Source organism: Scleropages formosus, chromosome 1 (genome assembly GCF_900964775.1).
Source record: "Scleropages formosus chromosome 1, fSclFor1.1, whole genome shotgun sequence".
NCBI classification, from domain to species: domain Eukaryota; kingdom Metazoa; phylum Chordata; class Actinopteri; order Osteoglossiformes; family Osteoglossidae; genus Scleropages; species Scleropages formosus.
Window position 1 is genome coordinate 39,758,497 of NC_041806.1, and position 144,179 is coordinate 39,902,675.

A 144,179-nucleotide genomic window follows, 5' to 3' on the forward strand; every position below is an offset into this window, starting at 1 on the left:
TAAGTTCTCCTTTTTTTAAACCGTTTTTAGATTGATTCTAATTTGTACAAGCTTTACCAATTCTTTTCAGAGGTTGTCAACAAAATCTTAAAAGGGAAAAGAAAAATAAATTATTCAGATTGTTACTGACCACTCCTCATTCCTGTCATGTGCAAAGGTATTTGGCCATAGATTGAGTAACAATGTACTCTATTTTGCATTACCGATTCCATTTCTAAAATATTTTCCAGGGTTACATACCATTGCTTGGCTCCAGTATTGTCATCTACTACTGCTGAAAAGATTACATAAACTCACACCACTGTGGTTTATATGCCTTAAAAATTAGTTTAATGCATAGAGTTCTTTTCCACAAACACTGAAACAATTCTCATCCTCAATTTTATTCGGAGGTAGTAATTAACATTTACATAATTGCCAAAAGCTCTGTGCACAGCATTAGTTAGTTAAAATTACAGTATTCAAAAATTTCATCTTTCATTCAATAAAAACCTTTTACATTTCATAATAAGAAACCTGGGTGTATGGTTAGACTTAAACTGCCCAGCTTTGGTAGAAAGCCAGTAGAGGCAACATTACACTGAAGACATTACTATCAGCACAGTAGCGCAGGAAAGAGGAGCAGTGTAAAAACGAGTCCACATTTGGTTATGTATATGACATAACTGCAGCAGCATGTGCAGGAGCACTAACCTCACGATTAACCACATACCACTTCGCCTCCACTGGGCTCACACACCGTTTCTACGACAACATATACTGCTGACTAAAACTACAGTACACACTATGGGCTTTCATACCATTCAAGAGAACAGGCAGTTAAAATAAATAAGTTTAAACTTTTTAAATCCAGTATCATCTTTACATAGTCCAGCTTTAACATTGTTGCCGTTTCTAACCCAGTTGGCACAATTACAAATATACAGTAGAAGACATGCTATACATGACGACTAAATAAGGGTAAAGATGTCATCTGAGTTCAGGACACGTCTTCCATGTAGTCAGCAACTTGACTCAGCTGAGAGATGCTGAGGTCCTGCGTGATATCCTCCAGCTGTGGAAGAGAAATTTGCAGAGGCAGAGAGACAAAACGAGTAGGAATGTGGCTGACCGAAGGAGGTGTGACATGTGCTCATCTGATGCACAGCTACAGCACCGTAGGCTCCGATACAGCAGTAGCATGCACACCAGGGTACTCCCCCTAACTCCCAACACTCGAGTTCACCTTCACATTTCTTTGATCACAAATTTTATTTTTTTGGCATCAACAAATGCTGTGATGTTCATTTAGCCTTACACTGCAGAACTGGAGCAGTAATTGTTTACCTGAAGTCTGACAAAGGAATTTTGTTCCCAGCACTTGCGATGACTATTTTGGCAAAGGTGCATCAACAAGATCTTAAGATGCCAGACATAACAGATGTTATAGTTTTAAAGGAATTTGGGGGAGCTACCACAAAATAAAGGTAGAAAAGCCAGTTCTTGTCCAAATCTTGGTGGAAATGTATTCATTCTGGACTGATGATATCAGGTGCCACAATGAGCACACACTTGGGGCTAAGTAATTTTATCGCTGCACAAACGAGGCCTGCTTTTGAAATCAAGTTCCTTATTCCTACTGTGGTCAAATACTGTTGTCCTTCCTCTTTGCTCAATTCCCTTCGAACTCATATCCTCTTTCAGACAGTGACACAACTTTATGCTAGTGTGCAATGTGCTATGCAAGCATGCTGTAATCTGACTTGTGGACAGACTCAGAACTCTTGTGGTGTCATTTCATATACCTTATCGCTGCTGTCAGGTCCCTCGATAGAAACCTCTTCGATCTCTTCTCCGATGCTCACTTCGCTTTTGGAATTATCAGATTGGCGGCTAGTGCTGGACAAGACGAGATAAGAATGTGAAAAACCAACAAGAATCAAGAAGGATACGTGTGGTTTCCTACTTCTTCTAAAATAATTGGTTTCCACCAATAAGAGCTCTAGAAAGACTAACAAACTCAAAACCACAAAAATACCAATGTACCTGTTAAAATCATCGTCATAGTCATCCTCATCTGTAGGTGGGGGGGGAAAAAGGTCATACAAGAGTGACTTTTGTGATTAAAACCAAAAAAATCTTAGTTCTGCACTGTGGCCCACAGATCAGTTCCAGGGGACTGGCTCCCAGCCCTCAGTGTGTGGGGTGAAAGAGGAACGAAACCTACCCAAACCAATGGAAGCATTTTTATCACTGTTTGTCTTTGAATTTTTGAATGCTCCATCATTGCGATTACCTGCAGTGAGAGGTAACTAGACATCAGCAATGTTCTCCTTTAATCTATTCTGTAATTCAACATTTACCACAGCAGCTCGTCAAAAAAGGTCTAGTTTGTTTAAAAAATAAAAATATTCTGGGGTTACAAATAATTTGTATATACTTATTCACACCTACCAATTCTGATTTCTCTAATCGCCGCATACCCTCTTTTACTCTCTTATAATCACCTAAACCATTCCCATTTCTTTCCTAGTAATGTACTGCTTACTGCTCTTGGTGTCCAGTGAATCTTTCGACAAGGGCTCTCCAGATAGTGGCTTTGTGATGCTCTTTGACGGGGGCCCATCAGACAGGGAGGCGGGAGAGCTATCAGCTGGTTTACCAGGGCTTGGATGCCTGTGAAGGGATGAAAAATGCAGATTAAGACATCAAGGGCCCCTCCCCCAATTCTTTTTTATGTAGACAAATTGTCATATCCACAGATTAGAGGACAAAACTACCTGCTGAGAGTCTCCTTAACTAGCAATGCTGGACTGCATGAAGATACATTAAGAATGCATTTATCAATATATGACAGAGCTGATAAAAGTGCTTTGATCACTGCACAAACCATCAAAAACAAGTTTAACAGGGCCAAAGTCAGTGCTACCTTCTGTAAAAATGCAGAACCTACCAAAATCATTGCTCATATGAAAGTAGTTGTGAAAATGACCAGACATCACACAAAAGACCATGTTTAAACTGCAATGATATGAATGGGTTAACAGATCCTAAACACCAACAACAAGCACTGAGGGAGACTGACAACGAGGAACATACAAAGCTGATTCACCTTTATTTACCAAACACCTTTGTCAGGTTACTTATAGTTATGCACCCATTTATACAGTAGAGTTTTTTTACTGGAGGAATCTAGAATGAGTGCCTTGATCAAGTGGACAAGAGTGGAATATGATTTAAGCAGAGGGCCTTCATTTTGCAAGGTGAAAACCCTGAACATTTCACTACCTGCAGCTTTCCAAAAGTATCACATAATGTAGAAGAGCATGATGCAAGGGGAAAAAAAAACCTTTAGAAAGGAAGGAAATTAAAAAAAAAAAAAAAAAAAAGGCGGGGGGGGGGGGGGGGTGGCGGCGATGATCCAGAGCCACAACACTTGAGACATTCCTTTGGTAACATCAACAATAAAGATAAGGTGCAGAAATGCAAATGCCATCTTTACTTGTGTTTTGCAGATGTTCCTATATTAGATAGTTTGTGATAATTTAACAAAACAAAAAAAAAAAAAAAAAAAAAAAAAAAAATTCTAAAAATTAAACCCAGCCCTCATATATGAAGGCCCCATACAAAGAACAACCACTACAACAGTTTATGAAATGTATACCCTTTTTTCATTCAACAGGCTTATTCAATTTAATTTTAAAAAAAAAAAAAAAAAAAAAAAAAAAAAAAAAAAAAAAGCTACATAGTCACTTTACCTCTACAACAAGTAATTCACTCCCTACTAGGTATATCACTCTGCAAAACACAGGAACGCTATACTTCTATAACAAAACCAAGGGCTGAAAATACTTTACTTCCTATCACATTGACAGTCCCAACCAATCATAACCCCAACACACACACACACACACACACACACGCACACACACACACGCACACACACGCTGAAGCCACTTGTCCTGAGCGGGGACACAGCAAGCCGGAGCCTAACCCGGCAACGGGGCGTGGGGCTGGAGGGCACACACCCAGGACGGGAAGCCGGGATGCCAGTCCGCTACAAGGCACCCCAAGCGGGACTCAAATCCCACACCTGCCAGAGAGCAGGATCCAGCTAAGCCCACTGCACCACAGCACCCCCGCCCCAACCATAACCATTTAGTTAAAATATCACAACTGAACCAGCAGATTCAACACTACTATTAACTCATTCAGCTGACACTTTTCTCTAAAGAAACTCACAATGATTTATTCATTTATATACAAGTATAATTTTTCCTGCTTCAGTTCAGGATAAATTCCTTGATTAAGGGTAAAGTGCAGGAATCGGTCTAATCCCGAGGCCCTACACAAATAAGTATAGAAATACAAGCAGTCCCCGAGTTACGAACGTTCAACTTATGTACAACCTGTACTTACAAACCACCTCCTTACTGACTGGAAGTTGATTTTGTCACCCTTAAGTAACAATCAAATGAAAACATCATAATTAAGCCTATATTAAAAATTTAAATTACTGTATATACAATGATAATAATAAACAGGCACTATTTTGCAAAGTGCATCAAAACATTGCACGTTTACAGCGGTTTGTTGGCTCGTGAGTCTGAGGCAGGACAGACTTCCTTCTTGCCATTGAGTGTCTCATGTTACTGTATTTGGCTTTAATTTTTTTTTGTTTTTACCTTCCTAACCATGGCACTGAAGCGTAAATATGATGCAAGTGATGGTGATGCATCCAAGAAAACGATCACGACTGAAACTAGAGAATAAAGTGAAAGGTAAAACGCCAATGAACAATGGATAAGGCGAACATTAAAGTTCTTTAATGTTTTGCTCTCTCGCGCTCTTTCTCTCTCAGCACTTGCTACAAAAGACACTTCTTCCCAGATGCGGAATCTTACTCCAACCCCCCAGCGTGTACTCAAAGCTCCCCTTCTTTTGCTCTTCATCGTTCCCAAACCCCATTCCATGTCTCTTTGATAACGACCGCCTGCCTTGTCCCTTAACCACGATTTCGGATCCTTGCCTCCGTTCAGTTCACCGATCTACCTGCCATTCACCCGTTCCCAACCATGAGAACACGTTTGATGATTGATTCTGAATAAACAACCCTGCACTTACACTTATTCATGTAGCAGATGCTTTTCTCCAAAGCAACATACATCTCATTATCTTATCACATTGTATCCCCAGATACAACTTTTATTCAGCCATTACTCTGGTATTGTACTGCTCATTTGTGTATCTTATATTTAAAAAAAAAAAAAATTGGTGGGAGGGTATTGGGATTTGTATATCCTGTGTCTTACGCACCTACTCAAACGATGAACCTCGGTGCAGCAAGTGGTAGGGAACAAACTAGGTTTGCTTGAGACTTTCATGTCTGCAGCTATGTCTCCTTCTCTCACTGTACTGCATAAATTGTACTTTTTGGTGAGATGTATGTCGCTTTGGACAAAAGTGTCTGCTAAATGAATAAATATAAATGTATTATTACTGTTTTGTTATAAAGATGTTTTAGTGTATTCCAAGTCATTCTTTAATGTTTTTTATTCATAGAAAGGTACACAATATACTAAGTCAAACATTTGACAACTGACATTAGATACCCACCATACCCAACTATTCCAATTTACGTTAAAATCCAACTTAAAGACGGACTGAGGACACTGAACTTGTCCATAATTCAGGGACTGCCTGTAAACATGTAACTACTAGCTCCCATTTCAGTCATATAAAACAGCTTTTATAACAAGACCCTTACATATCTGTAAATGTTGCAATCATGCAAAGCTCATACAACATGAAATATTTGTTATTATGGCTACACAGCACTCCTATAGCATAAACATGATTTGCAGAGTGAAAGACATTATTTCTTTACACAGCAAACATCCCTATGCCTACAATGTCTCCATCTAGGGTGTAGCCAATCCCATGTCCTATGACCTAGGATCCCTGTCCTTGACAGTCTCTGGATGTCCATCCCACAATGAATGAGAGGTTATTGAAAGTGAGCGAGTGAATGAAAAAAATAAAAAAGCTGAAATATTGTTACAAGTATTATAAAGTATGTACGAATCATCATCATCATCATCATCATCATCATGAATAAAAACTACCTCTTATTTTGGTGTTTTAATCTTTAAGAGACAACCTTTCTGGGTGAAACACTGCAGTTAATGGACCATTCCAAACCAGAGGTATTAAAGATCCAGGCACAGCAAACTGTGGCCTGAGCTCACCTCCCATCAGGCTCAGAACTGCAAGGTCCCCCATTACCATGGTCTGAAAAGGGGTCCCCTGCCTCATCCTCACAGTCGCTGTGTATGGCAGAGAGGCTGACAGGTGCCAGGAGAGTGCAGACAGTGAGCAGAAATAGCAAAGACAGAGGAGCGCAGAGACTGAAGGACACACGATCACAAACGATCACACACACGATCTTGCATGCTGAACCACTGTCAATACATGATCATAATCCCCCCCCCCCCAAAAAAAAAAAACAGCATCCTTCCAAACTTGTCTCACGTTCATTAGGGAGTAAAAAACAGAACAAAGTTTCTCCTCCATTAAAAAAAAAAGGGGAAGAAAAAAAAAGTTGGTACTGAGAATATTACAAGTTTAAATCTTGTGGCAGTTTCAACTAAAAGATTAGTTTGTTCTACCATACAAACCCTTCCTTAAGAGGCATCAACACCCATGTTCTCTCCCTCCTCTCACAAAAACCCAATTTAGCATAATGGTCATGGTGAGGTTTGTACAACTGCAGCCAAATATTTATTAATGGGCAAACACAAAACACAGTAGCATCAGTATATCCTTTCAAAATGTAAGGTCCAAGGCTTGTCCTTTCACAATATACAGCTGTTAGTAATGTTGTTAACACTGCATTCTTGAGACTGTGGGAGGGGGGTTCAGATGTTCTTTTGGAGTCCCTGGCAGAAGACATGCGTCCACTGCACACTTACTCAGTGAGGCTACTCATCTTCCTCATTTGGGAAAAGGAATCCCCAGACACACTTTTCTCCTTCTCTGAGGGGCTTATTCTTTGTGGTGAGGAAAAACACATAAACACAGGAAGAGAAAAAAGGAAGGAAAGAACAGAGCAGTGGAGGACACAAGCAGCAGCCTATCATGGCGCTGATTGGGGCCTGTCCCCTTCATACCAGCTATGATTCCCCCATCCTTCAACAAGGTCACATCATAGCCTGATGATTTTTCTTTATTATTAAAGACTGCAGGAACTCAGTTCTAATGAGTTTATAAACTGTGGCAATAGATTCATAAGCAGACATGATAGACAACAACTTCAAATTAGGGAAAAAATACAAACCATAAATAAGATCACTGCAATTTTGTTTCAGTAACTATTGAATACTCATGTATCAATATTCCGAAAAGTATGTCATAAACCAAAAAAAAAAAAAAGTTTGAATATAGCATGTAATCTATGTGCACAACCTAAAGAATTTTGTACTTACTCTTTGTGACTATTTTTCTTTTCAGAGAAAGTTCCTGAATTATTTTTATCCCCAACAGACAGACTACTACTCCGAAATGCAGCATTTAAAAAAAAAAAAAAAAAGAGAGAGAGAAAAAAAAGTGAGAAAATTGAGCACAGTGCTATTGGAACATATTCTGTCCAAATTATATATCCTTACCTTGATGAAACAGAACCATTCATCAAAATATGCACTCACATTATTTTGAAAGTGTGAATCATATACACAACTCTTTACGTCAGTTGCAATCATTCGAGTCACAGACAAAATAAATAATGCATATTAATAAGATATATACACAGACCATATGGAGGTTAGAACCCCTTTACTTTGGAACAGATGTACCTTTCAGTACCTGTTGGGGGAAAATTACTACATTGTCAAAAAATTAAGGATTCTGTATATATGTTTTTAAAAAAAAAAAAAAAAAAGTATACTTCCCCAAGGCAGAACACCTTGGGTTGAAGCATCTTACCAGCCATAAGTCTTCTGGGGTTGTGGCAGAGGGTCATCAAAGAAGGAATCCCCCTCATCATTATCTTCCTCCACACCCAGTCCTAGCATTTTTCTACCCAACAGGCCAGAGTCTTCTTGCCTGGTCTCCTGCGCTGAAGTTACTGATTGGCTCTTAGTTTTTGAAGCATCACAAGTCATGATGAGATCAGTGTGGCTGACTTCCTGAGGCTGTGGAACAGTCAAAGCCAGTCTTCAGGACAGTAGTGCCAAACCTTATCCACAAGCACAGACAACCCTTTATTCCATGCAATTCCGGAAGTTTACAGACTAGATAATCTTATTTCTACGCAGTTGTTGCTCTATCATTAGCGTATGAAACATGCAGCAATAAATTGATTTCAATGAGAGACAAAGCCAAGGTAAGTCTTAGTGACACTAAGAGTAAAAAATTCAGATCAAGATCAGAATTTAGAGCATGTCTTTTTTTTTAAATTTAATCTTTCTTTGATAAGTATAATTTTCCTTGTCCCCACCATGACCATGCAGCTTTAAAGGGAATGTCAAGTGAAAATATCTTGAATCAAGACAATGTTTATGATAGTGGAGTATGGACTTGCAGAAAAACCACTGTAAAGTTTATAAAAATTAATAGTTAATATGTGGAAACCATGGATTGTGACAAAAGAGAAACTGAAGTGACCTCCTGAAAGATAATACCCATCATAAAAAGTAAGAGGGTCATAAGAACCAAAACCAGTATTTTCACAATTGAAACAATGAAAAGGTCACCACGAAAGAAACTCACGGCACATAATGACATGCAAGTATAAGAGCAACCAGTTTGTTAAAGGAGGGGGGGATATGCTGCGTGATTATACAAAGTTCTCAGTCCGGGGTTGCGAACATATGAAAAGATGGACATCTTTAAATGCCTACAAAACCCGGTGCTCAGAATAACCTATTCTTCCACATCTCACAGGAGACAAAATGTGTACTTCTAGTTTTGATCTGTGTCAATATAATTTATGCTTTCACTTCACCCTGGCTAACAATGAGACAATGCAAGCCCATTCTATACCAACTCAACAATTAAAAGGGGAAATTTTTTATGTTAGAGCCAGTTAAGAAAACAAATCGTTTGTTGCTTTTTGACCTCAGTGGTTCGTGCCCAAAGTCAGATACAGGGACAATCAAGTTAGAGAGTTGTCGATCAATCTGCATTCAATTTCAGTGCAGCCCACATGAAAAGTGCCCCAGTTGAATCCTAGCTGGACTTGTATAAGAGGAAACCCTTGACTTGTCTCTCATTATCACATTACCTTGGAACCAGCTGTCTCCAGCTCCTCACTGTGCTTAATAAATCCTTTATACCTGGGTATCTGAGCATAAGAACATAGAAATGAATGTCTAGCTTAACTCATCACCATCATTTCAAGTAGCTATAAAAGTGAGGTGAAAAAAAGCTGTAGCTTTAACTAGTTCATTGTGTACAAAAATGATGACCATGAAAAAGAAACTGTGTGCATGGACTGCTGTTAAATCAGTTCCAGGAATAACAAATGTCAACAAATTTACACACACACACACACACACACACACACACACACACACACACACACACACACACACACGGTTGGCTCCGGTTCCCCGCGACCCCGTATGGGTTCAACGAATTTAACAGCTACCAATTGTTGGAGTCACATGAAATGAGGGCAGTCCCTACTGCTTGGCATTTCCAGATGAGATCATTTTGATTTCCATGTTTTGTACTTCAGAAAAGACTCAGTGGTTTAACATGCTACTACTTATTCGCTGGAGGGTGGGAGAGGCAGTGGACAGACTAGGACTGTATACATGACATTGAGCTCTACTAACCTCGTTGTCCTTTCCACAGACAGCAGAAAAAAAGAAAAATTAAACACTTATAGCCAGTTATGAGTCCTTTGTCTGCAGACACACAACAGGGAGGAAAAAAAAAAAAAAAAAAAAAACAAACAATGCGTGGCAAAGGGGCGTGTTCTCTAGGGGCATTCTGTCGGGGCATTCCCTGAGCACTAAGAGCTGACGTCATGCTATGGAACACAGAAGCTCATTTTCTTCGTTCAGGACCTAGAGAATCTGCCTCATCATGCTCAGACAGACACCTGCCCAGAGAACCTCCTGAGAAGTTAAATTCACAACATTTAACAGAATTCACTTTTGCAGAATTTAAACTGATGTCATATGGGAGAGAAACAGTTTACTGAATCAATAGATCAATTTTTTCTATAAATATTTAAGGGATTTGACTACTTTTCACTTCCGTTTTTTTGCATAGTACATCAAAATAGTCACGCACCTTACTGGTTGTGCAGGTTCTTTCCTCTGCAAGTTTACTCGATGTCTGTATAACATCACTCCCGTCACTAGTGAACTTTCCAGAAAAACATGTGCATATGAATATTACAGTAAGTTCTTTCACATTGTACCTATTCTCTCTTCAGTGACCACACATTGCAACAGTAGAAGAACAGACCAACTACATATCCATATTAGAACATCCATGAGATGTGACTTACCACACTTCTGCACTGTGTAAACCATCGCCTGTACATTCCCAGAAATTCTTGGAAGTTTATTGCTGTAACCAATTTCAAAAAGAGGACTTGCATATAAAACTGTGAAAACCCTCCATGACAAATCCAGGCAAGAAAAGGAATCACTGTATCAGCAGTTCGTTGAAAAAGTACTAATTTTTTCCTCTCCGGTGTTTGTATATTGGAATCACATGGCAAACTGAAATAAAGATCAATGGGGCAGTGGTAAACGTGAAAAAATTACTTACAAGTGCTCAAGTCCCGGCCCATGGCTTGCAATTCATCAGTCAGATACCTCTCCAGAATATTCCTTTAAATCAGACAAGACAGCTCAGCATCAATAACTTGATGTGTGGGGAAAAATTAAGATGTAGTTTGAGTAAAAGCTGGTACTGTAAAAATGCAATCTACTTAAAGAATAAACTTCAAATGTACATAAAGTTCAAACAAAACTGCACCGTGCGTCTAAATGCTGTACAGTAGCAAAAAAATACTGAAAAAAGTTTCAGGCAATAAAGACATTACACAATGCAAATACTGAATAATAGAAAGTTAACATAGCAGTTTTAAAAAAAAATTGTATTAGATTTATTTATTCAGCAGATGCTTCTGTTCAAAGCGACTTCCAATGAAGCCCATGTAGTGTTATTAGCCCACAGACCTTATTCACCAAGGTGACTTACACTGCTAGATACACTACTTGCAATGGGCCACTCATCCATACATCAGTGAAACACTCTTTTTTACTCACAGACTGTGGGTGAACCTGAAAAGCATGTCTTTGGACTGTGAGAGGAAACAGAAGCATCCAGAGAAAACCCACGCAGACATGGGGAGAACATGCGAACTCCACACAGACTGAGCGGGGATTGAACCCACGTCCTCTCGCACCACCCAGGTGCTGTGAGACAGCAGCACTACTTGCTGTGCCACCGTGCTGCCCATAGATTAACTGGTATTACACTAATTTTCAGACTGCTTTCAATCTATGTTAGTTTTCTGTGACTGATCATCAGGCTATACTGACACTTTTTCAAATCCATCCTTACAGATGGGTCCAGTAGAGACATGAACAGCTCCGTAAAGCAACTGTTTTCGCTAGGAAATACTTTGGTGACCATGTGAATACTCTGAACAATTCTCCATAAAGGCTTACACTGGCCATAGAGCCTTATCCAACTAACACTTTGCAAATGCAAGGAAGGACAACTCTTAATAACAACATGGTTATGGTGTTTAGGGGAGCAGATTGCACAATGGTTAGAGTTGATGCCTTTTTCTTTCTTTTTTTTTTTTTTTTTAACTCAAAGGTTGCAGGTTAAAATCCCACCCACCAGTTGTAGCACCCTTGAGCAAGGTACTTACCCTAAATTGCTTCAGTAAAATTACCCAGCTGTACAAATGAGTAAATAGCTGCAAATAGCTTGATATTATCACTTGCTTTGGAGAAGTGTCTGCTAAATGAGTAAGTGTTATACCTGAACAAAATAAACATAAACTTACCTGTGAAAACTGGGGAAAAGATCAGAAAATGCAACTCTCAATTCGTCTTTGGTTATTTCACCGTTTTTTTCCTGAATGGGGAGAATTAAAACATGATTGTGAGAATGTTTATTTCTAGAAATATATAAAAACACAAACAAGGAATGATTACAATGACTTAATACAAAGCACTTGATGGATAAAACACAGAAAGATTACGGGATTTTTTTTCATTTGAAATTTTTGATGAGTAAGCAGATTGGTGACTGAAAGAGAGGACATTTTGACAAAATCTGCGGTTGAAAACTTTGCAACCAACTCCTTCTCTAAGAGCAAAACCCTAAACGGGGGTGGGGGCGGGGGGGAGAGGAAAAAAAAAATAAAAATTTCACCTTGTCATAGAAGTCGAACCTTCTTCTGGCCTCAGCAATCTGACGGGGTAATAATTCCTACACAATGACAAAACAGATATTGGTCATTTTCATAAAAATATATGTGCTAGAATATGAAACAGCACACAGACACTTGGGGGCAAAATGATTACAGGGTCAAATCCTAGACAGGAAGCCATTGTTATTTCCTCCATTTTCCAAACATCAGCAGTATTTTAAAAAATACATTATTATACATTCATATGAGCTATAATGTGAAAATTAAGTTTCACTAATGATAAAAACATAAATTTAACATTTGTGTAGTATATGACAGGGTCTTATAACCCATAAAATAAGTGGGTCAAATGTGGGTAATACAATGCAAATTTACATTGCACCATTTTTTTTTCGCAGAAGATGGTTTTCCTGTTGTCGATCTACTTTCTGAAAAAACAAATGTGTCCTAGTTTCTCGTGTTTCATTGTGCCTTTTCAAAAGTTTACAGTTACAAGTACAAGCAATTTGGTAGATGAGTTACATGGGATCTTTTAAGAAGCACCGAATGTTGCAAGCCCATCCAAGTGACACACTGAGCAGAGAAAACTCAGCAAAGCTCATTGCTGTGCCTTGCCCAATGGACAATTCCTGACGACTCAAAGGGTCTTAGATCAATTTCTTTTCGCATTTAGAAAACGGCATGCACAACAGCAATGAACAATTGGGGATAGACTGGTTACAGTCTGAGGTGTTTTGGGTGGGTCTCAGAAAATGAATTAGTTCATCAGATGTAAGAGCTGCTTCTGTTAAACCTAAAATGAATGCAACACTGTGGAATTTAATGTAGTACAATGTAATGAGTAGTACTTAAACATCACATAAATTGAGAGGTGTAAATCACCTTGTAAGAAGAAGTCAAAAGAAGAACTATATTAAATGTTTAAAAGGAATAAGGGACATATTAAAGAAATGTCTCACCTCTGAAACAGCAGGTAATCTGTCCTTAACTTTGCTCTTCTTAACCAGCTCCAGCAGGAGGGGCATGCGCTTGTGGGCATCCAGATCGGTAATACCAAGCTCGCGGGCCACCCCCTCACGGTTCTCCAGTCCATTGAGCTAAACAAATAGATAGATGCAGGGTTCAAAACACACGCAGTCAGATAAAGATGTAAGAATGACCAATATCAAAGTTTCAGGATTCTACTTGTGTTAGCAGACAAACCAAGTCATAAGGAAACTGCAGCTTTTCCCTGTGAGTGAAGTACAATCACCTGATATTGCTTTTTTTTTTTTTTTTTGTTTAATAAACATTATTGGATAAAACACACAGGGAAAATACTCACTGTGTTAATTTCCGGCTGGAAGACGGCTAGCGTGAAGTCCAAATCAAAGACCTGCAGGAAGTCTATGATCAGGCTGGCTACCAATCTCCCTGGAGAGAATAAACACCACACAAGACAGACAGTGCAAAGAGCGGGGGAAAAAAATGCAATTAAACACAAACAAATCACAGAAGAAACTTAAATACTTAACAAGGCACAATGTATACACAAAACATGCTTACCATCTTTCGTATTAAGAAACTTCTTAAGGCCTTCGTTGACAAGTGGAGTTTTATTCTACAAAAATAAACAGTGACAGTTAGATGTTCCGTAGTACTATGGTTTAAAACACAGCAGAAAGAATATAGGGATATTTCAGACTTAGCTGTACAATGTACATGTGCCGTGACAGATTCCCCCTTGCCTGTGTGTGCACATAACACCACGAGCACTACATCATCATGTAGCAGACATTACCTACCTCCACTCTGTCCTGCTGTTCCAATGCAAGGAACACAGCAGCACGCAGTTCAGCCTGCAAAATGACCACAGCAACATGCATTTCAGGGGAATTTGTTTTTATCTGATACAATTTGTGACTTCAAAACCACATGCATGGAACTGAATTCACTATCAAAGAAGGAGGAACGTTATATAAATAAGGGGCAGCAGGCTAAGCAGTTAGCTGCATTCGTATCCAAAGGTTCAACACTCCCTTACTGCTACTATTGTACTGCTCTTGAGTAAGGTACTTACCCTAAATTTCTCCATTAAAAACAATTACCAGCTGAGCTGTGTGTTTTGCATTGCAAGTAGTGGAAGTCACACACGTCCATGAAACAAGTACTAGTAAATCAGCTGACACTGTGTAACTGTCTTCTGCACTGTTCAGCTGCTTTTCTGTAAATTACCTGCAAATTACTTCCTAACTGACAGTTACACATTCATTTAAAATCTGTAGTACTGCTCAGCAAGCCTGGGCCTAGGCTAGTAGCTAACTACTAGCCATTGCTCACACACCATTTACTATAACAAATCAATAGCCTCAAATGTTCATACGCTATACTACGCCACTGAAAACACTAATTACCTTAATTTTATTCAGAACGCCATTGTTTTCTAAATTTTGAACAAGGAGGTCCCGCAGCTCGGTATCTTCCTCGGCGGCAGACATTTTTTTTTTTTTTAACCAAGACAACCGAAACAAACCTTAATATCTGACGGTTAGCATTCGCACATTCGGCTTTATAGTCAAGACTAGTCAGCTAAATTTGTATTAAAATTTAAAAAAAAATGTAAAAAAAAAAAAAAAAAAAAAACTCCACAAAGCAAAAATTAAATATTAATATTTATTTTCACTTGTAAATGAAAACTTTGTATATTGACGAATTATTAATCGTGAATTTACAGATAGTGGTGAAAGACCTCTCCTCGTAGGTGGCGGTTGATCAGAAAGCTTGACAACAGACACAGCAAACTGGTTAATTTCTTTTTAGTACATGATTGATTATTGTCTATTTTTGAATACTAAAAAATCTGTAGAATCAGAATTGTTTAATAGTCCCAATGTAGATTCTTCAGCCCTCTTAGCAATGAACTTATACACTACGTGAATATTTAACTTTTTATGTAATGACTGTTTCTGTCTGTGTATTATACATGCATATATGTATTCAGTTTTTATCAGCTTCTTCTCCTGTGCAGGGTCACGGGGGAAGCATAGGATGGGACGCCACTCCATTAATGCAGGGTCATCACTCTCTCTCTGTAGCTCGCTCTCTTTCTCGCTCCCTCTCATACACACACTCATTCATTCATTCAAACACTGCTGGTAATCTACAGTCACCATATTAAAGTTAAATTTAAGTGCACCATATAATATTCTCTTCACTTTCAGCAACCACAGGTTTTTGGTGGCTAGGAGCTTTGTCCAGTAGGCCCAGGGTACAAGGAATGCCCCTCTCGCAATGAGATGGTGCAAGGTATACTCTGCTAACAACCTGCCCTGTGTGCTGGCAGTGCTCAGTTGAACACGTAGTTGAAGCTGGCGGGGGGGGGCTGTATAAGCTTGGTGCTCATCTAACACTGCTGATTTTACCATGGGGGCGGTGGCACAGCAGGCTTGGATGGGTCCTGCTCTCTGGTGGGTCTGGGGTTCGAGTCCTGCTTGGGGTGCCTTGTGATGGACTGGCGTCCCATCCTGGGTGTGTCCCCTCCCCCTCCAGCCCCGTGTTACTGGATTAGATTCCGCTTTGCTGCGACCCCGCTTGGGACAAGCAGTTTCAGTCAGTGTGTGTGTGTGTGTGTGTGTGTGTCATGAGCTATGTGAACTTGGGAAGGGCACACGCAGGTTTCGTCTGCTGCCTTACTTAGGTCAGCGATGGATAGATTTATTTTTCTGCGGACTTAGACGTTTCACACAAGACAATTCAGGGACGTGATTTTTGGAGCAACATGGATTTTCATTTTAAAAGGTAAACAATCAGTACAAAATAATAGCATAAATTATAAATCCTTCACACTCAAACTGAAACACAAGACTACACATTTTGCCAGTTTACGGTTTGAGGATCTCCGGGTGCCAGTAGTTGCTACGTAAGAAAGTTTTTACAAAATGCCGTTTTCTTCATGGCATTAACACCTTCAACCACTGGTTATTAAATCTGCGTTTAAAAATTTTCCATCTTCATATCTTTCCTGATGAGTACAGCATCATTTTTCTTTTGGAGAACATAGGACTCAGAGAAAAGATGGTATCAGACAGAAATGTGGGCAAATAAGGAAGCATGGTGAAAAATACCTTGTCCACTCTGTTCACAAGAAGGTATCTAAATTTTGGCTTTGTGGATGTAAGTGCATCTACCAAAGCATCAGTGACAATATTTACATCTTTAAGTCCTTCCTTGCACGTTGCACTGAAATACTCATTCGCCAGTTCAATGTACTCTTTATTGAACATCTTCTGCTGATTTTCATCCAGTTTGTCCCAGATCTCTTGGGTTGTTTTTTCTTTCACAATATTTGTTGCTGGGCCAAAATTTCCTGGCTGGATGAGGCTGACCTGTGAAATGTAAAAGATCACAGCAACTTTTTAAAGCCTGTTTGAGTGGGTCGGCAAAAACCTCATGGCATCTCAAAAGAATCGTAACAACATAGGCAATAACTGTATAGCAACTGAATTTATACATTTCTGGTTTTACACGAGTGCTTCCTTTGAACGCATACAAAAAAAATGGGCACTGAAATGGTTTTGATCCGTGAACTGCTCACCTTGACACCAAAAGATGCCATTTCCACTCTCAAGCAGTCAGCAAACGCCTCCATCCCTCTTTTAGAAACGCTGTAGGATCCCATGTTTAAACAATTGAAAAAGGCAAAAATGCTTGACATAAAAACAACTCGACCTGACAAGAAAAGGAATGTAAAACAGGGTATAGCGCATCATCATTCTCTAAACTGAGACATCATTAACAAAGTCAGCATAATTGAGAAAGAAGAGGAGCATAGATTAAGGCAAAGATTTTTTTAATGAAACAGTAATTAAAATGCATAAAAGTGTAGTTTACATTGTGACCCTCAGAAGCAAATTGAAAGAAATAGGAAAAACAATAGATTATTATAAATGCTATTGCTCCAAAAATGCTTTTACTCTTAAGTTAGATTATGTTACAGAAACACGTTTGTTTGTGATGTCATCTGCAGTCAAAGATAATACTGCAATCATTCATTTACATGATGCTTTTCTCCAAAGCAACTTACAATGTGAAGGTTCTAACAACTATTTACTCATTTATACAACTGGACAATTTTTTAATTTTTTTTTTTTTTTTACTGGAGCCATTTAGGGTAAGTACTTTGCTCAAGGGTACTACAGCTGGAGGTGAGACTCCAACCTGCTGCCTTTAGACCCGAAGGCAGCAGCAGCTCTAACCACTAGACTACTAGCTGCCCCAGCTGTAGTAAGGATTTAGTTTTGGATTAAAAATGGTGGTATGTGGTTAACAATATTCTTTTAGGGTTATTCAATGGTTCAAGCAAAGAAAAAAAAAGAGTTTCTCTAAAGCGGTTACCTTTTGAAGAACGGATCAGCGGCAGGAATGGTATAGTTGTCCTGATGCAGCCAAACAAGTTGACATCTGCTAATCTGTAATAGTCGCTCACCGAGTTCCACTCGGTCTCGGCCCAGTCTGTGATACCAGCATTGTTCACTACTGCCCAAAGACCTTGAGAATCAAAGGAGAAAAGTGAAGAAAAACATGTTTGCACTTCATTTATATTTATATACCATTTCAACACACTAGACATAAATTTAATTCCTTAATTTGCTGCTTTTTGCTTGTATCTTACCTTTCTGTGGCAGATTTGATTGCACAAACATCTTTGCTTGTGTCACATCATCGTCTTTGGTGACGTCTAACTTTATAAGCTTCAGTCTTCTGGAGCATGTTCCAGCCAGCAGCTGAGCGCCCTCTCCTTTGGGGAGCAGGCACCCGGCAAACACCCAGAAGCCCATGGCATCGAGCCTCTTGGCCAGGTGAAAACCGAAGCCGCTGTCGCATCCCGTTATTAACACGGCTCTCCCGTGTGCATCCCATAGCATGCTGTTACCACTCTGCTGCATCAAGAGCAGAGCAGCGATGACCAGCATGGTGGCGGCCGTACAGGTCAGATAGTCACCGTAATAGAGCACGTATGCTGCTGTGGCAATAGCAGCTATTCCGAGAGCCTCTTCTCTGTGCATCTGGATGGTTAGCCCTGTTGAAGCAGATACACTCAGTGCTCTGATGAATGTCGCCTGCTATATAAAGCTTTTAGGGCTTGGAACTGCTTCTGAAAAAGACCATTAAAATTGCTAAAAGTGTTAAAAAGTGGTGCTATGCAAACCAGGCTCACGTGTTGCCTGGAATTTTTTTTTTTTTTTTACCCGCATGTGTAACCAATTCACCATACAACCACAGGACATGATGACCGGTTTAACAAACAAAATTGATTTTGGTGCTTTGCTAATATGACGCACTTGTGGCTTTGGCACACACGATTGCATGCCAATAATTGTAGCGCCGGGTTGTCCTGGAATCCTGAGATCTCAGGGCATGTCCTCTGTGGAATAAACCTCTCCCACGGAACAGTGATGTCAAGGCTGGTTCTGGAAAGAAGTGGCGGACCCAAGTGCGGAGTGGAATTCGTAGTTTATTCAGGGAAATCCGAGAGACGTGGTCACAGAACAGGCAATGGGTCTTCGAGGCGCAAACGTCGTAACAAGGACAATCCAAAAGGCAAGGTCGGTAAACAGGCACGAGGTCATAGATCATAGGGAGGTACAAGGACGAAGGATTGGGGTCACGAGACAGGGAAAGGATTCAGGGATCAGGGAGGAGTAGAGCACTAGTCAGGAGGTTGCAAGCAAAAAGGCTGAACAAGGTTCCGCGTCAGCTCCTGGTCTGACACCGCCTTTTATACCTCAGTCTGCGTTGTGCCCCAGGTGTTTCGTGTTGGCTTGGTGGCGTGGACATGACAGGTGAGATGATCTTAAAGACTAGACATAAGGTACTATAAATCACAATTTTTAACACCCAGTGCACATGTGCATGAGTTTCCTCACCATTATCAGCCATGAGCTACAGTATAGTTTTAAAAAAAAACTCTTACACTGATGTTGTTGCCATGGAAAATACCAAAAATGCATAGACAGCCTTTCAACCACAATACAAACCAGAGGGATACATACCATGCAAGACCTGGGCCTTGTACTTCCAGTGTCTCTGCAAATACTTGCTCTTTATTTGTTGCTCATTTATGAGATATTCTTTTTTATTTGAACTGGATTAAATTTTAGTCCAATTTGTGCACTTGTTCAGAGGTTACAGACTTTTTTGAGTTGCCTTATGAGACCAGAGGACAGCAGACACCATATTTCACCCTGTGGATATTTGTATCAGTGGACAATTTTTGTGCGACTTCAATGTGTGCTGCTACCAAGAGGATAATGCCTGAAGCAACTAGTCATTCTGCACTTGTGAATTGCTTAGCTACACAATGGCTGGAGTTTGAATTAGTTCCTTGTTTCGAAGGATATAGGCAAACAGTCATCAGATTAGATCGCTGCTGTTGTTTTTGCTGTAAATCAGTACAACAGAGATGTGCACTGAGGTTGTGTAGTGGGCAGGGACTCAGATGAAGAAGAGTGGGGATGGGAATGCTTGCACTTAGTGATTTGATAATTTACTTGAGACATTTGCATTTATTAACATACCATATTCATTTTTTCAGTGACCAACATGTTAAGAGCCTACAGATACAGTATGCTTGCAAAAAATGAGGTTATAAGCAAAACATTAGATGCAGCTAATACAATAAATTAAAACTAGCCCCGCTTTGCATAAAGCACTAAAGGCCAGTCAGTCCAGGTAATGCCATAAACAATTTCCCCTTCTATTTCATTCGCGCAGAATGTTTTTTCTTTTCTCTGAGATGTATGTCGCTTTGAAGAAAAACATCTGCCAAATGAATAGATGTAAATGCAGAGAGGAATGATGTGAGAAAATTTTGGTAAGCTGGAAATGAATCTTTCCAGATGACCTGGAGGGGGTTAGGTGGTTTTTCATTAGTTCAGCCCAGTGAAGAGATTGTCACTGACCAGACAAGCAGTTTGGTGGACACAATGGTAACGTAGGCAGTGAGATCTGGTATTCAATGCGATGTGTTGAGAGAAGTCTCTCACTTTTTGTAGGTCTGCAGCAGTTGTGCAGGATCTCACAGTTGTGGCATCGGTAAACTCATGATGGAGTGAAGCGCAGGCTGGGATGAGAAGAATCTTGGCTTTGGACATATTCAGTTATAAGTGGTGACTGGTCATCCAGGCAGAGATGTTTACCACGCATGCACTGACGTGGGTGAAGAGAGGTGATTTATAGAGATATAGTGTCATCAGTGACATAAAAATGCATGGGGGAGTTTACACAACCTAGGTATACTGAACATTTACCAGATACTTTTCTCGTAAGTGACTTTACAGCAATTTACTCCTTTAAACAACTGGCTAATTTTTACTGGAGAAATTCAAGGTAAGTACCTTGCTCAAGGCCACTGTAGCAGAAGGTAGATATGAGATATGAGCCTACAACCTTTGGATCCATGAAGGCAGCAGCTCTAACTACTACGCAACATGCTCTGTACCGTAGTACAGAGTAAGAAGAGGACCCAGAACAGGACCCTGTGGGACACACATGGCTACACTCTGCATGGAGAAGAGGACATTTAGTAGGACCCACCAGAGAAATTTGTGGAAGACCACCTAAGGAGAGTGACAGAACTGGTCATCTTAAAACCACTCTCCACCAATGGAAAATTCATCACTGACACCCAGGATGGGATGCCAGTCCATCGCAAGGCACCCCAAGCAGAACTTGAACCCCAGACCTGCCAGAGAGGGGACCCAGCCAAACCTGCTGCGCTACCACACCCCCAGTCATTATGGAAAATGTACAACTTAGTAATTATTATTATTTTTTTTAATTATTGTTTTATGCCTTTCTTTATCTGTCTTGCTGTGGTGCAGTGAAATAAACCCAGGGAAATGACTTTTCTAGATTCTTTTCTTGCTGTGTACATGCAGCTACAATTTAAACCGCAATGATTATCTTTACAATGATATATAGTCGGGGGGGCGTGGTGGTGCAGTGGGTTGGACCGGGTCCTCCTCTCTGGTGGGTTTGGGGTTCGAGTCCCGCTTGGGGTGCCTTGCGACGGACTGACGTCCCGTCCTGGGTGTGTCCCCTCCCCCTCCGGCCTTACGCCCTGTGTTGCCGGGTAGGCTCCGGTTCCCCGCGACCCCGTATGGGACAAGCGGTTCTGAAAATGTGTGTGTGTGTGTGTGTGATATATAGTGGTAAACATTTACCTTCATGAATACTTTCAGTATTTGAACAGAATGTGGCATTGACGCAAAACTGCTACAAGGCAGCATCACACAGATTGAGTTTCGATATTCAAGATGTAGTTCAATCAGTTTTTAGGCCACACATTATGGTGCAAAGTGAAAGTTCCTGTAAACGAGGTAGGCGTGTCTTCAAATCCGTTAAAAAGCAGAATCAGCAGACTGTGTTAAAGGGAATAAATTTGAGTCAGATTAGAGGCGTGGGAGGGCCATATATGATCCCTGGTGCCACCTCCTCACAAAAAAAGGTTACTACTCTGCTCTCCTCATCATTATCGATATGAGAACTACATAGATGACTCAAAATGAGCTTTGATGAGCAAAAACATTCAAAGTGAGATTGAACTCACGTTTCAAGAGTCGATTTGTTTAACAGAAAGCCTTTAATAAATTTTCTTATTTGTTTAATCCTTAGAAAATATCCAATCTAGTCTTAGTCTGATTTCATTCTACTCTTGGGCTCATCTTGGATTTTCATCACCAGACAACAGCATGTAATGAAATGATCTCATGTTCATATAGTACAATACAGTACAATACAGTACAGTGCTTCCCTCTGCTGGTGTGAGAAGGTTTGTCTACCTCACAGTCCAGGGAAAATTCAAATCTGTAGCAGTAAACAGTGATTGGAAATGAGATTAATGCCACCGCATGGTGTATCCTGTTTGATGTTTTTACTCAGACAGGCAGATAACACACCCCCACATTTTCTGAACAAAACCTGACATTGTGCTAAATGTTAATTATTTAAAACCGCAACGTAACTGAGGTTTTGAAAATCCCTGCTTTTGGTGATGGTGTAAATTAACAGCGCATTTCAGGTCTATACACTTTTAAGTTCTCTTTATCAAAAATCCTTTGGGTGTTCATCTCCAGTTATTCAGTCTCGTGATATTTAGTTTTTTTATTTATCGGGTCTGCATTCCAAGTTTGTTTTTTTTTCTTCATTTACATTTGGAATATATTACATTTACATTTATTCATTTAGCAGACGCTTTTCTCCAAAGCGACTTACAATGAGTACTGTGTAGTGTTACCAACCCACAATGTAATAACAATATATGTAATAACACACAGACACACACACACTTTCTGAACTGCTTGTCCCATACAGGGTTGCGGGGAACCGGAGCCTAACCCGGCAACTCAGGGCATAAGGCAGGAGGGGGAGGGGACACACCCAGGACGGGACACCAGTCGTCGCAAGGCACCCCAAGCGGGACTCGAACCCCAGACCCACTCACTGGAGAGCAGGACCCGGTCCAACCCACTGCGCCACCGCACCCCCTCTATATGTAATAAGAATACATTTAATTAATAATTCATGTTATGTTATTTTATGTTATTTTTTCTTTTTACTGTAAATACATGCAGAAAATAGGAGTTATTTTATAGCTGCTTTTTAAAAAAGTTTTCTGGGTATAATAGAGTAACAGCTGTTCATGGAAATTTCAATTTCATTTTCATGAAGAGTGAACATGAATAATTGAGTTTATAAAAAATTTTAAAATTTTCATAAAGTAAACTTGCTGTAATAATGTGTGTTGTGTGTCTTGAAAGAGATATAGTCTATATACACACAAATACAAATACATGATTTCTGAGACTCAGCTGAGAGCACGGGTACGCAGTTCCCACAATGCAGTGCACCTCACACTTTCTTTCTTACAGCCACTTAGTTCAATTTTAAAAAGCGGCCTTAGTTTATCCCACCAGACCGGAAAAATGAAGAACTGGACCAATTAACATTAAGTTATACTGTGTTAATAATTTTGGGCAGATACCAAAAACCAGATACTGTGAGACCAAATAATGGGATGAGTGCAATACAAAAAAAAAAAAATCTAAATGAGAAGAGCTAACCCTAATGTTGAAATGAGTTCTATGATGTACTGCTGCGAAAAAATTAAAATGTGGTCATCTGATAAGCATGTACGGTTTGCCACCTCTCTTTAAGCTATCTTTCAATCTCCACTGTGGTTGTCATGGTAACAGCACACTTCTTAGCGACATTATGAGAACATTCAGCATTTACTTACACCAGATATGAGGTACAATCGCTATGGAAGCGAGCTGACTTAAGGTGCCTTGCGTTCCTACAACGTGGGGGTGTTCTTTTCTGCCATCTATTGGCTCTGCGGTAAACAGCTTGAAATTGCTCTGCTACAAACTGAATTTTTAGAAAATAGGTGAACAACGGCAACTAAAGAAAAAAATTAAGAATGAAAAAAAAAAAAATCGGGAAAAAAACAGCACACATAATTTTTACAAGATTTGTAGCTCAGATGTTTGGTAACTTTGGGAGCCAGTGTAGTCAATATATGTTGATTGAGCACACAGATTCACAATGCATAAATACACGTAATTTATTGCTTTATATTTGCCTATAAAGCAATAAATAAAAAGAAAAAAGAAAACACTTTACCAAGACTGTGGCAGCACACATTTTATTTATTCAGAGTAAGATGTGTCAACATCCAGCATGACAAAATTGTACAAAGTTCACAATTTAAAAATGAAATATCACTGCAACTTGTGATCTTACACATTTATAGCAAAATTAAAATGTTAACAAATCCATGCTGTGTTGTACAAAAATAAATTAAACTTCAATTCCACCGAGAGAGAGCGAGAGACAGACAGAGAGAGAAAGAAGACACGATTGTTCATACAAAATCCGGTTGTTATTAATGATTACTGAAATTAACGTAGAAATGGATACTTGAGAATAAATAAACTCTGATGAATTCACAATTATTTATATATCAGTTATTGAGCATTCTAACATGTGACATCTTTTGTGTTCCCTATGGAAATAGTAACAGGTAAAATCGTTATTACAATATGTATCAACAGTTGACGAGCAGTTGTGCTTAATATCCCCTTTCCGTTGTATTAATAATGACGGTCGAAAAAAAAAAAACTTAAAAAAAAAAGAAAAAAAAAACTAAATTAAAAACCAGACAATAGCTCTATCTCTACTGGAAGCATCACTATACTGACTACTGGCTGTAGACACAATGCTCTCGGGGGGATGGGGCATAACGTCATGGAGCACGACCCCCCTGGAAAGGGACAGATCGCATGAGCAAGAAGCACCTGTGAGTTTGTTCTCTGAAAGAAGGGCGTCTCAGAAACATGGCCCAGTGCCACTGCCAGCAGGAGAGAAACCGGGGGCTGCACAAACACGATGGCGCGTATCTAGGCTACCTGGATTCACCCTAAATTGCATCCCAGCCAATGAGCTTGTTGGAGCAGATCCATCATAGTTCAAATTATATAGATTTTCTTCCCTCAAAACCATATTATACATAATGTGATAATTATCACTAATGCCATTATACATTTATTGTATATTATTTTTCCCCATTGTGAACACCGGAACATTGCACATTTCTGCTTAAACAGAGTACATTTACAGGAACAGTGGGAATAGTTGACTGGTACATTCATGGGACAACGACCCTGTAAGTCCAGCGCACCGATTAACCTATAGTTATATACATAAATTCTCTACAAATGTGTCCCATCATTTACGCACTCAGATACCAATTTTCTGTGTAAAAACATCAAAACATGGAAACAAAGGTGTTCCTGTGGAAAAACATATACTTTACTCAAAGGAAGTCAGCCATAACAGCAAAGTTCACCACCGAACTCAAGGCCCAAGTTTAACTTGTCATCATACAGTATTAAAAGACACAATGCTATAATATTAAAAGACTCATAAAAATAATTTTTTGCATACATTAAAAAGACTCATGTTTTTACCGTGCCTGTGAATTGATAATTGCATATACCCAGACAATTTACATAGATTGCATCCCACATTAATTAGGGTCCGTATCACCACAGTAGGCCTTGGAATAGAAGAGTTCTGGCATTTTGTCATGAATCGCTTACTGAGACAGGGTGGGCTAAACACCACAAACTAACTAAATCTTACAGTCGTGTTTGTTAGATGACCGCAATCTTTCCATTTCAGCTTTACATGTTCAAACCCATTGCATTAATTGTTCCCAAATATTTTGTTAAACAGGACAAAGTACACTGGCTCCTCAACTTACAGATCCCTTTGGGTCCCAGGGGCTGTTTGTAACTCATTTTGGTAGCCAATGCACTTTTTAATTTTTTTTTTTTTTTTTTAAAGAAATCCCAATCAATACAAGCTAACCGCTACAGATGCCCCTTAATTTATTCGCGGGATAGGTTTCAGCTGCTTTCAACTTCGTTTGTTAGCTCCGCTTTGGTCTCCATGGTAACAGACTGCCTCTTCTCACCGGTGCTATTAGAATCACTAGTGCTCACAAACACCATGCAGCTGTAGGCGCTGTTGAAGTGAGTTGAGTTCCGGCACCTCTGTTCAGTTGAGGTGCACTTTACTGCCCTTGACTGGCTCGGAGGGTATAGAGGAATTCTGCCCACTCTACCATAATCTGAAATTTTAGGAAATAAAATGGAACAATAAACAAATTCAAAAACGTCTGCATCTTTTAAAAGGTCTATCTTACCACTGGTAACTTGTGGAGTCAGTGTAAATCTAAGGTTTTGATCTATGCCAGTACTCTGTTGTGACCAGGGACTGGACAAGAATAAACACAATCAACTGCTTGTAAGATTTTTCGTTGTTGTGTTGTTGAACAAAATGAGCATAGCAACACGTGCCTTGTATTGTAGCACAATTATCCTTTCTGCCGCTCCAGTTTTATAGAGTTCGGTTTCCGTGTGATGATGCTTATTAAATAAAACCAAGTCAATCTCATTCCATAGGCTTAAGTGCAACACTTTACTGCCCCATTGGCAGTTACTAATGTCTTGTTAAACAAAAAAAAAAAAAAAATCAAGATTTCCAACATGAGAAAAATTTTACAATTAAATGATTTACACCCAAGACTTGCAAGTAAACAGTCCGCACATAAAACATTTCAAAATTTCATAAAACTGTTGGCCGAGGAGAAAGGAATATGAAAAGGTGGTTGAGCATGTTTGTTCTTTCTCGTTTTCCCTTTTCCAGGTATTGAGAGGAACCAATGTGCATACAATAGCAGCTATAAACATTACATCACACATTATATCAGCTCTTATGAAAACGTACAAAACGTGAATGTTCTTGAAAACTATTATGCTGTTTATCATTTTTAAAGCAAAGCTAAAATAAATAAAAAAACAAATAAATAAAATAAATAGTTTTTTTAAGCCTAACACTTTCAAATTAAAGAACTCAGTATTTTGCACTGTCTGATTAATCACAGCAGCAAAGCCATGAGGCATCCCTTGATGTTTTTTTTTTTCTCTGCAGTTGTTCAGCAGCTCTCAGACCAGCCAGAGGGAGGCGCTACACTTGGATTCCTTGCACTGCTTGCTTTATGTTCTCCAGTAGGGCCTTGTTCTCCGGACTCTGGTACTGATCCTGATGTGTGTACATGTCTGTTAGTGTGGTCACATATGCATCAAAGTTGTGTTCATTCATGGGCTCCTGCAGAAGAGAAGGGTTGAAAAAGGGGTTGATGGTCATTCGGTGAATGGTCATTACACATAGTGCAATATGCCAGAGAGACCCACTATCAGCTATTTACTCTAGAATTACCTGCTATGAAGCAGATAGTGCTATCATTAACAATTTTTTGCTGTAGAAGTGTTTCAAAGCTCTAAATAAAAAAAACTTTGAACAATTAAATTGTATATGAGCTCAGCTTTACTTTGGAACAGGAACACTCACTGCATTAGTTTATTTTTTTTTACAGGGATGAACTGGACATCTCAATGTCATGCAATGAGTTAGTGAGTGAAAAATGACTTCAAACAGTGTCAAGGTGTCACAAGCATGATTCATGCAAGCCTCATTAATTTTGTTTTAGCCATTTTCTCTTTTAGGAAGTAACTTCTCTATCCTCCTAATAGACTCTTTTGTACTGATTGCATTTGGTCACTTGCCCTATATAATCTAATTTTTGGTATGCGTCGTATTAATAACATGTCTGTGGTTGATGGCCAGATTACACGGCCAGTCAGCCCGTGAAGTAGCTGCCCTAACAAACACAATCTCTGTAAAACAAGCTTTTTCCACTGAACTCAATGAAGATGAATATGTGTGAAGTGACAAGGAGGCCATTAAGGCTAAATGGAAAAAGGACAGGATGGTGCCAAGTGATGACTGAGAAAAAAATAAAAAATAAAAGCATGTGTATGTGTTTTTAAGGGTTGGGGCGGAGTTGGGGGTGGTGTACAGCTGTGTGCGTATGTATGTAAGAGAATGTATGTAGTGTTGCTCTTCAATGTCAGCGGACTGAACTCTTTGCAGACTCTTGATACGGAAACGTGGAGTGCGAGTAACGTATGACTAACAGACAGACTAACTGCCTGAGATGTCAATGCAAAATTCAGATGGACAACTATGGCTGAACCATTTTGGTTATAAGGAACATATTGTTCTCATAGTATTGGCTGTTTCTCTGTGACTGATGCTTTGTTGTAGTCCTGCTTCGAGGACTGAAAATAAAAAGTCAGTTCTTTTGTATATTGGTGTATTGAACCCATCACTTTCAGAAGGTTTAACTTCAAGTTTTTCTAGACTTTTTCCAAAGAATAGAAAAGAAATTTTTGAAATTATATTTAAACAACACTATCTTTTAGCTGTAAGAGAAATGTTCATTTTTTGTGAATTTTTTTAAGGCATCCATAAAAATCAAGCTGCCTTTTCAGGTGTTCTGCCAAAACCTTGTCTACTTTTTCAGGTGATTGTGACGATAGGTCAGTCTCAGACGTGCATTACCAAACCCAGCTTTTACAACTACAGGGTACACACTCTACACTGTGTAAACAAAGAGGAGGAATTTAGAGGGAGAAAATGAAAGTGTAAGAAAGGACAATTAAATTGTGAAGATTAATCTCTTACGCTCTGATGGATCTGTAAACAGCTGTTATTTCTAATAGGAGCCTCTCTGTGTGGCAGCGGCTTCTAAGGGGAAAGGTATAAAGAGAATGCTATTAGCCTGCTGTACAAACGCTGCCTTATTCACATCTCAGGGAAAAGTGGATGGGGGCAGATGCACGGACAGAAAGAGTCTGGTGAACGGACTTTCAATTGAGTACCAACATGGCCATCTTGTCAGGACAATGACAAGTTGACCAGTCGCAGGCGTTTAGCTCTGCGCTCGGCGATTTTCACTACATACAGCAGCGGCTTTGTTGACAACAGAGTCTTTCTGTTACCCGGGTGAAATCAAGCTCTGCAGGAGTGCAGCTACCATTTATTTAAGAAAAACAGAAAGAAAATGAAACAAACTGTAAGGCAGGATTGTATGCAAACAAACACATCAAAAAGCAAATGAAGAAAATGCAACTTGATACTTTTTAAAACACATTTAACTTACTTTGAGTGTTAGAAATTTTTATGATGCAGAATTTTAATTTAAACAAAAAGCCAAGCAAACCAAACAAGCAAACATGCAAGCACAAAAAATGTAAGGATTGTCAAGTTAGCAACTTCACCGAACACTTTCTTTTTTCCGATTATCAGCAACTTACCATATAAATAGTTAACAAACTGAAGCAAATAAAATAATGTAATGCAGTTTCGATTTTGCTTTTTCTGAAATTTTCCTGCAAGTTAATGATGTTTAATTGTACTACAGTAGTCCTCAAACTCGGTTGTGACAACCCTCCCTGTATGCTGGTTTTTGATGTTGTATCTGATTAGTCTTCATTGAGCTGTAAGCTGTATGAATGGCACAACTGAAATTGCACTACTCTTAAATTGTGGCTATACAGAACATTAAGTAAGATAGATAGATAGATAGATAGATGATAATCTCTTGCAAAAATCATTTCCTTGACAGTTATTTAGTGTTACGATTTAAAACTTCCCAATGAATCCTCAATAGGTGCAATATTTAATTGTGATTTATTCTATGAACAGCTCAGGCAACAACTTAACATCTCAACAGCACCAAAAACCAGTATACCCAAGTTGCACCAACATGATGAGCAAATAGCTCCTCATAGCTTGTATTTTATTCCGGAAATTGGAGATAAAAATCATTTCATGGACCTCCTCTTCAGTTTTTTTGTCGGGGAACAGATTTAGTGTGGACCCTACAAAAACACGTATTTAAAAGGTTGACAAAAAAGTCTGAAAAAATGAGAAACTCCACTGTGTTTTCAACTTTATGATCAGTGTCTGAAAATAGGAAAGTAACAGTAAAGTTTCTCATAGGCCTGGTGCTGAGTTAAGTGAGCATGCTTTAATCTGTCAGTGTGTCAGATATACTGGTGATAAAACCATGTTTACCAGAACTGTATGCATATACATAAAGGTGAAATAATAAATGGATGTTTATGGAAAAAAATCTGTTTTGGTCATGCCTCCGGTATTTTCCAGCAATTTACAGAAGTCATGAGACTTCATACAATTCATACAATACCAAAGGGTTTCACACAAACAAAGAGAATACGTGGAAGGGCTCAACGAACAGTCCCAAATCATCAAAAATTGTTCAAAAACTTAGAGCCCATTTTTAAACACATTATTCATAAATGTACAGTAGACACATTATAAAATCTTTAAAAATCTGTTGCAGTGTCAATATTATGTAGTGTGTAGAATAGGCTCACGTGTATATTTGTGTATGTCTGGGGCAAAAGGGCTGAGTTCTCGCTGTACAGCTAAGGCAGCCAAGCCTTGCTTGATCTGTGCAGAAACGGCATTTGTTTGCATGTCAAATGCAGCACAAAACCTCCCGAAGATGAATAAAACAGATTTTTGTTGGTTCATATAACTCCCTCCAGGTATTCCATTAGAATATTAGGTTAAATTATTTCTCACCTCCCACAGTCACACAGATGCACTTCACAGCAATACACACAAATTTTGAAACCTTCACACATCAACCCATGTAAATCTGGCATGCATGGATGCTGGGCCCCAAGCCCGCACAACAAACAGCCGTGTCACGCCCCCGGCATGTTCCACCGTCTGTCCGTGGCTCTTACCATGTGTGGGAGCTGGATATTAGCTAAACTGTTTATCAATGACTGGCTGAGGTTGGCCAGCTCATGCAGCAGGGAGTCATTCTGCTGTTCAATCACCTTGTTCTCCTCTTCTATAGACTTCAGGTTTGTCTCCATTGTGGTGATCTAGGAGAAGCAAAACACAGGTGAAAAATCTAGTTTACTATAGCTGATCAGTATGCTGCCTCCCTTTATTTTTTTAAATAAATGTCACAGTTTAAACTATAAAACGTAGGTTTGTTTTTGCAATATGCAATGTACTGCAGTATTTTTAATAGAGCCTTGAAGGGATTCATTACAGCCAGTTGTGTATGACGTGCATGCAGACATGGACCGTGAGTCATTGTTTAGAAGGGGGGGAAAAGTTTATTGGCAGACTACTCACAAATATCTTTCCAAGATAACAATTACAGTCACCAGTTCTGCTACAAAATATCAAGTTGAACAATGTTGCTACAACACATTTTGCGATGCTGGAAAAGAATTCCAATTAAAAACTATAATTAGTGTTGATGGACCATGTTTGCTTCAGAGCCAAGTCTCAAATCAGTGGGAAAATTGTAGTCTCTGGCAATGGTTGTATTTTTCTTTACAAAAACCTTGAAGAATCATATTAGAGCAGTAGTGGACATTCACTGAATGCAAACCATACGCAGTTACCAGTGTTAAGAGAGGTCTTGTGTGTATATGTATGGACCGATTGCTCGTCGTGGTACAGTCAAAGGACTGTAGAGGAAACACACTTGGGAATGTAGGCTTTATCAGGGGTGTCAGCAACATGTCAGATAAACCAAAAATATGGACTTTTTTTAACTTAAATGATTCTTCACTGTGGGGGGGGGTTGCAGTGGCGCAGCAGGCTTGACCGGGTCCTGCTCTCTGGTGGGTCTGGGGCTCGAGTCCCGTCCTGGGTGTGTCCCCTCCCCACCCAACTCCACGCCCTGCCCTGCCGGGCTAGGCTCCGGCTCACCACGCCCCCACCCGGGACTAGCGGCTTCAGCCAATGCATGTGTGTGTGATTCTTCATTGTTTTAGTCAATCATATCTGCATGACATCTCACCTGTGTTCTGAGTTTAATCATATCAGACTCCACTTGCGTGTTTGATTCATTTAGATCTTTGATTTCTTCATCCAATTGTTTAATTTCTTCATCATTTTCTATCCCTAAAAAATGACCAAATAAGTTTAAAACCAAAGCAAGCGACTGAAAGCTGGAATTATATAAGTACGTACAAATTAACAACACAATAAATTTGAACTGTACAAATAAATCATAGTAATAACTGCATAACAACTGCATAAACGCTGCAGTGGTTCAAAGCTAAAATCTCACTTAATTTTTTCTATATAACCTATATCGTAGTCTATATGAAAATGTCGAATGGGTTCACTGCGACCCCGTATGGGATAAGCGGTTCAGAAAAAAAAATATGTATATCCACAAAGTACCAAATTTAGTAGTTTCGCACATTTCTACCAGTCCCTAATTTCAATGGAATCACATTGTTATTGGGAAATCGAGACACTGGGAGACTCCTGGGTGGCACCATGGCCTAGACCCACAAAAAAAAAAAAAATCATGCCACAGGGTGATACAGTATGTGACTGGCTCAGCTACATTGCCCACAGCAAGGATAGGCCTCCCAGACCCTGCTGGCTGGACCTGCTACATCCAGCGCTACAGGTCATGCCCCATACGGATTTCGCGATGTGTCCACAATGTAATATGGAGAATGCTAGTATACCACAGCTAGACACCATTCCTGGTACATCCAAACACAGATCAGTGCACAATGAGCACGGCATACTGAATGGGACAGAGACAATTACCTTTGCTAGCCCTCTGTTTTATTGTTAGCATTTCCACTCCGGACAGTCTGGCTTTCTTCATAGCAGATGTAGCCCGGGGACAACCAGAAAGACTAGCGGCAGTAATGAAATAAAGTCACGTTCGTTTTCAAATGAAAACATTTATGGTAAAATGCTAGCAGTTTTTCAAAAAGTTCACATTTCAATATATTACTCATGACCACTTGCACAAGCCAAATAATGCAGTCAGCTGAAGAGTGCCAAAGAGAGCAGAGTATGTAGAAAGACGGGGTAAAAATGTACCTGCGGTGGGTCAGAAAGCTCCCACTCACGTGTCCCGACCCATCGCAGCCAGGGGTGGGACACGACATTCCATCGGTCTTCCCAGACTTCCAGGAAAACTGAGAGCCGTTCATATAGCCGTCCTTCTGCCGCTTAGCTGCCAGGGGGCAGCCAGATGCACTGCGGTGAGATGCATATTTCCCTGTAACATGGCCCTGCCCATCGCAGCCGGGGACTGGACACCTGGAGAGACGCAGGGCACGGTCGCCATGTGGGGCAGAAGGATAATGAGCTTTCACAACCATCCCAGGGAGGACACCCACGTGAGGACAGAAGCAGACACTGCACCACAGGGAAGAGCCTGGAGGACAATCAACGCAAGGCTCTGAACGAAGCAAAGTGGTTGAAAGTTGTAACCCATCAGCCACCCCGGCATGAAGTGTCGTGCGCTTTCAATGTGAGAGCAAGGTGAACCTGGTGAATTCAGAGCAATCTCACAATTCCTTCTGGCCAAAAAGCTAGATGTTTTACAAAGGAATGTGTGCAAACAGATTGCCGAAGAAATTGCAGGTGACAGAACTTGTTACAAGTCAATCACTGAAATCCACGCATCAAATTAAAAAGTAAACCCCCATGACAAGTTGCCATAGCGCAAAAGTGGCAAGGCCAGCAGGCCTTAAAGAATCTGTAGGATCAAATGTTTGCTGTAAAATGAAGCATTACTTTTTAAGAGTAGATTTGTTTCACAGAATGCCCTTTGCTGCCCTTGGAAGACACACTCAGTCTAATTAAGATGAACAGCATGGCTCCTTCCCTCCAAACCTGCAGCGAGGAAGTCTGCACACTGTGCTATGTATCGTTACTGTGATAATGATGATGGTCACCTACAGGTCTTCATGGGAGGACGACTCGCCCGTCATGGCTGAGAGAGAATATTTAATTACTAAAAAGCATGAGACTATATGTGATATAGAGGTTGTTGTTAAGCTGTTGCAATTTAAAGTTGAGGAGACATTTCCCACAATGCACCTGACAGTGGGGTTTGGCTAACATACCTGATAGGCTCCTGGTCCTCCTTGTCCTCCTTGCTATGCGTTATCTTTATTCCACTCCTCTTAGCTCTAGGGCAGCCAGACAGGCTGCGCGGGATAACGCAAAACACAGCCATCATTTTGTGTTTTTTGCCGATAAAGGTGAAGTGAAAGGTCTTCATTATGTGCTGTCAAAAAGTACTCTCCAACTAATAAAACCTGGATTACATATGTTAGCGGAAACATCAGAAGCGAGCATTAAACTCACATTAGCAGCTGGGACATGCAAGTTCAGTACAGATGCTATCAAGCTGACAGGTAGCAGAATGAGTGGAAAAAGTGCGCATTCTGCAATGGCAGCAAACAGCTACGTGCAGGAACAGTACATATCCTCTCCTTTCATTCCTAGTTTGAAATAATAACGCTGTTCAAAGGCCTGCTTTCGATAAAATTCCCTGGTGTGTTTTCTCCCATTAACATGAGCAGTGAATATCATATTTAGTTAAAACCCCACCCTTACAGCTTGTTGAACTTTACCTTGACCAATTTACATTCCTTTACCTAATTCACTTTGGTGTCCGTCCTTAGAACTCAAATGTACAGATTCCTTCTGGGAGCCCGACCTCCGGTCACACAACACCTCGGCGAATGTAACCTTCATTAACTGGGCACCCCTGGGCAAGTAATTCTGGGAGTTTGACGGACAGATTGTTCTCCTTACCTCCTGTGGGAGGCGTAGTTCCCAGTGATGTGCCCTGTACCGTCACATCCGGGCGTGGGGCACCTGTCCAGGGCAATGCGGTTGTTAACCCTGGAAAGCATCTCCAGAGGCGCACAGACACTGCAGGCTTACCCTCCTTATCCCACAAAATGTTTATGTCAGCTTTACAAACACAAGGCACTTTAGAAAACACAGAGGTTTTGTCAGTCCTGAAGTCGCATTTGGAGGGGAAAAAGAGGTGCTCTGCAGCAGTAATAGACGCGTGTGCATGAAAAACAATGGTAGCACTTTTAGAATGTGTAAGAAGTCCATTCTTAGACCGCATTTTATTACTGACGTGTTTTCCTGTTTCTTCATACATTATTTTGTATATTATCATTTTGCAGGGGGCGCGGTGATGCAACGGGTGTGCGGTGGGTCTGGGGTTCGAGTCCCGCTTGGGGTGCCTTGTGACGGACTGGCGTCCCGTCCTGGGTGTGTCTCCTCCCCCTTAAGCCTTGTGCCCTGTATTGCCGGGTTAGGCTCCGGCTCGCCGTGACCCCGTTCGTGACAAGCAGTTGTAGACATTGTGGGTGGGTGGGTGTGGGTGTGGGTGTGGGATTATCATCTTGTGTTTCAGCTAAGGTATTTCATTTCCATGACCAGAACATGGGGGTAACATAGAGTAACTAAAAGGAGTTAAAAGTGCATTCTACACTATTTATTACCCTGACCATTTCTTACACTCTTAGATTTTCTAAAGGTTCGTTGAGAAACCAAGTATTTTGGAGAATGTGTATATGCACAGAATATACAGATATATAGCTATATGTTTAAAGTTAATTTAAATAAAGATTAAATTTACTTACTTGAGGTCTTGTGAGTTGGTTGCCATCATACTCCGAATGCTTTTATCAGCCATGGGACATCCTGAAAGGCTGTAAAATACAGCACACATGAACATATGGCTGAGGAGAGACAAACCGTGGGTAAGAATGAATGCAAGCATAGCAGCAGCCTCAGGAGCACTTTATTTCCGTGTTTACACGTTCAGTTCAGTCTCTCAGGGCACTAGTAACATGGGGTCCCTCAAACATTTGATATGTGAATTTCAATTTTCAGTGAAAGGACTATTAAAAGTGAAATCAGAGCTTTGGAAACAAAGATTTTTCACTGTTGTACTGAGATGTTATTCTACTGCTGATTCATGCTGCGTGAGCTGTAAGCACCTCAGCTTATCTGTTGTACCTTATATAAATGCTTTGTGGTTGATTTATTAGAGGTTGGACTAAATAAATCAAGGCTTATTTCTGAGACAGATGCTGTGGCACCCACGTGACCAGGTATGGCGTAAAACACAGTGTGTCAGGCCAAAAAAAGACAATGCCAGAGACTGGTAAGCGGACAATGTGTGTCGGTCTGAAAATGTGCCGCACGCCAGACTCATGCTTGCCTTCAATGGACAGAGAAGAAAGGAGACAACAGAAGGAGGAAAGGAAAACGAACCACTCTGCAATGCCCCCTGCCCCCTCCTGCTCATTCTGCCCCCTATCCCAAGCGCTCACGTTATCAGCTCCTTCTTGCCCTCCTTGCACTGGGTGTATTTGGGCTTGGGACTGGGAATCGTGACTTCTCCGGGGTACTGGCGGTCCTCCAGAAGGTCCTGGAATGGGTCCAGTTCGTCTGGCTGTATGTGTGTGGGACGGAGAAGAGACAGAAAGACAGAAAGGGAGGGAGAAGAGAGATGCTGATATCCTTTCTGCATGCGACTGTGGTGCAGTACTGATCAGTGTGACAGATTTAGGACAGGGATCAGATCAAAACCCTGCAGGAGTCTACAGAGTGCAGCTCAATCTGCGGTACTGAAGTACAATCGGCACCGGTACGCTCACCGACCCCAAATCAACCTCCGTTAATTGACGCGTTCTCTTTTTTGAACGACATACGAAGAGAAGACTTACGACCTTAAAGTCTGAAAAGTTTATACAAGAACTGTAAATGGCTATTTAACTGCTGGTTCATATTACGGTAATTTTACACCGTTCTGAAACATGGTGCTGGGGTGATGGATTGGACTGCCTGAATCCAGAAAAATGCAACGGAAACATCCCCCTATTTGGCCAGATGTTACTCCAGGAGTGCTATGTCCCATTTACTGCATGGAATTTGACATACTAACAACATAAGTTGTTCTCTACCGTGGCTTCAAATTGAGGTGTATGACAAGGTTTTGAGGATGGATTAAATAACTGCGGTTCAGTGATGTAATAGCAACAGCACGACACGAAAGGATAGCGCTCGGCTCCCAAAAGCATCATACAGGCACTTTTGAAAATAAACTGGAGGTGATATACTTTACTCCACTGCAGTCCCTCCTAACATCCCCGAAATCCTCAAAGCACCGTGGAGCTCATCCGCTGAATATTGACTTTACATTTCCCGCATTTTTTAATTGCTTGCCAATTAATTTATTTAACTTTGGTGACATATCTATAGAGAACTGACAAAGCGAGATTCTAAATGTGCGTTGGGTTTATGTTCCAACAGTGAACCAGCAGTTCACCTGAATTCTTGCAGTACCGGTATTATGCAATAGATGGCGCTGTAGCAGAAAAATAGATGCCAGATGAATTATTCATTAGTCATGACTCTATGCCAGAGCACAAGTCAGACAAAAAAAAGCCCCCATTGTATGAATGTATAGTAAGGGCAGGTAATGGTCACTGCCCAGTCCGTATGTGAGCCCTACATTCGGTGTCCTTCAGTACAGTGCGCTGCGATCGGAACCATAAGCCTTTTTGCTTTTGTATGTTGTCTGCTTTTTGCTAGCAGCGAGGACCAGCGCAGTGCAGCAGCGCGGCCGCTGGGGTGTACCTCTTTGGGGTCGTCGTCATCGACGCGTTTGATTTTGGTGTGCTCCACGGGCAGGTCCCAGCAGTCGGTCTCGCCCATCTGGTAGCACCTGCTGCTGAGGAGGGCCTGCCGCTGGGGGGACATGGGCTCCAGCGGCGTTAGGATGGCACAGCTGCCTTCGTGTCCGTCACGGAGTTTGCTCATGCTAAGGTCCAGCGTGCTGTTCTCTTCCACCTCTGTTTCGGGGCTCTGAGGGAAGGGGAGAGAGGGCAAACCACCCACACACTCCTTCGATTTGCTTTATGCTTCAGAGCACGCTCCACTATGGGTACGACACAGCCCAGTTCTCCTTGAAATGGGCTGGTGTGTTTTTCCGCTGTACCTAAGTGTGTGACCATTCACGTTGTGAATATGCACGTGAGTGTGTGCTCCTGCATGCTGGATGTGGACACGGTGTGTAAAAGTGTATGAGTGTATACACTGGCTTAAAATACCAACATGGGGATCCTTCAGAGACAGAAGGGACTGTACAATGATATTCTCTGGTCATACCTGACATCATCTGAGGACACTGACTTTGGACAAGGGTTGGAAATAGAAGCGGGAAAACGATGTGCAAGATACAAAACATCCATTAAAATAAGGCATTATAATAATAAAAAAAAAATACCTACGTAAAATGACTGGCAACATAAGTGAGAAAATAGTGGAATTTCGCATGAAGCAGCAGCGCTTGTCTATATCCCTGTCGGCCCAAGACTACTGACGGATGTGCTCTATGACGGTTGTGGAAGATAGAACGGTCTAGAATGACGCACGGGCCCCTGGGGCCTGCTTCTCCAGACAGCCAGGCTCTGTTACCGAGGGCAACGCCCACGGCTCCTTGCCGTGCTTATAAACAGGGCGATCTGTCTGGCCCTGCACCGGTGGAGGGGTGGGGGAGAGCTGGCCCGGAGATCACCATCGATCCGGCACAGTCGGAAAGCCTCCGCGGGGCTCATCTTTATTCCAGCGGCAGCTTCTGCCAGTGTATCACGCTGCAGAAGACCGTCGATCGGCTCCAGACAAGCTGAGCTTCAGGCCAGCGACAGGACACGAGCGTCCCTCGGGACGAGGGCCGGAGGTCACGGGCCCGGCGAAAGGTCCGGTGTGAGCGGTATTTGTCCTCTTGCTCACTTTATTTACTTTCTCACTTTGCGGCTGTTGAAGGTGACGGGCGTAAAAAAATGTTCCGTGCTACGGTGAAGGGAACGTGACATCCTGCATCGGCAGCCTCGCTCCAATTACAGGCTGGCTGGGTGAGCGGGGCCACGGTTTACAGGCGGAACGACGCGCATTAATATCTCACTCATATCCTTAGCAGTGCCAGCTTGCTGCTCTCCCTTAATTCCTCAATTCATTGAGGCTTTTCCTTTTTTTTTTCTTGAGAGTGACAGTCACAGAGATAGGAGGCAATGGTTCCAGGGGAGGAAACCGGTGACTAACGGCACAACACCCCAGTTCCGCTATAATCTCTTTTTCTCCACAGCGTGGCTGCAGCCTTCTGCTCCGGGCTTGTTGTGTTTCTGCCCGTCGACGAGCAATCGAGGCGTCCTGGGGACACGTGGACCGGGGAGGGGAGAAGGGGTGTCACCCCGAGAACTTCACTAATGAGCCGCTGCACCGTACGGGGTACCGGTGCTCGCTCTGCATGGCCGTACGCCTCTCTTTTACAAATACATTCTTTTATATAATACCACGAAATAGCCAGTGCCGCGCTCGGATACGGGGAAAGTCATCTCCATCGAGTCTGGTTTCACAACCACAAACAAATCCATAATGTAATCAGGGTGCTAAGTGAGGCACTAAACATTAGGAATCCATGAAACTATTTTTAGTTTTGTTCGTTATAATCGGCTGCATCTCGTACTGCTTACAATGTATGTTTTGGGGAAATACACACGTGGTTATGCTTATTTATTTTTACCATGAAAACAGTAACAAACATAAATGAACCTTGTTTGCTGAATGCTGTGAGCCACAGGTAAGTGGCTTCGCAATGTTTTACACCGTAACGCAACCGAAGCGGAGTTACTGACCGACATTGTTTCTGTCCCATCACCTTTCCCTCGGCAGAAACACATGTGGTGTCAGAATATGACGAAAGTAATTTCTTAATTCTCATTCTAAAAAGTTGATGCAAAACAAATTAATGCAATCATATTCATTCGCACTCCTCTTGCTCGCTGTGTTAAGAGAACAAAAGCTCCGATTAATATGTGAATCTGCAGGATGTCCCTAGGAATCTCAATACCGCACAAGGATATAAATGAGTATCACCGATCTGTTTCCAAAACGTGCACAAGTGACGGCGCTGAATCCACAGTCCACGTAGGGTCCCGCTGCTCAATTCAGTTGGACAAGTGGAGACAGTTTCAAAGTACCCCGAAAAGCAGCGGGGGGGTCAGGACTGGAAGGGAAGGGTCCGCTGTCGGGGGGGATAAGAGATGTGTGAGGGGAAGGTCCATAGCGGAGGGGTCATGGCTGTGGAGGGTAGGTCTGCAGGGCTGGGTCTGAACCGAGAGGGGAGAATACACGAGGCAAGGTCAGATCTGTAAGGAGGGAAGGTCCATCAGGGCTGCGAGGGGAAGGTCTATAGAGCCGGATTGAGACCGTGACATGTACGTCCGCGGTGTGGGGTCAGGATTGTGAAAGGAAGGTCCGAGGATGGGGTCACGGGCGTGAGACGCGAAGACACAGAGTGGGGTCAGGGCTGCGACGGGAGGATCCACGGTGCGATGCCAAGGCCGAAGCACAGCCATCATATCAGATTAGCAGGGCATCGAGGAGAACTCCCTCCACCAAGCCCGTGACGGAGTTGCGGGATGCTGCCAACAGCAGCAACACACCCTGCCATTTCCTATTACTTCCCCGGGAGTAAACGACCCTCCCCCGTCCCTGCGCACCCACATCCAGTTCCGTCCGCTGAGCTGACGCGCGGGGCCGAATCCGAAGCAACGCAAGGCAGGGGCCTCCCTATTGTCAGGAACAAACAGAGGAGTAAAATAGAAGAAGACAGTAAAGCCCGACCCCGCCATCTTGTGCATAACGTGCTCCCGCTGCCCTCCTCCGTAAAGTCGCAAATAGCTCATAACTTTATAGAGGAGATGTGAAATGAGCGGAAGACTTTAAAAAAAGATCGTTGTTATATTATAAGGTGATGTCACGTTATTAGTCGTCATAGAGATGCCACCAACTGTACTCCTCTATACATCTGGATTCTATTGCGAAGATCCAACAAATGGGATCCGTATAGGAACTGAAGCAGCGCCCTTCCTCCAGGAAGTGCATGTCTTTAACTTCTAGCACATCTTCTCTGAAAAATACACAACCTCATACTTATCTATAATGGCTATCTATAACCATACTTAATTTCGTATTTGCAGAATGTCAGTGCCATGTCAATGTCTTCCACAGCTCGCAGACTTTTCTTTAATGGAAAGTAATGCCTTGCAGCACGTTACCATAATATATTTATTAAACCAACGTTTAATAAAAGATCTGCTGGCAGTACGCAACAAAGTCTGATGAACTGCAACACAGTTTCTTTTTTCTCTTCAGTTACTACTACGGTTCATTAATGATCCCTTATTCAATTTCGTTTTAAAATTCCCAAAAGTCACCTGCCAATTTGGTGTTTATACTTGTAATGAAGAGCTAGTCTAATAACGCATAAATTAATTCTTTTTTGTATTATCATGATTTGTTGCTCACTGTGTCTGGGCATCACCGGATTGCATCTTAGCTGACTGATGCGTAGTGTTGACTTAGATCTCTCTTAGATCTCCGGGGTGGAGACGCAGCACGGCCGCACTGAATCCTCGACAAAAAAGTACAAGGGCACAGACAAACAACAAATTATACTTGCAGCCCTGGTCTCGGCATCACTTCGGCAAATGATGGGGATGACGAGAACCATTGCGTCATGGCAACTGTACAAAATGTAATCCAAACGATGCTGATGCTGATGCTCTGCTCCCGCCAGTCCAATCAACATCCAATTACACTCCGCCAAATACTTAACCTTCAGCTTCCCGGCCAATCACAGACAGTCATATCTATACTCATCGGTTCCTGAACCAATCAGAAAGTGGCAGTTTTCTCATCCCACCGCAGACATCAGTCCCTTCAGAGTTCTTTCCTGGTGGGCTGCAGAGCGAGCACGCTCAGCCACTGTCAAGAGTAAGCTGCCAGGTGATGCGTCAGCGGAGCGAGGGAGGCGGAGCATACCCGTGCACAGAGCTCCTGCGGCTGGCTGGCCAGGCTCTGGGGCATCTCGCGGCATCGCGTGGACAGGTTGAGGATGGCGGTGGCAGCCATGTGGGCGGCCTCCATGTCGTGGGTGTAGTCAAAGCTGCTCTTGCTGCAGGTGCTGCTGGCGCTGCTGCCTCCGCCTCCCCCGCAGCTCATGCTGCTGCTGCTGCTGGGAGCGTAGCTGCTCGTGGTGCTGCTGGCCGGGCTGGAGTTCTTACAGTAGCGCTTGGCTGCAGACACACACACACACACACACACATAGACACGGGCGCGCGTGCGCACCCACACACAGACACCAAGAGAAGTGAAGGCCAGCTCTTTCCACAGCTTTCTAGTACAGACTACCGATTGGCGTGATGAACAGATAGAGACAGTCATACCAACAAACGCGCAGACTGCTGAGCAGGTTAATGGATGGACGTGAGAACCAAAAGGGAAATCGCGAGAAACGAACAGCTGAGGTACGACAGCAGACACATAGTTAGACAAAAACAAAGAGGCACCCGCAAGATCCTCTCATTGAGGCATGTGTGCCGCTCCGTCATCAGTGTGATGAGAAAGTGAGGGCGAGAGAAAAAGAGGGAGAGATAGAGGAAGCATGTGACAACGAATCTCAGCTCCACAGTGCGAGCTTCTGGACCACATACTGTTCGCTAGGGATTTAAAGCCTACATTAATGGCATTTCCAGTGAGCACAGGCTCCGTCAGTGTTAGGGAGGGGGGGGAGTGCTTTTCGTTATCCTGTGTGCCACATAGCAATCCCCACAGGGATACAGAGAGCACCCAGGGCACGAGCTCACGCCTACGCTGTTCCATCCAACTCATGCAGCCTCTACCGGGCCTTTCAGATGCAGAAAGGAACAATGATGCATGTGCCGCGATGCATTCAGCTCCTCACGACTGCACCTTCCCTTGCCGTATGCTCTCGTCCTGCTATGACTATACATGCTGTCGTAAATGGGCATTGCGATTGCATTCATAAGTTGGCCTTCTCTTCTTCGCATCACCCACTTGGTTCGCACGGCCACAAAGCCGGTGATGAGACATATTGATGGATTCTGTAGCAGCAGCACCAAAGTCAATAGAAAACCCTAGATAATGTTCTCCGATACTAAAGCCGCAAACCAAAGAACGGGTCCTCGGATTCAGACTTAGAAGTCGTATCTCCAGAAAAATGAACATTATGGTCATCGCTTCTGAGGCCAATATCAAGTGCAATCTTCATTCTCACCATCATATCCCTTTGGGGAAGAATCCCGTCCCTGGACTTTGGGAGCGATGGCTCGCTTCCCATAGACGTGGTGGTGGTTGTCATAGCCGCTGTTGTAGTCGAAGCTGGTCTTGGAGTACTTCTCCAGCTCCTTGGCCAGGTTGGAACGAGGTGTGCTGGTGGGGACGTTATTTTTGTATCCATACTGTGGGATCTCCAGCTGTTTCACAAAGCACATAGGCCTGGAAAATAACCGGCCACAAGGGGTGCGGGTCGTATACGACCGTGAAAGCGGTCCGACCCAGACCCAGAGTTGGTATGCAATTTAATAGCGACGCGTAAATTAGCTAGAATTTTTAACCAAAAGAGCGCTGCGGCTGTACTGTAGCAGTTTTTAAAATTTTATTATTTCAAACGAGTAGAATTTCATTTAAAATGCACAAAGACAAAACAACTTGTAGGCTGCTTCTTACAGAAAGCACAGTGTATTCATACATAAACATTCTCAGTATAATAGTAACTCTTCCAAAGAAACCGTACTGAACAATACAGTTTTACCGATGGAAGAATCCGTGCGGGGAGAGAGCGACAGTACCTGAGCACCCGGTCCGAGGCCTGGCTGGACTTGCTCCCGTCACAGGACTGGTGTTTCTCCTGGACCTTGGCCATCTTCTCTGCAGCAGCGATGGGGCATCCCGAGAGGCTGCGAGAGCATCACCGTGGCTCAGCGGGTTCACGCGGAGGAACCGACAGACACGGTCACACACAAACACGCGCGCTCTCGGAGCTGCACCCACGCACCATTAAACTCACAGCAGCACCTCGACTCATTTACATGTGATGTGCGTTGTCGATAGTGCGAGCGTATGCATGTGAGGGACACGACTGCCTATCTGAAGAGATACACGCGTAAGCGCTCACTAGGTAAAGGTGGTTTCAAGGCAAAGAGCGTTACCACAAATGAATGGCAAAGTCAGTATTCTTTGGGGAGGTTATTTGTTTTGAATGATGGTTTTATTTATACCCAGTTTTAATTACACTGGCAAGGCTTTGCTCATGTAAGCTGGGGCGTTTCTGCCTGGGCGACTCTGGAGAACCCCCCTGGGGTGAGCTGCATCATCTCAGAGACAGAACGGCCCAGTGACTCTGCTGGGGGGGGGAGGCTGCGTTGGGACAGTTCAAGGCCACGTTGAACATCAGGCTCTTCCACTCACATCCCTCTTCTTCCATGCGTCCTTCCATTATGCTCTCCTTTTCTCTCACTCTCTTTCACACGCGCACAGACACGCTGAAGAGTTGTCTCCAGGCTCCTTTCACACATGAATCACATGAAAAATGGATACCACTGGTCTGGACTGCACACAGATTTGAAAGAGCTGAAGGATCCCGTGGCATGTGACAAGCTGACAGAGGGATTTCTGTCAGCACGTTTCCATGGCAACCAAAGCAGGAAAAGCTTATTTTTTGCAATTTAATTTGTCTTCCATTCTGCAATAGTGCAAACGTTATATATGTGTGTGAGAGTCCCAAAGGATAAGGTATATATACTCTGTGTGTGTGTGTCCGTATCGCAGCCACAGTAGACATACAACGTTGCGTGTGTGGCTTTGTGTATCCACACAGGGTAAAATCGGGCGCCGCAATTTGTGAAAACTCCGAGATCTACAGGGAAGCAGACTTTCCCGAATCTGCAGACCCACATAGCAGTCCCCGACTGCTGCGGCAGCACTGGTGGCACCAAGCCCGGTGTCAGACAGCTGCTGCCTGTAACCATAACGTTGAATGTTGCAGGTTCACATCCCAGATGGAGCAGTTATGGCCTGCAGCAATAGTCTTTAACCTTAATCGCTTCTATAGGGACTAAAACTCTGAGCTCTGTAAATTGCTGTGAATAAATATTCTAAGCCTCTAAATAAATTAACCAGGAGCACACCATGGCTTTGAGAAAGTTTGGCCAAATTTTACTTTTCCTCCCTTTTTGAGAGAGTCCTGACAACAATGGGTTTTCAGCTGCTGCTTTTCCTTCTTCGTTTTTGCGTTCCGCTACTGGCTCTGCTTCGTTTTAAACGGAGCGGCTCGATGACGTCTCAGTTTAAGTATTTTTGGGCCGACCCACAGGATGCTTCAACCTGGATCTCAACACGGTTGGATAAATGTGACACTGAATGAGAAATACTGAGCCGGTGTCCAAATTTAAATTCAAATAATTGTTTTAACGCAGCCTCTGCTTGCTTCTGATAGAGAGATGGGTATGCACACATTACTAAAATTAAAAGGGAAATTTAATTGAGCACCATCTTAAACATTTACACTCATATTAACACTGAGAACTCTGTTCCTTGTCTTGTTGTTTTACTTACAATATTTTGCTTATAGAACTTTATCATTTTTTTTCTTTTTCTTAATTTTTTTTTTTAATTCAAGTAATTTTGCTGACTTGTCTGCATTCTGGCCACACCTTAAGAAACCACCATCAGCACTGAAAAGACCATCATTTGGACCTTCACCTCACCTCCCTCCACCTTCCTCAAGACATTTAATCTTTTATTCATGCTGGAGAGGCTCTTATCTAGAGACATAAAGATGGCAGCCAAGCCAGCATAAAGTAAGTGACCGGGCTTGCGGTTGTCAGCTTGGAAGAGGCTTCCCTTGACCTGAGAAGTGCGCAGTACCTCAACTCTCCTTGCCTCAGGCCATGCCATGGCAAGTGTTTCAGGCACATAGAGGACCTTAGTTAGGGCCTTGACTTTGTCTGGGATCACACCTTATCTAAGCAATCGCTCTGAGACTCCTGTCGATTATGTCATTGCCTCACTCAAAAAAATATACCTGTCCTAGAGATTTTTCTAGAAAACTTACTTATGCGTAAAATTTTGTACAAGTAATATTGAACATCATTTCTTTCAAGTGAAAACAATGACTTGGAACGTGTACCTATTCCATTGTGGGGGTATTTCACTTTTTGATCAATAGATAGTAGGGAATTATGGAACTTTAAATAAAAACAATATAACAGCAAAAAATTTCAAACACACAGTTCAGAAGAGCTTGAAGTTAAAAAAAACACTACAACACAAAGTTCATGAGTGACAGACAATAAAAACAACTAAAATGTGGTCAGGAGCAGCATGGAGTGTTATTTATACCACTGAGGGCTGCCCCCATAGAGGCTGACCCCAACACATCTTTTCAAACGGAGCATCTGCTGAGATGTTAGCTTTGTATACTTTTTGCGTAAATAAAAACAGCCAACGTACATGACATGAGGCCAAAGAAAATAAAATATTAACAGTGACAATACAAAATTAACCAAGACAGTGGAAGAGACAAAGGCTCGGATGCTAACAGCCCAGGGGCACTCACCTGCGATGGGAGTTCCTGTTGCTATTGACATGGCCACGTCCCGTGCAGCCAGGGGTAGGGCACTTAAGAACATTCTCATACATTGCAACAACTTGACAGATAGAAGAAGTGAGAGACAGGGAAGGTTAGGGGTCCCTCGGGTCAGTTTATGCTTCCATTAGTTGTGAGCAGCAGGATAGTTATCGGCATGGCTGGAATTAGGTGCGTGCAGAGGGCAGCCAGTAATGCAGGGGATAATGGGATGCACTGCGTGTGTGTGTGTGTGCGCGTGTGTGTGTGTGTGTGCATGCGTGGCATCATTACTCTGTAATGGATGAATGGATGTCCCATCATACTGGGCGGATGTAAGTGTGGAAAAGGCTGTTCCATGATATGTGGCCATTGTTCGCTCCATCTTGCAGACTCTCCCTTGGGTACTCCATTGGAATCCATGCTGTTCCTTTTCGCGATTTCAACATTTCTTGTCGCTCACTGCAGTTGCCTACACATTTCAGCCGCCCCCTTCTCCAAGCTTTCCGCATCCTGATGAGGGGCGCGGGCTGTCCGGAACATGATAGAAGGGCTTGGTAGAAATACCCCCCATACAGACTCACACCTCCAGCATTCTGTGAGACTCACATGTCAATTCCTGACTGTGCTACCCTGGGAGCATCACATGCGTATCCCTGTGATCAAACATCTGCCTATACAAAACATCCATGTTCCCGCAACGTTTGACAACCAGTCAGAATAATCCTCCGTGCCAGTTCAGATGTGAACATCAGCTTCCCGACAGTGAACCAAACTCCTAAAAATTATATCTTTAACACTCTCCTCCTCCTATTTGGCTGATGATACAAAGTAAAAAGCAGCAACAAGGTCAGGGAGTTCTGCCACTGTGTCCCCAGGGCTCACAGAGCACTACCCATCACAACTGATGACCTGGTGTTTCTCCCCATCAAAACTCGCTTGGAAGCCCAATTTAAGAGTGTTAATTCTCTTTAATTAGCACATGGGAATAATTTATTTTTATTAAACCTCTTTGCAGAGTTTCATGGGTTACATTTAACCAAGATGAAATTGCTTAAAATTACTTAAATTACTAAAATGACTGTCTAAAATTATTAGTTATAATGTAATGCATTTTAATTCAGGTTGTGTTTGGTAGTGATATTTAGTAAAGGTGATTATATGTGTGTGTGTATATATAATATATATGATTTCTTTTTCACAGAACTATACCATAATCATCTCTTGACTTGATTGTGTGCTCATTGCAATCTCTTTGAGTTTATTACCCAAAACATGAGCATTTCTTTCATAATTTCAACTTAATGTGATAATGCTAAAATGTATTACACTTGAATATAAGGAATCACATTGTTCTTTGTGGCAGAGGAAAAAAATCTAAGCAGAAAATCCCTGCACAATGTTCTGCACAGGTCTCCTTTAGATGACAGAGAGATTGTGATGGAAACATCTACAATCGGAGATCACGACCCTGATGCAGAACTGTGGGGAAACCCTAAACATAATCCATCCTCCACGTGAAGGTGGAATTGGGCCAGTGGGATTCTCCGATTTGGCTCGCGCTAGGCCTAAAGAAGGTGGAGAATCCCGGCCAGAATCATGCAACGGCAATCCCCATGGTCTTGGCCATGGTCCTGGCTAGAAGCAGTGAGGCACATGGGCGAAGACATCGTTTTCCTCTGAAAAAAGACCCCAGTCCATTAACAGAGCTGACTAAAGAGGCCCATCATGACAAGCAGTGGGTAAACCCTTTGCTAAACTCCCAGACTCCCTGACTCCCTGACTCAGCCTCACGGCTCTTCGGTGAAGAGACAGACACGCGAAGCCCGGCAAGCTGATCCGTGCCTCAGAGAAATTAATGAATCGTCAAAAGTGTGGCCGGCTTTGTGGCATTTAAGTGTCTCAGATGACGGCATCGGGCTATCTTCTCGTTAGCGTTGCTGAGGCCATCAGCGCTGAGGATGAAAGCGGAAGAATGGATAAGCAGCGAAGATGGCGGAGCAACAGGCAATGAAAAATAGGGGGAAAACTGTCTAAAGGTGAATGCGGGAAAGACAAATTTAGTTTTAGAGCAGTCGTGTTATTAACTGTAAGCAAACCCACAGATAAACGCCTCTCTCCTCATCTCAAAACTGCTCTATAAACCTGCATTTCACATTTATCACAATCACCTATGTATATCCTATCAATTCTGCATGCAGCTACTCGTGTAACGTGCCCCGACAAAAACCGTGCTATCAGACAAACCGACTGCGCTTTGAGAATCATTCGTCCGCATCTAAAGCTCCATTTATACATCCGCGACGAAGCGCACTTTTGTTAACCCTGAGTGGTACATCTCGTCGGAGGAAAGCGTCCGCTAAATGAATAAATGCAAATGTAGGACACATAACTAGATAAAACTACTGAGGACTTTCAAACAGAGTACATGTTAGCTGAAGTGAGTGCGAACCAGAAATAAGGGCCGGATAACAACACGGTGTGACGCAGAGAGCCAAAAGTACTGGCCTAGCGGCGTGCCGCCGGCCAATTAGAGCATATCCTTCCGGAGCACCCTGACAGGCTGCACAGACATCCCTATGATGTGAACAAACCTCGTGGTAACACAAAATTGGATTTCTGAACTACCGGGCATGAAACAATCAGCTGCCAAATGGGTGCCCTGTTTGAGTTGTGAGATTTGTAGCCCTCCATCCCTCCTTATTACTTATGTCAACAGGTCTTGTACAAGCAGATTCGTGGCTCTTATTCAACCATGGACTAATGAAAAGATGAACGTTAAACATGCTGCCGAGGCCTCGACAATAGACGCATCGCATTATTGCTTTGACGCTTGCTTGTGAAGGAAGGATATTTTGCAATGTAGTCATTCCGAGCTAATTTTTATTGCCACCTTGGTTGTTCCACTATACAATACTATACCAATTAGTGTTAATTCAAGCAGAGAGAAAAAAAATGAGTGTATTATAAGTGAATGGCATTGTTTCATTGCTTCAGTGGCAGCAGCTTCAAGTTCAGGCAAGATATAGCCACGTAAAGAGATAAATGATACAATTTGTCATGTGAATGCAGGATTCAGCCGCAGACCCTCTTGATGTGATTTGGGAGCTTCTTAGCTGGTCTGTATGCTGGAATTGCAGGTTGACCCCTAAACCTTTGGAGGTATTCCACATCGTGCTCTAGGGGCGGGCACAGAAATGCACATTGCTCTAAGAAACATAAATTTGCATGGAACATTTACTGCATAGTTGTAAAATATTGCTAATATGCGAGGATTATTTTAACAAAAAAATTCTCGTGTTACTGGCTGCCAGTGTGTGGAGGTCAACGTGAGGAAACAGCAGGAAGGTCACAGATGCACCAGACGGCATGCGAAGGAGTGGGTGCACAGCGGTCGAGGCAATGGTCATGCTGCTAGATAGCCACATGCAGAGAGAGAGCGAGAGAGAGAGAGAGAGAGAGAGAGAGAGAGAGAGGGACCCGCATGCATTCACGAACAAGCCCCACTCCGTCTTTCGACGAGCACAGCCTGGGAAGAAGCACGGAGACGAGCACAGGCAAAGCAAAGTATCGGGGACACAGTACGGAAACGCATGTCGCATCACCCGGCCGTGGTCCGTGTATCTCGGTTTGGCTTACTTTCAGGTGGCACTCTGTCCTTGTGGGGGCACCCTGACAAACTCCGGTGGTGGGGGTAGAGCCCAGTCACGTGGCCCGTTCCATCACATCCTGGTGTGGGGCACTTGCTCTCCTTCTTCTCCCCCCGGGAGCACTCTGGGCACAGGACGACACTCGCATTATTGCCGGGCCCTTTCGGCAAAGAGGCTGCGGAACCATTTCTGTGACAATGACAAAACAGAAGCTACCGTCTTATCTGCATGAGGCACATTAGTATATTTCACTAAAATTACTGTAATTTGATCAGTGCAGACATCTTGGGCTATTGCCAGTGAACCTTAAATATATTGCCGTACCAGTAATGTATCTATGATGCATTTTCATACGGTACTTATGGTGACCCTAATTACGAAGCAGATAACAAAGCCAGTTTTACACAGACCAATCGGGTTAAACCGCTCCCTCATCAAAACAAATTTCTCAGAATGAACCATTCTGACATCCCAGATATGCACTGGCATATTTAATTAAAATGCGTGCCGCCTAAGAGATAACACAAAGCAACTCTGTCTGTGAGAATCGGACTTATCGGCATTTATTGCCCAGAGCATCTGAAGGTAACTATGAGTGACTCTTATTCATTCTGAAAGTGGCGCCATGGACAGATCTTATGAATGTGAAACCAATGCCTTTAAGAATAAAGCAGTGCAGGTTTTAACGGCTATAAAATTTCGTCTCCAATAACAGGACACGAGGTGGCACGATGGTGCGGCGGGAAGCACCGATGCATCTCAGCTTCCGGGCTCTGCGTTACAATTTGTCTCTCCCTGTGTGAAGTTTGCATGTTGTTCACATCAGTTGGCTCCTGTTTCCTTTCAGGTGAATTGGTTAGAAAACTGTCCTTAGTGCAAGCGTATGTGAGTAAATTGTGTGTGTGTGTGTGTGTGTGTGTGATTGCACTGCAAAAGACTGTGGTCCTGTATAGGGTATACCCTGCCACAAACCCAGTGTTTCCAGGAAAATCTTTGGACCACTGAGACCCTGCACCAGACAAGTGGTTAATGATAATGGATGGATGGATGGATGGATGGATGGAGGGACGGACGGTAGGATACCATTTTCACACCCTCATCCCTTAAGACAAAGTACCAAACCAAAAATTTTCTTGAATTTTGAATCTACCCGAACACAGGAAATATTCTTTTCACTGTACTGCTCACGTGTCAAATCGAAGGGAACTTTGATGTTCTGTGTTCCATTCACCGACCTATTGTAGGCATGCCGCTGTGAGCTGTTTGGGTTAGGAGGTCCGGCGACGTAATGCGTATCCTTGCAGTCCTCTTGAAAACCTAATCGATCATCGCGCATATTGTGATCTCAGTCATTACTGACATCATGTACCACTGCAGCTCTTCGATGGTGTATCGAAACAGACCCGAGATGAGGCCGGCCATTTGGTAGACAATGAGCCAAAGTACGCACCGGGCAACACAACTGGCAGTATTTTTGTTTGCACAGCAAAACACGAACATTAACACACAAGGACATACTAATGCTTTCCAAGGTGACCCTGATACCTGACATACCCCGGCAATAGAACAGAACAGAACTGAGCCCCGACCCTTATGTCCATACTCCCACACACACACACACACACACACGCACACAGTCACACACAGATACACACACAGACACAGGCACGTGCACACCTCGCTGGCCCTGCTTTGACTTTGACGCAGCTCCCATCGGGCACAGCAGCGCACCCCCAACCCAGACTCCACCTGTCCACTTCTTTCTTCACTGACTCTGGCAGCTGATGAGAATTCATGCATGACGGGCAGCCTTCCTCCTCACCCTCCGCCTCCTCCCCACTGCGGAGAGGCCCTCGACCAGTTCGCCTGGTCTCCGGGGGGTCCAGAAAGGCCGGCTCTCCCGGAGCTGCTGTGACAGAGGAGCCTCTAATTAAATGTGAATCGCGGTGCCTCGGCAGAGGGGAAACACTCCCGGATGGAGCGAGAGGAAGAGAGACCGGTGCGCTGGAGCATACGGAGAGCCAAGCAGGGTGCGAGCAGGAAGGGATTGAATGATGGGAGGCTGAATGCAGGAAGGGAGATGAAGGGGGCTACTGAAAGCTATGCTGACAGTGTTGTTCTCTTGGAGACCTACCGTATCATTATCTCATCTCACTTACTGTCACTGAATTTCGACCTGAACGTGCAGCAAAACTCATTGTGTGCGGCTTCCAGTCGTTCATCCAAACGTTGGAATTCGCATCTAATCCCCCTTTTTTCTTTTTTTTTTTTTTCCTGTTTTACTGTTACAGATGATACACACGGGTTGAGATATAGAGTTAGGGCCTCGAAACGGGCAACAGATGTTGGCAATAAAGAACAGACATTGCACATTTATTCATATCATATCCGCTTCTCTAATTCTAGGGCAGGCAGGTGGAATTCTCTGTTTTCCTGCCACGAATGTACATAAAGCATGGAAGAAATAAACACATATATGAAAGCGCGCGCGCGCACACGCACACACACACACACACACACACACACACACACACAGAGCACATGAGCTGCTGCTGTACCACAGCAGGGGGAGGCCAGTTGGGTGGAAATGCCCATTAGAAAGCGATAGATATCGATTGCGGCTCGTGGACGGGCATGGCAAATGGCTTCCATTACCCTCCAACACAGGGATAATTAATGTGCAGTGGCCCCGTCGTTTGTTATCGCTCATTCAGATGCCGTTCAATTTCCACCTCACGGCTTACTTTTTGCCCGTCTTGCCCGTTCCTTTTCTCACGCGCATTTCCAGAAGCGGGTGCCGGAGTGCTTTCGGGGTTAGGCTGGTACACCTCCCTCCGTGGCTCCCTCTGAAAAATGCGTTCTCCTCGTAAGTCCCAGCGTGGACGTGAGGGCAGCGCGCATCCGAGTCCTGCCGGAGATGGGGCAGCGGGCAGACTGCAGGGTGATTACTCATCCGTGCGGTACAGGTGTTTTGCGCGCTGCCGTTCGCGCGCGTGGATTTCGTGGATCCGAGCCGGCGTGCGAAAGCCGCTCGGGAAAGATCCCGCACGGAAGGTTTTTGTTGATTAGGTTGATTAAACTCTGGTTAACGCCTGGGGCTCGCGCAATGCAGCAGAACGTTGTGCCTCGCACCTTGCGAGGGTTATCACGCAGGCCCGGCGACCTACGAAGAGCTGCGCCTCAGAAACACAGAAGGGAACGGCTCACACATTCACACAAGGTTTAATGGAAAAAAAAAATGAGCTTGTACTCTCATTTCACTCATCATCCTTCAAACGTGGGATACCCTGAATGCCTTCCAGGTAAACACGGTAAACACGACTGCGGAAGGCTTTCTTCCCCGAGTTTAGGACACGGTGGCTCAACCTTCACATCCCTTCTCAGGCATACACTAAGCCATATCAATCAGATGCCAAATGACTTCCAGAGACTTCCATGCACACGGTTCAACTGCAGCCAGAGCAGCTTATATTTCTGAAGTCCTGGTTGGGTTTAAAAATAGGCTGCTGAGTACAGACGTGGACTAAATGCCAGGGCCAAGTTTCCACTGTCCTCACAAAGCTGTGAGCATGGTCAGACCTCACACCTGCCAAGAAGGGCCTCTGACACATTGGCTGAGATGCAGATATGAGGAACTGGCCCAGAAAGTATATCCTGAGGTCACTGCATGGCACAGCATGCGTAACAGTCCGCGGTGTGTCTCTTAACGGCTGCCCCCATGTACCAAACAAAACATTACTAAACTTTATTTAGCTGATGCCTTCGTCTGTCTGAGCCACTTGCCCCATACGGGGTTGCAGGGAGCCAGAGCCTAACCCAGCAACAGAGGGCATAAGGTGGGAGGGGACACACCCGGGATGGGACGCCAGTCCATCACAAGGCACCCCAAGCAGGACTTGAACCCCAGACCCAGCGGAGAGCAGGACCTGGTTCAACCCACTGTGCCACCGCACCACCGCACCTCCTAATGCCTTTGTCCAAAGCAAATTACGATGTTAGACACGAACAATCGAGGGCAATCCTCCATGACACCCTGAGATCAGAATCATTAAAAAATATTAATGCCGAATATTTTGCGAGGTCACGGCCTGGAGTATTTAGTTTGTTTGTGCCGACATATCTAACCTTTTAAAGATCTGTCATTATAAAGTAAATTCAATTCATTATATGCTTAATATATACCAGAACTACTGAAAAACACAACTAAAATGCTGGAGCAAGATATTTTTTACATATGATTTTTGAAAGGCCAGCTCTGTAATCTACGTAAAGATAATGAACTACCGGAGCTACATCCCGACAGAAGTGTATGAAAGCGGTGATATGAAGACATGCTTGTACCTTTAGGGTAATAGGGCCGTCTCACGCCCTCCTGCTGGAGCCTGGCCTTGCGCTCTTCTGCCACGCAGCTCCTCCTGGGGCTGTGCTCGTGGTGCGCATGCAGGCCACCCTGTCGGGTTACGCCCTCAGAGGCCATCCTGTCCCTCATCACTTTGGCACGCTCTGATTCCAAGGCGATGGCCTTCTCCAGCAGTGTCAGGTTGCCCTTGGTCACGTCGAACGTCTCCTCGGAGCGGTCCGACGTGACTGAGGCAGCATCCTCCTCTCTTCCGTGGAAGCGGCTGGGTCCGCCTTCCCGAGAGCCGCTGTCGGAGAAGCCCCCGGTGCCCGGGCTCAGCTGTTCCTCCAGCTTCATCAGGTTGACCATATCTGAGTAAGTGTGCTCCTGCCCACCGGAGTGGGGCAGATGAGGCAGTGGCTCAGCTTGGTGTTGAGGGTGCAGTGGCGCCGGCTGTGTCTCGCTCAGTTTGCGTGCCAAGTCAAAGCACTGGTTCCGCAAGCACTCCAGGCTGCTGAGACACACTTCCTCCTCGCTCTCGTCCGCCCGTCCGTTGCCCACAACTCGTCCCGCCTGACGGACCCCGTCGCCGGCGCCCTCCAGCCCCGTGCTGTCCAGGTAAGCTCGGCCTTCCGGGTCCGAGAGCACCGCGCCGTGCCCCTGTGCCAGCAGCTTGAGGGAGTCCACCGTCTCCCGCACCACATCACTGTCCACATCCAGACTCAGCTCTCCTTTGCGTGCTGCCTTCGTCCTCTCTTCCTCCTCATCATCCTCATCTTCTCCAGCACTGTTGGAGGAGTTGCTGTTCATTTCAGACTCGGTCATGGCCTGGTAAGCGGCATCCTCAGCTATCTTCCCAAGGTTCAGCAGGGACTTGGCCACCAGCTCGTCATAATTTTCATACTCATCCGTGTTGTTATTATTGTCCTTCTCTGCCACCTGACTGGCTTTCGTGCGTCCATCACTTATCTGACTGTTTCCTGTCAAACAAAGGATCGCTGTCAAAAACACGGTCTTTCTATTCACTTTCAGAACAATTACATTTCTCTAAATGTTAAGTTTAGCATATAACTAAAAAAATGTCCCGACATACTTCTTATTTTTACCCTATACAAGAGAAAAAATAAGCTTAAAATGAACTCCAGCTTTCCTTCATCCATAAGAATCATGGACAAAATCTTTACTTTTGAAGTACATTAATAAAAATTAACTACAGCAGTGTTCAGAACACGAGGCCTGTTATGTTCCGGGACCACTGCAAAACTGATTTTCCCTGCTTCTTCAATAAATCAGATATGCATTGAAATATGTACAGTGATATAAAATCATAAACTCGAAGTCAAAAAAGTGTAAAAGTCTTTTTAAAATTTACAAATATTGCAAGTCTGGTCATACCATTGTCATCTCCATGGTCTTCATAATCTTCCTCCTCCTCGTCTCCTTCTTCATCTCCTTCTTCATCGCCTTCCTCTTCATCACCTTCCACTCCATCCTCCATCTGCTCAGTCTCGAGCTCGTCCCCCTGCTCTCCTTCGCCCTCCTCACCCTCACCACCATCTCCTTGCTCATAATTGTCCTCCGAAAACTCTTCCTCTTCTCCCCCTTCTCCATCGGCCTCTTCGTACTCCTCATCCAGGTCCTGCTCCTCGGGCTCTTCTGTACCATCCGTCTCGTAGCACTCATCTGCAGAGGAGTGGTCAGCCATGTGTGTCAGGAAGGGCTTCCGCTTTGGGGCTGGCTCCTGTGGCTGCCTATCCTGTGTTTTCCGCTTCTTGGCCAGAGGGCAGCCATAAACGCTGCAAGGGAATGAAAGGAAAACAAGGAACATGTTCAAGACCCCTACCTTTCACATACCATACCTGATCACCCTGATTTAAGCAGGAAGGTTCACTCAAGAAGAACTCTGCTAACACTTCCAATTCAGTTCTTACAAGGCACAATAGATTCTCAGAATAATTAACTAAAACCACATTGCTTCATTTGTAAGCATCAGCACAAGAAAGGAAAAATCAAAGTTTATTTAACCAACCTTTAATTACACCCATAATAATAATTAGCTATTGTACAATCGCATTTTAATTGCTGTAAAGCACCATGTACAATTATGTGTCGTTTTAATGTGGATTTGAGAAAATTAATTACTTTATCTTAGCACTCTGGGCTCATTTGCAGCTGGGAAAAGGATAGTGTCTGTGTGGTGGAGAGGGACAGGATTTAAATCAAAGATATTGGTTAGGCAGTGGAACTTTTGCAGTAAATGCTAGAGAGGCTTCGCCATGTTTTTATATTAAATAACAGTTTTCCGCACCTGATTATACATTATAATATCATTTAAAAATAATTAGATATACAGATCGGCACTAATTTTGTGATGGAAAATCTAATTAATAAAACATGGATGATTTTAAAATGATAGATGCCTTCATTTTGCCTTAAGGTGCAATATTCTTGTTACCAAAATCCAGGCTTTAGATATATTGCTGTTATACCGTAGAAATTAAAATAGCTTTAAAGGTATGTACTGTGTGTTTGCTAGTTTATGTAGCAATAGTGTTGCTTGGGCTAACAAATATTCTTATAAAATCCTTTCACCAAAGAACAAATCAAACAGAATATTTTACGGAGTTAACTAGAGAAATTTCCGGTTTTCATCTTTCAAAAAAACCTTCACTTCCCACACAGCCTAGAAACTCTTACAAATAAATAAAAAAAAAAGTCATCAAAAAGCAGCCCCTTTTACACGGCTTCAAACGAGGTAAATGAAGGGTTGTTTGACTCAGAGGAAGAGAAGATCCTCCTTTGTAAAGACTCAGATAGGCCGTAGCCTTCCCGTTACTCAAGCATCTGCCTTGTGGCAACAAATAAGCAGTTTTGGGTTTAAGAACGAGCCGTGAAATATATCTGTGGCACAGGGGACTTGCAGGGGTGTGCTGTCCCGGTTGTTTCTGAATTATTAAGGAATGCTATCGAACACGAGGAGCCTAATCAGATCGCTGCCCTAACGTGCAGTGGGAAATGTGGGGTTGGAGGCCTTACAGAAAAACTCCATCCAGCACAGCTGCCTTCACACCAGTGAGAAGCAACAGAATGCAGCTCACTGCCCAACTCTACCGGATACCGCATGGTCTAGGTTGAAGCAGTACGGCCCTTTATTTAAGACATGCGTTTTATTCCTTTGTTTTTCTTTTTATGACAATTACGGGACGTGCTTTTAACGCAGGATGACATTCGATTTTTTACATTTTGGGAACATGCCGTCGAAACCGCACCGTAACACTTAATATAACCTTTTTAAAAGGATATTATTACCTCATTGGTGATATTAAAATCCTGGTCTTTTATTTTCATATTCTTTTTTAGAGCAGCACCATGGTCTTTAGCTGAGAAGTTCTTGACATTCACAGTAATGAGCTTGATATCGGACACAAGACTTCAGATAGAAAAACAAACAAGGTTCATTTCAACGTCAACTTATTTGCATCTTTAAGTCGCTTGCTCCTCTGTCTTGTTTACCGCGTGTGCCTGTTTCCCTGTCCATCCAGCATGAACATCTTTCGCTATCGCTTGGCAGAGACACGATTGCACTCTACAAAACAGGACAGGAGTATTGTCATGACTTCACCTTTGCTCTCCACTGCATGGTATACCAATTAAAAATCCACAGGTAATTAGGCTCTATTTAAACAAAAAGATGCCGCTGACACTGTGCATGTGTGGAACTGCGCTATTATTAAAGAAATGCGTTTATAGAAATTACAGGTCTGTGTGAGACACTCACCAGTTGAGAGCCCCCATATAAGAAATTATTTCCTCATTTACTCAGAATGTCCAGCATGACAATTCTAATTGCTGTGTGCCCTAATTCACCGATGAAAAGCTAGCCCCTGAGCTCACTCAGTGTTGTACTGGGTGTTTTTCTATGGATTTTTTTTTTTTTTTTCTTTGTGAAAAACCTTTCGTAACCTCTGGTATTTTATAAGAAAATCCTGGGCAAAAGAAAAAAAAAAAAAAAAACGTGTGACAATGAGATAATGAGCGCGATCAATTAAAAAGACCCAGATCTGTAAAATCGACGAGCTCGCGAAAGGAATTCAGTCTCCCGCGAAAGAATCCCTGGCCCCTTGTAATCCAGGCCCATAATGAACGTGTGCTGTTTCACACGTTGAGCTTTTTATTGCTTTTTCTAATATCAAAGGCACTTTGAGCACAGGGAAGCGCAGCCAATGCCTGTCATCTCCATGGGGGTGCGCATGTGTATGCAAGGTTGCGTGCGTGTGTGTGTGCGCGTGAGCGTGTGTGTGTGTGTGTGTGTGTGTGTGTGTGTGTGTGTGTGTGTGTGTGTGCGTGTGGGAGGCGGGGAGGGGTGTTGCAGGGTGGCCGGGGCCGGGGGGAGCGCGACGGCAGCAGGACCGTTTCTCACTCTCCCGCGGGAGCTGTCACAGGAATGCTGCACCCGCCTGTGCCCTTTCCAGGGTGCTTTCTCACGCTCACAGAGGAGGTGTCAGTGGAGGACACTGCCTGCCATGCCCTGTCACTTTTTTAAAAACATTTACATAAAGGAGTTGTCACCAGAGCGCTCAGCTCATCGTTTTCATACTTGCAAAGGGGCTGCAGCAGGGGCTCGCGGCTTCCCGCTCCTCTATCCTGCACCAGCTACTTCACAGTCATAGAGGAGCTGTCATAGGTACGCTCTGCTCACCATATCCCAGCCATTTTCCCCATCCACACAAGAGTTGCCATAGGAGCTAACAGAATCTACAGGCTTGTGCGGCGAAATGCGGTCTCCATGGTGATATCCTCCATGGGACCCTGGTGGGATTAGCCATCCGTGCTGACAAGTGAGGGTGCGCAGCGATGCTAAACCCAACAGATTCGCCTTCCGAAAGCCTAACAAAGAGCTGCTAGGTTCCTCTGGCAGGCTCCTCAGCCACCTCACCATGTCTATTTCCATCCAGGAACCTGTGAGGAAAAGCTGCGTAATAAGAACACGCAGAAAACTCACGAGAAAAGTCAAATCCAGTCCAAACATCTGAGTACATATGCAAAGTGTGCACCTTTAATTGTATTTGATTTCCTGAATCTTTGATTAATGATCAATTGCAAAGGCCACATTCTAGTGTTGGGTGCAGACCAAGGGGCCTCAGCAATTTAACGTTAGAAAAAACACTGCGATATGGAAAAACGCAATGTGGATGTGTATTAACAAGCGTGGGCAGAATGTGAAGAAGCCCAGGGACTTACGATCAGACGATCGCAGGTACAAAGCCAAGGAGGAGCACTGCTTATACACCCCTAAGAACTTAACCTTAAGTAATTTGAGCAAATATTAGGTAGTCTATATTGGTCACTTCCATGAAAGACAAAAAATTTACGTAACGGCATGAATAGTGCAACAAGTGGGCTCGTACAAGCCAGCAGCAGAGCCCCAAGCAGCAACCACCCCCAGGCTCCTCACACCAGCCCATCTGCGTTCAGGCTGCATTTCAGACATCTCCTTACGTAGAGATGATGCTGACACAAAAACAGGTGTGGTACATGTTGGAAAAAACATCTCCCGAAGCATCAGACCATCAGCTGAAGTTAGAGGGTATTGAGGTAAGGTTCAAATGTCCTAGGAAGGCCTTTCAAGTCAAAGGCACAGGAAAGAGGTCAAAGCCTATATTCGTAGTATATTGTTATGCAATGAAAAACTCTTAATCTTTTTACCTGATCCTTTAAATCAAATATATGTTTTCAAAAAGGAATGAATCAGTAAGAAATTGACAGGTTTACACAAGCAAAGCTTCCAGAATTCAGACTTTAAAGTCAGCAGCAATGGTTTGGAGGGAATTTGAGTAATACAGGTCTGTTGGGTGGGGTAGGGGAGTTATACTTTGATCACCGTAGCCTCACCAGGATTTTCCAAGGAAGTGAGAGATCCCCGCAGTGTGTTTTTTTTTAAACCCTTCCCTCTCCATTTGAAAAAGTTAGCCACTTCCGCCATGGCAACACCACAGTACCTGGCTGAGTTCCCGACGCTTTTAGTGAGCTATCCGTCATGGCGTGAGTAATACGCCCCAGGGCTGTTGCTGGAATCCAAATGAGCCGTACATCAGGGAGGAAGCACTCGACTTTAACTCCAGAACGCAATCCCAAGCAGACAGGCAATTATTCACGCACCCCCCACCACCACCCCACCAGCACCACCACCCCCCACTAGCCCTCCAGCTGTAGCCATGGCAATCAAATTCAAACTGAACCATCACAAAAAAATGTATATGTATGCATTCTCCTTCAGCCACAGCTTTGCAATAAGTGGTTTATGTGACAAGGTGGATACAGAAATTGGCCACATGATGATGTGGAAGAAAAACTGACAATCTGAAGTGGGCTGCCCACAATATAACCTTGTAGAAAGCATGTTTTCAATCTGTCCGCGTCTGTAGGTGCAACCAATACATCCACATTTGAAGCTGGAGTTATATCATTATTGTAGAAGTTATAGCCATAAAATAATCTCTAACAGTAATTGTCCGTCATCGGTAATAACAATCTGTTAAGCTGTACCGCAATTTTAAACCATAAGTTAAAGGTAAATCTTTCCATTTATCAACAAGACAGCTACGCAAAGTCCATATGAACATAGGGTAACTCTTTGTCCTCAGACACAAGGACAAAAAGACATTGTCAGTGCCAGCTGGCTGGCGGTGTTCTGAGGCCAATCTAGTGTGGACATTGGGAACGATATTAGAGGACAGCAGGGTTTGAGCTTGGTTTTTAACACCATGCTATCTCAGCGTTGCATCTCTCAAACATGCCCGTAAAAGCTGACCTCTTAGAAAGTCTATAGTTTCTCAAGTCTTTGGCGTAGAAGGGTAGAACAGTCAACAGCCATTTTGACATGAGCACACATCTCCATACAGTTCTCCAGAACAATGACAGAAAAACATTTTTTGACAGGAGTATTATACATGAATATGTGATTCAGAATTGGGAACACTGATTTATGAATTTACACATTCCATATTTGAATACTCTGACGCCCTTGGAAAGCATAATTTCCTGATATTAATAATACATTATGATCACCAAATTATAAATGATAGCAAAAATGTTTCATTTTTTATTCAATTTTCCCCGTTCTTATTTTGCTTTACTTATTTTGTCATTGACAGATTTTTAATGATTAATTATGAAGAGTCTTGTGTAACACTGTAAACCAAAGCATTGCCCTCAAACATCTATATGAGGAAGCAGGAATACCACTACTGCATGTGATCCACTGTCTTGGTGTCATAACTCTCTCCCCCATCATCTTCAAAAAGGGCGTCTATGTGTATCTGTTGGGTCTGTGCAAAGGCTCTCCATGAATGTCATTCTGCATGTCCAAATGCTCCTCCAAGTCCTAAAAACAACGCCCTGGGACCGAACGTTCAGATTCTGGCACCGTGTGGCTAGTCAAGGTCCATAAGTTCAGTGCTTCCTTGCAATATTCAAAAGCTTTTTCCTGGGATTAGCTTTAATACCAATATTGAATTCCATTTCGACAATACCAATCAAATTCACTCTTCAAAATCACGATGCGTGATCGACGCCTTTAATTGGTTATTTCATTTCAGAAGTTCACTATAAAAATACAGCTATGATAGTATTGTTGTTTCATTGCTTAAGTAACACTTTTATCCAAAGCTATTTACAATGTCACCTGTGCAATATATATGCAGCTGGATATTGCACTGGAGCAGGTTAAGTGCCCTGCTGAGGATTAAAAGAGCAGGACCCTTCCAAGTGTTGCTTTCCACAGTGCTACCCATTACTGAGTTACGTCCATGGTTAGAATGACAGACAGTTTTCTAGTAATTTATGAAAAGTTAACACCAGTAAGATATGTTAGAAAGAAATGTGGCAACTATAATACCGATCGTTGGTGTAACAGGTGCCTTTCTGGAGAGTACACCATGCATATAGTAGTATCTCAGGCTTTATCATAAGGTTTCTTCATTTCTCTAATCTGCTCCCATGGTCCCATACCTGATATCTAAAGCAGATCAAACTACTGACAGCTAACTATGTGCAGAGTGATGAGCCATATCTAATCTTCCTCTATACATCAAATTTGCCTGAACTCTGGTGTATTCACAGTGCACTCTTCCTATCCATGTCTCCCAGCACAGGTAAGCACACACTCATACACACACACAAAGTCTCCCACCCTTAAAATTGTCTGTACCCTTCTTCCTCTCCTCAGGTCTTATCCGCGATTCATCATCCTATATTCCTTCTACCGAGGCAAAGGTCTGCCACAGGTGTAATTTGTCTGTGACAAAACTGTACCTCCTGCAAAATAGTTTGAAAGGGGCGTGTTGATCGTATGACTTGGGCGACGCGTCCTTCAATCATTTTTCAAAGGAGTAAATACCACAGAGCGAAAAGTCATTATTAAACATGCCCTGGGTAGGTTGGATTTAACGCTCCGCTGGCTTGGCAGGGCAGGCGTAAAAATGGAGCAGATTTTCATAAATACTCCGTTCTGAATAAATCATCTAGACGACACAATTATTTTTGGAACCAAGCACTAGAGAAGAATTCTAACAACTCATAGTTTAGCAGGAATCCCCAGACCGCACAGACGGCTGATTATTATTTCATTTTTCTAATGCCATGAAAAAAGGGTGCAAAGATGTTCACTACAAAATATCAAACTTTTTCAAATAAAATTACATTTGAAAGAGTTTGGAGATTTAATTGTACTTGTACACTTTATCATGTACAGCAAGAATTTAGTGTGACATTTTTTGCACTTCAATAATAAGAGGATATTAATTTGCTAAATCTAAGAATAACGATCATATTAAGTATACTACTGTTTTACCACAAACATTGGACTTTTAAAGCCTTTCTGTAGGTATGCAAATAGAGATGGGGCAGGAGTGCTAAGAAATCAGATCCTGGACACCAGTAAGGCACCTTCAAGCTTTGACAAATGGAGTCCTGTTATTCTATTTATTTGCTTTTAATTATCATGGAAATGGGCCCAGACTCTTCATGCCTATGCTGTCTCCTTGACACTAGGATATGACAGGAAATTGGGATTACTTAAGTGGTTCACCCACCAAATATGAAAACTGGTCAATATGTAAGGATGTGGGGTGTATTAGGGTGGCAAGAGCAGCTGTCAGTCAGCCACACAGGGATTCCCCTGAGGTAGCAGAGTTCAGTGTCTTACGGACACTTTTCAATCAGCAGTCAACTGCCATCACCATCAAATCGCTGATCACGATACCCAAGAGCCCCGGTGGATGCCCTGGATCAAATCCGGCCCATACTGCACAAGTTGCTCTTTCAGACACCATGGAACAAATGTGCAGATGCGGTATGATGGGCCCAACGAGACAGGGACACGGGCCTAGACTCAGTCATGTTTTAATAGCCATTGTTGCTTTGATAGTTCACTGTTGCTTTCAGACCTGCAATTTTCATTGCAGATATTTCACTAAGACTTCAGATTTTACATTTTTCAAGTGATTTGATTTGCTGCTATTATTGTTATTATTATTATTAGCTCACACTTTTAGTCAATAACTATTTGTCTCATTTAAACAGCTGGGTATTTTTACTGTAGCAAATCAATTTAAGTACTTTCCTCAATGGTACTACAGCAGTAGCTGTGAGTGGAGCCTGACCCAGAAAGCCCATGTCTTATACTACCTGCTGCTCCAGAGAATCCAGTGAACTGGCTGCCAAAACAATTAAAGCACCATTGATAGCATTACGGCATACTGCACATAAAACTATTAAAAGTATCCTTCATGTGAATTCATGAAAGTTAATGTAAAAACCCTTTCAATCATATGCACATTAGACATACGCTTGCACAGAATGAGCACAATTAATAGGCAGCACTAAAAAAGGATGAGGACACAATCATTTCTGCGCAATGTAGTGTGCATGGCTGGAACACCACAGTAAAATGCAACATTGAGAAAATTTGCGGCCTGAACATTAACCACCCTGGCTGTCACGATGCACACAATTAAGGAGTTTTACAACACCATGCAGCTGTATAACTTTAGAGATCACTCAACCTTTGTGCAGAAATACATCTATTCAACATTCATTCTTTTTCTTCAATAAAGGGCAAATCTGAGCTTGCTCCTCCAGGGGAAATAATCCCGAAGCAGATTTTTAAAAGTTTAGTCGAATGCAGGATTACATTATAATGCATACCAAGATGAAAAATAAATAAAGACATGAAAAAAGCACAGAAATCATTGTCTGCAATTCATCGGCATTTAAAGCGATGTATTTAAAGGTGAAAGTCAGTTTTATTTGAATATTCTTGATAAGATTTTTTTTAAATCTTAAGAAGTTAGCACAATGAGTTTATGCAGTGTAGTTAATTAAATAAAATATACTCAATCAGACACACTCCTAAAACACTTTCAGTCTTTGATATCCTGATGTTTGTCTGAGAGGGGGTATATGAATGGCATATGAAATGCTCTTTGCAAACATTTCTTCACATAATTTCACCAGGTACTACTCACTGTTAGTGAAATACAGTCATTGCTGCATTGTTTAGTGCTTATTATGTTTTTTATCCGTCAGTGTATTAAATTTGATTAATTTTGTATGAAAAGCAAGTGTGGAATATTTACAACTGAAATAATGCATTGAATTTCCGCGGCACACAATTCTGTTCGTGCCACGAAGTTACTTACACCACGTGAACATGAACGCATGCTGCTAAACTGCTGTCAAGTAAAAAAACGTAATAAATCATCTCATGTAAATGACACATTACGGTCAATCAGTTTTGAGAAAGCTGAAATAGCACGCGGTGATGTAAAACACCCCCACCGAGGCAAGCCGGGCAAGGCCTCCATTTCACAGCAAGAGCAGCTACGGTTTGCGTCACCCTTGGCAGACGGAGCTGTGGGCCGTCACCCTGCTTGTCCCTGCGTGTGAAGCAACACATTTCGGTGGGGGGGAGTGGCACCTCTACCTTCGGTGTCTTGCGTATTTGCCGCTGACGTGTCCGCTCCCGTCGCAGCCCGGCGTCGGGCAGCTGCAAGCACACAAGGGGACAACGCTCAGGACACGGCCACGGCCACGCCGAGACTCAGGGCGCAGTCCTACTCCTAACTGGAGTCCGTCTCTGTGCATGGGTGCCCAGTCACTCCATTTACTTTGTCAGGACAACCCTGCGCGCCCTAGGACCCTTCTGATTCATCCATTTCATTTAATGAAACACCTACAGAAAGTACACATAGCACCCAAGCTTCTACCAGCAGCCTTTAGCTGAAAATACAAAAATAATGGCCCTCCCGTCAAAGTACTGCAGTGCTGTACAGTTGGAAAATCTGAAAGATACATTCACTAATACCTATAATTATTCATTTTACTCTAGTTTTTATTTTAAAAGTCTGTGAAACTTTTAACCCATAATTATTAATGAAATAATTATTAGTATTGACACTCAGTGACAAATTTCTTCAATTAAAATGCAAGGAAATATAGTTTTTTGCCCCACATTTTCCAGGCTTTCCATAAGACTGATTTGCCTTGGCTTAGATGGATGACACGGTGATCAGAGCTGCTGGTGTTATTGACGTCTAACCCACAGGGGTGAGTTTGATAACGATCACCTCATTAATTGTTTCTACCGTGAGCAAACAGGCAGAGGCACTGTGTGCTGGTGGAGAAAAGTGTGTGTCTGTGTGTGTGTGTGTGTGCGGGGGGGACAGTGAGGTATGTGGTGTGGGCTGGGTGTGGAGAATGGAAGGTTCTCCCAAGGGAAGCTTGACATTTTCCCTGAAGGGCATCATGCAACTGATAGACAGAACATGGACAAGAGGCCAATGGCGGGGACAGTAATATATCCTGGAGTCTCAAGAGCGTGATGAAGGCAAGCAGACACACTGGAAACCAGGCCGATAGTCTGAAGGGCAAGCTCAGCATCGCAGCACTAGTTTTTCTCAAACCGAAGCATTCGTGAACATTGATAACGACCCAGAGTACCATCAAATATAAAGTATTGCAATATCAGAATAATCTAAATGCATGTAATCCACATTTCTAAATGAGAATTAATGATGGATATATTTGTTGTTGACTTCTTTAAATCATTAGTACTTTGGGCTTTAACCTGGTCATTGTACTCTTAGCTTCTAGAGCTGAACTATGACAGTTTGTATGGTTTGAAAAAAATGGATTTTAAACAACACTACTTCAAAACACATTGCTAGATGTTGTATTTGCGTTACGTTTGATACATGACTGAAATATTTTAGTAATGTTTTCGCAAAACTGCAATTTTCCACTACCGAGCAACAACTTAGATGTGTTGGACAGGAGAAATCTCATAAAGCTCATAAAATTCCAAAGGATTTACATTCACATCTAAAGCCTTTGGGACACTCAATTAGAACATTCATTTGATAACAACATCCAGAGCTGTCTCAGTTTTGGCACAATGCAGTTATACTCAAGCTGAGGAGTGCCGAGCGCTCGCCGCATTACAACCCAGCTACGGGTCCGGGAAGAGACACGGGCATCAGAGAGTGAAAGGAGAGTCAGGGACTGGTGGAGAGGGCGAAGGCGGTACATGTGAAGTGGTGGTGTGAGTTGATGTCAGTGCCACTTTACAGAGAGACAATGGAAACTGCATACTGCTCAGCCTGGATGCCCCTTCACAACATACCACCACACTGTTGTGTTAATGGGACCAATGGACGTACTAACCTGAAGAGCTCCTGTACTGCTGGTTCAGGGCGCACTAGAAAAGTGGGGGAAAAGAATAATCATTAGCACCAAAAATGTATATCGTGTGTAAAATCCACATCGATCGCCAGAGATTTTCCACCAGGACCCAACAAAGAAAAATGCTTTTAAAAATTCCCTGTACGACCTCTGACGGACTAGCCATTATTTCCCACTGCTTTTCTTCAAAACAGCCCCGAAAGAGCCGGTGGCACGGCTAGTCAGCGGGACGATCCAGAAGGGGGCGGGAGGCACCCTGCAGGCGTACCTCGGATGCCCCTGGAGCGTGTGCGGTGGCTCCTCTCTTCTGCATCCACCTCCATCTGGGGGAGAGATTAACATACAATTCATGTTGTTATCCTTCATAGCCAGACTTCCAAAGCACACATACCATCTCCTCTCGCTCCCTCCCTCCCTCCCTCCCGCTCTCACTCACACACAAACACACTCTGTGCCAGTCAACAGAACAGTACTCCGATCTCAACAAAAAGCTTAAACCCCTTCCACTGAATAAGGGTCAACAATTTGATATTTACTAAATGCAGTGGGCATATATCCATAACACTTCCTAAAAAAGAGAAAGCAAACTGATTTGAATTTATAATTAAAGCAATATTACTGTTAAAATGACCAACAATTCTGTTCTGTGTTTTACATATATTACACAGGAATAGCAAACATTTAACAGCCAAAATTTCTAGGCTGCTAAAGGTTTTCCATGTAAGAGATGCAAAAATAGTTTATACATACTGCTAAATAGCTTTATTTGGAGCAGAGAGGAAATTGTGCAATAAGTTCTTATGCATCAGAGCGGTGATTTTCTTATACATCACAATATGGCTGGCAATTAACAACCCACTAGGCAAAATATACGTGAGGGCAGGACAGCAGGTGCTTAGAGATCCACACAAGTGCGGGGTGTTTACCTGGGTCTTTGTTAAGGAGGCCAAGGGATGAGCAGCTTCTGCCATTATGCAAAGCTGGGCAGAACAATAACAGGAGTCCTGAACTTCAAAAGTACCATCATTACGATTGTTTTCCTCCCGGTGGAAGGGGAACACACCAGAGAGAGCTCATTGTTTCTGGCTGAATTCAAAATCCCTCTCAACATATCTCGTCTTTTGTGTCCTGCTGCATTTTCCCAGAAGCGTGAAATTGCCCGAACCCCAGACTTCACACTGTTTTTGCTCTTAGCACTGTTACAAACGTGTGCAGCCCTGTGATGTTTTTTTACCCATTATGCACTGTAAGCCCCATGCAGAGTTGAGGAGTGTAGAAAAAAAACTAAGGAAGGAAAAAAGAAGAGCAAAACTGTGAATTTCGACCACGTGTAATTCAATTAAGTGAACCCAAGATGAAAGTTGCAGCAAATGGTGGTTTAAAAAATAGTGCATTTATTTAAGTATCTCTGACTAATTGTAGGTTTGGAAAAAAAAAAAAGAAAAAAAAAAGAAGAAAAGAAAACAACATTCCATCATAATTTCACTTTCTTCTCATCGCTGCTTTAGGCTATAAAATGTGCTACAGAAACAGCAACTGCTATAATATGGTTTTATTAGAGAACAGAATCCTTTTTTCTTAGGAAATACACCCTGAACTGTCAGTCAACACGTTAAACTGATTTAGGCAGGATTCCTTTCTAAATGCCAGGATCACCGAGGCTTGAAAATAAGATGAGCAACTAACAAGTTGAATGTTTTGTTCTTTTTATAAAATATGTGAAGCTTTGTGTGCTTGTCTGTGGTGAAATACAGTGTCCAGTGCTGTTCTGCACTGTTTACTCCTCTTTGTGGGTTCGTACTTGTCAACCAGATCAGAGCACAAAACAGAATTGCTCTGCAGAGGCAGGGCTCCAAACAGCTATGTGTTTCGGTTACGGGCTGGCACTCTCTTCAGTAAACCCTTCAGACAATTCCTCGAACAGTCTCAGCATTGATCAGTGAAAAGTGGGGTAAAATCAGTCTCAGTGAACCTTGAAGAAATACATGAGTCCTGTTTCTGTAGTTACAACCCAACGGAAACATTTACACATGACCATCAACAGCTTTTGCTATCGTCCCCTTGACTATTCTTTTGTGGTTTAAGCCAGTCGGGGCACTCAGCTGTGTCAGGAATTGCACACAGTCTCCCTCTTACCCTTCTGATGATCCCCTATCGACCTGTGGTCCTGTGCATAGGGTTTTTTTGAAAGGTGATCTAGAAAAGGTAAACAGTGGCCATTCCTCCACAAGATGAAACTGCAACTGGACATGCAATTATCTCAGTTAATCCAGTGACCTCAAGATTCAAAGATGTCATCTCCTACGTGGTTTTAAATCCTCAAAACTGCTGCACGACAGCAATTTTTCATGGCATCGTAAATATAAAACCTTGGAGCCCACATTTAGTCATCCAGAGAAATAATGAGCACATTAGCAGTTTTTTTTTTTTTTTTGCTTGTTGCATTCGTCAGAAACATTACAGTTGCCATGACAACAGGTGGATGCTGTGAAAAGCGTTGGCGAACAGTCAGTCACGAAGGGTCTTTCTCGATGGATGGGCCACGGAAAAAACGCAGAGATGCAACTGCCATGCGCCCACTTGCCTGCCATATGTTTAAGTGCACTTGTCACCGCTCAGGTGGGTCATGGGGAGTTGTCATCATAAAAAACCTGTTCAGGAGCAAGTCTCACCATAATTCTCCTACCGTTTTTAGCTCCATCATGCACAATTCTAAAGAAACTTCATTATACTGTGATGCTTTAAAGCTATGGGCTTCACTGTGAAAATGCTAAAAATGTTACAAAGATCATAAAAAGTGAGTTTTTTTTTCCAGCAGCAATATGCCATGAGAGAAAGAAAACTGTCAATTCAGCATTTAATATTCTGTGATATTCTGTGTAACAATCATCCCGATCCTTCTTTCAAAAGTACTGGGAAAACTACAAAATTGTACCAACAAAAGTAAATGCTTTGAGGTTTCTGACCATTTGGATTGAGCACACAAAGTGAAAAACTAGTAGTGTATCCTCAGGCTCACCAGGATTTGACCTTGGTGCCACACTGTAATATTGAATAGATTGGTGCAATCTTCATTAACAACACCAGCTGCAAGGAAATCACTGTAAAGAACTGGAACTTTAAACAACAAAAGGAGTGCGCTTGAAACCGAGTAACAGCATCATACACATAAACTCATGAGACCCCATATAGAGTCCTTGCGGATGCTGGTATTTTTTCCCCCTCTCCCACCAAGCTGGGGAGAGAACTAAAGAGAGAGCCGTGTCAGTCGTAAGTGCATTGTTATCCATTTTCCTTGGTGTCACCTTGGAGCTTCTGGAGAATATCACAGAGCATATGGCTCCCCTGATAATGAGCATGCACTAGTTTTTCCGTCTGTTTCGGAGGGGGAGGGTATTGCCCAAAATGCAGCGATGTGTTAAAAAAGACTTTCCCACTATAAATTGTGTTATGCTTGAGAGCATAGCCATAAGTCCAGAGCAGGTCAGTGGTTGCTGGGGAAACCACTCTAGAAACTAGTGTCAGCAGCCTTCTCAGGTGACCGTGGAAGTGGTTTTACTGTGAGTAGTACCTGAGGTTGTGTGGTGGCGGGCAGGACTTGTCAGTGGGCCAAAATTTTCAGCTGTTTCTTTTCCTCCTGTTCTTCTGTCTGCAACGGAAGCTGAACTCCACAGCAAAGTCCTCAGAATGTCTCACCCTAATTCATTTTCTGTAAAAAGCAGAAAACAATGGAACATAAATATAAAGGGGATATTAGAGATGCGCACTGCCTGGATTGCACCCATGTTTTCCCATATAAAAAGCTTGTTTGATTCAATGCATTTAATAATTTTCCTTCCTTCCATCCATCCATCCATCCATCCATCCATCCATCCATCCATCCATCCATCCATCCATCCATCCAAATTCAGTAAGTGCTTATCCTGGGGAGTGTGGTGGCACAGCAGGTTTGGCTGGGTCCTGCTCTCTGAGGGGACTGGGATTCAAGGCCCACTTGAGTTGCCTTCTGATGGACTGGTGTCCTGTCCTGGGTGTGGCCACTCCTCCTCCAGCCCCATGCCCTGCATTGCCAGGTTAGGCTCTGGCTTGCTGCAGCCCTGCTTTGGCTTCAGCCAATGTGTATGTGCTTATCCTGGTATGGGTGTGGGGGACTGAAACCTATTCTAGAATCACTTGGCACAAGACTGATGGGGTACACCCTGGACAGAATGCCAGTCCACTATAAAGTAGCTAATAATATATCAATTATTACAAATTTTACCAGATGACACTTTTATAATTGCAACAAGCAGGCATTGTTCACATTATTTTTCCTATGTCTGCATTGTTTGCTTAATCTTGATGATGGGCAAGATTTTGACAGTAAATGTACCTTTACACTACATTTATTCTTTTAGCTGACACTTTTCTCCAAAGCTTGTTACGATGTTAAGCTCCCTACAATTGTTAATCCATTTATAGAGTTGGGTAAATTTTACTGGAGCAATTCAGTGTAAGTACCTTCTTCCGAAGTACTATAGCAGGAGGAAAGACTCAGACTTACAACCTTCAAGTCCAGCAGTGGCAGGTCTAACCCCTATGCTGCCTCCTGTCCCCATTGTTGCTTTCATGCCAGTTCTAGTCCAGAATAGCTTGGGAAGGATCCAAACCATCAAGTGATGCGAAGAAAGGATACCAACTGTATTGAATTATTTCCAGAAGGCTCCCTCAGTGAAAGTATGAAACTGAGGTTTCAGAAACATTTCATTTTGTCCACGCTGCTTGTCGAGGCTCATGTCCGCCAATCCTAATTAAAAGCAGCGTACGCAGATGACAGACGCGGCGTTAATGGGCCGTCGGCGAAGTGTGTCGGGAGAATGAGGGGACCCCCGGGGCTTTACCAGATTGCTTAAGTTATAATCGGGGCCGCACCGCAGCCGCAGGGAAGGAAGAAGTACCATAAATTTCCAAACATCCACCCGCGAGAAACTCCACCAGTCCAGATAAAATGCAGCTGCTGAGTGTGTGCTCTTGTGTTTGTGTACCGTGTTGTTATCAGCATGCCTTCTGTACTTATATTCTGCATTTCTCTTTCTTAACTTTTCTTCGACATAAATGAGGTAAAACGGGCTCTTCCCGAGGCACGGCAGGCACCTTGCGCATTTAGCCATCCATTCCGCGAAGGTTCCTCTTTAAACTTCTCCTAGCAGTCATTAAATCACAGAGGTCATCATTGGAAAATTGTCGAGGAATCAAACGCTACTGGAACTGGCTGTCATCCTGCTTCTTGCATTACTTTGTTATTAGTTTCATCTGACTGCCGCTCTACGCTCTTCAGAACTGTAGGCGATAGCATCCCTGCAATGTCTCCGGGTCCCAAGGCTAGCTACACAAACAAGTGAACTCGTTGAGCAGCGCCGCAGCCCTGACGAGTCTTCTGCACAAGCCCAACATGAGAATACCCAGGAGAACCTGTGTGGTGCACTTACTACAGGCACTGCTATTCTGAGGACATTACAGGGGAGCTCATTTTCTATACTTTGAATGTTTGCCTCTTGCTGTGTTCAAAGGCACACAAAGCAACGCATGCTCCAGAGGGACATGTTTCCTGATTCAGAGACGGAGATGCTATTGTAGGCCCTTGGAATATCCTGCATACCCTTCATCTTTCAGCAGAATCCTAAGCAGTACAACCCTGAGCAAGTTCCTGTGCATATGCAGCTAGACACAAAGAATGTATTAGTGGTATGATCATAGTCAAAGTAGCATGCGCTTAAAGTGCACCCGATATTTTCATTAAATCACAGAGGTCCTCGAACTTTTAATTTTACTTCAATCAAGCCTAGAATCTTTCAACATGCAACAAGGAAAGAAAGGGAGCACTTTTAAACCTTCTTTCCAACTTGATACGGTCAAGCATCAATTTATGCATGAGGCAACTGCTCCCATACAACAAATAAATTATACTTTAATGTCTAGTGACACAGCTGTATAGATTTCACAATAGCTGATCAACTCCATACTGGTACTTTTACATATACAAGTCCATGTCCCCCTGTTTTTGTTTCAACCAGTCTGACTCCACTAACTTGTATCTCTATTAGGAAAAAACAGGGCCTCCGTTGAGACAATACACAAGTGCGGACGAATCTTCACATGGAGCACGGTTTCTTATGTGGGATTTTTTCCCACATTACTGGCAGAAGGGGCTCTGCGAAGCCCCCTGCTTGTGCCCTGATTCGTCCTCCTTAAATGGGAGCTACAGGGAGTCACGTAAAACGCATCTAAAAAGCCCAGGGAAAAGCGGCAGCCAGACTTGGAAACACAGGGAAATACATCATGGCTATTGCCATTTTGACCATCAGTCAAAGAGCTGTGCCCTTGATTACAAGTTTTGAACATTGCCAGGTCCTTTAGTGAGGAAAACAAACAAATCACATCATTTTCTATTGTTATAGGTGATCAATTATGCACCAAGTCTGGGAAAAAAAACACAAAATTAAAGACAGTTGCCAGTGAGTGGTATGAACATGTGACAAACACCTACCAGTTGCACCAGGTGCCATAGTGGTTATAGCTGCTGGATCAAGACTCGGAAGTCACAGGTTCCACCCTTCCTATGGCACCCATGACCAAGGTACTTATCAAAAATTGCTGCAATAAAAAATTACTCAGCTGCATAAAGGGATAAATGATTTTAAGCTGATCTGTGGGAAAGTGGTAGTGCCATGGTGGTTAGAGCTACTGCCTTTGGCCCCCAGAGGTTGCAAGTTTGAATCTCACCTCTGGTTAAAGTACCCCTGAGCAAGGTACTTACCCTAAAATTGTTCCAGTAAAATTGCCCAGCTGTGTAAATGGGGAACTATTTGTAAAGTAGTTTAACATTGTAAGTCACTTTGGAAAAAAGTGTCAGCTAAATGAATAAATGTATATTACATGTAATATTTCTATTTTACAATGTAGTGTACATAGAAAAAATGTGTGAACTACCAATGATACTATGTAACATTGCAGAAAAACTTGTATGTGTAAGATTTAACGGAGCATAAAAACACAAAGGTTTTGTGCTGAGGCTGCATGGAGTGTAGAAAATGAGATGGAACATATTGTAACGACCCAAGTTACTGTTTTAGGCGGGAAACCTGTCTTTTGTAAATAGTTGCATTCTGTGGAATAACGTGAAATGTGGGTGTGCAACCACTGAGGGCACTTCCGGGGAAAATGATGGGGTGACTGTGTCTACCAGTGTGTTGGGAGAGAGCCTGGGGGTGCTAAGCAGGCTGGGAAGGCTGGCTGTAAGCGCAGGTTCTAGAGGAAACGGGGTCCTGGGACCGAGAGCATTATTCCCCTGGTGCTGGTATTTGAATAACCCGTTCTAAATGATCGTTGCCTCTTCGTTCTTCTTCACCCCATCAAAGCCCACGGCGCTGTGCGCCACAATACATCAACCACTACATCCCAGCTAGACCCCTTTGCTCGTCTACTTCTGCTCGCTTGGTGGTCCCGTGCATGAAAAGTAAAGCACGGAGGTTCTCAGTTCTGGCTCCATTGTGGTGGAATAACCTTCACCCCTCACACTGAACTGCAGAAACTCTGTCTACATTCAGGAAGAGTCTGAAAACTCACCTTTTCCAGATTCTCTTCGCCCATGATCTCTCAAGCTCATGTATGGTGTAAATGTTCATGCACTGTAACTTCATGATCATGTTCATCCCCAGATAAGCCTTTACACAGCCACTACTCCTCTATTGTATGTGAATGTGTACCTTAAAAAAAATGTAGGAAGGGTATCAGGATTCATCTATCGTGCGTTTTATGCACCTACTCAAGCGATGAACATCGGTGCATCAAGTGGAAAGTGACAAACTAGGTTTACTGAAGAAACACATGTCTGCAGCCATGTCTCTTTCTCTTCATGTAATGCACAAATTATATTTTTGCTGAGATGTACGTCGCTTTGGAGAAAAGCGTCTGCTAAATGAATAAATGTAAATGTAAATGTAAACATAGAAAAATTCTGTAATCGTGTATTATTGTAAATGTGAAACTCGCCTTGTCCCTGGGCATCAGCTTTGGATCCAGTACATAATAATAAATGTAGAATTTTCCTCATTTGTTCTTTATTCCACTAGGATAGAGGTAATGCAAGGAGAGACACAGAGTAATAAAGTCTATGGTGCACAGGAACCTCACTGCATGTTAATTATCAAGAGCAGGAAATACTAATCAACATGGTGGTTGCATCAGGAAGATACCAGGGGTATTTCTCATAAATTTCATACCACCCATACATTAAATCGAAATACATATTCATATGACTAGAGCAGCAAGGCATGAAGCGAATCGCTTAATGAAGCGAATCATAATTTAAAGATACTCTATAGCTGCTCTCTTCACTGTTAAAAATATATATAATTTAAATTTTTTTGCAAGATGTTAAAATAAGCTCTCCAAAAACAGACTAATTTAACAGAAAACAAATTTGAAATTTAAGAGATTAACAAATTCACACAATTAACCAGATGCCTGAAACCATGGAAAAAAAAAGTGAGTATGAAAATGGCAAAGAGTTAACACTCACAGCACCATGGAGGGCGTGTGCTCCTTGAATAAAACAAGCGCAGAAGTACTGAGAGGAGCAAGCAGCCCATTCATGCTCACCTCTGCTGAAGTTCACATACCAGTGAGAATGAAGAACGCCCAAAGTTATGCTACAGAGTTCTAGTCCCTGTTGAATACTTTTAAAAATGGGCTCAGAAATATGCAAGAGAAGTTATTGTAACATGACGCATTAACATCCCCCGTAACAGTGACAAAAATAAGAATGTGTTGAGGAAGGATGATGCTTCTTCTCCTTCTTCGAACCACTGTTGTCTCCAGCTCCCACACAGCAGTTCTCTCAGACTTGCCTTGTACTCTCAGATTGACTACTCTCCCAGTGAAATACAACCCCTATCCCATAATCCCCATCCCTGTCTTCCACAGGCAATACTTATTTTTAGAAGGACCGATAAACGGCAAGAACTGCAAATGGTGTGGGTTTTGAGGTGCTCACGTCAGAAACCAAGCGTGAAAACTCCATTTGACTGTCATGTCCCCTTCGATGTCAAAGACGGACTAGCTGAAAAGGAGTGAAATTGTGGATTATCACATATCCTCTGGGCACCCCCCCTTGATCAAAGCACCAATGGAGCTGCTTTGGCAGAACTGCTTCCTGGTCTGTTGCTCCTGGCAGACCATGGTGTACGGCAACCACATCTCAAGCCTCCTGGCCTCTCTTTCACCCTCTCTCTCCGTTCCCCACTTAGTCATCTTCCTGCCTCAGCAAGCTGAAGTCGCTTATTATTTCTCTGCCACCTCCACATTTGCAGCAGGAGTGCCTATTAGCTACACCATTAGCTGTCCCTTTCTCTTATGGAAGTCCACCCTTTCTCTAGTCACTTCCCATCACTGCCACTGGTATTTTGATCCCACGTTGCTACTGACCATATGGATGCTGTCCCATGTGCTAATTTATCATTATTATGTGCTTTCCTGTAGGGGGCACAGTGGCACGGGGGCACAGTGGCACAGCAGGTTTGGCCTGTGCCTGCTCTCTGGTGGGTCTGGGGTTCGAGTCCCACTTGGGGTGCCTTGTGGTGGACTGGTATCCTGTCCTGGGTGTGTCCCCTTCCCCTCTGGCCTTGCACCCTGTGTTAGGCTCCGGCTCGCCGCAACCCTGCTCGGGACAAGCGGCTTTGGTCAATGTGTGTGATTTGCTTTCCTGAATAATTAACAATTCAAAATAAACTCTTTTTCAAAGCAACTTTTTCTTTATTCTGTTAAAGCTTTATCTTGAACAACGAGGCTCAATTGATCAGCACCCAGACCGAGTCCCTGCTGTCAAGGTATCTCAAATGCGTGCAATCAAGGAACAGATGCAGCGACTCATCTCCGCAGCGAGAAGGAAAGGAAAGCAATGTTTGGTGCTGTTGTTTGGGGAGGCGCCTCTGCAATCAAGCATAATTGCGTGTAATCCTGCTAAAAACTGAGAGCAGTTTGTGCCTCTTATTCCCCTGCAGGTGGAGGGATTAGGGCATGCGGATGGAGTCCGGGCTCTGCTGACACACGGTTAATGGGTTGTGCTCTTCTTCTCGTCCCGGTGTTCTGGGACACCTGAAAGCACATTCTTGAAATTGTCTACATTATTATCCCCTCATTCCCTCTTGCATGTAAATAAGGAGCATTGTATTACCATACAATGTGCTAACTCACCATTTCAAAACTAGTACATTTGAAGGATCATTACACAGAGAGCACTTAAAAAGGGGCTTTTTGACTTGTGCCTTTTCCTAAGTAAGATTAAATATGCTGAGCCTGACCACACACACACACACACACACACACACACACACACACACACACACAGTCTGAACCGCTTCTCCCCTTGTCCACAGGGAGCCAGAGCCTAACCCAGCAACACAGGGCGTAAGGGTGAAGGGTACACACCCAGGATAGGACACCAGTCCATCGCAAGGCAGCCCAAGCAGGACTCAAACCCCAGACCCACAGGAGAGCAGGACCCAGTCCAACCCAGTGCACCACTGCACCCCCTGAGCCTGACCCTCTATTCTGTTTTTCCACATTGAACCAGGTCAGTAAAATAACCAACAGAAAAATGCTTGACTGAAACATTACCTTACTATTTTACAGAGATACAGAAAGGGTTCTGCACAGTCCTGTTCCCCTCCATTTTAAAAGCCGAATTGATCATTTAAGAATTTCAGCATAAGGAAGCAATATGAGTTCAGGACCCTCCACCACATTCTTAGGGTAATTGTATAAAACCTTGGTTTACCACTTTAAATACATATTTTGGGGGTTACAAATCAGTTATCATCCAAGAGTTGATTTTCAACATTGAAAATTGCCTTTAATTTGAATAGCTTATAAGACACTTTAAATGTATTTAAAATCTTTTTTCTTCAGTTCACGAGAAGAAACACCGGAGTGCCCTTGAGTATAACTGCATACTATTTGGTCTTTGCAGCAGCTCAGGTCACATCCAGCAGAAAAGCTGTGATGCCCTGCTATGCAATCCCGTTCTTCCTTTCATTGACTGTCTTTGTAATTTTTGACTGAACTTATTTTGCTAACTTTTTCTTGCTTCTGTGAAAGCGCAGAAGCCAAGCAATGATGGCACCAAGTTCTTTTTGGAAATAATCTACACTCCCGGTGATATTTCTCTAATTGGGAAGAAAATTCATGTCACAGGCAAATAAAACCAAAGGGAATGTGTAGTTGTAATAAAAAAAAAAAAAAAAAAAAACTGCAATTTGATTTTTTGGCTTTGAATTCCCTTGAGGAGTGTGTGAATTGTGTAAAAATATTTACCTGAGGCAAATTTATAAGCCTACCGCACTCTGTCAACAGACATATGGAACTCTTGACACACAATTACTCGATTATCCTAAGTTCTGACTTCCTTAGCGTAAACGCAGTACGACATCCTGCACGGATGCACTAACGGGGAGAGCAATCAGTCCAATGGTCTAAAGTTAAAGTTACTTCTGTCTTAGCCAAACAATCACATTTCAGTATGAACTAAGATCCTAATTCTGCGCTGCTATACGCTGCTTCCGGTGACTGCGATCATTTATTTCTTCAGCTCATCCATCAGCTGATCTAGTAACAACCCCAGATATTATTGAGGGAGAAGAGAAAAAAGGAACTCAAATTTCAAAAAGTAACAAAGATCAGTCTTAAGACCTCAGGCGCGGGAAGAAGACACTTTTGCCTCAACTGCGAACGTATAGAAAACCCACATGCAGCAAGGAATTATTTTGGCTTGCAAACACATGTCTATTTAAAGCACTCATCACAATTTGTGCCTTTAAAATCATGGCTTCGGAACCTCATCAGTAGCAAACAGCATGGTGGCTGATTATAATTGCATTCATTTTCTGAAGCTCATCTGCATGTCTAAATCTAAACCTGGAAGCACTGTTAATGCTGTGTACTGCCGCTGTACATTGGTATGCTGCACTGTATTTAAATAATGAGCGGTTTTCTCGACAAAATACATACATACGTGCATGCTCTTTTTTGACTTTATTACTTTTTGACTTTATTTACCTTACTGTGGGACAGCTGGTACTGTAGTGGTTAGAGTTACTGTCTTTGGACCCAATGGTTGCAGGTTCAAGCCTCACCTCTGGTTATAGTACCCTTGAGTAAGGTACTAACTGTAAGTAGCTCCAGAAAAAAAAAAAAATAAATAAAAAAAAATAACCCAGCTGTATAAATGGGTAAATAATTGTAACCTCAACACTGTAAGCTGCTTTGGAGAAAAGCATCATGTAAATGTTCAGAGGTATAAGTCTGCAGACTGGAAGTATATGTAAGGTTTGGCTAGGGATGTCAAGGTTACTGCAAATTTGGCAGGACCATCAGCAGCCCAAGTGGACATAGTCAAAATGAAACCATTAGAAAATTCATATAAAGAAATATATGGCAGAGAACTCCAATACTTGATGAATGAATCTCATTAATGTTAAAAGTATCAGAGGCACTGAAACAGAGCACAACAACTGTCTTTGGTAATGTGGATGTAACTGGTCTTGATGAAGAAGTTAGTGGAAGCTGTAATTAATTATTAATAAGCAAAAGACATGACTCTTTGAAGATGGAAACCAAGAACAAAAAGATTCAGGAGGATGGAAACTTGCAAAAGAACCTTGGGAAATGAGTTGACAGGCCCGCTCATTTTTACCTCTCTGTTTCCAAAACACATGGAGAGACACGGCTGCAGTAAAAATATTAATACAAACCTTTCTAAAAGCATAGCAAGTATAATATATTTTTGATTTTTACATTTAATTCAATTTCTATTCAGTGTATTTTTATACAGTCCCTGTCAACATGGTTGTCCCAGAACACTTCACATGGGATGTGAACATACATTTCAGAGGGAGGCTGTAAAAAAATCATCAAGAGCGGCGGCATTAGAATTAGCGGTAAAACTATACTGAACAAATGAACTAAGGTATAGATAGATTAATTCAGCTTGGGTGTGATTTCTGCTCTCACAAGACATTTTGACCACTGCTGTCATCACACTGATTCTCTCAGAGCAGGCATGGTATTTGGAGAACGGACCTGTCGCTGTTTTCTCACGGTGCCATGTGCACGTGTTTAAAAGTCAGACTTGTCTTCTATTGCCTCACCCTCTGAGTCCATTTACTGAAAAAGGAGACTCCTTGTTTTATTGCCAATACAGTCTCCTCCTTCAGACAGATGTCACTTACATAGGTCACTTTACTGTATATCTATAATGGCAGATGCTTATTAATGTAAGACATTATGATATGTGTGAATCATATCAACGTAGAAATATTTCCTTGGTTTATACAGCCGGATATCGGATTTAAGGATCTTGCTCAAAGGTACTGCGACAGGTCTCCTAGGACTTGAACTCGTAACAGTTTTTTCTTGTCTACTTTAACCACCTACTGCCTCAGTCGAAAGAGGCGGACGAACAGAAGTGGACCGCGCATTCATCCCTCTGTTTTTCATTCCAAAGTCATATCTATCAGTGTGCTGACAGAACATCGAAGGAGCCCAGGTCCTGGGTGGTAAAATTCCTGAGCCAGTGACATATAGCACACCGCCCCCTTCCCGCCCCAACACTGACTGCACACCAGAAGTCAAGCAGGGGAAGAACCAATCAGTCCAAAGAAAAGAAACACCCACTGTAGAGGACTGTAAAATTCAGTAACCATGATACACAGAAGAACAGTGCACTACAAAATTGTCCAGCACCAAATGATATTGCGATAAAATGCAAAAGGTGCCGTTTTCCCGCAGAAAACCAGTTTTATGAGTCATGGCGTCCCTGATAGGAGCGACAATGACCAGGGTGGCACCAGAGTGGGCTGCAGATGAGACCCTGTGCGTGCGTACACCTGTGCATACGACACCGTTGTGCATATTTTTAAATGCAAACTCCATGAAGCCGTTGCTAGAGGGGAAAACCTAAACCCATCTGTAAGAGAGGTAGCGATTTACCATTTCAGAGACATGCTTGTATTGCTATGAAAATGAAAAGGTAACAGTTGAATGTATAAAAAGCAGCTCTTTTGATTGTTCCGCCCCCCCCTTCTGATTTTTCGAAATTAGTCTACTAATACACCACCACGCCAAATAGCCTTGGCACAAACTTTGTATCAGTGGCTAACAGTCACTTTTGTATTGTCCATTGTGGCCACTTCAAAGCACTTAAGAGATCAAATTACTTGAAGGAAAAAAGCATGTTTCTGTTATTTTTTAATGTAGTCAAGGACGTCTTGATGCTATTTTATAATGGCATTCAGCAATTGCAAAAGTGATAAATATTGTACTTGATGAAAGAATCAAGGCATTCGTTTTTTGTTATTGTATGAAGCACATTATCTGGTTTGTTTCCTACCATAAAATGTGTGCTGCTCCTAAGCAGATGAAAGGAAGGCTCTTGGATTCGGAAAGAGACCAAAATGCAGTAAAAGGCCTAGTATTATTTGTTTGTTTTTTTTTTTTTTTTTTTTTTTTTTAAATAGAGAACACAAAAGCAGCAGAAATGATTTAAACGGTTTATGAAATGATATATACATCATGACAAGACGTGACATGGTGCTGGTGATTGGATGGACACTGAAAGAGCTCATCCACTTCAGTCCAACGGGTGGTTTCAAACAGGTAGGTGAGACAGTGCTGAGGAAGACAGGCATATGTCACTGCTAACAACATGTTTAATGTGATCTGTCTGACATTCCCTGCTCCTCACTTGTCTGTGATTAGACATCTAGGACCTCATCACCTTCACCGAACTCATGAAACCGTGGCCTTGCCTTTGCTGTGACACACGCGCGCAGAGAAGTACAGAAGCACTTACATTTGAACGTGGGAAATGAATCACTTTGCCTACGTTTTCTGTCCTGAGCTAATTTGGACTGCACAACAGAAACTGCTAGGCCAGGAAATAAAATGAGGTCAGGACAACAGCAGGGGTTCAAGATTTTTTTTCAGTTGCTCAACTCAGTGAAAATTTCATCTCCAAAAAACCAAGAAAAAGGCACCGCAACAACACGGCTGATAAAAGACCACTTTAAACCTCTAATTCAGCCCATGTACCTTGAATATCACGACAGCGAATTAATTCAAGGCCTTACTCGCTAATCGGTAGTAGTCAAGTCGTACGTAGGTAAGTCATGGAACAGAAGTCAGCCAACGGTAACATGTATTTCTTACGATTTAAAAAGCATTGAGTCACCCATTCCGGCTGGTGTGCGGTTTGAGGACACTTGAGGACGAAATCAAGAGGAGTGCAGGTGTTTAAGTGGACGAGTCTGGAAGAAGACATGTGGAGGAGCTGCTGGAACTGGGGCAAACTCTGCACCTGACTTCTCCCTGTCCACTGGATCTGCTGAGGTTTCTGCCAGGACCAGGCTGACCCCACGGCCAACTCAGCACGCAGGTGCTGTGGACACTTGGACAGCACTGTCAGAATAAAAGCTAAGGACAACTTCCCACAGCCTGAAAGACTGCCACCACGCAGAAAACTTTATAGAAACACAATGACACTTTTATCCATAGGCGTGGTGGTAGTAAAGATGTCATTCCGTTATACCGAGCTAATTGTTCAGTCTGAGCACTAGACCACATTTGGGTGAAATTTGTTAAAAGGGTCATTCAGTCTCTGAAAAGCGACCTGGTCTGGAAGAAATTAATTTCAAGGCAGGGTCTAACAATGCAACTGTGAACCTCTCCTGCGTTGACTTTTAGACTAATGACAGAGAGAGCTTCATTGCTCACGAGATCTTGAGTCAGTTCAATCAGGCTGTCAGTTTTGGTCATGTTCTGTCATATTCTTGCTGCCGGTTGAATGCGAAGGGTATCTCAAGGACACCTGCGTGCTGTACTTTTTCTGTCCTTGTTGTCTACATACTTAAGCAGGACAAATTCGTGCTTAATTGTAAAGTATTCTAGGTCTAAAAATATCTTCTTACAAAAATATATGACTAATCCATAACCTGTAAATAACCTAAGAACTGAAATCAACTCTTCCCAAACCACTGTACATCATGGAGAGTTTTGTACTGACTTCTACTGTGAGTTTTACTGGGCCCGGTACCTTACAGCTCTTGTACATAGTTATTTCAGTGAAGGCACATCTGCTGTAACCTTGGACCAGCTGGTGTTGTAAAGTGCACAAGGGCACTGCTGAAGACAAGCCGACTGAAAGACGGAGCAATCCTGATGAACAGGAAATGGTTCGCTCTTTACTGACTCTCTGCTGCCAACGTATGAAACGACCGGTATTCTTGGAACGACGATACATTCTCTCAGTGAGCTCCGTTTCAGCTGTGGTTTCCAGCAGTTCCTACATGCCGCATACCGTAAATGCACACACCGGAAGGGAGGTGTACACTTGCCCACTGATCTTTTATAAAAATGAAACTTTTAAACATCTCATTTTGGTACGTCCCCTCGAAGCGGGAAAAGGGTGACAGCGTAGATCCTAAAGCGACATCCATACCGGTGTTCAACACTCCTCACTTAGACAAGAGTGCTGAACTGATCATCACATCCACAGTACCTGCTTGCACTCACTGTCTTATACAATAATATCAGATACTGTGTAGCTGTTCAATGTTTGACAGTACGATTTCTTCACCATTCCCATCTGGGAACCATCCCTACCTCACCCATGAGTGGCCACTGCCGATGTGTCTTTGAACCAGCACTGAGTTGGACTGTAAATTTAGACTGAAATTGGATTTGCAGAAATCAATAGCAACAACTTGCCCTATCCGGCCCTTGCCTTGATCTGTACATTACGTGATTTGCATTTTATTTATTTGATTACTGCATATTTTTAACTTGGAAATCGACTAGTGCACCTTACACTTTTACACCTACATTTGATTACTTATATACCTGGATATCTAGTGATGTGAGGTAAATATCTTACTTGAGGCAGCATTTTCTTATCGTAAACCTGCTCACATTCTTATCCCTTCAGTTTAGCCTGATGCTCTGCACTACTGACACTACCGGTGTTCTTCACAAATTACTACGATTCTCATAATCATTTCTTCCATCCCTCAGGACCAAACCTCTTGTCTTAAAATTCCTCCGAAACTGCAAAAACACATATAAAAACAGAAATAAACATGCTGTGTCGTCAACCAGTTACACTTTTGACATGGAAAAGAAGAGTGCTGTGTCTTCAAATATTAAGTGCAAGCAAGATGCAAAGCTTCATAGGTACATTTCCAAAGGTATCAAAACTAATGCCATTCATCTGACCCGGTCACAAGCATGGCAGAGCTTCTGACATTACACTTCAGCATTTGTACTTGCTCTTCCTGAAGGGCCGTATTATTCTTCTTGAGTTTGCCGTGTCTTTCCTTCTTCATCCGACTGGTTCAGAGCTGCTCCAGTGAACACACCCAGCAGTGAACAGATGCCACCTTAGAGCAAAACTACCCCCAACCCTATCCAGTCGAGCTAGAGAGATCAATCAGGTTGAGACAAACCTGTTCTTGTCGTTTTACTAGGGGGAAGGCAGCGGGCGACTCTATGCTGTGGTCACATGATGACCAAACACTCCTTGGTTTGCTGGCCACAGTTAAAAACAGCTGGTCAGTGTTCCCAATTAATGACCGTTCATCCAGTATGGCAACGTCACAGAGTGAAACCAAGTATTTATCTCAAGCCTCTGTATGTGCTAGAAATCTATTTTTAATATGGCTGCTGCTAGTGGTTTTGAACACGTTCCATGCACCCAGATGGCATCTTCATCATCTCTGATGTCCTTCCCATTTTGAACATATAATGACCCCTGACATGGCATCGGTGGGAAAGAAGAAGCTGTGCCTTTAAGACTGAATAGTCAACGTCTAGGGTCTTTTTCAACAGCATTAGCATTGCGATGGATTTTTTGCAGGTGCAGCCTCATGAGCACCGCCACTGTCAGTTCTCGGAGCCGTAGGGTGTTTGACATCACTCCTCCACATGAGGCAGACAGTGGCTCCCGCCAGCAGGCCCAGAGCACAGCACTGATGCGTCAGCTTTGTGAGCGAACCATGGGCTTATTCATCATTCCATGCAGACATACCCAGTCACGTGACCCAGCACTATCCTGTTTCTTCCGTTTCCATCAGACTGGGTGACCCGACAGCGGTGTCATAGGAAACCCCTTTTTTATGGATTCTGTCTACATTCCTAGTTTTCACTCATTTCTCACCTGTGAAATTTCCTATCAGTTCTTAATACTATTTTAGCATTAGCCCCAGACTGCCGTTGTTTTATTCCATGACACTTTGGCAACTCTGCTACTCTAGTGGATGGCGAAGTTTCTTGAAACAACTGCAAGCTACCAACAACCTTAGCTTGCTTTCAAAATTCTTTAATCACTTTTTAAACTGGAATGCCATCCTGTCTTGCTAGCCTGGCTCCCCATGCTTCCGGGATAGACTCTGGACCAGCATGGCACTGACTTACACAAGCGGTTAATGACAGTGACCGAGCATGTGATTTTCCTAGATGAAAATACAAAAAACATGGAACAACATAGAAAATAAAAAGCCAGTTCTCTTCAACTGTACAGAAACTGTGTGAACTGAGAAGCCTGATTTTATATTTTTGCTGTTCTTGATTTTATAATATTATTGTAGAGTTGTTTCCCAACAATCCAGATTCATTTTAAAATCTTTAAGTAAAAACAATGGCCAACAACCAAAAAACTGTAAGACTGAGTTATACTTGAATCTATTATGACCAATACACTGTTGCATGCATTAAGATTATTATATTTTCCATTAAGTCTTAAATGTTTAATTAATATTCTTCAGCAAAATTTTAAAAATCTCACTGTTGGATAGCATGTGCTTTTTATGGTAATTTTTATGTTAAATTTTCTAAATTACATTTCTGAAGGAAAAAACAACAGGGCCTATCCTCAAGTTCAAACCTTCAGCGAATCAGTCATAAACCCAGATTGTTAACAGCTATACTTCTCTTTAACTTATTTTTAGTAGACACTGGATCCACACAGAAATATGTAAACCTCAGGCAAAAAAAAAAAATTGTAGTAAATTACTGGTCCTACATCAAAATGAAATACTAAACAACACATTTACATGAAATCAAAGGATATCACCACTAACATCTTCTCATCAGTATGGCTTTCAATTTGTACTGCATGAATTCCACAATGCAAAGTTAAACATTTGCGTTCGCTACATTGAAGAAAGAAAACATGAGTGCAAACTTAGATTTCCCTCCAATTGTTTATATGTGAAAAGGAGCAAAGGGAGCGCTTTCAAACAGCTGCAGCAAAACAGTTGACTTTTCAATTGAACTTTCATGCAACCTTGCAATTTAGTATTTTACCACGCTATCATTTCACTTTGTAAGTATATAGCATCCATTCTGAAGTTAATTACGCCACACCGCAACGACTATCAGGAAAAACTGTCACATTTGCCATGAAAACGACATGAAAGATCACAATCTTGAGCCAAAATCAAAGTGAAACAACACAAAGAATGCTGCGATAGGCACACGTGCATGCGCGCAAACACACACACAAGCCCTCATCACTAGTGTCTGCAGTGGTGGTGAATTATGTATTTAACCCAAAAGCAAAACAAGTCACTTGACATCAGCGAGGATGTAGCCTCTCGTGGACAAAAATAATTGTATTTAACGCTGCTGCTTACATTCAGCTTCCATCAAGTTATTTCTTTTTAAATATATTAACGTTTTAAAATGTATATGTAGTGCTATGTATTTTCTTATTTGTAAGCCATTATTTTTCACATGATTAGATTAAGGAGGTTCAATATCTCAGTTTATAACTGGAAATAAACTCTGTAATAAGGTATTGTTAGCTACTAAGGACCAGAATTACTACATATTAACCATACTCCCAGTATTTTTCTCAATGTGAAATGCAAGTATGAGTAATATTACAATGTGATATTCAATTAATACTTAATTTAAAATATTACTGACTAAAAGATGCATAACAATTATACTAATTAATACGGAGCAATCGCTTAACATCTCTTTATGTGTTTTATACAGATATGCTACAAACTCTGCAACCTTTGTAAATTTCAGGCGAATGACAGGTGGCAAAGAGATTACAGCCACTATTTGTTTTAAGTGACTGTCACACACTTCAGAGTTACCTGCTGTTAAGTGCCACAACAACAGAAATAACGTAAGTTACATATTCAGAGTGGTCTTTTAAGGAAACGTGCATTGAAGCATTACATTAGAAAGAAAAAGAATGGAGGACAAGAAAAAACACTACCCACGTATTAATATGTCAGAATAAATCATTTTTAGCAAAACAACTACAACTGGATTGCTGATACAATGTTAATGCCACTAACCACCACAATAGTAAACATGACCATAATAAAAATAGTTGCCATGATTTTTATTTGGCCAATAAAGTTAACACCGAACAAGTTTCGAACTTTGTTAAGCTCTCCTTGACATCTGACAGCTACTGGCCCAGATCAAGTAGATCCCTTATATGGCCAGACCGTGGATGCAGAAAGACGGGAGAGAGGAGAGCGTTCTCACAGCCCCTCCGCCGGGACGAGAATCGTGAGAATCACAGAGGCAGACAAGGATCACCTCACGCCCCATCTCGATGATATTTACGCTCCCAGAGCACCGACACAAAAGCGCCAGTGCTCACCTGGGATGAGAAGGCATTTACGCTGGGGTCCCGGCCTTCCATCCTTCCCTTGTGTTTTTTTCATAAAGATATCACACAAAATTCCCTAGACAAAGGCTCCGGTGGCTTCTAAGTTCTATATAAATTAAGAACAGCATGGCGAAAGATGACAGCAAATTGAGCAAAGACGCAGTGAAAACAAGATTGTTGTCACAGAACAATTCCAACCACACAGGTTGAATGTGCAAAAACTGTTTCAGAACTAGGTACAGAACACTCATGCATGTGCAAGAAAAACAGCACGGTAATCCTAATCACGAGAGCCAAACATACTTCTTTTAAGAGAGGAACAGAGCGAGCCTCCCCACTTGCGGTTTGAAACAAGCTGCAGCCCTGAAACGTATAAAGTAGGTTGCACTCACACGTAATGTGATGGAATGCACAAACAAGTGAATCAAGTGTTAATCTCCAGTCCAGTTCTACATCACAAGCCATGCGGCCGGAACATGAGGACAATGAAAGAAATCACTCGTTTACCTTAACATCCTATTAAAGAGGAGAGCAACAGAAAGTGACGAAACCTTCTGAAATGTTGACACTTCAACCTTCTCTCTGCATCTTCTCTGCTAGTGTCTGAAAGTCTGCCACCAGCCTCTCTCTCACTCGCTCGCTCTCTCTGCTTCTCTCCCCCTCCCTTGTGTTTCTCCGAGCTCTTTCTCTGGTATGGATGGAAGGGGGGAAAGAGAGGAGGTGGGGACCAGGCTGCTGGGAAGGATGAGTGGTAGCTGGCAGACAGGGGCACACCAGGCAGGGTGTGCATGTGGGGAGCGTGTCAGCCTGGAGCTGCAAGTGTACGAGAGAGAGAGGGAGCGAGGATGGAGAGAGAGCAAAGAAGAGAGCGGAAAATGAGAAAGAGAGAGAGAGAGAGAGAGAGAGAGAGAGAACGAGAGAGAGAACGAGAGAGAGAAAGAGAATGGGGGAAGCCGCAGCAAGGCAGAAACAAAGTGTCTGACTTACCCTCTCATTGCTTGCCTCCTCCACCAGGTATGAAGATGCCCAGGCGAACAGCAGGGCAAACCTGCAAAATCTTCACTGTAATTCTGTGCAGGAGAAAAAGAGAGAGGGAAGGAGGGTGAGGCCGGCTGAAACCATGCTCTCTCCTCTGTGTCTGCGCTCTCGTTCTCCCTTGCTCGCGCACGCTCGCTCGCTTTCCTACATGAATCCAGAGCTCTAGACTCCCAGCCTCAGCTGCAAGTCTCAGGAGCAATGAGCACGCGGCAGCCTGTGAGCGGATGCGTGGGACGCAGTACCAGGGATTTGCAAATGGATGGCACACTTCCGCGGGAGGCCGGCTGCCACTGGGCCCTGCCAGCACACCCTGCTCCTTGAGCCTCCGCTCCTGGGGCAAAATCAGCCCCTTCCAGCCACCCTCCGGGTTGTTGCTAAAAGGAGATCTGCGCTGATTGTGTCCATGGGCTGGGTTAATGAGCAAATTGCTCTCCTTATGGGCCGTGAGTGGCAGGGGCATGGCGAGACGTTAGAGGCCACGGGTGTAACGGACAGGGCGAGTCTGTTGGGTTGTAACTTGCGCTTGCTATGTGTTTTGCTTACACAATCTCTCTGAAATAGAATAAGGCATTTTGAACAATAACACTAAAATGCACAAAAACTATTTGACTAGCAGCACCTCAGAAATGGGAAAGAACCTTTATCTGAACTCTCTGTGACAACTGAAATGCAGGTGGAAAAATGACTATTCAGTGTTCAATCCTTTCGTCTACCTGTAGGTACAATTATATCTGTCAAGCAGCAGTATTTACTTCCATTGTTCGTGAATAAAATATTGGAAGCAAAAAATAACAGCCTTAATAGATTTCATTTCCCTTTGTAGAAACTTCCGTAGAGTGAGAAAGATGAGACTCTTCATTTCCAAGGCAACCCAGCCACAAACGAGGGCAAAGTAACGAGAAAACTCAAAGTAAATAATTAACTGCACATTTTGTTTATGCTTTTCTAACAAGAGGAGCATTCTTGTGAACACGCGCTTAATTATCTGATGCTATTTTTCTTTTCCGGAGTGCTATTTTAATGCTGTTGCGAAGAGTCCATGGTAATTGCCAGTCACAGTGGACAGCTCCCAGTGCTGAACCGTGGAGACTGGGGACTTAAAAAGAGAACTGTCATTAAATGCAGTGAACTTGGAAGAGATAGAGAGTGGAGAAAGAGGCTGAGAGAGATGGTCTCACAGAAGACACAATAAAGTGATTCTGGGAGAAAGCCCATGTGTCAGATGGCATTTAACTCTTTATCTGCTATTCATTGATAAGTTATGAACAGACCTACAGTACAAGGGACAAAACTACAGTGGTTTTCATTCTTCGCCCTTTTTCATGAAGCACTTGACCACAAACATCAATCGTTATGTTTCGTACTCCTGTTATTCACAAGCATATTAAAAGAGCACGATAAAAGTGAAAGATGCAAACAAGAGGATAAAGAAGAGAGGGATTTAGACAGTGAGAGAAGCAGGGGGAATGGACAGAATGAGCGGGCGGTTATTTTTGTTGTTTTATTTCCCCTGCTACGATGTGATAAAAGACTGCCGCCCGGACCGGTCTAAAACCACAAGCCCGCAAACCGCGAGCACACATAGGCAGCTGGCTGCAAATCCCTGCATAATCACGTTAATGAGATTAATTGGCGAATTAGCAGCAGTCAAATGCCAGAGTGGTGGGGGGAAAAAAATCGGAGTGAGGGTAATTAATGTTTGGGAAAATTGGCTAAATAACTCCTGTTGGGGGAGGAAAAGAAGGGCAGGATATTTCCAGTCTCCTCGGGCCTGGACTGTGTAATACCCTCGCTGGCGCAGCCCGATAAAGTCCAGGAAAGTAGGTCAGTCTGAAGCATACAGCCAGTCCCCTGCAAGCAAGCAGCTGGCAGCTGGACCCAGGGAATGCGCTTCCCTTTGTTTCAGCCCGCCCCTTCACATGGAAGGAAGCGCGCTGGTCCCTCGTGTGCGGTTTCAGGGTGGCTCGCTCCTTTTTGATAGCTTAGTGACAAAGTAGCATTTAGTAGGCATGAACCGAGCACACGTTCGCAAGACTGGAAACAGGCAATCACAGAAAACAGTGTTTCTCGCAGTACAGTACAAGACAATGCAATATGGCTGGTAGGTGGCTGGGGGAAAAAAATGCAGTCAATGTGGGTGCAGGTTATGGTAGAAGGCAGAGTGTCTGTGTGTAGACTGTAGGAGAATGCAGTGTATCTAAGGGTAGACTGTAGCAGGCTGCAGTGTGTCTGGGGGGCGGGGGACTGCATGTAAATGCGTCGTGTTTGTGGGTACGCTGTAGAGCAATGCACGAGGTCTGGAGGTACTCTCTAGGAGAATGCAGTGGGTTTGGGGGTGGACTGTATTTTAACACGGTGTGTCTGGGGGTAGACTGTAGAGAATATAGTATGTCTGGGGATACACTGCAAGAAAATGCAGTGGGTCTGAGGGTGGAACATAGAAGAATGCACTGTGTTTGGGGATAGCCTGTAACAGCATGCTGCGCATCTGGGGGTAGACTGCAAGAAAACACAGCGGGTTCGGGGTGCACTGTAAGGAAATGTAATGTGTCCTGGAATAGACTGTACGAGAATGCTAAGAGCGTAGAGGTAGACTGTTATACAATGCAGCGGGTCTGGTGGTACGCTCTAGGGGAACGCAGTAGGTCTGAAAGTAGACTGTAACAGAATGTAGTGTATATTGGGGGACTCTTGGAGAATGCAGTGTGTTTTGGGATACACTTTAGGAGAACGTAGCGTGTCTCGGGTAAACTAGGGTAACGCGGTGGGTCGGATGGTACACTGTAGAGGAATGCAATGGTGCTGAGGGTACACTGTAAGAGATGTTAGCGTGGCTGGGGTACACTATAGGAGAATGCAGTGGGTCTGGGGGTAGACTGTAAGAAAATGCAGCGAGTCGGGGGTACGCTGTAGGACTGCAGGAGAATGTGGTGGGTCAAGGGCTACACTGTGAAAAATACAGTGTGTCTGAGGTGCACAGCTGGGAAATGCAGTGTGTCTCAGGTTGAGCAGGAGGACAAACAGAGGTAGGTGTAGGCAGACTCTCAGTGGTGTCTTTTTAAGATACTGTATCGCCCAGTAAAAGAGAGCCATATCGCACAATAGGCCTATAGGCTTTAGGCTCCTCATCTGAGTGTGCAGCTCAGCACCAGGGCTTCTCCTTCCCCACTGTTCTCTCCCTTGACCTATTTATTTATCCAGCCCTGCTCTGCACCTCTCCAAAACCCTACGGAACATGACCCTCCATTTTAACAGATTAAAACAAAATGCTTATCGATGATGCAAATGAGCGGGAATTCATTTTCACTGACAGATGGTTTCGCAGATAACAATGATGGAGGAGCAGGAAGGGAACGTCCCTCGTACGGTGGCCATGGCAACGGGGAACAGAGTGGTACGGGTACTGAGCGCGGCGCGCTGCACAATAGGGCTGTCGGCCCTGTCAATCCAAACCGAATAAGGGAGACCTGCAAGAGAGACACACTACAGCAAAGGACTGAATTCGTGACTGGACTGGGGCATTTACCTAAAATATGGAATTTTATCATTTGTATTGCTTTTCCTAGAGCTACAACACCTGCTAAGTATAGGAAGTGAAATTTCACAGCCAGACTGATTTCAATGCAAAAAGTGGAACGCATCCTCCCTCGCTGACCGTGTAAGAGAAGCGCACCGCTAGCTTTTCCGTGTACCTCGTCAGAACCTCTTCCGCCGTTCCCATCACCTGGATCTTTTTTTTTTTTAAATCTGTCATAAATCCCGTGCTATAGCAAACCACAACGACTACACATTTTCAGCGATAGGTGCAGTCATCAAGAAAAGAAAATAACTGTGTTAAATAACTGTCGCAGAATGATTCACACGCCGGTCACACACTGGTCAGCAAGTACAGTGCTGTTACAGTTATTGACTGCATTGATCACAGCCAGGAGAAAAAAAAGAACAATGGGCCGGTAAAACAATAACGGTGAATTCGGAAGGCGGCGGGGCATGTGTCTGCGTCCGCGTCTGCGTCTGCGTCGGGCTCCGTCCGCCGCCGAGAGGCTGATAACAGCTTGGCCGGGGAGCGTGCCCCTCCTCGCTGCTCCTTTTGTGCTACCCTCACCAGAAGAGCCGACAGCAAACAGCCAACCCCCAAATTAACAGCACTCCCCCCCCCCCCCCCCCAACCACACTTCTTTTCTGCTCTGTAATTAAATTTCATACATCAATGATGAGCGACCTGAGAATTCGGCAGCGCACAAAGGCGTCGCAAAGCAAAGCGCGCGCGGATGTGTACGCCCGCGTACATACACGCGGGCGCACGTGTGTGCGCGTGAGGTAGCGCGCGCTTCGACTCCCTGATGAAACGGGTTTGAAGGCTGCGGCAGCGTGACCTACTTTAGCCGTCCGCGTAAATATCTTCACCGACTCGAAAGAAAATTTTAAATAAGAATGGCAACGGTGTTTTCAGCGCAAATCTCAAGAGTGTCAGCAGTGAAACACAAAGCCCTCGGTGCACCGTGCACTCCCCCGTCAGCGAGTGACAGAGAATAATGAATGGGGCTATCCTGTGCTGCAGGTGAGGAACGAGATCTTTATAACAATCTCGGTTTGTTTGCTTTGTTGACTGAAGCGTACTGCTGAGAAGCCCGAAATACGCTGCGATTGTTGCCAAGACGGGCGCGCACCTAAGTGTGTTAATTCAGCGTACCCTCTTCTAACGCGTGACTCGGTTTCAGCACGCAGGTTCCGAAATGTAACGTGAAACAGAAAAGGTATCATATGTATGTGCGTTTGCGTATATCCGTGAAAAAAAGCCATTTCACCTGCCATGTTCATTTTAATTTAATTCCCCAAATTGTTTTGCAAACGGTATGGCACAGCATCATTCTCCGGTGCGGAGAGACGGACGGGAGCAGAGCAAAAAACAGAGGTACGGTGAGAAAGAAGAGGAGAGTGCTGAGGAGAAGCACCGAGAGATGCTGTGAATATAGAGTGCGGCAGAAATCAAGAGCGGAAAGGCTTCAAGAAGGAAGAGAGACCGTGAAGAACTGAGGCAGAGCAAGAGCGAGTACAGAAATGGAGAGAGAGAGAGACAACAGTGTGAGAGAGTGGGACTCTGACAGCTCTCTCTGGCCCTGTGTATTTGGGCGCAGTAGGGCCCCCTGTGACTGAGGCTGCCACAACCCGCTGGGCACTGTAGGCCCACAGACCCACTGGCAGTCAACGGTGCGGACCCAGCCCCGTGCGGCCCGTCTCCCTGCGCATGTGTGTGTAGAACAAGGAGGATGCGCATGGCGTGAACCCAAGGCAGGAGAGGGGACGTGCCGTCGGCTGGCGCTTTGCAAGGTTGCTCTCGCAGGTAGTGCTTGTCCGAGTTCCTGGACCCTCAGGGTCGGGGAGCGGTCAGGAAGTACGCTGGTTCTCACCGGACGCAGTCGATTCTCGGAAAATGCTTAGCCCCGTTGCAGCTCTCCCCACACAAACACTTGGCGTTCCAATAATAAACAACCCAGGATATTACACAACACTTAAAGCATGACTTGTTACAGTGATAAGCATTTTTATGCAGAAAACACAAACCTAAAATTTGATTGCATCACAACCTTAAACAGACTAAAGACCGCACATGAATTACTCAATCAATGGTTAGTAACATACTCGATGATGTTTGTCATACATTTACATTTATTCAATTAACAGATGCTTTTCAGCAAAGTGATATACAATGCAAGGTAAAAAAAGTGCATAAACAATAAATGAAGAGCTTTGGGTAAAATCACACAATTATTTGTAGGCTTATTATTAATGATTATCTGCCTGCCTAGATTGATTTTATCTCTATTTCCAAATCAAGTAAGTCTGAGTTGCACCCCTCAAGGATCCTTTTCAATCTTCATTTTGGAATGGCCACAGTGGCTTACTTGTGGACATCTACAGTAGGCTTCAAGAATGTTGTAAAGGTGGGTAAATAGCTGCAGGTAATCTAATATTGTAAGCCCCTAACCCAACCAACTAATATCTACAACCGCTTGCCCCGAGCGGGGTCGCGGCAAGCTGGAGCCAACCCGGCAACTCAGAGCAGAGATCCAAAGAGGGACAGGAGACACGCTGGATGGGACAGCAGTCTATTGCAGAGCACCCCCAGCAGGGCTCGAACCCCAGACCCACTGCGCCAACACACCCCCCGAATCCCTTACCCCTTAGCATGTTTAAGTTGTTCTTTCTGATATTACATGAAGTCTCTCCTCTTACAGGTATAGGTTCATATAGGAGGACATCATATGAAGTGTTTGCAACCAGGTGTAAGCAGAAAAAGAGGATGTTTTCTGTGAGGTAAACAACCAGAGGTATATTGCACTCATGTTTATTACAAGAACCCACCGCACTGTGTCCTGCTGTCACGTATCAGGAGAACATTTTTGCATTCCTACCAGAAATGGACATCAAAAATATCGAACAAACGCAAACTTTTCAGAAGCAAAATGCTAGATGAAATTGGGCATGTGAATCATTTCCTCTGCTGTATAAGCAGTTCAATAAAGGTTCACTTGTAACTGTATTTATCATATAAAGTGTAAAAGCTGGGATGAAGCCATTATTATCCTGATAAACAGGACATGCCGGCATGGAAAGTAACATGGAAAAAAATGAATGCGACATACCGTGACCAAAACGCTGCAGTAAAAAACCCTTTTAGCCACTAACTGTAAAGCACTAGAAAGCCTGATATACAGATCTGGAGGAGCTGTCAATCAGCAGCTAACAGGGAGGAACAATGAAATGAAACTCGGACTTGGCAGCAGGAACTGTCCACGCTTCAAAGCACCAGACTGCACCAGGTGTGTTTGAGAGCATGTGTATTGGGGCACTCGGTGTTCCTCTACACCCCTGTGACGACGGGACTCAAACTATGCCCCGGCTTGCCCCGGGCGGCGCTACGTGCGGTGAGGGAGGGTGACGGGCGAAGACCTTATGGCACAGATGCAAGGTGGAGCGCCGATCGCTCAAGTGGGGCTTGAACCGAGGGACGCTGGAAGAGGTGGGACACTCGTTGAACCACCGTATTATGATGAATGTGCAACCGTTCTTGCCAATGAGGAGACATGACCGGGAGTGCTGGCCGCGGCTTTTACGGTTGCGAGAGGAAGCGGAAGAGAACGGCTGGGGAAAATCAGACTGCTGCCGGGCTCCGTGCGGGATTGCACGTGCAGGAGCATTTGGCTAATTATGCACGTTGAACCCCATAGGAGAAAAACAGGGACTGAAGAGCAGTAGTATTTTTTTATACAATGCATATGCACATACATTATTGGACGTTTCAAACATTATGCGTTAATAACACCGCATGCTGCAACTCTATGAGGTGAAAAGGTCAGTCCACTTATCTAGTTTAGTACTGCGTTGTGCAGCTGCTGGCGAGACACCGGCGAAGGAGCGGCTCACATTGTCACAATTAATGTAGTGCTGTATTCTTCCCTTACCAGACCATTTTAATCAGTAAAAAGGAGGAGGAGGAAGAGCGAAGTTATACGCAGTGCTCTGTATAGTCTGCCAGCCTGTGTGAGGTATGCAGAAGTGTCTCACGTTAAATTGGGAGAAATTGGTTTGGTGGTGGGGGGGGGGGGTCCCTATCCAACGCCATTACGGCCTGCGATGAGAATACACGCCTATCTGGTGGTATAAATGACACATTTTTCTTTTTTAAAGTTAAAAGGGTATAAAAGCCAGGCATTTTAATAGGTACGCTACAACTGGTGCGAAAGCTTTTTACTATTAGCAGTGAGAAGCACTCTCTTTGCACATACAGCAAATGGACAAAAGACCTCTAAATGGCAATATGAGAGCATGGCATGAAGAGAAACACACAAACACAAAACACTGTATACATTATGTGTGTGCATGTGTACACTTACGCACAAAGAAAACCCTTCGAGTTGCATGTATAGGCAAAGTCCGAAATTAATACACTACGACATTTAGAAACACACGCTCTATATAAACACAAAACACACTAGACATTAATATACCATCACAGATTTAGATGCACTTACAAATAAACAAATCCACACAATAACTTACACAAACTTAAGAACCGTGGCAGGTTTCACAGAAAGATACACATGCATATGCAGACACATATATGCTTATGCAGCTTCCCGTTCATGCACACAGACACTTAAGGATACACTCTAAAGCTCCTTCAACCAAAGCACACACACATGCACAAACACTCTCTCTCTCCCCAACTGTTCAAACAGACCGTGAAGGTCGACCGAGTGACGCCGTGATCCCGGCCGGAATATAAAGCTGAGGGCTGACACCTGCATCTGTTTACGTTCCTAAATTCAGTCGCTGATCTTCTTCTGATAAATGCGATGATGAGAAATGCCAAAGCAGGCCTGGGAAGCCTGCAATTCCCATTTCCCAGGCAATTGTAAGACGTAATTATTGCCGCAGATGGCTCTTAGGAAGAGTCTTCATTGTTTATCTATAGGTTTTCTCGTGGTCAAGGGAAGCTGGGTATTAGAGCAAATATAGATACTGAATATTCTTTCAACTTGGGGGAAAATGATGAAGCAATGGAAATCAATTTAAGAAATGAGTCCTATCTCTCATTATAGATGTGAGAATGTACTGATGAAATCATTCATTCTCAGCTCAATGTGTTTTTTAAAAGTACTTGACAGGGGTTTGAAAGTTAAATTAACTCCATTAATGCCCAGTTATACACAAAGTTTTACGTGTGCGTGGAAACCGGGTTGGCGAGTACCTTCAAGCCTTCCGCTCTTAAGCAATACGGACACCTATCGCATCGAGGGCGACGCCGCCCCTCCTCCGCCCTGACCTTCCCCATCGGAAAAATCAGAACAGATGAAGGTGTATCGCTCTTTCTAAAAATGTGCCGGGCTTAACTGAAGAGGACTTGGGTCCCCTGGAAACACCGTCGCATCCCTCCATCACATTCACACTCCTTCCCCCTTTCCCAGGATGGGCCTCATCGGCACATTCATGTCACACGCATCAGGGGAGCTTCGGAGACATGCTCTCAAAGGGTGATGGCGACCCTTACGCACACGTGCCTCATCTCCAAGATGAAAGGAGGAGCCCATAAACGTGGCTTTCAGATGATGAAGCTTTTATCTCGCCCTCAGCACTTACAGACACCGTTGTCCTTAGTGATCCAGCAAAAGGGCTCTTATACTATGAGTTAGACCTCACCTTCTTACCCATCCCATACGCTAATGCTCCTTATACTACGGTCTACACCCGACCACCTCTGATGTTTTTCATCACCAGTATTCCTTTGTACCTTAAATTACAGCTCACCTTCTTATCCTTTTTATTCACTACTGCTCCGTTATACCACAAGGTAAACGTCCCCTTTTTGCCCTGTTCCACTACTGGTCCATCATCTAATGAGTTACACTTCACCTTCATATGCTACTTGTTCAGTACTAATGATTATACCATACACTTACTCCCACCTTCATACTATGTTTACCCACTACTGTTCCTTATACAGTATAATGAGCTACACTTAGCCCTTTTATGTTCTTCATTCACTGCTATTGATTGTACTGTGATCTTAATCATAACTTACATTTACAATTATTCATTTAGCAGATGCTTTTCTCCAAAGCGACGTACATCTCAGCGAAAATACAATTTGTGCATTACATTAGGAGAAAGAGATATGGCTGCAGACATGTGTTTCTTAAGTAAACCTAGTTTGTCACTTTCCACTTGATGCACCGATGTTCATCGCTCGAGTAGGTGCATAAAATGCAGGATAGATGAATCCTGATAACCTTCATGTCCTTCTTCACTGCTGTTCACACACACACACATTTTCAGAACCGCTCATCCATTACGGGGTCACGGAGCCTAACCCGGCAACTCAGGGCGTAAGGCTGGGGGAGGGGACACACCCAGGACGGGACGCCAGTCTGCCGCAAGGCACCCCAAGCGGGACTCGAACCGCAGACCCACCGGAGAGCAGGACTGCGGTCCAACCCACTGCGCCACCGCACCCCCGCGCCCCCATACTGCTGTTCATTATACCAGGAATTCCACCTCACTTTCCTTTCTTTCTCATTTACCACTTCTCTATATGGTACGTGTACACACACACACACACACACACACACACACACACACACACCTTCTGAACCCCTTGTCCCATACAGGGTCGGTAGGAACCAGAGCCTACCCGGCAACACAGGGTGTAAGGACACACCCAGGATGGAACACCAGTCCATCACAAGGCACCCCAAGCAGGACTCAAACCCCAGACCCACCAGAGAACAGGACCCAGCCAAACCCGCAGCACCACCACCAGGCCCCCCTACTCCAAGCATGTGGAAACACTTTTCTGTTGTTACAAAATGGATTTCAAGGTATGCAAAAATTTAGAACTTCACAATTTCTATCATTCTTCTGTTCATGTTACATTGATGAGTGAACAGTTTCCTTCACTGTAATGAAAAAACGTAAAATAGGTTCCCCTGCGACTGATCACACCATTAAATCAGAAAGACAGGATGATGTCAGCAACAAAATTGTTACTTCAGATTTAACTGCACAATCCCTTGGAATTCTGTTTCAGAATGTATTTGGTGGGTTCTCAGTTCTGGCCCCATTGTGGTGGAATGATCTCCTCCTCTCACTCAGAACTGCTGATTCTCTCCACATTTAAAAATGGTCTTAAAACTCACCTTTTCAAGACTCATATGAACACGACTCACTTCGCCATGATCTCTTAAGTTCACGTAAGGTGTAAATGTTCTTGCTCTATAAGATCATGCCCGGATAAGCCTTTACGCAGCTAATCCTGTAATGTAATGTAAATGTTTATATGTAAAAAAATATAAACTTAGGAAGGTGATCAGGAATCGTGGATATTCTGATAAAGTTTTATGCAGCTACTTGTGTGATAAACATTGGTTCATATGGTGGAAAGAAACAAACTAACTGCATTTAGGAATCATGCATCTGCATCTAAGTTTCTCTTCCTGCTAATGTAATGCACACATTGTATTTTCTATGAGATGTACGTTGCTTTGGGGAAAAGCGTCTGCTAAATGAATAAATGTAAATGTAATGTAAATGTTTTTTGGAAATCATTTGTTCTGATCAAGGTTGCAGGGGTCAGGAGCTTTTCCCAGGATCATTGGGTGCAAGGCTAGGGGCGAGTAGTCCCTGTATGGGATGGGTTTTTTGAAATGATATTCAAAAATAAAATCCGATTGTAATTACCATTATCGCCAGGTCAATGTTCCTCTCTTATTACTGTAATTTAATAATTGATAAAAAATAACACACACTAAATATTTCTTATTGTCTCATAAGGATGAACAGCTTTTCCCTCTGACTGCAGATGCTTTTTAAAACATCCAGGCACAATGTATGCAGTCACTTTCTATGTAAGACATACTCAGAGATTATTGTGAATACAAAAATAATAGGCCATTATCATTTAACAGGTTCGACGCACTTTGCAGCAAGGCACCAGGATGTGCCCCGGTGCTTTAACGATCTTACAAATTGTTATTTTTAGCCGTAAGAGGTGAGGGGTAGCTGGGAAGCCTGTGCCCTGCCTGAATTGCCAAGTCTGCAACTCCCTGATGTTTTGTCTCAGATCACTGATCTACACTGTGAGAAACACCCCCCCCCCCTCTGCCGGGCTCCCGCCCGCTTTGTCTCACAGACTGAGCTGAGCTGCCGATTCCCTCCGGATCTTCAAGGGACAGGCTGCGCATGCCTCTGCTCACAAATTCCGGTTTGAGTGTGTACATGCCATTGCCAGTGTGCTCAGGAAAAGCATGTGCTGCTTTGTTTGTGTTTTTGCATGCGTGTGTGTGTGTGTGTGTGTGTGTAGTAGTCAGGGCAAGGCAAGCTTGCACCCACATGTGAGCATTCATGTGTGTGTACTGCTGCTAGTAAGTACAGTGTTTGTGCCCGTCTGTCTGTTTGCAGGGTATCGCGCCTGAGTGCTGTTTACAAGTGAATGAGTGCATGTCTGTCTGTGCCTGTTTGTTAGTGTAAGCTGCATTTTATTTATTTTCACGGCCAGGCCAAGCTGTCCTTCCTCTCTGTCATTGTTTTGTGTGTTCCTGGCCAGCAGCCCAGGTACAGCTGATCCCCTCCAGTCTGTTGTGGCCCTCGGAGCCCAGCAACCAATGCAGACAGGCACACTTGTACACACACAGCCTTCTCTGCACATACACTCTACACACATTTAAAATGTGGAGACACTCTGCCTTTGAAACACCTTCAGCTGAACAGTGCTACAATGACATACATGACATAGACATAATGCAGCTAGATGTATAGAGACAGCTTTTAGTGTAGGGGTTAGAGCAGTCACCTTCAGACCCCAAAAGGGCACAGGTTCAAGTCTCCCCTCTGGCTGTAGTACCCTTGAGCAAAGTACTTACCCTGAGTTGCTCCACTAAAAAATCTATCCAGCTCTAGAAAGGGGTGAATAATTGTAAGTAGCTTAACACTGTAAACTGCTTTGGAGGAAAAAAGCATCAGCTAAATTAATAAATGCAGACATACCTGAAAGGCCATCTTAACAGTGACATATACTTCCACAAAGAGACTGTAGTGATGAAGCAGTGTTATACTGCAGACATGTACAGTATGTACACACGTCTATCAGGTGTGTGACATGCACACACACACTTGTAAGCAGGGTCTGCTCCAAAACCTGCTGTGCCTTTTGACTTTCTTCGTGTGCCAGATGAAACACAGCGTGAACAGCTTTAAATGCTTGGAAAAGATGCTTCCCAGGTCTACAAACAGGAGTAAAAGCATGCCTAAAAGGACTAAGCCACACTGAGCGATATCCATGGTTTTTACATTATTGTGTTTTCCAGATATGGTCATTCACTGTCTCCACTGCCACTCCTTCTCAGAATGGAGCATGTTTTTTTCCATTGATGATCACAACAGGAGCTCAGGCGTTAGGTTGTCGGAGTTCATTAAAATCACCACCTTTATTGTCATAGAGAGAATTGGTGTCAGGAGCTGTAAATCAATGGGTACAATCCAGTAATCTTAGGGTAAATGCCAAGCTCCCTCTCTGCTTATAAAACACACTCTGACCGATAAAAATTAACACATCATTATCTATTACTGCTATTGGAACAAAAACTAAGCACTTCTGAGAAATGAAATGCAGAAAGCTTTCCTAGTGTATAATGTGAATACAGCATTTCTTCTACAGTATATGTAAAATCATTTATTTAAAATCACTTAAAAGTCATAAAGTTAAACGGACCTATAAATAAATACACACACACACACACACACACACACACACACACACACACACACACACATATTCTGAACCGCTTGTCCCATACGGGGTCGCGGGGAACCGGGGCCTAACCCGGCAACACAGGGCGTAAAGCTGTAGGGGGAGGGGACACACCCAGGACAGGCTATGAATAAATATGTAAATGTAAATGCAAACCTACTTTGTAGGAACTTGAAACACATCTGGTGAACAATCCACTCTGTTAAAAAAAAAAAAAAATATTGAAATAATGACACTGGGCTAAATGGCCTGAATGGTTTTACCTAGCAGAAAAATCATACTTGAAGTTAAACCACATGCATTCCAAAAAATACTGGTACTGAGTCATCCCTGAATGAGCAAAGATGCTTTGAGGGAAACATGAACTTGGATAACACTGGGATTCATTGCAGAGTTCATATTCGGAACATGCGTGTAATGTACGCAGTAGGGCCAAATCGCATATATAGGTCAGCTCGATTCTCTTCCGCAACGAGTCTAATCACTCAACGTCTCTCAGACTCCACTAGAATAACACACATAAGTACAACACAAACTTTTCTGTTGCACATAAGTACAATAAAAACTTTTTATTGGCCATCTGAATGGAATTGCAACTGAACAAATAAAAGATATTCCTCCAAGAGCCCTTGAAATGGTAACATTTAAGTGCGTTGAAAAAATTACCCCTGTACAAATGCTTGATGCGCTATTGCCACTAACAACCCATGAACGTGACCAGCAGAACATCAGACTCCATTTTAAATTAAGCTAATTCGTTTGAGAGCAGAAGTTTCCGCCAGTAACATTCATATAAAACCACGAGTCTGCATCTCATTGCGATATTTTACTTTTTCCGAATACAAGAATAACCAAAGCGAAGCTGTTCTGGCATGAACAGGCCGTTACATTCGTCAGACACCTCCCAGGGATCCCCACAGCACCGTGGTCTCCAAAGGGAGTAAATCCTGGTGGGAAATGGAAAACTTGGAGAGCATGTGCTGTATTACAAGAGGAACGTGGAGGTGGTTGCGCTGATGTTCTCTTTAACAGCAGAGGGGCTCAAAGCAGCTAATCCCCACACATCACGCCCGTCAGGAATATGTCAGGTCTACATGACGTCATGTTTAAGCACATATAGCACCTGTCAGATAAGAGACAAATGCTACTATGGTGGATAAAACAAAAAGTCAGCCGAACGCTAAAAGTCCTAGCCAAACGTTTCCACTTCCAGTCAGCATATTAACAAGCAGTAAAAATGAAGTGTAACTATTGAGAGAAGAGCAACACTATGCAATTTCAGGGGAAGATTTCAGGGAAGAAACTTCCCAAAAATGAGCGTCACTTCTCATTAATGGAACGACCAGTCGAGCAAAACAACGCACGGCAGAATCTCCTCGGTAAGCCGACAGGAACACTCGCGCCGCGACAAGACAGATGCATGCCGGCATTTACAACGCAGACGCTTAGTGGAGAGGCAGGCCGCTCCGTGGCAACGCGAACACGTCTCCTCGCAAGGTCGTGTTCGGCAAGGAGGACAGTACGGCAGCTCACCGTAGCGCTCTTGCTGCTTGTTTCGCTATCCAACTTTAGCAGCGTCGGTCTGAGCGCATTCGCAAACAACGGAACCCTGCAGCACCGAGTGCGTATTAATAACACCAGGAGCATCGGTGCTGTACAAATGAGAGAAAGCCAACAGTAGCCGTGTGGTAATAAAACATAAACTGCCGAATGTGCTCAGCAAATAGAGGCTAGCGGCCATGTTGACCGTACAGTACAAAGACTGCGGCCTTGTTTCTTACTCCAAACACACACGGTTCCACTTGTGCTGCGGCAACGCTACGATGGTGAGGGCGGCAGAGAGACGGAAACACGGAGAGAGACAAAGAAAGAGTGCGCGGGGAGGGATGGAGGGATATAGGTACTGAAGAAGCGCTAGTGAGATGGAACGCCGCTAGATTTTCCAGCCGGGCAAGGCGAAGGTGCTAGATGCTGCACGAGGTATCTGCAGCCAACTGTGCGTCTGTGCCAGGCTCCCTCGCATGCGAACGGAATGTAAAGCAGCGCAGCCGCTGGGAATGAAGCGGTTGAGAGAGCTTCTTCCTCCCAGCCCCCGCATTTGCACACAGCAGGGTCCTGAATTCTTGATCCCCACGCGCACGCGGCCAGAAACATACATGTAACACCAGACCAGAACACACGCGTGCTGTACGTGAGCATACCCATCCAAAGACAACACAACGTGTACTCGCATGATCGCGGAAACGAAGCACAATAAACGCAGAAAACTATCTAAAACCATTAGGAGTGGTGCAAAGTGGTTCCTTCATAAACACTCTCACACACACACACACAATCTCTCACCATCCCTTCCTGTCTTCCTTACAGACATGCAACAGTGCGGCCCCTCCCACGCAGACAGTCCAGTGCGTCAGCTAATCATTTGTTCCTGCCACAGCTCCTCCACACACACACACACACACACACGTTCCTTAATCTGGCAAGGCGTCATTACAAGTCGGCCAGCTTTACATTGAGGGAAACGGCTCCCCCTGTCTTGCTGAAATATGTGATGCTCTTGCATAAGAACACAGGCCACAGCTTTGGGCTTTGTGTTGCATTTTCTGTTTCGGGTACATTCCTGCTCTTTGTGTGACTGGGAGACACTAAGGCCTAGGATGAAAAAACAAATCGATAAACATCTAAATGTATTATCATTAATGTTTGCCATTACAAGAGATTGTGTAATACCCAAAGCCTAACAAGGTCTTTCCGTGATAGATGATACCGTAACCGCTGTGAAGTCAAACTCAGTTCATGGCAACCACTCTCAAGGGGTAGTATGGGAGAGTAAAAGATTGTTTTACCACTGCCTTCTTCTGTAGGTGGCTGTAGACGCGGAGAAAATGCAAACTTGAGCTGGATTCAAACCTTCACCTAAGCATGCAACTCAACCACTGTGGGGCCAGTGTTAACCACTCCTGTACTATGCCACATTCACCACAGAGAGACAATTTTTATACCGAGAAGCGCAATTTGTGTGTGTGAATATCTTTTTGAATATTAGTAACAATTTTTTTTTTCTACTGACTGTATTGGTTCCCATATAGAACAATGTCCACAACCGCTTACCCCCAGCAGGGTCACAGCGAACCGGAGCCTAACCCAGCAACACAGGGTGCAGGGCTGGGGGGGTGGAACACACCTTGGACAGGATGCCAGTCTGCCATAAGGTATCCCAAGCAGGACTCGAACCCCAGACCCGCCACACAGCAAGGCCTGGCCAAACCCGCTGTGTCACCGCAGCCCCGAAAGACATTCTTTTTTTCAAATCAAATTAAAAAAAAATCAATGACAGAATGATGCAAAGGTTTTACTCCGTTTGGACAAATAAAATGCATGAAACATATTAAAAGCACATGAAAATAACATAATATTAACCTTGAATAGGGCAGGAGACACACCATTTTACCCATTTTAAGTCTTAGCACATAATTTTTCATGTAGTTAACCTTATTAAAACTTCTTAAAGGGCACATTCCTTTCTCTAATAATGGTAATGCTGAAACACTATATAAACACAATACACATCGAGTCAAGGCCACTTTTACAGCCCTCTTCCCCCAGCAACCCAGTCCAGTCAGAACTCAGTGTGAATCGATCAATCACCCAGAACAATTCAGACTCAACCAGAAGTCCTGCAAGAAGGGCAGAGGAGTTTACAGCACGCGCTTCATGGCTTTCTGCCCATCTGTGCCATCAGCCAGGGTTACTTCCTTTTAAAACCATAATAATTTATTGGAGCATCAGAGTTAAGACTCTGACCTTGTATGTGACGCATCACTGATGAACATCATAAAAATTATGAGCAAAGCACTCTCAGAGGAAGCTTTTCACATACAGTTTATTTCCTTTTATCCTAAATAATATGTATTAAAATACAATGCACCCATGTAATACCTTTTATGAATAAATATATATGTTGGCAAAATATTTAGACACTTCAGAATATAAAAGTATCAACAGGTAAATATATTTCAAGAGAAAGATTTCATGTTGCAATAAACAGTGATTTTTTGTAAGGGTAGTGACAACATGGTGAGAGGCGAGAGTTGAGTGGGAACTGGTCACAGAAATATTAAAATTCCATTAACACTGCTAATTAAAAATTTTACACTACATTTTTTGCAAGTCAAACTGTGTAGCAACAGAGCATTTTCACTTACACATTTAGACCTCAAAAATCACAGGGAATGAGAGCTTGAAGAGAAGAACACAAGCTTAAAATCTGAGCATTTTGTGACACAACAACAGTACAACTGTACGGTCAATAATTTAGAGTCTTGCCCTTTAGCTGAGCTATATTCCCAGCTCTACCTCGGTTGTGCATCTATTCTCCATCTGTAGAACTTTTACATCATAATTTAAGTAAGCGTTTTATTGATAAACAAGAGGAATCATCCATACTAAAATATTAGCTCAGGTTATTAAGTATCAGTTTCTAAAATTTTTAAACAAAGCTAAAAGGGAAACAAAGAAAAAAGACAGATACAGTCGAGAAACATAGATGTAGCAGAATCAGATGCTTGCATATTTCATTTGGCCAAAAGAACCGTAGAGTTAACGACGCAAACTTCTAACTTAAATGAAAGGTTATTTTGCTAGAACTTTTAGAAAGATACTCAAACATACCACTTACTAAAATATCCAGTTTTATAAACAGATGCTTCAGATAAAAGTGCTCGCTAAGCAACATGCAACGCTACATGACCTAAACGCACAATTTGTGTGCATGAATGCATGCAAGTGTGTATTTCTGCTGTTCTAGGTTATTATAAGCAGCCAGCAGCCAATTTATTGACATCAAATACAAGGAATCTGTGAGCCAAGAAAGTGCAACGCCATGAAATGTCAAGTTTATGTGACACCAGGCACATGCTGCTAAGGTGCTCAGCTAGGGTGCTAAGGAGCATCACCTCAGGCTCCGAAGCAACAGGACCAGGTCATGGTTCAAAAAGGAGGTTAAAGAACAGCAGAACACAGAAAAGAGGAGAACAGTCCTGCATTTGCTTGCACGTAACTGAAATTACAATTCCGTTCTTGTGCAGTTATGTTGTAAAGCCCTATATGTGGTTTATTGTACACTGAATTTATCAAAAACTTCACACTGCATTACTCAAGTACAAAAAGAAAGTAAAATGTGAGACTCAGACATGACTAAAATTACGAAATTAAAAAGGAAAAATTTATCATAATTAACGTCACTTTTGTTTTACACTTCCTTTCTTTAAACAGATAATTCGGCACACAGGAGGAAAAACAGGTTCAGACAAATGCTGTAATCAGCACACTGCAGGAAAGGATTTGATTGCGCTCTAAAAATGCTGTTTTAAAAAAAAAAGCAGTGATGCATTCAGAGTTTTGCCATTTGAAGGACCATTTCTATTAAGCAAAAACTGAAATGTGAGACTGCTAATTAAAAACAGCAAGGAGCTTTGTTCTTTTATAAAACATATTTCCCTCACTTGTCTCTCATATATTATTTCCCCCTATATATTTGGTGAATGCTGGATACAATAATTAATAACTGGTGGTCCTGCACACCTTGCTAGAACGGCAACTGTGGTGGAACTCGGACAGATGGACTGACATTACAGTGTGATGTGACTATAATTTCATCTTCAGTATAAAGTTTCCTAAACAGGGGTAGAAATCTAATGAAACAACTTCTTAGAAAATTCTACACATTCATAATTTTAAAAGAATGGTTCAACAAGCAAAAGTGACTCTTGTCTCAGGCTTGGAGAGCTGAAACATATCTGCATAAAAGACCACTGTTTGCATTTATGCATTTAGCTGATGCTTTTCTCCAAAGTGAGTTACACTGTTAAGCTTTTTAAAATTACCTGTTCATTTACACAGCAGGGTCATTTGCCTTGAGCAATTTATGGTAAATACTATGCTCAAGGGTACTACAGTTGGAAGTGAGACTTGCACCTGCAACCTTCGGGTCCAAAGGCAGGAGCTCTATGTACTACACTACCACCTGCCCCTACTGAGCTGGATGCTGAATTTACAAACACAACTGGGATTATAATTCTGTTCCTAAATCAATCTATTTGTAAACCCTAAATTACCACTTCGTCAAGATCAAGAGAGTTTAATACTACAATGTCCCTTGATTTATTCACATAAGGTTTTGTGAAAATAAAGAAATAAATAAATACACACACACCCACACACACGCACACTGACTGAAATCGCTTGTCCCAAGCGGGGTCGCAGGGATCCGGAGCCTAACCCGGCAACACAGGGCGTAAGGCTGGAGAGCGGAGGGGACACACCCAGGACGGTACGCCAGTCTGTCGCAAGGCACCCCAAGTAGGAAAAGAAACCCCAGACCCACTAGAGAGCAGGCACAGGCTAAACCCACTGCACCAACATGCCCACTCTAAAAATTAAATAAACCAAATTAATTAAAAATGAATCTAAAAATTCCCTAGACTTTAATTTATTTCTTATATTTTCATTAACTGCTCATCTAATACAGGTTTGCGGTGTTCCAGACACTATTGTAGAAAAACATGGCTGAAGGCACAGTGTACATGCCAAGGACATATTTTATTATCATTTACTAACTTGAAACATTAAAATTAAGCCTGCTTTAAAATGACTAAAAAAAAAAAATTGCCTCCATTCGACATCATTTGTTGACTATGTGCAACACTTGGCAGCATATGACCACTTTAAATTTTCTACAGAATCAATACACACACACACACACACACACACACACACACACTTGCTGAAGCCGATTGTCCTAAGCGGGGTCGCGGCAAGCCAGAGCCTAACCCGGCAACACAGAGCATAAGGCTGGTGGGGGAGCGGACGCACCCAGGAGAGGATGCCAGTCCCCTACAAGGCACCCCAAGCAGGACTCGAACCCCAGACCTGCTGCCCCACCGTGCCCCCAATGGATAAATACAAGCTATAGCAAATTAAAAATACACTATAAGACTTTTTTTAATGTTCTTACTGACTTCAAGCTAAAATTAAAACTATCTTGATATTAATCACCAACACACTGGAACACCAGATCTGTAGGAGCTGTAAACACTGTGTAAGTGAGTTAAATTATTCTGGACTCACATTCTTACTCTAAATGGGTACATTTCACTGCCAACTAAGTGCTGGATGTAGAAATGAAAGCCACATTGACTTCACAACAAACTAAAATATGACCAAAGTTCATTTAAAAAATAGAAAAGCACAATCAAAAGTTAAAAAGCTTCAAAATTTTCACTTATCTTTGAAAATCTGAGCCTCAAACAATCATAACATGAGGACCCTCTATATTCCTTGTAAAACTAAAGCTTAATACAGGCTTGTAATATGAAGGCTGGTGGTTGAAATTATTTTAGGATGTCAGGCCTCCAGCTTTTATACAGCAAATAAACGCTAATGAACAAGATTGTGTGACCAACACTTGTGTATTTTTGTTCAATCTGGGCAATCAATATCACATAACTTAATTCTACAGTTCAGAAGACACCGTTGCTCCAGTGTGGGGAAGGTTCTTGAGATAAACTGAACACAGCTCTGTGGGGGAGAGCATCACACACGGACTGCAGCCATGCAGCTGCATTAAATATTTAGTACACAATTGATAACAAGCCACTGGTGCATGTTCTTCATAACGTAGGTGCTCGGGGGAATCCTCACACTTTCTCGCGAGTGGAGCTTTCTGAATCTTAGAGGTCATCTATCACACTCCAGTGCTGACCAGCAATTTGGACCCTCTGACAGATGAATGAAAGATGCAACTCATGCATGTGGACACAGTACCTACTTCAGGGCAAGTAATTAAAAAATATGTGCCATTTACATTCAGATTTATTATTGTTCAGTTGCTGAGTGTATGTCTTTCTCTTAAAAAGCTTAAAACACCTGGACAGTTGACAGAACGAGAGGAGACAGCCAAAGAATCCCTTGAGAGGAAGAGGGAGAGACGTGAAACCCCATGTCCCCATGTCATTTGGCAACCGACACCACATCAACCAGTCTGCGTCTCTTTCATCATTTACTCCTACTGAAATGAGCTCTTGGACAGAGCCTTGTTGTTTATTTCGTGTTTCACTAGTACTCGCCTTTAGTTTAGTCTTTGTCCGGAAGCAAATCTCCTTACTGCACTGAGAAATCCAGGGTGAAGCTTTTTCATAACTGAACATCTAGAAATGCTACATTTCTGATGGCCCTACACATCTAGCTACAGGCTGAAAGTGGCAATGACTGAATCGCTCTCACTGAGTGCACCATCTGCATGTTGTTGTCTATGCCATTAGTGTTTCCCTCACCTCACCTGCACATGTTTACACTACTAATCATGGTAACGGAGTAAACACATTGTAGGAGCAATGGCTTGTGGGTGTTTGGTTCTTGCCAGCTCATCCACTGCACCAGAACATCTGGTGGCTGCTAGTGCCAACAATGGTGGCACCTTTTGTTTTCAAAGTTTCCGAAAGCTATTTGCATTCGCTGGAACAATAGATGCATTTGAACCAACACACTTTGGATATGTTCTGAAAAGCATTTTTCTGTGAAAATGCTATTTTGCTGTCTTGCTGTCTATTACAATGGAAACAATGTGTGGATAAGTAAAGGTACAGATGCATGAGGCAGACGTTTCCTGAGGTATAAATGCACCCAAATGCAGTTCCATGTGGCACTTCTTTCTTGCCATGTTGCTTACATCTGGCAGTAAATTCTGAAGGGGGCAAGGAGCACAGCACACCGGCACAAGGCTGGTACTGCGGACATCTTTACTGTGTTATCACCCTCCCATATGTTTACTCCAAGGAGATTCAGCTCTCCATAATTGACTTCCTTCCATGGAGCCCTAGCTCCAGGCGAGAGTTTAGTCCACTTGTGTCTGCTGTCACTCTGATAAAACGATTAAAGAGCTCTCCAGAACCCTAGAGTGACTACAATAACATGCTCATTTATTTTCCTACATTTCCAAAACCAGCACTCCCCGCCCCTCCCCACCACCACCACCACCACCACCACCCCACAAACTCAAATGCTCGGTATCGAGTGCAGCCTGATGTGAAGCAGTTACTGAGAAGCCAGGGGCTGGATGCATCACCCAGGTGATCGGTTTAAGATGAAAACAAATCCCCCAGCAAACTGTTGGGGCTGAAAAAAGAGGACGCCCGCATGCGGATTCTGAAGCGCAGCCTTTGCTGCACTGATTGCTGGGCAAAGCCTACTGATGTAGGAAGAGCATACATGTCAACTCTGCATGCTGCAATGCCACCATGGCTGTTGACAGCGTGAAACAACTTAAACCAATGACAGAATGAGCGCAGGGGGGAGGAAGACGTACTACATCATAAATTACGCAGCGCATATATTTGTTATTATTATCTAATATACCTTTAATACACCTTGTTCATATCAAACAAACTACTGCAGTTTGAGTTGTTTAGTTTAGAAGTTTGGTCTGTGTGGTTTGTCTATGTCAGGCTCACAAACAGCCAAGCTGATAATCTAATCAAGTGTCCATGAAAGCAGGTGACTGTAGTATCTCCTACCTATTATCCCTGTGTTGCAAATATGACCTAGGGACAGCCTGGGACCCAAAGAAACAGACAGGCCTATAGCGTTCAAACGAGGACTCTGGTTGTCTGAATGCTAATTTTATTAAGGTTTGCCAAGGATCTTTACAATTCTGTGGAAGGGTGCTATGTTCCAGGGAAACCCAGAAAATATGCTGAAAGAGGAGAGGGTGTTGGTATGAAGGCCTTTTCCTTTATTTTGCCAACAAAGCAGGAGACAAAACTTAACCAATGTGTCTTATAGTAGTGAACACACATCCCTGTGAAGATAAGGCCTTCTGACTCTAAAGCTGACCGACATTTTCATAGATATAGTAAAAAGAGATTTTTTGCCACTGGTTATAAGAATCATTAATGCTGCACAGGGGAAAGTCACCATATTTATATATTTTGCTGAAACATTATCAGCTTGTATAGGCATAAATTGCAATATTTGGAAGAAAATAGAATTGCACTATTATTTATTACCTATGAGCTTCACCTTGTTTAACATTGAGTGTGATACATGAGCTAGTTCTGTAAGACACTTCTTGTGCACAAAGCGTGTGAAGTCACCTTGATTATAATGCACTGGGGAAGTGAGTACACACAGAAGAAAGTCAAACAATTGCAAAGTGGACAGAAAAGCAAAGGCACCAGAAGTGGTACACTTACAAAAACCACATACGTATTTTAAAACGCATTTTCTCTATTTTCGGAGGTTTTTTATATTTAATTCAATTAGATCGTTTTGTCAGTTCTAATATATGAATGGAGCCTAAGAGTGAAAAAAATGACACCAGTGCTTTTAATGCAATTTCCTTGTTGAGGAAGATAATGAAATGTGTAATCACAGATGCAATCGTAGGCATGAAAAAGCTGCAAAATACAGAAAAGGCGGAAATACTTTTCCACAGCACTCTCCTGCATATGCATATATACCCAGAAAGGGCATATTTTGAAAATGAACACACACAAAAACCCACAAATACAGGAAATATTGTTTGACACAAAAAGTTCACTGCATTTCCTTTGAATATGGCTCATAAAGCACACATATTATACAGCCGTTGATACTTACACAAAGAGATGTACCAACACTCAACATGCATTACTAAAGAATCGTGCTTATTTTAGCACATCTTGTAGTTCTCATGGGGGACACTTGGGGAATGTCCATGACTGATTTCCAGCTGAAGTGAAAAATCATATGTGTGTGCAGTATAAATGACGTTGATTTACTGACTATGTTTTCCATGAACAAAACACTATTGCTGTAATTGAAAATCAGGATGCACCCTCTGTCTATGTGGGGTTCTCTTTTTGTACCGTGAGGTACGGGCGACTCCCTCTTGGCATTTTACATTTTACAAAACCAATAATGCAGTGAATAATTAATAATAAAAGCCTGGCTGGGAACAAGGACAAAGGGCTACACGTTGGTGGCTTTGTGAGGGCATTCGAGGAGGTCTAATAAACGGTGAGCAAGACTGTGAGCCGATGAATAATTCCTGACCGTCTGTGGGACACTGAAGCTCAGGGTCACTGCGGCAGTTTGGAAAAGTTACAGAAGGGGGAGAGAAAATAAAAGATGCGGTATAATTCATCTGAGTGTTGCACATCCGGGCACACCACTGCAAAAGCTCTTTATCTTCAGAGAAATGATGGTGAATAAGCTGCTTAACACCCCGCTCAAGGTCGGCAGAGGGTCCGTCGCCATGCTTGTTGCAACTGTTAGTTGTTATCCGTATTCATGGCAAGGCAAATCGAAACTGTACTCGGCCATATCGCAATATTAAATGGTAAGTGCATTTTCCCCTTGTTTTTGAGTTGAATGTACCGGACTTTTGTATAATCATGCTGTTTTTTTCATATTGTGACATATAAAAGACTCCCAATCCTTAAACAAAAAAAAGCAATGCAACTGGTTACACTGCACTATAAGGTTTAACCTTGAAAATTCCAAGGCACCCTGCTGGGCCCAGAAAAAGTATGGCCCGTTTCCTTTCTACCTCAGGTCCCATGGCCATGTCTGGCTGAGGACACATTTTGGCTGTGTGCATATGGATTTAGGAAAAATATCCTACTGGTTTTTTGCAGAGAGAAGTTCAGAAGTAATTTTCTAACAAGCACATTCAAACATACAGAAAAAAGCCAAACTAACTTTCAGCCAATAACTTTTTCTCTTAGGAGTTACACTAACCCATTGCACCACATTAAACCACATTGCATCCTGTTTACATTTTGCTCATTTTCATACTTCACCTATGTCAAAAGCAGGATGTAATACCAAACCAATTTTAGTACAGTATTTGGACAAAATGGAAAAATGTACAGTGCCTACCTGTGTATTCTCAGAACTGATATTTATCCATAAAATCTAGCAGAGTGGAAGAACAAGGGTACCGATGAAGAGAATAAACCAGGAAGCATCATCTCACAAAGTCAGATGCCTGCCAAAATAAGAACACATTACAGGAAAAGAATAACATCTGCATGATCAGCACACCAGTAAGAAGAACTAAAAAAAAAAAGGCACAACAATTAATTTTAAAACAGGCACATGGTATGTCACTGGAAGTTTGAGTGTATTTTAAAACTTGTGTCAAAGCACAGGTTATAAACGAACACGGAACGCAACAAATAAATAGTATGTGCCCAGACTTAAGAAACTCCAAATAAGACCAAATAAAAACTTGGACCTGGTGTGTTTAGTTGTTCCACTGAGTGCACTGCATGAAGAGCTATAATCTTTTTAATTGTCTGCACGCAGCTTCGGTGAAACTACGGCGTATGCCTGCTCCGGGTAACCCAGTTGACTGGCATGCGCATTATTATGCCTGTGTCACAAACTCACACAGCTTATGCAGATGGGCAGGAGCTCTAATAGCTATGGATTGGTTAGGCATTCATTTTTCTTCAATTAACCCACAGCAAAGACAAACAGAGGAGCAAGATTTAATTAAGCTGAACGCTCTGGTCCTCCCACAGTGAGGCCATTTTCTTTCTCTTTTGCCGCTCCCTGCACCTCCTGTTTTTCCCCTCCACTTGTGCTCTTCTTTTTCCTTCTATTCCGTCTCATGGGGGAGGCCCAGTCGCACCACAGCTGCAGCAGTGTGCCATGTCGCAGAGCTGACAAGCGCAAGGCATGGATGCAAGAGAGTCTGGAGACCCGCAGACTGCTGAGGGAGCCAAAGGCCTGTCATTGTGTCTCTCAGTCACACTGGGGATCCTGGTGCCAACAGGAATGAGAGGGGCACATGGACTTGATGGCTGATTTCTATTATAATTTATTTCTAATACTTCTGAGGTGGGGGTGCGGTGGCGCAGTGGGTTGGACCGCAGTCCTGCTCTCCGGTGGGTCTGGGGTTCAAGTCCCGCTTGGGGTGCCTTGCGGCGGACTGGCGTCCCGTCCTGGGTGTGTCCCCTCCCCCTCTGGCTTTACGCCCTGTGTTACTGGGTAGGCTCCGTGACCCCGTAAGGGACAAGCGGTTCTGAAAATGTGTGTGTGTGTATTTCTGAGGTTGTTCTTATTAGTTGTAATTGCATAGGCTAAAAGACTATACGATTAGTGAGCTTTTAATACGTCAAGGGACGCTGAAAAAAGACGGAATCTAAACAGAAATTGTCTGACTGCAAGATGGAACTGTTACAAATCTTTCAACACATTCACAAAAAAGACTGGGAGCAGTGTGACTGGCCTGATGAGTGAAAGCATTCGTCTCAAAACATTTTTCACACATTCATATATGCATTTTTAGTCGATTGTCATTTTCCCCAACTCTTTATATTTTTTCCAAAAGTTGTGACTTGACCATCCAAAAAATATTCAAAAAAATGTGGGTTTAAAATTTTGACAATGACATATGTGGTCTTTTATCTTGCTATTGATTAATTTACTAAAACTATTTGCATTAAGAAGGGGGTGCGGTGGCGCAGTGGGTTGGACCACAGTCCTGCTCTTCGGTGGGTCTGGGGTTCAAGTCCCGCTTGGGGTGCCTTGCGACGGACTGGCGTCCCGTCCTGGGTGTGTCCCCTCCCCCTCCAGCCTTACGCTCTGAGTTGCCGGGTTAGGCTCCGGTTCCCCGTGACCCCGTATGGGACAAGCGGTTCTGAAAATGTGTGTGTGTGTGTGTGTGTGTGTGTGTATTTGCATTAAATTCTGAGTTTTACCAATCAATACTATGGTACATTGATACTCCAGCTATGGCTTGTAGGCATGTCTGTTCAATGTTGAGATAACTCTGTTGGAATATCAGAACGCTGATATTTACATTTACATTTATTCATTTAGCATTTTCTCCAAAGTGGTGGGTGCAATGGTGCAGCGGATTTAGCCGGGTCCTGCTCTCTGGCGGGTATGGGGTTCGAGTCCTGCTTGGGATGCCTTGAGATGGACTAGCATCCTGTCCTGGATGTGTCCCCTCCCCTTCCGGCCTTGCGCCCTGTGTTGCCGGACTAGGCTCCGGCTTGCTGCTTGGAACAAGCGGTTGTAGACATTGTGTGTGTTTTCTCCAAAGTAATGTACATTTCAGAAAACAATACAACAGTGCATTACACCAACAGACAGAGAGATCTAGTATGCAGACCTGTGATTGGAATTACATAGTTTATTGAGCACACAGGAGTCTGGAGGAGAAGTAAGTCTGAAAGAGATGTGTTTTGAGACCCTTCTTGAACGTTAAGCGAGAGTCAGCAGTTGTGAGCGAGAGAGAGAGATCGTTCTACCACATTGGGGCCAGAATTTAATACCTTTGTGCTTTTAATTTTGGATGTTTTGTGAATGGGACCATCAAGCAAGCAGAGGTGGATGAGTGTACCCATCTGGTTGGAGCATAGGTATCAGGGAGCAAATCCACTGATGGTTGTGTAGGCCATAACTGGAGTTTTGGACTTGATGTGGGCAGCTACAGGAAGCCAATGGAGAGATATGAGGAGGGGAGATACTTGGGCATATATCTGGGACATTTACCATGGGGCGCATATTTTTACATTCTACTCTTTTCTGCGTTTCATCTTCAGTTTCCAGGACAGTGAACAAGCGAATATCTCTAGTAATATCTTTATTGCTGTAATTCAAATGTCACATGAATATATATTTTTACTTATGGATGATGAAATATATAAAAAGCTTACTGTGCCCTTTAGGGAGAGTTAAGTGAAAAATACAAATGAACGGACCAAACTGGAAGCATCTGCTTGCTCCTGCAGGTTTAAGAGACCAGAAAGCAGTTTTGTTTCCTGAACTGTACATTCAATAACAAATTACTTACTCATTATTACCATTATCATAGGTTTCTCATCTATATTTTTGTCATCTTTAATAACAAGTGTGCCATGAAGGCCTCTTTTCAGAGAATGTGTTAAGGTCTTTGACATTCCTATGTGTGAGTGCATTACACACACACACACACACACATTTTCAGAACCGCTTGTCCCATACGGGGTCACGGGGAACCGGAGCCAACCCGGTAACACAGGGCGTAAGGCCGGAGGGGGAGAGGACACACTCAGGACGGGACGCCAGTCCGTCGCAAGGCACCCCAAGCGGGACCCGAACCCCAGACCCACCGGAGAGCAGGACTGCGGTCCAACCCACTGCGCCACCGCACCCCCTTGTGAGTGCATTATTCTGTGGGTATTTCTGCAACAACTCAGAGGAGGTATGCACTTGCTGATTTGCAGGTAACCACAGGGTGGTGACAGGGTCATAATGTCCTCAGTCCCCCTCTATAGGAAGGGCAGAGGAAACAGTACAGGAAACTGTGTTTCAGAGATCTCAAGGCAGATTTGTAAGCTTTCTCCAACAAACAGGAAATTTAGCATCCAACAAAGCCAGCCACTGTAACACATCTAACAAAAGTCCCAGGGATAAAGGTCTAACAGACCGTCGCTCATTTCAGCCATCTGCGCCAACCTTTGAAGACAGAAAGACATCCTTCTTGCTCACTTCACTGCTATCTAGTTGTGCGCAGAAGGGTATAGACCCTGATCTTTTTAAACGTCTAGATCTGTTAGCAGCTATCCGTTACCATGACAACGGCAGTTCACAAAAATTATCTAAATACTTGTCAAAATCTACCCGGGGCAGCCGTGGAGTCGGTGGCTTAATTCCCTTTCACACTGAGTGTCCCAGCAGAACCCCACCAATGATGTGGCTTCTGGCAGTGGTGGGGCACTAACACCTCTGCCCTGTGTACTGTTATAGTGTTATACCGAGCTTCAGAAGCAACCCTTCTGATATCTAATTCAGCCAAAACAGATTGGTTCCACTAAGTATATCTGTGTAAACAAGTCATGGGCAAGTATAAGCTACTGTATCATTTATCACACAAGATTATCTGCTATCTGACTGACATGCTGCCAAAAGAGTGGACACAAGACGGCAGGGCAGCCAAAAACTGGCTCTGAGAAAGAATATTTTTAAAGCATCAAAGAATGCCAGAGTTTAAAACAATACTGATAACAAATATGAAAACCCTAACCACCTGATTTTGTGGGCTGTCATTTTATTACTGTAAAACAAAGATGTACAGAACTCTATCCAGCAGCAGAAAATCTCTTTGTCTCATTCTCTGCCTTCATATTTCTCACTCTCTCAGATCTAATTTACTACTCTGAGTGAACAACGGAGCAAGCTTTCAGGACTCCTGCATCGACAACTCACACCTGTATTCTCTGTGGAAACCTACAGCCATTTTGGCTCCCGACAGAGCACCGTGATGGAGTAAATACGGCTGGCATCAATCACCCTGTAGAATCCCGCTGAGACTATTTCTTCTCCCGTCTAAGCAGCTGCACTGCCTCATATTTAGATTTAAAGACACAGTCACTGTCTAATACTCCAAGGGCATCAAAAGCCTGCACGCAACCTCACAAGAAATTCAAACACCTTGGAATACAGCTATGTGTGTACAACCTGCACACACTACAGAAAAGAAAGCTGAGACGAGTGCAATAAATAAACATATAAATAAAAAAAAACATATAAATACCTAAGGAACAAACATGTTCATCATCTTTTGACAATGCATGGCCAATGAACAAGACTGAGAAAAATCTCCAGAGCTGTTTACATGTCAGAATTCTGACATTCATCCCTTGACAGACATCACTTTATAGCAGGTAACTTGCTTTGAAATGCTCTGAAATATCTCTGGGCTGTGAACACTAAAACCCTTGTGTGTACAAAGTAATGCTGCCCCACCACAGCTCTGCATGACAGCCTGCCGTACTTCAGTGCAATGGGGAGGGGACCCTGGTCAAAAGCTGACCTGCTGTTTTACAGTGCGCCAGCGCAGGCCTGGTCCAAACCAGGGGCTTCTAAGTGCACGGCTGAAAGAACATTCCCAATGACAAGGGCGGTGAACATCTGAAACCCACGCAGGAGAACAGTATTCCCAGGATACTTGTTAGCCAGCCTTTAACATTCCACCCTCCGGCTTCAAAGGGCCCAGAGACCTCAGATGTAGTCATCAACAGTGGCAATACAACACTTTACCAGCCAAAAGAGACAATCAAATAGAATGCAATATTCTCCCTGGGTCGGCAGTATGGGCAAATGTGTTATCATTTCTACATGCTGCTGAAAATCTGCTTGAGCCAGTGCTCTTTCCTGGTTAATACAGGAGGTTTCAGGAAAGCCTCATCTCTTGAAGGTAAAACAGAGAAAGCAGAAAAGGGAAACACTTGAGGTTTGTATTTAACGTTTTCACAAAAACAAACAAAAGCAAAGCAAAGCAAAACACTACTACATCAAAGAAAAATAAAAATCAAACAAGTTCACTTGGGCTTAAGAAAACAATTTAAATTCCCATAGGCCAGATTCTTTTGAAAACAGCTGGCACCATTACAAAGATACTTTTAAATTGTGTTTGTTCTTTTTCTGTTGTATGTAAATGCATGAGCAAAACAGCAACGTCCAAATCCAAAAGATCCATTCTGTTTATGTATCAACATTGTTTAATGTTATAGTTTTTGATGCCAATCTGTTACACTTTCCCTGTATGTAATAAGATGCTATTCATATGATTTTTCCCTACAGCATTTTACAAATCTTACAATCTGCACATTCATAAAGCTGTACCTTTACAAAAGGAATTCAGAACTTTCCTAAGAGTACAACAGCAGAGATCCACTTTAGACTTAGGCTTGAATGTTACACTTATAAGTATAGATTTTTAATCACTATGCCCAACTGCTGTTATGAACTTTTTCTCCACAATGAAACCAAATTCAAAGACATTTCTAACCACAGTGGAGTAACAATACCTAAATTGATATAACATCAATAATCACTTATTCTATTACACAGTCACAGTGGTCCTCAGCCTATCTCTGAGGCACAGGCTGCAAAGCAGGGTACACCCTGGATGGGATGCCAGCCCAACGCAGCATAGCTACACACCCACAGTCATTCACACATATACACACTAAGGGCAATTTAGAATCACAATTTCACTGGAAACGTATGTCTCTGGAGAGCGGGAGGAAACTAGGGCACCCAGACGAAACCCAGGCAAACATGGGGACAACATGCAAACTCCACAGTACGGAATTCAAACCCACAGCCCAAGTGCTGCGAAGTACCAGAGCTACCCAGTGCAATCATTCCATACCCAATCATTCCATCCCAGGAACAATATTTTTATGCATTATTCAGCAGATTCCTTTGTCCAAGGTGACTTTATTAGAATGCTGACATTAGAATTACTACTTGATCAAAAGCTTCCTTGTGCAGTTAATAGATCGCTTTCAGAACATGCTCTGAGTTGTACAACAAAACGCCCTGTGCTAATAATATTCTGCCTAGACATTTTATTGAACTATGCTCAGAAAGCACCCATTTCTCACAAATCACAGAAATAAGGTTTTTGTCATTTTCATTTTCACATAATTTCATATTTATCTTACTCTTTTATTCCCATTCTTAAAATTAATTATCTATTCTGTCACACATAAATCATGATAAAATATTCATCCTCAAAACAACAAAGGAAACAATAACAACAACTTTGCCACCACAGGAATCCTCCATGTATCTAACAATGTTGCCTTGGAAACTACTGGCTGACTTGGGCTCTCATACTTGACACAATGCCATGATGTAAATGTAGAGACATGCTGACACTGACAGATGAAATTGCATGACATCTATAAAGCTAATAAAGTAAACTAAGAATGGAGATGCTCTACAGGTCATATTTACAACAAGATTTGACTGAAATATTTCATGCAAATAGTGCATTCTTTTTGGATTGGATATGATGAAGAACTGAATCAGCCCACCATATGAAACAGAGAAGATAACTTGACTACAGAATCCAACTGCAACAAGGTTATGGTCAACTTTAAGAATGTTGTAAAAATTAAGCTTGTCATCTTGGTGTTTTTCTCAGTTTTTCATACCCCACATTTGCCACATAACTGCTGTATTACATCTGAAGAACAATCAGTGAACTGAACTCCATCACCAGTGACAACAGTAAAGATTTCTAAAGCACAAGTGATTCCTGTCCTTCCAGTATGAAACTGGGTAATGAAAGGTCAGCGCCAGAGATTAAAATTTTTATCATATTACAATCTGTTATTTGAATACAGTTAATAATCAGTATATCTTGCCTCTATACATCAGTAGTTATTATGTAAAAAAGAAACATTCATATTTATGAGGCAGCAGCTAGCCTAGTGGTTAGCATTACCGCCTTGCACTCCAAAGTTGCAAATTTGAATCTCACCACCTGCTATAGTGCTCTAGGGCAAGGTGCTTAACCTGAATTACTCCAGTAAAATTATCGAGCTGTATAAGTGGGTAAATCACTGTAAGTAGGTTAATACTGTAAGCCACCTTGAATATAAGTTTATCTGAATAAAATTACACAGTGCACTGTTTTTTTATCTAAACTTATTGCTGAATTGCTATAAGAAATTATCACTCACTCACTTTCATTGTGTTGCTCCAGTAAAAGTAAAAATGAATAAATCATTGTAAGCAGGTTAAAATTGTAAGCCACCCTGAAAAAACAGTATCAGCTAAACAAATAAATACATCCATCCATCCTCAACAACCGCTTGCCCAGAGCAGGGTCATGGCGAGCTGGAGCCTTTCCTGGCAACACGGGGTGCTAGGTCAAAGGGGGAGGGGACACACAGGACACCAGTTCATCGCAAGGCACCCCAAGCAGGGTTCAAACCCGCCCTGCCCCACCACGCCCAAATAAATACATAACCATGTCAAATCTGAACATATTGATTTTTCTTCTTTTAATCAAACTTACTGCTGAATTCCTCTTCACTTCTGTAACCGCTTGTCCTTAGTAGGGTCACAGCAGTCTAGAACCTATTCCGGAATTACAGGGTGCAGGGCTTGGAGGGATACACTCTTGAAAGAACACCAGTCCATCACTCGGTAGCTGATTAGCATTGCAAATTCACCTGAAAGGCATGTTTTTTGACTACGGCACTAAGCAAGAGTACCAGGAGGTGATTCACTCAAACACAATGAGAACATGCAAACCCCACACAGCCTGAGCTGGACTCAAGCCTATACTTGAACTGCCCTGATGCTGCAAGCCAACAGTGCTACCTGCTTTGCCACTGTATAAGCAATTACAAGCAAATATAATTTGCATTTTGCCCAAACCTGAGGCTTTGATCTCATAGATTTTTGTGTATTAACATGGTTGTGAAGAATTTTTAGCCAGTTATATCTACTATACAGACACCATCACACAGGCTTTAGTCTTGGATACACACACACACACACACACACACACACACACATTTTCAGAACCACTTGTCCCATACAGGGTTGCAGGGAACCGGAGCCTACCCGGCAACTCAGGGCGTAAGGCCGGGGGGAAGGGGACACACCCAGGACAGGACACCAGTCCATCACAAGCCACCCCAAGTGGGACTCGAACCCCAGACCCACCAGAGAGCAGGACCCAGTCCAACCCACTGCGCCCCCATCAGAACCACTTGTCCCATACAGGGTCGCGAGGAACCGAAGCCTACCCAGCAACACAGGGCGTAAGGCCGAGGGGGAGAGGACATACCCAGGACAGGACGCCAGTCTGTTGCAAGGCACCCCAAGTGGGACTTGAACCCCAGACCCACCGGAGAGCAGGACTGTGGTCCAACCCCCTGCACCACGGCACCCCCCTATGTCTTGGATACAATACAAATTAATTTTATATTTAAGGTCATTTATGGAATTTTTTGCTTTTGCTTGAATAATGATAAAATATGAAAAAAGTGGTTAAGGAACTTGAGCGACTGAAGTGAGCACATATGGTACTGATTCTGATCTGTTACAGCATTTTGCTTTTTGTTTCTCACCGTGGGTCATGTTTTATTTCCATGAAGCTTGAAAGACAAGTATTACATTTTGATGAATGAGCTATGAAACCACCTATATATAGAGAGAGAGTGCTGTTCGGATGTAATAGATTTTTTTCTTCTCCACCTTTACCTTCCTGAAGAATTATTAAACTTATGGTCTAGTACAATTTCTGTGCAACTTCCACTCCACCACTCCACAGCGAAGTGCGGGAATGAACTCGAAGCTCACGCGCAGTTTTCCCGCCTACGGTCGACTTGGGACAGAGTGCGCATGTCTATAGATGCGCGTGCACGGGACACTGTCCCTCACTCATGCGCGAGCAGGCGGATTTATTTATTTATTTATTTATTTATTTATTTATTTTTTCAGCTGTGCGGAGAGATGGCGACAGGAGACGGTTAATAGTCGCAGCTTGCAGGAAACTTTTAGTCCGTTGTTTCAGCAACCGGTTTCTTGGGAGAGGCTTCAGGATTTCGAGCAATGATGGGAGAGCACTTCCCTAACTTAGTAGAAGACTTCATTTTATTTTTTCGGACGGACGCGTTTTGGCGGGGAAACCTTCTTCAGCGTTGTTTTTTTAACCTTTTTTTTCCAGAGACTTTTTAAGGATAATATGTTAGCTGTACAGAAGTCATTCCATACACGATGTTCACATCAAATTGAATTAAAATCAAATCAACGTGTGTTAAAAATAAGACCTCAGTGGAGCTTATGGCTTAAGACATTACAGCCTTATCATATGTATACAATAATATTACACATAATAATATTGCACTAGAATTTTTATTGTGTCCATTTGAATTTATTGATGTAAAAATGTTTTGCTGTTAACTGGTGTAATTTTGCCCAAATCAATGAACATAAGCTATCCAGCTGTTTTCACTAAGGGCTTGTCGTGATGAGGGTCGCAGGGGTCCGGAGCCTATCCTGGAATCACAGGGCGCAAGGCAGAGACAGGCACAACCTGGGTGGGATGCCAGTCTAGCACAGGGTAGCCGCACACGCAAACACGCTCACTCAGCCATTGACATAAATTAACATATGGTTTCTCATTATTTGTATTTTGAAAGCATCAAATATTTTGCTAGGTGGACACTATATATCAATTAAAACTTATATTCTAACTGTCCACATGTGTTTGTTCATAGATGCTGGGTTTAATCTTATTAAAATATATTCAGGCCATTCCGTTTAAAAACTTGCACATCACTCAATAAAAAGCATTGAATCTGACCAAACAAGCTACGGTTTGCATGTTTTATAGCGAGTTTCACTGGGCGGCATTTGTTACGTGTCAGCCGAGATTCTGCGTACAGGTACCGGTGTCAGAGGGGCATCCGCGGTACAGCTAAGCAAGGTAAACACTGGCCCTCTACAAAATGATCAAACCTCACTGGCCTTACAATGCAAATTTAAATTGTGAGAGGGAAAACCTGAGAGCTGATATGCAGCCGGCGTGTGGGGAAATGTTTCAGCATACAGTTTTTTGTTTGCACGTCCCCCAAGCACAAATTGGTAAACAGGGACTGAAGCATGGCGTGTAATGATACGTTCTCATCTCGGTATCAGAGGGTGGACGGTGACTGTACTCCAAACAGATTATGCTTTTGAAGGGAGGAAAGGAGAAAGGGGAGGCGGAGGGGGAGGGGGCTCTTTAGGTAGACTTCATTGTCAGAGAAATGCAATTATGCTAATAAGTGGCTTTAAGCCTTGGCTGAGAGTGCGGTTTGTAAGTACAGAGAGCATTGAGCTTTAGACAGTGTGGTGATGAACACTTCACAGCGAGAACAGTGCAGAGGGTCAGCCATTATGGATGCATGTGTGTGTGTGTGTTTGCATGTCTGTAAAATCTTGCTTGTGTGTGCTGGAGGAATTATGGATTTGTGCTTGGAAAACCTCCATTTGTTTATTTAGTGAAGTTGTTGGGCAACAAATTAGATTCAACTCAGCTTGACAAGTTAATGCTGAGAACAGACAATCTTAAGAGTATACACACACACACATTTTCTGAACCACTTGTCCCATACAGGGTCGCAGGGAACCGGAGCCACCCAGCAACACAGGGTGTAAGACCAGAGGGGGAGGGGACACACCCAGGACAGGACACCAGTCTGTCGCAAGGCACCCCAAGTGGGACTTGAACCCCAGACACACTAGAAAGCAGGACCTGGTCCAACCCACTGCACCACCACCTCTTAAGAGTATAGCCGGAGGTTTTTAACCTTTTATAATACCCCAGTATATTTGGAGAAAATATTGCACTTAATGTATGCAGGAAAAACTGATTATTTTCACATAGAATTATTTCATAAAGTAATACCACAGCAATATTGTAATATTAACGTTAAAATATTAGTAATAAAATTCCCTAGAGGTTCCCTAGACAGAAGGTTAAGAAGCTCTGCTTTAGCGTAAATCCTGTTTTTCTAGATGTGTGTGTTGAAGAGACTGTCCTGGAAACCGTGCATGCATTGGTGTTGTATGTGTGTGTTTGTATGACCGGTTGGATGTGATTTGCACACATGTGTTTGAAAGTTTGTTTTAGTGTGCGCGGAAGTGCTTGTTTGCAAGTGGGGTTATTTTGATTTAGCAATTCTTGCAGTCACCCCACCCCATACAAATTCAGTTCCCATTTCTAAAGGCCACAGTGCCCTCAGCAGGCAGTGCCACTCAACATCTCCGGTCCCGGGAGCCAGTCTGCCACAGTCCCCGTCACATACATGTCCCATCTGATCTGAAGTCGGTCAGAAACCTCCCAGCCAATCCATCCTTTCTTGTATTTAAACAGGTAGATCCATCTTACAATCACCTGCACTCCTTCAGTAATGATTTTAGAGTCTCAATCAGCATGAAGTAGACTTGTCAATTTTGTACTCATGTAAGAATAATCTCTTTAGCTTTCTTTCTCTGCAGGTATAGGCCACGAGCAGAGCAAAATCGCCAGCCGTTGTGTTCTCCAAAGTCTTTAAAACCCATTTCTCATTCATCAAGGTCAAGCATGAGTTTCAGATCCGTATAGAGATTAACTTGCTTTTTAATAATTCCATCCATCCATCCATCCATCCATCCATCCGTTATCAGTAACAGCTCGTCCAATTCAAGGTGGTCCCAAGCCTCTCCAGGAAGCATAAAGCAAGAGCCTGTATAAAATAACATTCCTGTAAAACAAATTTTTTTCTGTTAATAATATTGTCAAATTTAATTTAGACATGAAAATGTGAAATAGTATTGCTGATAGTGTTGTACAGTACCACTTTTATTCAAAAGTTGTATTTTGATGCCAAATGCCAGCGTGTGCTAGTTTGGAAACGGTGATAAATATATACAAGACTATTGTTCAGTGCTCTAACCTCTGCTTCCATCTGCTGCTGGTAGCTAGATGTAACTGTCTTCTAATTAGTGTGAAAAACTGAGTTTATGCCCACTCACTTAATTCAAGCATGTTAAACCATGCAAAACATACAGTGGTCAGAGTCTGGAAGGGTGTGATAAAAGGATTTTATCCCTGAAAGAAATCAGCATACACATTTTCTTGGGAGGACGGAATGAAACATTCATGCAGGTAATGAACCTGGGACTGTAGGCGAGACAGCGCTTTCCTCAGTCTTGCATTCGCATGCCCACGCAGGGAGGCACAAAGGTACACACACAAGAGTCCAGGCGCATTGTCTCATTGTCTTCTACACACACACACATATAAAGGCAACAACACGCAAAATATGCAGATCTCATCGAAGAAAGGGGCCGGACTTTCACAATCTTTTCTCGTAGGCTTTGTTCGTATATTTTTTGCTTAAATTTAATTTCATTTTATGGTCCTGCTGGGATGATATAAATGAATGCTTTCCATGGGTGCCGCATGCACCGCTGTTCATTAAAAGGGCATACAAATAAGCCTTGTGGAGTTACAGGCTCCCACCTAAGTGGTCCTATGAGAGCCAGTGTCCCCATTCCTGTGAAAGTGAACCACAGGTGCATTCAAGTGTGTTCTGGTGCCCGATGCTCTGCGTGGAGGCCTGGGAGGAGGGGAGGCATCCACCATGGGGTTTGCACTCGTAGTGCTGCAGTGTGTTTCAGCAGCACCGAATGACAGCTTGGAGAGCAGGGGTATGCTGTACCAAAACAATCCATCTACAAAACGGGTGCCACGCAAACAAATGGGCCCACAAGCTGCTTTGCGCTCAATCCAATGGGTGAAAAGCGGCACATACCAACATGCAGCAGTTCTAGAAATTGCTGGTGACTATGGAGGTTTCTAGAGTCCGGCTGACGCTGATCTGGTCGGAAGTGACGGAGAGCCCTGGAATGCAACAGAGAATCACTGGGTGCTTTGTGATGGTTGATGCTGATTCCAGTGGGATGAGGCTGCAGAAGAACATGCCTGTGGACCCTGGGGGAGCTGGCTTCAGTGCGGACCTGTGGGCCCTTATCTGTGGGGATTTTTCATCCGGAGATCTAAAATTAACGTTTCGAGTGTTTTTCAGTATTTGTCCTAATATAAAACATGTTGCCACCTACTCCCTGTAAGACTCAAGGTTGTCAGCTTCCCAGGAAGTGAAGATGCTTTATAGGCTATAGATGGGTCAGATTTTTTCATTATTCCTTCCGTTCATGGATTTCAGTTTTACGATTTTTCCGGTAACACCTCCATTCTTTTTCGGTTATTTTCTGTTATAAATCTACATGTTACGCCAACAATTTTGTATGCAGTAGCTGAATTCCCATCTCTGTTAACTTTAGTGATAAAAACATAATTCACGGCAAATGTGCTATCCGAAATAAAACAGAAGGTAAATTTGAGATGCAAAATGGATAATAAAGACAAAGTGAGAGGCAGAGAAGGAGCGAAATAGGAGACCATGAGGGTGAGTGAAAAAATGTACCGATCGATACCCAGGATCACGCCAGGCCACGTTGCCGTTGCTGTGGGCTGGGTTGCCAAGGTGACAGAGGAACTCCAGGGTCTGTGGGCTGCGTGATAAATGGTCGGAGAACTCATGCCTTGCTCGATTTCTATTCCACTAGCATTCCCCATACCTCTCCAAACGTGTCCACTTCACTGTCTGAGAGGTATGTTTCAGGCCACTAGTAACGCACACAGTGAAGCCTAAATATTTCATCTAAATATGGTATAAGTAAATTTAAATCCTGTTGGGGTGTATTTGATTCAAGCCGTTGTTCTCCGTGGATTACGCCCATAGACTTTAAATAAACAGTTATTACTTGCACTGCTAGCACAGCACCTCATATGTAGCCGGCAACAGCCATCAACAAACACTTCCTTTGGAAAAGCCCAACAAATAATAGTCATAAAAATATGAAATACCGCAGAGCCATAATTACAGTTTGAGTGTCTACTTAGAATTTTCTTTTTTTTTCCCCAATTTTCCACGTAATTAGCTCAAATAATGATCTGATAATTATATCTTACTTGATAATGACGATCAAATCAAGCTGTAACTGCTGTTTGAATAATGAAGACCAAAAGGTAAATTTTCTCATTTAAAGCTGTACGGTTCAAATATGCAATCTCCGGCAAAAAAGTAACACACGGTAGCCGTACATGCCCGGGTGTCATTATTTTAGGCCAGTCTCATTGTGCGTTATGCTTACATTTAAAAGCCATTGATGTTGACGTGGCGTTATGAGGCCTGTGCACAACAATTATAGTCTATTTTAAAAAAGAATTCAGCGGGTTTCTGTGTGTTTGTCTGCCTGCTGGTGCATGTGTGACTAACCGTCTGATTTCTGGAGTGCAGAAGATTTGCTCGAAGGCTAGGTTGCTGTGTCTGTCCTCTGCGACCCCATGCTGGGTGCTATGGCCCGTGAGGGGAGTGCGCAACATGGTATGCGGGATCCGCAGAAGCTCTGAGAAGAATCCATCGACTTTATGGCTATAAAGTAACCTGACTATGCAGCATACTGTGCCCATAGCAATAACATAAATCCCATAGTCCTTGTTGCGTGGCTCCCAGAGCTCTTCCGTACATATTTCCAATTGCACTTTCACACCTTTCGGTTCGGCTGATCAGCTAGTCATGAAGCTGTTCATTAGGTTGTCTGGACATTGTGCCGGTACAATGACAAATATTCAGAATGGTCCGGGGTACCTCAGACGAGATCTTGGAGCCATTCGCTGTCGAACATAAACATACACATACTTTTGAGGCCCACTTTACTCCAGTCGTCAGCTGGAAAATGCATCTCTTTTGTGAATATAATCACCAGAACTGTAACAGTGTTACATAACGTATTTTAGGAAATTGCCGTCCAATTTTTGCATTTTTCTTTTGCTCCAGATATGAATTGCAAGTCAAGGCCTACATGTTCAGGGGTTGTGGTGAGAGGGAGGTTGGAGGGGTGGGGGGGGGTGGAAGCTGCGAGGAAGGCGTCTTCAGTTTCCTAGCCGCACGTCACTGCCGTTCTGCTCTCTCTTATCTTCAGGAGCTCCGCTGACTGGCCGCGTCGCCCCGGCGGGACGCGGGCGGACAGCCGCATTAACGATGTTATTTCCATCGTCAAAGTCAACGATGTGTATCTGTGGGAAAGGGAGAGAGTGCTGGGGAGCCTGGCAGGGGAACGTCTCTTATCCCGGTGCACATCTCAACGCGCACCAACGCCACTAAAAGCATCCCCGCTCCCGTCCCTTCAGCACGTAGGCTGTTGATTCTCCACAGAGTCACCAGTTTTTTTTAACATCGTCTTTAAATTTTGATTAGTCACTCTATTACCGGGATGTCAGACGGATGAAGGGTGTTCTGACATAATCTGTAAACTTGATTGGAGAGAGACTGGATCAGAAACATTAAATAAGCCTCCTTCTGTCATCGGTATCCAGAGGTTCAGTCAATCTGTTTGACTGCAGACGTCTCGCATTCATTTCAAGCACAAGACCATTAATCATAAGTTGTCAGATTTCGGTATTATAAAGTGACTCGGTTTAGAGCAAATGAGCGGAGTCACCTATGATCACTTCACAGAGCTCATCAGGAATGTATTTAGTGTTGAGGATGGGACAGTTCTTTGGTGTAAATCTGTATTTTCTGAGTAATCTCCAGGACAGCAAACGAAAAGCCCTGACATCCACTGGAAGGGGTTAGGGTTGGTGTCAATGAGCTGAAATGGGTGAGCGCTCTCATGGTTTTTGTGCTAGAGGAGGTATGGAAGTGTGTTACTACTGTCTTTCTCCACACAGCACTGTACGCGAACATGGGGATAAGATACTGAGGTGCGCTGAAACCCAGATCTGAAAGCACAGCCCAAGAGCTTTGAAGCACCAGTGTTACCTGCTGCGCCACTGTATTGAAACCAGACACTCGACAGCACATCCTTGGGCTGTGGGACCATCCAACGCAGGTTTCTTTCTGGGTTGCACCAGGAAGACAAATAGAGGAACCAACGTATTAAGACATCTACCACACCGGTGAGGATAAGAGAAACTCAGAAGTTGAACATCAGATGTATATTCCTCATACCATCTTGGGATTTTCCGATGTTGCTTTATTGTATGAATTCTGTGTTGTTCAGTGGAACTATGGGTTTCAACACTTGGTCTATGGCACCAGATCTTTATATAGCCAGGGAAAACCACTCTCCCCTTCATTTACTAGTGGCATTCATCAACTATTTATATTTTAAAGTGGCTGTCAAGAGTTAACTCTATTTTTAGCAATGAAGGACTACATTTTTTCAATGAAATTGAATAAAATTTTTATGTCTTCAAGACACAACTCAGGCAGAAACCTTCGTTGCGGTGCTGGTATTGTGGTCCTACAACCATCCCTTAGGAGTGTTTGTTGCTGAATCAAATTCACGAGCAGTACCCTAGTATCCAATCTCGGCTGTGAGATCACTGATGTACTCTAATGTCTTTCCAGTTGTGCTTCTACATGGATTTGTTATGTGCTGAATGTTTGGGCTGAATACAATTAATTGCTCAATTATCATTTTTAAAAGGATAGGCTGAAAGACCAGAATAGAAAACAAAAGGCAAAGCTCAGCGAGTGAGCATTCGACACATCTTTGAAAATGGGAGGAAGCCATTGACCTTGGGTAGGGCCAGTGCGAATGAGAATTACCATGCATATTTATGACTTTGTGAGGGAGAGCAATACAAATAAATCCAAGCACCGGACAGTGTGATTGGAGAGAGAATATGGTAAGCAGTTTTGAGGAGAGAGGTGCATGTTTGTCACACCTTCTCTCATCTAGGATGTTGGACCTTCCATATTGCCAGTGTGACAGTGCAGCCCATGCCTGGGCCATTCTAATGGTTCTTAAGAAATAAAGGAAACGCTGGGGACACTGGTGTTTTCGTCTCTTCAGTCAGTGTTAAATGCCGTCCAAAGTGAATGTTGTATATACTGGTGGAGGAGAAGTATGCAGGAAACATTGACTCTAATTTTCAGATTCTGGCCATGTAGAAACAGCAGTAATAAACTATTTGGCATTTGTGAAAGGACAGTTGGGTACTGGTGCCCCAAATGTTATAATTACTGTCATTATTATTAGAGCGGCATTGTAGTGAAGCAGGTGCTGCAGCTGCCTCACTTTCCCTGGCTGTGGATTCAGACATGGGTTCAAATCCAGCTCAGTTTGTCTGGAGTTCTCATGTCCTCCCTACGTTTGCATCGGTTTCCTTTTGGTTTTGCCATGTTCGGTGTACAGGTAAATTGGTACTTCTAAATTGCCTTTAGTATCTGTATGTGTGAGGGATACAGTGCGTTTATAACTGCCCTGCATTGGACTGGCATCTCATCCAGGGACCAGAGGCTAATGACAATGTATTATTATTATTGTTATTATTATTATTATTATTATTACTCTCTTTAGAGGATACTGTTCATCACAGGAGGATTTTAACTACTTTATCACACAAGGATTATTATGTTTATTGAAGGTACAGAATATGCCATCATTTATGGGTCAACTTCAGATTTTGCTTAACTGCCCAGCACTTTAAAAACACACATTATTTTCCCACTTGTTAGTTTGCCATACCCACTAGCTGCAAGCTGATGCATTTGTTTTAATGACAACTGTTAGGGGAGTGGCTCACGTTGAACATCCGTTCCACATGCGCTCCAAAGGCAGCCTCTACAGATGTTAATGGACTGCGACAGCCACGACCCCTTGGCCACCATGCAGGGTGTTTGAGCGCGCCAGTCGGGAAGGATCCCATCTGGCATGTTCATCGTGGGCAGAACAGACGAGCTTTTTCAGTACAACACACACTTGGGCATGTGCTTTCCACCGGCATCTGGATTGGGTGGCGGCGGATGGAGGTGAAGGGCAGGCTGCTGCACCCTGTGCCCTGTGTTGTGACAGAACGCCTGTGGAGCGCATGAAGGCTGAGGCTGCAGAGCCTTTGTGAGACGGAAATATAATCGCCGTTGTCATCAGCCCACCTAAAGTAGCGCTCGAATGGGTCAAACAAGCCGTCAAACATTATTATTAACCCTGTTGCTTTATCCAGCGAGACTATGAATTCTGTCTGTTTGTACAACCGCATAATTTCCTAGGACATTCACCTTGCTTATGGGTACTATGATTGTTCTTAACCACCATACTACCTGCTTCCCATGGCCTTCAGAGCCAGGGCAATGTTGCATTAAACCCAGAAAACTATATGTCAGCTGCAAAAAAATATTTTACAGCGGTCCTACATTTGCATAAATCTTCAGACACCTTTACTGTCAAGTATGTTTGGGGCTTCTGAGCATTAAATGTTTCAGTAGCAATCCAGCGATAACCCCTAGACACCTAATGCACTCTTCGGTTATAAAGGCTATAACAAGAGCACTAGGTGTGAAAAGGTCAGAGGATTATTTTTTTTAGGTTGACCTGTTTCGTTTTACCCACAGGAAATGCTGGGGATACACCTCTGCTCGTTCATTCCTAGCCCACCTCTTCGCTCCATAGCAAGGCACAATTTATTTCCTTTTGTTTGCAGGTCCCGGGCTATAACTGGGGCGAAGTTGGAGGTTTGTGTGTCAAAACACTGCTCCATCAAGATTAAATGAAGGCCCACGGAGCCAGAATACAACTCTGGCTCGTGTTAGAATGCGGAACCAGAAAACCCTAGTGGGTTGTTGACTGTCCCCGGCTCGGCTGGGCTGTCTGACCGCGTGAGCATCTAACCATAGCTTCCCCAGCGAGACACGCGGGGCCTCCTCCGCTGCCACGCATCAATCCTGGGGCCAAGTGTCTGGGCTCGTCCGCTGACCGATTTTCCAGCCTGATGGTTTCAAGCCGAGCACCTGCTGGAAGACGCGGAGCTGTGGGTGACGGCACCAGAGGACACGTTTCTCTTGGCAACCGCCTCTCCCACTGGTCACGAGCAGCTGTTGGTTTTGCACATGGCTTGTTTGCCACTGACCTTCTCCGTGCAATGCGCAGCTCCAGTAACAACTCACACGATGAACTCGTACTCTTGCTTTTGCAGCGCTGCAATCTGCGGCTTCACCACCCAGCACCAGGGTTCTTTACTACGGTACTGCTGAGCATCATACTCGATTTGCTTCAGTTTCCCAGCTCTATATGTGTGAGCTCTGTGAGTCACTTTGAATAAATGCATCTGCTAAGCCGGTAAATAATGCAAAAGGTTCTGGAGAGAAGCATCATCTAAATAAATAAAACGTTGCTTAAATATTTTGCTCAAGCACACTATGGTTTGACATAAGCGCTAACTTTATCTGCATTACTGCTCCATCTTTGCACCTCATTAGGTGCTGAACGCACAGACAGCGTGAGGGGGGCTGCTCCAAAGATCCTCCAAGTTGCCTCATATCATAATTCTTCAAGCAAACCTGTGCAGGATGGAAAAGTCACTCCTATGCCAAGGTGAAGAGAAAGCCCAGAGTCCCGTGCGGCTGCGGGAAGAGACGCCTGACTGCGGTCTGACTAAGCAGTGAATCACACCCGCTCTTTTGCGTCAGTGTGTGGAAGTTCGACGTGACGGATGCAACCGTGATGGTGGAGGAGGCAACCCCACCCCCACCCCCCGCATTCGCTTTACTGCAACTCCTCAAGAAGCTGCCCTTAACAAATCACACGACTCTCTTTATCCTCACTTCTCTCACTGCTCTCCTCCAAGGCCCCTCTTCTCTCCTCCTCGCTTTCCTTCCTCATCCATCCATCCTCCCGGCTTCGTCCTGGTAGCGAGCCATCAGATGATTACCGAACCATAAAGAACGAATTCTGCTGCAGGCTGGCGTTCGGCCGTTGATGTCCCTCATTAAACAAAAGCGCCCCCTTGTGTCATCGCACCGGGAGGGTCAAGGCCTTGGCAGAGAACCTCTCTGGCATGAGGATGACTGCCACGCTGGGCGAAATGCAGCATTAATGATGTGCGGAGCTTCGCTGATGTGACCCGATAGTAAATATCGCTTTGTTTAATCGCTGACCGGTGCTGCCAGGCGCGCGCTCGTTTCAGCAGAGCCTCAAGTCGCTCTCTTCTCCAGCGCAGCTGTCGCACCACGGTCCTCCAGCGACCGCTTTGAAGTCATGCAAGGTATTTCCTTAGTTCTCCTCATCGGCTGCTGGGCCAGCTGATGCTGTCGCACTTGCTTATTGATGATAAAAAATCCGTACTTACTGTAGTAAGCACATACCAGGACTAATTACTGCTGGACCATCAGGAAAGGTAGTTTATTATAGTAAGATGAATGTGAAGCTGCACAGCAGTTTAAATTAAGTTCAAAACTGGCTCTTATGATCGTTTTTCACACCAGTCTGAAGAGGATGCACTTAGTGTTAAAAGGCTTCTGTGTCAAACCTGCGTCGAGCAGTACAATTTCTCCTGTGAGGGTAAGAGAAAGCCCGGAGTCCTGACATTAGGATTTAAGCCATGTAGGTAATCTACTGGAACTGTCTGCTTAGCACACAAAGAGCCCTCCACTCCTTTTCAAGCAGATGTGGAGAAAGACCACATGGCACAGGCCAAGAGAAAAATATTTTGATGAGAAAAATAAATAAATAAATTAATAGAAATGCATTGGAACAAGGGGGTATGGTGGTACAGCGGGTTTGGGCAGGTCCTGGTCTCTGGTGGGTCTGGGATTCGAGTCCTGCTTGGGGTGCCTTGCAATAGACTGGCGTCCCATCCTGGGTGTGTCCCCTCCCCCCTACAGCCTTCTGCCCTGTGTTGCCGGGTTAGGCTCCGGCTTGCCTCGGATAAGCAGTTTCAGTCAATGTGTGTGTGTGTGTGTGTGTGTGTGTGTGCGCACATTGGAACAAAAAGCACATAAGAAGTACACACGGCACAGAACAAAAGAGGGCGGACCAGTAGGCTGCAGAGCCAGTACATGTGTTCTGTAGAAAGAGTAGCCGTGTTCTGTCGCAGTGTTGGCCCACTTTCGCTCCAGGGTTTTGGAGCCCTATCTTTTCTTCTAATGAAGATTTGAAGGTCAAGGGGGCCAGCGTTGACAGCTGCCCCGCCCCCCCCGACCCACAGCTCCCCAGCTCCCGACGCAGGGAGGCTGACCCGCGGCCCACACGACACGCTGTGCCGGTGACCCCAGAAGAGCAAGGGCTCATCGATGAACTTGCACTCCAGGCTTGATTGAACATCTCGTTAAGAGTGATCATGGGTGATGAATAACACCAGGGTTAAAATGGCACCGCTCGTCTGACCTTGTCATGGTTACTGGTGGGAGATGTGACCCCCTTCCGCTACTGGGGAGAAGAAGCAGCTGCTGGTTTTAATGGGGGTCATTTATTGCTCACCTGTTCCTCCCTTGCGCTGACCACGGAGCCAGGTGCTGCAGGCCAGGCATGATCCTTTCTCGAGAGGTAGGCTGGAGGAGATGGGAGTTTGGGTCAGGGGGGATGGTTGTGGTGGTGGTGGTTCAGAGGGCACGGGTTCTTATGGTTTCTCACCTACGGCTCTTTCAGCACGAAGCTGGGGCCGGAAAGTCAACTAAGCTGCCAAGCGGCAGCCCACGGACTCCTCTAAGCACCTGCGACGTGCCTGCATGCTCTACGCCGACACGGCCGCTCCTACGCTGCGTCTCCACGACTATCTGCGTAATTGCTTCAGTCACCGATTTCCAGCGTGAAAGCTTCAAACAACGTTAGACGGGGAAAATGAGCAATGGGACTCCTATTATTCAATATTCATGGCTCTTTGTATGTTTCCGCAGATAATCGCTTCTCCTCTTCGAATCGGTCGTGTGCATCAGGAGGTCTGAAATGCCTTACAGTACATCTGTTATTCAGCCATTACAGAAAACAGCCTTTTCATCATTTAAAAGAAAATTACAAAAGTATCTGCAATTGAACCCAGCATTTGCATAGAAAGATTTTTTTTTACATTTTTTTTTTTTTCTTCATATCGCTCTAAAGATACACGAGCAGAATGTAGACCAAACAGGACGCCTTACAGCATTTCGCTCCTTTTCTTCCGGAGAAAAGAAAAATACAGTAGGAGGTTACAAGGTCTTTCTATTTAATATGCTCTAAAAAGAACGACTTCTTAAATTAATTTGCCTGCAAAAAACAGTTCAAAGAAGTCTTTGTTGGTGACGATACAAATATTTAACCCCGTAAATGCTGGCATGAGCGCACAGATCCGTTCCCAGGCGCTGGAGCTCCACCGCATGGGTTCATGCCTGACAGCGATGATGTCCTCACCTCACCCCTGAACTGCGGTGAACATCTTGTGCAGCGTGGGAAGTCACCTCGCACCCTGCACCACCAGCAGCTCTTCCCCCAGGAGCGGAAGGAGGTCCAGAGGCCATCAGCTCAAGGTGGGCTTCCCGCCGCAGGGGCTCAATGGATGTCCTGCGTGCGCGCAGATCGCTCGCCCTCGTGGCTGGGTTGCGTCACCAATAGGGGGCGCTTTCTGGCACTTTCTCTGATGGACCTTGCTGGTCGAGATCTGCATGGAAACAAAGCTCTCTCTTCCTTAGAGCCTGTGGGCCTAAGGTTTCATTTCGTCTCCACTGCATCTCCCACTCTAATCCTTCCTTTTTAATTGTGCTTATTTTTATTGTGGTGGCACGGCGGGTTTGGCCGAGTCCTGCTCTCCGGCAGGTCTAGGGTTCGAGTCCCGCTTGGGGTGCCTTGAGACGGACTGGCGTCCCGTCCTGGGTGTGTGTCCCCCCCCTCCAGCCTTGCGCCCTGTGTTGCCAGGTTAGGCTTCGGTTCTCCATGACCCTCCTCGGGGCAAGCGGTTTCAGACGGTGTGTTCGTGAGATTGTTCAGTCTCCTCTTATTTTAAAGCAACCTTAAGCATGCAGCTGTTTCACAATTTCAGACACGGTTGCTACTCGATACCTTATCTGGATGGACGTTAAATACCTTGTTCTGGGGTCGCTGCAGCCGGGTCCCTCCTGGGACTGTTGAACTTCGGACCGAGGGGTCTTGGTAGCAGTTTTTGTACTGAGATTCGGACCTACGGTGTCCCGCCGGTCCTGCGCTGCGCCGGACCTTCGATCGGACTCACAGTCTCGCCCCGACAGGTCCCCTCCGATCCGCCGAGCAGAAGAGAGCCTCGGAACCCCAGCAGTCCGCAGGAATATCTCGTCTCCACCTCCGGACTCCTGGAGAACGCCTGCCCGTTTAGCGAATCTCAGCAGGACGCCCTCCTCTCCTCTCGCGGCTAATTGGCCATGATCACGCAGCGCCGTGAGACATCTGTTTGGTTTTGTTGAAAAAAAAAAAAAAAAGATGAGCAAACTTTTCTCCTGCATGTTTATCTTTGAACTCTCGAAACCAGTTGGTGCGCGGGAGCGCGTCTGAAAGAATGTGGTTTTTCGTTGGGAAAGATCAGGCCTGCCCACTTATTACCGAGACGTTGCCTCGACTGATTCAGCCAGTGGGGTTCGGAACGGGCGTCTCTGCGGGGGGCCTCGCCGAGCCGTCCCTCCGTGGAAGCAGCTGAGCATCTCCTCATCGCACCTAGCATCTCTCGAAATGGAAAACAAAGAGTTCCCTCTAGCATTAACGGGCCCTTTGAAGAGCGCTCCCCACTCTATCCCTTCATGGATTTCTTTTCTCCTCTCAGTCCCATTTTTGATCGGAGACGGGCCCCGCCGATGAGTCATAGCGGTGACTAAACGAGACAAGGACTAACGAGCAAGAGCGTCGCCTTCTTTCGCGGACCCTTTCCCTCTTTCTTTCCCCTTCTTTCGCCGAGAAATAAATGATGGCTCCGAAGAGGAAGTTGGGGGGAGAGCAGGGCGATTTATCAGGATCAGCCTCAGAGGCCCTCCTGTGCCTCCCGTCTCCGTTCAGCTGTGGAGGTCACACCTTCCCCAGGCTGCCCGGCTCGACGGCTAACTGTTGGCTGCTGATGAGGGGAGACGGTCGGCAGCCGGAGAGTCTCCTTGTCTTCCAGGAAGCGCCCAGAGAGGACGCTCTTTACAAGATGGAAATAATTAGACACCTGAGGAAGAAGAGGAAGTCGGGGTGGGGGGGGCGATCAAACGAATGTGTGAGAGAGTTTGCTGAGCAGACGAATCCGTGAGAATGAAGAATTAATGAGCTTTTGCACAGCCTAGTCCCCCCCAACCCCCCGCCCCAGCCCATGACTTCAATGGCAGCTGCTCGGAGGCTGACTTGAGAGCACCCTCCCCTTCTGACACCCCCACCCACCATGTGTCAGGGCGAAGGAGCCATCAGTATTTTCCAGCAGCGCTCCTCTCTCACGCTCAGATCTTCAGAGGAGCTCGGCTGCTCTCAGCCGGATGAGGTCAGACGCAAGAGCGGGGTAAACAAGGGTGCACAGATCCACAGGACTGCATTTTGTCTCAGCTCTCCTGCGTCGATCAGTCCGTTGGTATTCCCCTCCATGTTCGCCTGCAGTCCGGATTCACCGTGCTAAGTATTCGACACACGCCCCGAAAGCGGAAGGTTCAAGGAGGAGCGTGGAACGTTTGATCTCATCGGAGATGCATCTCAGGAGTCCTGCCTAGCGCTGCTGGATTCCAACACCCTCCTGGGATGCAAAGTTTCACTGAAACCAAGATCGGAGCTGACCGGGGCTGCGCTGTGCTCCCATGATGCTCTTTTAGTCCCCCGCTTGACTGTGATGCATCTTAATAACAGGTGCACAGGTGCGCAGAATTGTCCCCTGTCAAACACAGACTGCGTACACAACCACAGTCCCCCTCTGTCCCCCCCCGAACCTTCCTGAACTTTAAAAGATTCAGGTGATGTCGGCTTTATTTTCCCACCATTCGGTGCTGTAGTGTCCCCTGCTGGTCGAGGGAGACAGCGCGCAGCGGAACCCGGCCGCATGGCACGTTCTGCAAAGCGACAAGTATCCGTCCTGGAGAAGAACACAACCTATGTGCGTACAGCACTTTTTAGTGTGGTCCCTCCATTCAAAATGCTTTATTTAGGTGCAGGCTGAGTATGCAACTCTAAAAAAATGAATGTAACTCTAAAATGATCAGTTGAAGGTCTTTCTTGAGGACTGAATATAATTCTGAAAGAGAAAAAAGCATCGGAAAAGATGTTTAATTTTTCTCTTTTGAAGCAAACAATTAACTGGCCATTATTTTAATTAAACAGCTGTGTGCTTTGTAGTGCTTGACCTTTCAAAAAATATCAAGAGAATGAATCATTCAAATGAGGATGAATAAATGTTTATCCGCTTACTGCCTGTCCTTGTGAGGGTCATGGCAGTCTGGAGCCTATCCCAGAGTCACTGGGCTAGGAGGGATACGCCCTCGATGGACCGCCGGAAATATTTATTCAGCTCTTCCCAAGGTTCATTCGTTATCAGTAATTCCTCATTATCAGTAACACAGGGTCCTGGTGGTCCTGAGCCTATCCCACACAGGTGTGGGGCAGGGTACACGGCAGCTTCATACAGACATACTCACAATGGGGAATTTAGGGTCACCAGTTCATCTGAAACACCTCATTGTACTGCAGGAGGAAAGTATGACGCAGTGCGTGTGGGCACTGCTGTTTCACAGGCCCTGAGCTGAGCATTCAGACATGGGTTTACATTTATTTAGCAGACACTTTTCTCCAAAGCAACTTCCAATGAACTCTATGTAGTGTTATCAGCCCACACACCTTATTCACCATGGTGACTTACACTGCTAGATGCACTACTTACAATGGGTCACTCATCCATACATCAGTGGAACACACTCTCCCTGTGTCAGTCACACACTATGGGGGAGCCTGAAGAGCGCATCTTTGGAGTGTGGGAGGAAACCAGAGCACCCGGAGGAAACTCACAGAGACACAATACGCACACTCCACACAGAGTGAGCAGGGATCAACCCCACATCCTCTCGCACCACCCAGGCACTGCGAGACAACAGCGCTACTCACTGTGCCACCCACCGGTTTGAGTTCAGCTCAGTGCGTGTGGAGTTTGTGGTCTCCTGATGCACTACCGCTAACCTTCCTGAATTTTCAGAAGGAATACAGTATTGTACACATACTTGTTTACTGCGATACAAACATCCGGAATACAAATTTTCAGAGATGGGAACATATCCCAGTTCATTTATATATAAGTGCATTTTCTTCACTGCTCCGTTTCCTAAGATTTCTCTGCTCAAGAAGCGAAATGAGCTGCGTTTCCCCGTGCCACCATTGGATGACAGCAAAATGCACTCAGATAGAATAGGTACTCAAATGGCACCGTGGGGTGGAAAGCGGGCAGCTTCACCCACTGGCATAAATCCGTCCAAGACTTTTGCAGGAATTGAACAGTAAATACATAGAGGCACATTTATATTATTGCGATTCTTTGAATGCTATTAAAATTAACCAGATGGAGACAAACGTTCATATACCACACTGAGTGCTTCCCTGTGCTTCCCAATTTTACTTTACTATGAGACACGCAGTGGGTATTTAAGTTGTTCTCCCCATGTGATCCTCCATCACACTGTACTATACACAACTCTATACCTTTCTGTACCACACTATTCCACCTCATGGACCAACATGACATTCTTGTCTGTATATAGCAGAATATAAGACATTGGATACTGGCGGCACAGTGAGTAGTGCTGCTGTCTCACAGTGCCTAGATGGTGCGAGGACATGGGTTTGATCTCCACTCAGTCTGTGTGGAGTTTGCATGTTCTCCCTGTCTGCATGGGTTTCCTCCAGGTGCTCTGGTTTCCTTCCACAGTCCAAAGACTCGCTGTTTATGTTCACCCATAGTGTGTGTTCTACTGATGTATGGATGAGTGACCCATTGTAAGTAGTGTATCTAGCAGTGTAAGTCACCTTGGTGAATAAGGTGTGTGAGCTGATAACACTATATAGAGTCCATTGGAAGCGGCTTTAGAGAAAAGCATCTGCTAAATAAATGTAAAAGAATAGGAGGCTTATTTTTAGACATTGTAAATGCTACTTAATGTTGACAAAATATAATAAACTGCCATCTATATTGAATGGATGGGCACACAGACCCTGCAATGTATGAACTGTTGATGAAAATAAAGTGAGGAAACATAACTGACCTGTGAATAAATGAAAGGAGTACTCTGTATTACAAATTTTTTATTGATTTTGACATAGTGTGTGGGCTTACTGACAACTCTTTAGTTGTGGACTGGCTTCTGATCCCAGTTGTATTTGTAGGTTGCGGTACAGGTGTATTTTTATTCCTCTAACAGTGCTTCTTAATCTTAAATAATGTAAATGATGTGATTTCAATCAAGTGACTGAAGCTGAATTACCTACTAATTTAAAACTGCAGTGTACTGTAAAAGTGTTTCAAACTGTCAAATGAAAATATTTTAGCCCAAATGTACCAGTGGCATCATATCTTCTCTGCAAGAGTTTTCCTGAACATTAGTTTTACGAAATACCATTGAAAATCTCACCATTAATATTTGGCAAACTCATTTTTAGGATCTATGAACCACATCATTAATTCACTGAATCGCTCAATTGGCAACTTAACAGCTCAAAAATAAGGATACCAAAACACAACATTACATCCACAAAAATGACTTTTCACAAGTTCTAGTGTTCTCTGCTCCAAGAGTTTGGACTAAGACAAACTGGTGCAATCATGTGACAGGGGGCCTCAACTGCTGCAGCCTAGAAAAAAAATGTTAGCCTAGTGATAACCTGTCAAAATAAAGCTTGAGCCCAAACCACATAATTGCTGGAAATCCAAGTTATGACAATCAGGCAAATGTCTGTTCCAAGGTAAACTAGTGGGAGATGGCTCTTGGTGCCTTTGACTCAAAGTGAAGTGCTAACTGAAACTGCACAATACCACAGGATCACCAGCAACGGACAAAGCTCTAACGGGATGGATGGGTAGCAGTGGGACAGTTGGGTCAATTTCAAAAATTAAAGTTAAAAATTAAAACTAAAAAAAAAAGTTTTTTTTTTTAAAATCCAACACATAACAGGTAAGCATTTAATCATTTCCCTTTTCAATTAACATCCAGAATTTGCAATACTGTACAAAAACATATGACACTTTTCTGCAAAGCAACTTACCATGTTAGTCCACCCACAATTATTTACTCATTTGTACAGCCGGGTCATTTTTACTGGAGCAATTTACGGTACCTTGCTCAAGGGTACTACAGCCAGAAGGGAGATTCAAACTGACCACCTTTGGATCAAAAGGCAGTAGCTCTAACCACTACAGCTGTCCATTTAAGAATTTCTGTATACATCAGAAGCACAAAGTGCACACACTAGTTGTAAGATACGTTTAAATTTGGATTGTAAAAAGCACATCTTATAACACAAAACCATTAGTATAGAATTACATTCATTTTCAACCTAGAGGGTGTATGCAGTAGAGGATAAAGCCAGCCAATGAGTCAGTTTCACAGAAATAAGAAACTTTCCATTGATTGCTCTAATTAAATTTAAAAATCTCATATACTAAACATGTTCCAATACTGCAAGAAAATAAAATTCCAAAAAATTTTCTACATTTTTTTTTTTTTTTTTTTATTTACATCAAAAACAAATTACAGCTTCTGCTGACAGTATTTCTATGCACAGAAATATTTACATTACCAAAATAAATAGCATCCAAATACTAGATTTGGGATTCAAGCAAATCTTGCAAAGTAAAATAAGCCAAAAACAGACAACAGTGACCCTGTGTGTCATGCTCAATAATAGCCAAATGAAAATATGCAATTATGAGAAAGCCAAAGCAAAGTATGACTTCTGTGGGTGTAAGACACAGCGATTTTCTCGTCTGCTACAATGGCTTCGATGCGCCCTCTCTCGACAGGCGATCCGCCTCCTCATTCCCTTTATAGCCAGCATGGCCAGGGATATGAAGCTGAGGAAAGGATAGTGAAAATAAGCAGAACATCAGGAGAACGTGAATGTATTCCACAATTTAAGAGGCTTTCATTACCCGAGTTGACATTATACAAAGTGACTACAATGGAGCTTATAATATTACAAATTATAGTACTACTTACAGTACTACACAGTAGTGGCTGGACACTTACCCATATTACTTCCAATTCTGAGTTTAGCTTATCGAGTTTTTCAAATTCTACTTTATGGATGACCGAGCCACCAGACTTGAGTTTCCATCCATTTGCTTTCCAGTTTTTGATCCAGTTTGTAACACCTTTGGGGATGGCGGGACAAAAACATCGCAGGGAAGTTATCCTTCAAATTACAAAGAAACTATATTTACATTTATTCAGCTAGCAGGTGCTTTTCTCAAAAGTGATTTCCAACAAACAGTATGTAGTATGTAGCATTCCTTTTTCCGGCCATGGCAACTTTACGATGAGTCACACACCAGTGAAACACCTTCATGCACAAGTACTACAGGCAATTTTAGAGTTGCCAACTCACTTAAAAGCATGTTTTGTGACTGTGGGGGGAAACAACAGCACCCAGAGAAAACCCATGTAAACATGGGAAGAACATGAAAACTCCACACAGACTTGAGCAGTGATTGAACCGACATCCTCTTGCCCCACTCAGACGCTGTAAGACAGCAGGACTCCTCACTGTACCACTGTGCTGACCATTTACTATTTACTTAAATCCAAACACTTATGAAATGTAAAATACTAATGGACAGATGGAAGTGAACATGGAAAATTAATCACACAACAGACATTTATCACATAAAAAAAACAACCTCAGAAAGTCAAAAGGATTTTAAAATGAAGAACAATTACCATTGATAGTAAACATGCTGTCGGTGTAAAGGACGAGTTTCTTGATATTCATGTCTCTGGCCAGCTCCAGGGCTCGGCAGGCTGCCTGGGTTTGCAAAGAAATGGAAGGAAATAATGGAAACAATTACACTTGCAAAAAAGAAATCATTGCTGGGGAA

The 144,179-nt window shown here is 43.4% G+C and overlaps 4 protein-coding genes across 11 annotated transcripts in view; all 4 read right to left on the reverse strand.

Moving 5' to 3' along the window:
- Nucleotides 1-319: 319 nt before the first annotated feature.
- Nucleotides 320-14,867, reverse strand: cep43 (centrosomal protein 43). Of its 7 annotated transcripts, XM_018743917.2 has the most exons (21): nucleotides 14,782-14,867; nucleotides 14,173-14,226; nucleotides 13,934-13,988; nucleotides 13,713-13,801; nucleotides 13,348-13,485; nucleotides 12,391-12,447; nucleotides 12,020-12,090; nucleotides 10,765-10,826; nucleotides 10,499-10,560; nucleotides 10,279-10,353; nucleotides 9,816-9,824; nucleotides 9,260-9,319; nucleotides 7,960-8,168; nucleotides 7,464-7,529; nucleotides 6,951-7,028; nucleotides 6,228-6,323; nucleotides 2,528-2,655; nucleotides 2,207-2,275; nucleotides 2,026-2,056; nucleotides 1,785-1,878; nucleotides 320-1,054 (listed from the first exon to the last, which is right to left on the reverse strand). In XM_018743917.2, the coding sequence occupies exons 1-21, from the start codon at nucleotides 14,863-14,865 to the stop codon at nucleotides 980-982; spliced, it is 1,662 nt and encodes a 553-aa protein (XP_018599433.1). In that variant the 5' UTR covers nucleotides 14,866-14,867; the 3' UTR covers nucleotides 320-979. The 7 variants fall into 7 exon arrangements, with proteins under 7 accessions (XP_018599433.1, XP_018599434.1, XP_018599436.1 ...); XM_018743918.2 differs by lacking the exon at nucleotides 9,816-9,824; XM_018743920.2 differs by lacking the exon at nucleotides 6,951-7,028.
- Nucleotides 14,868-16,143: 1,276 nt separating this feature from the next.
- Nucleotides 16,144-18,331, reverse strand: LOC108929194 (D-beta-hydroxybutyrate dehydrogenase, mitochondrial). The gene is made up of 4 exons (XM_018743558.2): nucleotides 18,039-18,331; nucleotides 17,762-17,914; nucleotides 16,962-17,095; nucleotides 16,144-16,752 (listed from the first exon to the last, which is right to left on the reverse strand). The coding sequence occupies exons 1-4, from the start codon at nucleotides 18,310-18,312 to the stop codon at nucleotides 16,378-16,380; spliced, it is 936 nt and encodes a 311-aa protein (XP_018599074.2). The 5' UTR covers nucleotides 18,313-18,331; the 3' UTR covers nucleotides 16,144-16,377.
- Nucleotides 18,332-26,962: 8,631 nt separating this feature from the next.
- Nucleotides 26,963-88,251, reverse strand: myt1la (myelin transcription factor 1-like, a). 2 transcript variants are annotated; one of them, XM_018743581.2, is made up of 23 exons: nucleotides 88,150-88,251; nucleotides 70,489-70,626; nucleotides 67,186-67,240; nucleotides 66,900-66,933; nucleotides 65,161-65,223; nucleotides 55,572-55,972; nucleotides 54,179-55,156; nucleotides 49,827-49,961; nucleotides 46,179-46,269; nucleotides 43,411-43,518; nucleotides 42,837-43,057; nucleotides 41,582-41,835; nucleotides 37,334-37,561; nucleotides 36,025-36,146; nucleotides 35,329-35,397; nucleotides 34,481-34,543; nucleotides 33,784-33,867; nucleotides 32,750-32,971; nucleotides 32,468-32,559; nucleotides 31,698-31,801; nucleotides 30,619-30,762; nucleotides 28,523-28,585; nucleotides 26,963-27,103 (listed from the first exon to the last, which is right to left on the reverse strand). In XM_018743581.2, the coding sequence occupies exons 3-23, from the start codon at nucleotides 67,238-67,240 to the stop codon at nucleotides 26,963-26,965; spliced, it is 3,672 nt and encodes a 1,223-aa protein (XP_018599097.2). In that variant the 5' UTR covers nucleotides 70,489-70,626; nucleotides 88,150-88,251. The 2 variants fall into 2 exon arrangements, with proteins under 2 accessions (XP_018599097.2, XP_018599100.2); XM_018743584.2 differs by lacking the exon at nucleotides 28,523-28,585.
- Nucleotides 88,252-142,799: 54,548 nt separating this feature from the next.
- rnaseh1 (ribonuclease H1) overlaps nucleotides 142,800-144,179 on the reverse strand; it is a 3,967-nt gene continuing 2,587 nt past the window's right edge. The window contains exons 6-8 of the mRNA XM_018743594.2: nucleotides 144,022-144,106; nucleotides 143,332-143,456; nucleotides 142,800-143,156 (exon numbers count right to left, since the gene is read on the reverse strand). Coding sequence (XP_018599110.1) covers nucleotides 143,073-143,156; nucleotides 143,332-143,456; nucleotides 144,022-144,106 — 294 coding nt within the window. The 3' untranslated portion in view covers nucleotides 142,800-143,072. The remainder of the gene's footprint in view (nucleotides 143,157-143,331; nucleotides 143,457-144,021; nucleotides 144,107-144,179) is intronic.

What these genes read in the sequence shown, in the direction of transcription:
- myt1la (XM_018743581.2), bottom strand. Translation starts at nt 67,240, where the DNA reads ATGGAGGTGGATGCAGAAGAGAGGAGCCACCGCACACGCTCCAGGGGC. An exon ending in AGACCATGGAGATGACAATG is followed by an intron (nt 55,157 to 55,571) that starts GTATGACCAGAC and finishes TTTGTTTGACAG; the next exon opens with GAAACAGTCAGATAAGTGAT. An exon ending in GGACAGAGTGCCACCTGAAA is followed by an intron (nt 46,270 to 49,826) that starts GTAAGCCAAACC and finishes CTATCTGTCAAG; the next exon opens with TTGTTGCAATGTATGAGAAT.
- LOC108929194 (XM_018743558.2), bottom strand. Translation starts at nt 18,312, where the DNA reads ATGCAGCAGAGTGGTAACAGCATGCTATGGGATGCACACGGGAGAGCC. An exon ending in GCTGATCCGTTCTTCAAAAG is followed by an intron (nt 17,096 to 17,761) that starts GTAACCGCTTTA and finishes TTTTCTTGTCAG; the next exon opens with GTCGAGTTGTTTTTATGTCA. An exon ending in TGGCATCTTTTGGTGTCAAG is followed by an intron (nt 16,753 to 16,961) that starts GTGAGCAGTTCA and finishes TACATTTCACAG; the next exon opens with GTCAGCCTCATCCAGCCAGG.
- cep43 (XM_018743917.2), bottom strand. Translation starts at nt 14,865, where the DNA reads ATGTCTGCCGCCGAGGAAGATACCGAGCTGCGGGACCTCCTTGTTCAA. An exon ending in GTTTCTTAATACGAAAGATG is followed by an intron (nt 13,802 to 13,933) that starts GTAAGCATGTTT and finishes TATTCTCTCCAG; the next exon opens with GGAGATTGGTAGCCAGCCTG. An exon ending in CTTTTCCCCAGTTTTCACAG is followed by an intron (nt 10,827 to 12,019) that starts GTAAGTTTATGT and finishes TCTGATTTAAAG; the next exon opens with GAATATTCTGGAGAGGTATC.